At 39.7% G+C, this 110,941-nt stretch overlaps 5 protein-coding genes across 5 annotated transcripts; 3 read left to right on the forward strand and 2 right to left on the reverse strand.

The window, feature by feature from the left end:
- Positions 1–12,221: 12,221 nt before the first annotated feature.
- cd109 (CD109 molecule) lies at positions 12,222–34,242 on the reverse strand. The gene is made up of 33 exons (XM_054619036.1): positions 34,238–34,242; positions 33,969–34,135; positions 33,842–33,870; positions 32,976–33,212; positions 32,754–32,879; positions 31,733–31,772; positions 31,507–31,588; positions 31,322–31,415; positions 30,767–30,914; positions 30,574–30,683; positions 30,138–30,422; positions 29,119–29,220; positions 28,916–28,978; positions 28,262–28,438; positions 27,612–27,764; positions 27,037–27,126; positions 26,288–26,357; positions 26,081–26,188; positions 25,113–25,237; positions 24,805–24,918; positions 23,318–23,536; positions 22,467–22,608; positions 20,821–20,997; positions 20,048–20,129; positions 19,736–19,964; positions 18,455–18,626; positions 17,706–17,896; positions 15,885–16,037; positions 15,567–15,629; positions 14,497–14,633; positions 13,430–13,586; positions 13,248–13,350; positions 12,222–12,436 (listed from the first exon to the last, which is right to left on the reverse strand). The coding sequence occupies exons 1-33, from the start codon at positions 34,240–34,242 to the stop codon at positions 12,222–12,224; spliced, it is 4,365 nt and encodes a 1,454-aa protein (XP_054475011.1).
- Positions 34,243–37,476: 3,234 nt separating this feature from the next.
- Positions 37,477–42,805, forward strand: naa20 (N-alpha-acetyltransferase 20, NatB catalytic subunit). Its single transcript, XM_054618610.1, has 6 exons — positions 37,477–37,575; positions 38,358–38,382; positions 38,517–38,607; positions 40,539–40,674; positions 41,061–41,206; positions 42,408–42,805. The coding sequence occupies exons 1-6, from the start codon at positions 37,523–37,525 to the stop codon at positions 42,491–42,493; spliced, it is 537 nt and encodes a 178-aa protein (XP_054474585.1). The 5' UTR covers positions 37,477–37,522; the 3' UTR covers positions 42,494–42,805.
- A 22-nt stretch (positions 42,806–42,827) lies between these two features.
- Positions 42,828–51,818, reverse strand: crnkl1 (crooked neck pre-mRNA splicing factor 1). Its single transcript, XM_054618609.1, has 14 exons — positions 51,645–51,818; positions 49,777–49,929; positions 49,054–49,146; positions 48,794–48,952; positions 48,539–48,705; positions 47,768–47,946; positions 47,504–47,674; positions 46,960–47,151; positions 46,025–46,084; positions 45,827–45,907; positions 45,498–45,737; positions 44,763–44,864; positions 44,340–44,588; positions 42,828–43,390 (listed from the first exon to the last, which is right to left on the reverse strand). The coding sequence occupies exons 4-14, from the start codon at positions 48,877–48,879 to the stop codon at positions 42,830–42,832; spliced, it is 2,088 nt and encodes a 695-aa protein (XP_054474584.1). The 5' UTR covers positions 48,880–48,952; positions 49,054–49,146; positions 49,777–49,929; positions 51,645–51,818; the 3' UTR covers positions 42,828–42,829.
- Positions 51,819–53,062: 1,244 nt separating this feature from the next.
- On the forward strand, positions 53,063–82,096 carry cfap61 (cilia and flagella associated protein 61). Its single transcript, XM_054618927.1, has 24 exons — positions 53,063–53,205; positions 54,131–54,281; positions 54,539–54,615; positions 54,877–54,944; positions 55,026–55,146; positions 55,830–55,962; positions 56,990–57,136; positions 57,285–57,373; positions 58,409–58,448; positions 58,813–58,949; positions 59,566–59,692; positions 60,760–60,837; positions 61,167–61,373; positions 62,372–62,500; positions 66,007–66,134; positions 70,463–70,555; positions 71,034–71,202; positions 71,454–71,622; positions 74,751–75,043; positions 76,163–76,490; positions 79,233–79,315; positions 79,411–79,622; positions 81,674–81,803; positions 81,954–82,096. Exons 1-24 carry the CDS (start codon positions 53,063–53,065, stop codon positions 82,074–82,076), a joined length of 3,375 nt encoding a protein of 1,124 aa, XP_054474902.1. The 3' UTR covers positions 82,077–82,096.
- Positions 82,097–86,264: 4,168 nt separating this feature from the next.
- insm1a (insulinoma-associated 1a) lies at positions 86,265–87,484 on the forward strand. Its single transcript, XM_054618990.1, is given in 2 exon segments — positions 86,265–86,385; positions 86,388–87,484. Coding segments are annotated over 2 exon segments (1,218 nt in total).
- The last annotated feature ends 23,457 nt before the right edge of the window (positions 87,485–110,941 follow it).

Here is a 110,941-nt window from a genome sequence, read left to right on the forward strand (position 1 = left end):
TGGACTAAAGTGGTAGTGTTTCTGAGCACCAGAGTCCCTTTAGAAAACCTCTCATTTTACTGCAGCAGGGTCTGACAGTCTGACCCGCTCAGTCCTGGTTCTGGTTCTCCTGTTGACTCCTGGAGGAGGAGGAGGAGGAGGAGGAGGAGGAGGAGGAGGAGGAGGACGCTGCTGCTGCCGGGAGCTGAGCTCTCCTCCTCCCTCCTCCGGAGCTCCGATCTGCAGGTCTGTCCAAGGCTGAAGGGTCTGTCCACGGTGGACTGGTCTCTGCTGGATCTGGGTCTGTCCACGGTGGACTGGTCTCTGCTGGATCTGGGTCTGTCCACGGTGGACTGGTCTCTGCTGGATCTGGGTCTGTCCACTGGTGGACTGGTCTCTGCTGGATCTCTGGTCTGATCTGGGTCTGTCCAGGTGGACTGGTTTCTGGTGAACCTTCATGATGTCATCTGGTTTCTCCAGAATCCGACCCGGTGGCTCCGATGACGAGCTTTAAGAATAACTTTATAGAAACAGACGATCTTCTCTCTGATGGTCTGTTTACTGATGGAGGTCTATAGAGGATCAGGACTACACTGAGACTGGATCAGGACCAGTTTAAAGTCCCTCAAAGAACCTTTAAGTATCATTATTGTGTTTTCTACAAGTACATTTGTGTACATTACATTATCTGTTTTTCCTTTTCCTTTCTGTTAAATCATTTTTTTCATGCACATATGGAAATGATTATACTTCTTCCATATTGTAGCGTCACTGTAAATAAAACTCTTTTCAACCGGAGAAGAACTAAAACCATAAACTGTCCTCTGAAGGAGGTTTAGCCGACGCTAACAGGAGCCCCTCGGCCTGACCTTCGACCTTTCTGTTTCATTATAGATGGTCCTCTCTGGCTTTTATGGCTCCATTCATAAATCACCTCCTTTTTGCTTTCTGCTTACATCAACTGCAATAAATGAACGTTCTTGTGGAGGTGACGTGTCCACAAAAAACGCTTATTCTTCTTGTATGGAGATGGATACCATGCCTCCTCCTCAGATCGCTGCGAGTTCGTCCGCCATGCCGTCGCCGTGACACCGGCTTCCCTGCGGCTCGGCCAGCAGCTTTTTCCACTGTACTGGTGCCATACTGGGAGAGGCTTTAAAGTCCATACAGGCAGGGAGAGTTCTGTTCCAGGAACGGATTAGAGGCTGAAATGTAAAGTTTTACATTCAACATGATGTAAACTCATAAAATAGAGCTGTTTCTGGGTAAAATGTCAATGATTTTTTTATTACATTTGTTCATTGTTTGCAGTCTACAGTTACTTTTTGATATGATTATTATGGTTCATCTAAGGGCTTCGATCAACATTCATCCTAAATGTGTGTCAATTACATGGAAATGCTTCTGATAGTTGTCAGCACAAATGTCAGTCTGCTGGTGGCGCTGGAGGAAAAGTCACAGGAGCTTTTAGGGTTCATCCTCTGGGGATCGCATATGAAAATGTGCCAGTCCATGGAAGGGATGTTGAGGGATATTGCTCAGGATAAATAAAAACTTTGACCTGATAGTGGCGCTGTAGGAAAGTAAGAGGATCACTAAAGTCAATAGGGTTTATCCTCTGGGGATCAAGAGTAACTGTACGAGGAAAAGTAATAGGAGTTTTTAGAATTCTTCCTCTGGGGACCACAGATAAAGATAAAAATGTTGTCCAGTCCTTCAAAAGGATGTTATTTCTGAAATATTTCTGAGGATAAGTAAAAACTTTGACATGCTGGTGAGGCTGGATCACTAAAGTCTGTAGGGTTCTTCCTCTGGGAACCACAAATGAGAATGAAATGTGCCAGTCCATGTAGGGGATGATGACATATTTTTCAAGATTAGTAAAAACTTTGACCTGCTGGTGGCGCTGGATGAAAAGTAACTAAGTAACAATAACAATGATAATACCTTTAAATGCATTAAATTACTGCGATATTATTGCTGGTACTGTCGTAGTATTTGAGTACTCCAGAATGGGGGGTACATCATGATGTTTTAGTATCTTGGAAACAGCTTGTGTTCCGACTCCTTTGAATCATCAGCCCCAGACCGTGTTATCATCAGTAAACTATGACCGAGCCGACTTTCCATGACTCGTCATGATGAGACGCAATTCCTGCAGCGGCATCCAGACGAGCTTCCACTCAGGAGGTCCAGCCGGGTCTCCTTCCAGAGAGGAGCTGTTTCCTTCTGCAGCCTCGCTGGATGTTTTCACTTCAATGGAAACGTAGTTGTTTGGAAGAGAAATGTGTTAATGTGACGGGATCGAAGGCACATGGTGGAAAGATTGAGCGTTTTCAGGCATCAAGTCAAACGCATGAGATCTTCAGATCAGCATCAGAGCGGTTAGTTCGGTCATCATTGACGTAATCAGACTATAAAAAGTCTGATCTAACATTTATAATGCAGAAAAAATTCAATTATTGTGTCATTTAAAGTATTAAAATTGTGAAAATGAATAAATATTTGGTTTGTTAAAAGATTGAACTCAGTGAAAATGTAAAATAATATTAATATATGGCATTTCATAGTAGTTTCAGTAGGGCACAGTTTTGCTCTAATGTCAGCGGAGCCACTTTTTCAAATGGTTAAAACTAGATTTTATTCCAACTTCATGCCGAGTTATTATCTTTGTCCTTTGCTCCTGCGGCTGCGGCCTGCAGACAACAATCCTTCCCTGCAGTGCGACTGAAAGCAATCAAATCATTTCCAATACAATAACTTCCCTACGTGAACGATTATGACTCTCCGGCACATTGAACCACTTCTCTGATGTTTACGTGTTCTCCACCATCAATCCTGAATCTTCCTTTTGCTTTGGAACAGGCCTCTTCCAAAGCAAAGGATACATCAACAAACTCTTTGGTCAGATTTTCTCAGGAACCATGAAAGAAAAGAACATGTGTGCTGTTTTTATGTATAAAAAGAATCATAGATGTTTCATGCATCTCAGTGAACTGCTTTACATCACTGTGACATAAATAGTAAAGCAACAAGACTCTTTGCTGTGGTTTTAATGATGCAATGAGTGTAAAGGTCGGCCAAGTTTCTACTTTGACTCAAACTGTTTTTAAGGCACGCAGACTTAAAGTGGTGAATACAAAGTGGTTGACATGCAGGAGACACTGATTATTGGCTCTTTAATCAGTGGAGAGCCGTCAAAAACAACCAATAAATCCTGACTCGTCATACTTTAACGGGAGTTATCACCCCGACTCACACACATACTCAGCTCAGCTCACATAAGATTGCTCTGGATGTTGTTTTACAGCTTGAAGAGTGGACAGAAGCTAGACTTTGCCTAATAAATATTTAAAAAACCCACTGCAAGAAACATAAAATAAAGAATAAATACACAAATAAATGAATAAATAATAAGGAGATTTTTTTTCAAAAGAATGCGCTTGATAATTGAATGGAAATACGACAACGGAAAAGTTCCATTCTTTTTGTTCTCACAGAATTTCCATTCAGCATTAACTGTTGGACGTAGGCGTTAGACTCAGCCAGCACCAGATCCTTCAAAGTAAAGGCCACCCAGTCCTACAAAATAAAGGCCCTACAGGTCTTACAAAAATAAAGGTCTTACAGGTCAAAGAAATGAAGGTTATCCAGATCCTACAAAATAAAGGCTCTACAGTTATTACAAAATAAAGGCCCTACAGGTCTTTCAAAATAAAGGTGATCGAGATTTTAACAAATAAAGGCCCTACAGACCTTACAAAATAAAGGCCCAACAGCCTACACCTTGCAGGTCCAACAAAATAAAGGCGATCCAGATCGTACAAAATAAAAGCCTTACAGGTCTTTCAAAATAAAGGTCAACACAATCCTACAAAGTAAAGGCCCTACAGGTCTTAAAAAGCTTCTCACTACTCAGGAAGCCAAGTAGACCAAAATCATTCAGCTGTTACTTCAGTCCAGCTGATCACCCTGAGTTTCACTGACAGGAAACATTTTTTTTGTCTCCATAAAACCATCAAAACTTCAACCATTCCCACTGATTTATAAACAAAACTCTTTCCAGTGAATGATGTTTGATTTAGAAGCCGTGGTCCGTGGTCAGTTTGTGGCTTTTCCAGTCTGACTGAGACCAAAGAAAACAAACTGTAGAGGGGATCACATCCTGAGAGGGTCGGTCAGATCCAGGTCTTATTCAAACCGCTGATCTGCTGGCCGTCCCTCAGAGATGACATCACAGCTGGCTCAGTTTCTGTTGGTGAAGTTATGGGCTGAGAATAAAGAGGCGTTTGAGGGGGGGTCTGAGGTTACAGATTTACCCCCAAACATGAAGCCAACTCTTACAAACATGTCGTTGACGTTAACTGACATATTTCTGTTGTGTATGTTACAGAAATGAGAATAAGATTTGCAGCATTGTGTTCATGATTTGTCCTTTTTGTGTCTATCACGTCTCATTCACATGTCGTCATTTGCTGGTTCAAACCCACAGATCTTTAATTTAAACCTTAACGGAGAACCAAACGTTTCCACAGATGGTAAATACGTCGACACCGACCCACAAAACACGATAGAATATTTTCCATTTATCTTCTGTTTGAATGTTCTGCTTAATAAAAGCATAATTAATTTGTGATATGTTTTAACTGAACACAGGTCTCCTCTCCAAAACAAAGGGACCCGCTGATTAAAACGTTGAATAAAGCAGCTTCTCGTTAACAATTAGTTTTTCTAACGCTGTTCGAAGGATGCAGGACGTCAGCCTAACTGATGCTAACGTTAGCTCAGCTTCTCTCTCTGAAAACGTAAGATCCAGACGTCCAAAGACTAAAATCCTTCATCCAGTTAACATATAAAGGGTAAAAGCCATTTTCAAAAACATGTTTAATAAATGTTCTCTCTAAAATAAAATTGTAAATATAAGTTGTTTTTAGACATTTTTAATGCAGAAATGTTTGATATTTCCACATTTCTGTATTTCATCACAGTCTAACTTCAGGTGTGTTATTTACATTTCCTCCAGTACATTCCAGAGATGAAATATTCTACTTCTTACTCCACTACAGTAGTTTTATCTTTTCAACACCACCTTCATTGAGAAGCAAAATTATTTTCCCATAAAATGAAACTGCATCCTCAATCACGTTTCGAGGAAAACGTATTTTGGTTGCAGTTTTAAACCGTTTAAAACGTGTGGTTAAAGAACTGAAACAAAACAAAGAACGCTACAAAATAACCTTTGTTGATGTTTCATAAAAACATCATGGTTTGACTTAGAATGACTTCAAAAATTGAAACTAAACAAAAATGTAACAAATACCATAATACCAATGGTTTTACCCGGGACACTGACAGATGTCTCCTGGGTGAAAGTCCTGTGTGTTTTGACCCTTCCACGACCTCTTCCTTCTCTAGCCTTCCACAGACTCATTTGCAAGTTATTTGTGATACGTCAAAAGTAGACCTCAAAATGTAATTGACAATGAAGTTTCATTGCATGTGAACATCATTTTTAGGAGACATGTCTGTACTGAGAAACGCTCTCATGTTTCTGAGCTTTGCCCTCGTCCTCTCCAGCAGCTCTGCCTTCATGAATGCGTTAAAATTCACATGCAAACTGCAAAGTAGGCTGTAAAGAAGCGGCTCGGTTTACAGTCAAAATCTGCTTGTTTCCATATTATTGTGCACTAAGTGACCTTTTTCTTCTTCTAGGAAATACAGCTTTAAACAATCTGTGTCACATTGTGCTTTGTGGTGCTCAAAACAGAAATCAGATTATCACCTTTTAATCTGCTGGGATGTTTCTAGAGATGTGAGTGTATGAGTGACATTTTATCCAGGGTGAACTTCTTTTCCATACAGCCTCTGAGACTGCATTACTAAGTGGCTCGGCCCTCTCTCACTGTGTTTGACAGCGACAGAGCATAATATACAATCAGCATCCAGTCAGCCTGCTTGTGTGAAACCTCCACTGATTCCATATTTCCCTCATTAGTGTGCAGCGTGCGGGCCAGGCCCATCTGCCTCCCATTAACGGTGGCAGCCAGAGAGGCTCGACTCTCACACAGACTCAGCTGAAGCAGCCCCATGTGAAAGCCTCTATAAAAAATAAAAAAAATTGTTAAAAAAAAAAGTTTCCCGTTGTTACCTTCGTGTCATGGAAAGTTATAGTTTTCTTTCCCTGAGCAAGGCTGCCACCTACAGTGAGAGCCGGGAACAGCAGAGGGTCTGAAATGTGAGAAAAAAAAGGCCACAAAAAAGATTTTTTTTATCATAATGCAACACAGGGATGCACAACAATATTAGTGTAGCTCATTATCAACACACAAACAAACACACAAACAAAACCACCAGTTCATTCCTGTAGTGCATTTCTTGAATTTGCATCATAAAGAATGTAAACAGCAGCAACAAAAACATTTCTCTGAGCAGATAATATGGCCGACATCTTCACATTAAAAAATAAACATGAGAAAAAACATTGTCCATCGACTTAGACTTGTTTGAACACCAAGCATCATGATGTAAACACAGAGTCCTCCTCCTCCCGTCCCAACGGAGTCCTGCTCTCTGTCAACTGCAGCTACATTCTTCACTTTTGTTCAATGCCAATAAAATAACCTTGTAATAAAAGTGGCTCAGAGGGAAATAAATAAATAAAAAGTTAAGAATATTAAGTTTATATATTTTTAAGTAGCTTTCAGGAGCCCTAACTGACTGCCTCACATATATTCTTAATTTGACAATTAATTCATTAATCTAAAGGTGCTGAATTGTGTTTTTGTTTTTTTTACCTTATTGGACTGAAGGTTGAGAGCCTCCTTAAAGCAGCTCACACTCACTCACACAGGTGTTTTCAGTTCAATCTGATTGGCCCTCTCTGCTCAGGTTGAAGGTGATCAAGTTGTTTCTAACAGGTGCATTGAGTGAGGGAGCTGTCAATCAATCAGGGGGAGTGAAAACACCTGTGAAGGTAAAGCTCGGTCCCAATGTCCCCCTGAACCACCAGGGACGGAACTGATTTCATCTGGTTTTTCAGTGTGAGAGACAGCAAGGGCTTGAAATGTTGTAAATATGCGAATGGGACAGCACATATAACGTTACCATGACAACCTCATAAAAGGTTAGGTTAAATTGTTTATTTTATACTTTTTAGTCCCTGATTTGAACGTCTTCCAGGCCCTTTCCTCACGAGATGAGAGGTTATTCTCCAAAACTCTGAATTGTTTTTGTCAAAACAGCTTCAATAACATAATTGTTTGATTAAAATGTTTTTTAAATATAATCTCTGCTTACATTCTTCTAATTTCATGGGTTTTATGTTCCATCTTTAATTCTTAATGTTTCTATTTTAATTTAATATGCCAGGCTAGAGACCGTTTGCCGTTTTTTACACCTCTAGCTTCCATGATTCCACCGGTAACTCCGTATTTAAAGTCACATTGCTGTGAATTGTGGGTAAATCCTTTGGGTACAGTCTGTAGAAATGCAGACTTACAAGAAGTGTTCAAAAATGTAGGCCCTACGGGTCTTTCAAAATAAAGGCCATCCAGATCCTAAACAAAATAAAGGCCCTACAGATCTTTCAAAATAAAGGCCGTCCAGAGTTTATAAAATACAGCCCCACAGATCTTACAAAATAAAGGCCATCCAGATTTTACAAAATAAAAGTCCAGATCCTACAAAATGTCTCAAAATGTCTTCAAGGGAGTCTTCACTCAACAGTTTGACGGTGGGACAACCCTAAACCCTAAAGTCTTTGTTTTTCTGAGTGAGAAGGTCTGGGATTCGGTGGTTCACTATTTTACTGTGGAAGAAGCTTCACTAGTAAATTACTGCGGCCAATCTAAATGTCCAAACTCCTGGTCTATGAAGCATGTTTTTCCAAATTCCTTGAAGCTTTAGTGCGGACCCACAATGAAATTGTCTAGTGTTTGAAGATCTTTTTAAGTCTGCAAAAATGCCTGAGGGAGTTACCCACAATTCATAGCAATGTGACATTCAACCGCAGGGTTAAAAGAAAAGGTAAACAAAGAGGATGGCACATGGGTGTTCAGCCTGGCTGGTTAAATGAAATCAGAAGAATGTAAGCAGAGACTGTGTCACACAGCGGGTTTACTCATCAAATATTTATCTTCATTTTTAAATTGAAGCTGTTTTGACAGGAAAAAAGGTAACAGATTATTAATTTCCTCTCGTAAACAAAGTAAAGTAAAGTAAAAAAATCTAGAATAAAATCCCACAATTATACATAACATGTTTTGTGATTGTCATGGTAACATCACGTCGCAGGAAATACCATTTCAAGTCCTTACAGTTTCTCACACTCAACCATTTACCAGGTGACGTCAGTAAAGTCCTTGAAGGTTCAGGGTTTAAGGTCTTAGGGGGGACACTGGGACTGGAACAGACTCTCCAAGTGTTTTACATTAAAGAGTAAACAGTTAAGAGATTGTTGAGGAAATAATATGCAATTTATCTATTTCTTTCAAGAGGGATTGACATGAATTAAAGAGAGATTGATGTAAATCTGAGGGTCCTTCCTATCATACAATCAAATAAAAATGGAATCACTACTTTGCTCCTCCTCTGATTGGCGACTCAAAGTCCTCAGAGGAAGATGTGAATTTCTTTTTCTTCTGCTTTGTTGAGAGTATCTTCAGATTCTCGTCCAATAGAAACAACCTCTCTGGTCCAGACTCGGCTGCTGATTGAACCCAGATGTCTGCAGCTGCACGTTCCAGTGACTCACCGCGCTCTCTTGAAATATGGTAGCGCCGGCTCTGTGTAATTGTGACATTCTTTTATTGTTTGATGTCCGTGAGAATGAGCGGAGGGGTCTGCAGTGCATGTGTTGACTGAGTGTACTGTACCGCATGTACATGTGGTGCAGCTCTGAGTGTTTGGAGTTAGGAGCTCTGTGGAGGAAATGTATTTTGCCTCCGCTGTGGTGTTTATATTGTGTCAGGACCTGATGCACTCTCAGGGCTGAGCGATGAGTACCGGAGGTTTTCATCCGTGTGGGATCACGAAATAATACAAACTCTGTTCTTCTACAGGGAAAAGTGAAAGTTTCACACTTCTTGTTTTTGCAGGTTTGGAGGGTGTTGATCAAAAGTGTATGTCTCTCCGGATGGTAACAGTTGATGTTGGTCTGTCGGTCTGTGCAACAAATATTAGATGGATTACCACAATATTTAGTACACACATGTTTCTGAGAGTTCCTCTACTCGGTTAGGTTTAGAAAAGGATGGTAGTTGGGTTCGAATAAGTGTGTTGGTTATGTTACATAAGTTTAATATGTTCGTTAAGGAACAAAAGTAATGTCAAATAAATGAACGTAGACTTTTGGTTTCATCATAGATTGTCTATCAGAAGTGGACGTAGTCATCGTCGTTGCCATCTTGGATTATGGCCGTCGCCATGATATTTTTTTTTGCAACCAGTGAACAGGAAGTGACCATATATGGACTGAGGAGGAGTGACGTAGAGACGCCGTATACGTCTCTGGTGTCGACCTGTCAATCAGTGTGTAGCCCCGCCCTAAAGCATCCCCTGCTTTATGGTCTGTTTGACTCTAAATGGAGCATCATTTACTAAATGAACATCATGCTGTATTGAAGAAGACTTGAAACTAGAGATTGAGACCATAAACTCATGTTTACAATGTTTACTGAGGGAATAAATCAAGAGAGAAGTAGAGTCATTTTCTCATAGACTTCTATACAACCAGAGGAGTCGCCCCCTGGTGGACAGGAGAGAGAATGCAGCTTTAAGACATGAAGCTTTGACTTCACTCAGCAGAACTGGAGGTTGCTGCCAGATCTAGTCCAATAACTATATACCCATTTAAAATGAGTTCATTCAATTCTATGACTGAATCAATGAATGTGTTCATGGGGGAGTTTTTAATCTTCCTGTAAGTCGCTTTGGATAAAAGCGTCTGCTAAATGACTGTAATGTAATGTAATGTAATCTAGACACATAGTCTGCTGCCTCACAATCGCCGACTCACATGACTCGTATTTGACCTGCAGCTCGTTGAGCACACATAGTAAAGGTCAACTGTAAGAGGCAGAACGTCTGAGGCCATAAATAATCCAGAGCAGCAGATATTGATCCCACCTGCTTCTCTCTCATCCACATGTGGGTTAAATATTCTCTTTTCTCCTAAATGGAAACCTCTTTGAAGTTAAGGCGTTGTGTCGTTAATGTTTATGCCTCCATCACTTTCATTGTCGGAGGGTTTTACCGAGCTCCTCGTCCCATTAGGCAGCATACCTGCTTTAGTGTGCAGATTTATGGAAGGTGTTCAAGTCGAGCGCCTGCTTCGGTCAGAGTCTGATTAAAGCGACTCTGAGGATGATGTTCATGTTACATACTGACTGTTCAGTGAGGTTTTTACATTGTGAGGCTGCTACTGTCCTCCGTTGCAGTCCAGAGATCACAGAGAGACTCAAAGTGGGTTTACATGAAATATGTGTCTCATATACGCATTCTTTTTATTACGGGAGCTTTTAAGTCCTGCTTCCATGTGTTTAATTCTTTTTTAAAGAGCAGAAAAACCTCAGAAATCACTTTGGAAGAATTAAGTTTGAACAGGTAAGCGACATTTTTCCAGTTTCTTTCCAGCCAGGCAGAAAACTCCAGTTCAGCCGAGTGAAGCCAATACGAAAGTGTTTGAAAACCTGCATTCTCTCTAGTGTCCATCAGGGGGCGACTCCTCTGGTTGTATAGAAGTCTATGAGAAAATGACTCTACTTCTCTCTTGATTTATTCCCTCAGTAAACATTGTAAACATGAGTTTATGGTCTCAATCTCTAGTTTCAAGTCTTCTTCAATACAGCATGATGTTCATTTAGTAAATGATGCTCCATTTAGAGTCAAACAGACCATAAAGCAGGGGATGCTTTAGTATGATTTTTTTCTCTGCATCATCTTTCCTGCATCAACAGAACATTTCAGAAATAAAACTTTCAGTCAGATATAATTTTGGCAGAAATCGACACTGAAGTTTATTAAATGTGTCCTATAATTTTATAAATCTCTTTTACATTGTTGTGCACTTAAAAACAAAAATCATATTTTTAATAACATTTCTAATCAATTTAAGGTGACAGGCAGAATAAACAGTGAAACCAGCAGATCACAATTGTTTTGTATAAAAGATTATTGATGTAGGAGAATCTCATTTGATTTACATGTAGAATTAATAAATATTCCTATGATCCTTTGGAAGAAAAAAAGAAAGTCAGAATTTACATATAAAACAAAATGTTAATCTCAGCATTGATGAGTGACGGTGTTCACATAGTTTTATAGAATTAAATGAAACTAACAAGATGATTTAAGCAGCTTTTTTATTATCTAATTTTACAAATTTAGGAGACAAATTAACGCCTGAAACTGGTTAGAATGACAAAGAAACTCTTTAAAAGTCTGAAAATGTGTTCCCAAACTGAAAAAGATTCCCAAGATGGACATGTCCAACAGGATCCAAAACATACATGGAAACAACAGAGTCTAAAAAATCTAATTTTACATCCAGCCGTTTTTTAAAGTTGTCCACCTGCTTCATTTAAGTCCAGTATTTTCTCTCTTTTAGCTCCGTTTTGGGTCTCCACCACCTGCTGATGGAAATATCTGTCTCTTTAGCTGCTAAAACCTCCACTATGTTTAACATTCAGTCTGACTGCTGTTTGCTGTAGTGAACAGTGAGTGTTTACAGCTTGTTTGATGAAAACCGCTGCTGGAAAACTACGGCTGATGAAACTGAAACAAAACGTAATTATTTATAAAGCCAAACTATGATCTTAAAGATGCTAAATAGCTAAATAGTCTGTGTTGATTCTTAGTGGGTTTAGCACTATGAGAGACCATTTGACACTTCACTACTCATTTAAATATACTGCTTACATAAAAATATCACTTATTGGAGTTATACCCTTTGCCAACAAATCTGCTCATAACTGGTTAATTCCAAACTTCCATAAATTCACTGCGGCATTAAAGAAGTTTCTCTCCTGAATACGATGTTTTTTCTGAGGGACTAAATTATTTTTTATTTTACTGTCAAAGTCAAATCACAGCATCACCCGGAGTATAAACAGTTTAAAATTGTGTTTTCAGGCGATTATAACCAAAGCATTTGTTTTAAAAAAGCTGTGCGTAAACACAGCTTCTACAAACAGTTTAACTTTACACATCTGCAAAGCTGATAAAGCACGTGTTGGACATTTTGTTTACACGCCGAAGACAGTGATGATGATGAGGAGGAGCAGAGCAGTTGTTAAACTGGTCGTCATGGCGATTGGGCTGCTGTTTGACATGATGCTGTTGTCGTAATCGTTGTCGTAATAGTCCTCTGGTCTGCACAAGCTGCAGTTGCCGCCGCAGAAGTAGCAGGGCGACATGTGTACTCGCCACTCTGACTCATACGTCCTCACCGTCCTCCGTCCTGAGAGGGGGGTAAAGGTCAGAGGTCAAAGGTTCAACATGAGTCCAGCTAAGATGGGAAGAAGTTGTTGACCAGTTAGTGTGGCGCTTGGACTTTAAATGCGTCTCTAATTCAGTTCAGTTCTTTATTGTTCGAAAAGAGGAAATACTTTTGACAGCTTAAAAACAAACATAACACAGGAAACGTAAACACGGTTAAAAAACGCATTAAAGATGTTTCATGCTTCTTGCGGTCAGCGCGATGCAGGCGGGGAATGTTACGCACTCAACTGACCCATCGCTAAGCCCCGCCCCCAAGTGCTGCTTCATCAAGCTGTCAGAGCTACATTACCATGGAGCCCACACTGTCACTAACTGCACTCCCTGAGGAATATTATCACATTTTTCCCCCTCTGAACCCAAAACCCGCCATCAAAAAGCATGTTTTCTTCAAACAATCGCCAAAAGTACAACGCTTATCACAGACTAAAGCTACCAAAACATCAAGATCCTAATTTTCTAATTTTAAAATTCTGAGCTCCTCAACGTTACTAGGAAGCAATGATTGATTCACCTTAGACAAACAATTAGGTGGCAATAATTATGTCATTCACCCATTCATATCCATTCATTCACTGATGATTTGTGTCACCTGATGAAATTTAATAACGATAAGAAAATTAAACCATGTGCTGTGTTTATAAGAAATAAAAGCATTTATTACACGTGTGACGAATGATAACTTAAACCTGTTGCACTTTAGAAAAAAGCTTTAGTAGTTTATATAAAAGGGTATAAAAAGTAGAAATGAAGGTGAATGTGAAACATCTTACTTGGTTCATAATAATCATAGATGACAACATTGGCCTGCTGGACTTTGCCGACTTTAAACTCCAGGACCAGAGGGATCAGAAGACACATCTCCTCCGTGGTCACCTGGAAACACATTTACAGTTTCAGTCTTTGAACATCAGTCTGCATGGCGTGTCCGTGGTTGTGTTTGAGTGGAGCTCACAGAGTCCAGGTACAGGATGACTTTCCCCGGCTCCGTCTCCACTCTCTTGACGACGTCGTCGGTCGGGACGCCGTCCGGCAGAAGGCTGAAGCCGCTCAGCAGGCCGACCTCCATGATGACCATACCGGTGGCGTTCAGACCCAGAGCCCCCGACAGACTGCAGGACGACGTGAAGACGTTAGAGAAAATATATGTTTCAAGTCCATTCTCCTCTTTATATATATATTATATTTATTTATTTATATCATATTATATTATTTTCTAATATTATTTTCTATGCATTTTGATAATGTCTATATTGTATTATTTTTATATGTATTTTCTGGGGGATTTTGAATGTTCTTCATTGTTTGTTCAATAAAACAATAAATATATATATATATATTTTATTTTTTTTTACTTATCAGGTACAGTGAATTAACAATAATTAATCTTTGTCACACGTGTGCAGGAACATACTGAAAGAAATCCCCTGAAAAAATAAAATAAGATAAAAAAAAATAAAAAAAAAAAATACTACTTTATCACATTTTTTTAAATAATTGGTATTTACTAAGTTATTAACGTTGTTTTTATCACATAAATACAGGTGATAAGTTTATTCCAAGAGTACTTCATATAGATGATTATCCTTTTTTAAATGTTATGTTATCTTATTAATTGTAAATGTTTAAGATATATTTAAGATAGATCTTTTTTTGCTTGTCTGTTTTATTTCTATAATTATTTCATTTAATATTTGTTGATAATGAAGTGCACATATGTTAAAAAATAAAGTGTATTTAACTTAAATTAAAAGTAATTTTTCAAATAAACAATTCAATTTGATTTATATTAATAATGAATAAAATAAATGTGCCATTTAAACACTTAACTTTTTGTTTCTGTGTAATCTTCTTCCCAGATTCCCATCTGGTGTTTTTATTGTATTGTTTATTGTTTTTGACTTCACTCACTATGTTTTATTGTTTGTAAACAGACGTAATGAAGGTTTGACAGATAAGATAAGTTGAGCTGTTGATCTTTATGGTTCTGGTTCCGTTGCATCGTGCATGACGTCATGTTACCTGCTGCAGATGTACAGATGTGCAGAGTTCATCTCTTTGTCAAACAGCTGGACGTTCAGATGGAACGCCTCGTGGTCGTCGGCGTGTCGCCTCCTCCTCATCGGCTCCTCGTTCCTGATGTTGTAAAACACGTTGAGCTGAGACAGAAGAAGAGGAGCGTTTACAGGAGGAGGACGACCGGATTGTTTTGAACAAAGAACAAGGAGTTTAAGCCCCAGAAGTTACTGTGCTAACTTTGTTAGGTAACTTTTTTTGGTCATTGAAATTATACTTTGTTATAATAAATGTTTTTTTTTATTTAAATAACGTGAATTCTCACACAAATAAAGCACATTTAGATTATAAAAAGAACTAGCTTGTTACAAGCCACACTCTCAATTATGCCTAACTTTAAGTCTTAAAATAATTTAAACTTTTTATATAGTTATATAAAATTCAAAACCATAAAGTTGTCATGAACAAGGATATATGCTATAGAGACCAATACCATTTTTTGTATTAGTCTGTAAACATGTTTATTTCTGCTGTAAAGTTGTTCATTTTAACATAGACATCTATGGGGATTGACTCGCTTTTTTGAGCTTCAAGTGGACATTTGAGGAACTGCAGCTTTCTGGCATTTCCTCGTTGGTTTCATTCATCAGCCTTCAAGGTTACCGCCAAGCCCCCAGGAGATAAATTTAACATTGGGGCCAAAAGGTGAAATTACAACTTCTAGGTCCGTCATGTAATGCTATGTGGCCCAAAAAAATGTGTTCCAATAGACTTGCATTGGTAAAGAGATGCTGCAACTCAGGGGATATTTTCTCTTTTCCCAGTACAAACACTTGTAATCATTAGGTCCTAAAAGTGCTAAAATGCACTAACAGCTAAGTTGTTTTTCCTTTCTATTTACATCTGAATTTTAAACTCTTAAGTCAAACTTTTTGACTTTCAGGCCTCCAACATTGTATCCACGGTTACCGCTTTCTCTCCCCTCATGATGATTTCATCAAGCTGCTGACCAGCAGGAGGCGCTGTAGAGTGACATATAGTCAGTTCTAATAGTTTGAACCTGTCTGTCGTTCTACCTGAAACAGAGCGAGTCCTCGACCTTCTGCAGACACCTGCAGGTTCAGCTCATCTGGATCGATCTGAAAACAGAACAACACGTTACAGATCACTGATGACACCTGAGCCGTGGTGGAAATTTTGATTTGAAAGGTTTTAATGACCCAATAATGTCATTTTAAGCATCAAAAATCGGGATGAACTAAACAGATTTTGGGCTGAATCATCCCAATGTTTATTCGTTAAAACATCTGCCCCGCCTCTCTGTGACCGGAACTCTCTGTTCATATCAACTCTCAGCTTCTGTCTCCGATAAATGTTTGTGTTGTCGTCGTTACCTGTTGGCTCTGGTGGAGCAGGTGGTTGTCCTGGTCGATGTAGAAGGAGGCCACGGCGGTCGAAGCGCCGGCGTTCACCGTGACCTTCAGGTCGACGATCTGAGGCGTGAGAGCTGCGAACTGGGACAAGGCCTGCAGAGCCACGACGGTGTCCTGAGGGAGGAAAACACCAGTCAGGAGTCAAACATCTGCTCCACAACATCCTGTCACACCTCAGTCGCCTGATGGGCTTTTGCTTTGATAATCACCGCTGACTTCCTGTTTACGGCGGTGTCGCTTTGTGAGCGTGTTCATCTGTTCGTCTGAAGACAAACAGAGACATTTCTGGCCGACAAAGCGTGAGAAAAGCTTCATTCAGTGTACTGTATTTGGAGACACTGACACAGTATTTAGATATTTCCTCAGAGCATCTGTATGATTGTTTGTCTGCATTTGTGTGTGTCCCTGTGTGTGTGTGTGTGTGTGTGTGTGTGTGTGTGTGTGTGTGTGTTACTGTGTTTGTGTGTGTGTGTGTGTGTGTGTGTGTGTGTGTGTGTGTGTGTGTGTGTGTGTGTGTGTGTGTTACTGTGTGTGTGTGTGTGTGCTAACAGGCTTAACTGTGCTTTTAGTCACCACGCCACCAGACGACCACAGTCTCCTGATGTGTTGATGTGACACAGAAGGGAATTTCTGTGTTTTTAAATGATTATCTGAAACTTCAGAGATGAGCTTTGAAACCCTTAAACCAGGTGGTTTTTGGTTTTGATGTTTGTGTTGTGTGTTCTTGTAAAACCCTCACAAAGATGCACATGGGAAAGGTTTGTTAAGCCTTAAAAGGACACGAATGGAAATATTCTGTATTTTTGTTACTGCAAACAAATCCCAAGAAAAGAACAAAACCGACCAACGTGTAACATCAGAAAAAGGGACACTTCAAAAATAAATAAAAGAACAATGAATAAAAAGTTTATCCTGCTTTTATTAGGGAACATAGTCATGGTGATAAAGGAATAAACCTTTAGGCGCAAACTGGAAACCTTCCTATTCCAGCCAGGCCTTTGATTAAGAATGGTTTAAAGATATATATAAAATTTTGCATATAATTTAAAAAATATATATATTTAATTGTCACATTATCACTTATTTTATTGTATTTAAGTTTTGTTATTTTTTTAATTCTGTTTTATTGTTTTTTTATTTTTTCATTTATTTATTACCTATTTTATTGTATTTATTTTATTGTTTTATTTTTTTTATTCTATTTTATTGTTGCTTTATTTACAACTTATTTTATTGTATTTAAGTTGATTTTTTTAATTCAGTTTTATTGTTTTTAAGTTGAAAAATGTTATTCTATTTGTATTGTTATTTCAATCATCACTTATTTTTATTTAAGTTGATTTATTTTCTAGAATATTGTTATTTTATTTAGCACTTATTTTATTATATTTAATTTTTATAATTTAATTTTATTATATTAGTCTATTTTTTATTTCACACTGTTTTTATACTATTACTGTCATATTTGCTGTTATTGTATGATTTTTTTTGTCTAACGTGCATTGGTCTAAAATTGATAATTGTTTAATTGTTGATTTGTCTTTTTTGTTGTTTTCTGTCTGCACTTCTGTCTTTAATTTTTGCTCGTAAGAGAAGGACTTTGAACTTCATTTATCTGTATAAAAGATGCTTTACAAGTTTAATTGATTGATTGATTGATTGATTGATTGATTGATTGATTGATTGATTGATTGATTGATTGATTGATTGATTGATTGATTGATTGGTTGATTGTGATTGAACACTTGTTATGTTTTGTTTCTCAGAGGTGTAGTTTCTCACCTGGGTGCTCCCGAACCCTCCCCTGTGGTTCCTCTGCTGGCTGAGCCACTTCATGAGGCCGAGGCCCTCCGTGATGTGACCCAGCTGGTGTTGAGCGAGCAGAACGTAGGACGCCATCTCGATGTCCGCAGAGCGAGGTTGCCACGACGACGACAGGCCACCGTCCGGGAAGGACCACACCGGGACGCCATCTACGGGAAACAGGAAGTATGTCATATATTGATTTATTAGAGAGAGCGTCATGTTTGTTAAAGCCTTTTTTCTGGTAATATTAAATTATTAACGATAAACATCCAAACAGTCAGATTAAATTATTTTTTCCTTTTAATAACTATTATTCTACAAACTGCAAATTAAAAGAAAAGTTCAGTTTATTTGTTTTACATGTCTTCTTAATGAATTGGCTGCTGAGGATGTAGATCTGTTTGTCTTCTTTAGTTTTTAAGTGGAATTTAAAGTAAATTTACTGTACTTGTACTTTAAATATTTTCTTCTCATGTCACTTTATACTTCTTCTCTACTACATTTATCTGACAGCATTAGTTACTTTACAAATTGAGACTTTTTTCATACAAAACAAACAATATAAAATATATATAAACATAATAAAATATGTTGTTTTGTTATAAATTAAAACACCCGACAGTTAAATTAAATAACCGTTGAAGTCATTTTTCATGCAAAAACATTTCATGGTTCTAGCTTTTACAAAATATATATATATATATTTTTTTTAGTGGTCATCTCACCTCTCATCTCGGCTCGTCCAATCAGCTCGTCTAGAGCCTGGTTGGCACTGGAGCTGCCGGACAGAGCGAGAGCGTAGGAGAGCAGAGCGAGGCTGTAGTTACTGGAGACGCCGAGAGCCAGGCGGGTCTCCAGGAACATCAGAGCCGAGGACACCTGACTGCCGAACTGAGCCTGAAGGCAACAGAGTGAAACACAAAGACCCAACGTGAAGATAAGATAAGATAAGATAAGATAAGATAAGATAAGATAAGATAAGATAAGATAATCCTTTATTAGTCCCACAGCAGCAGAGAGGATAGTGCAAACAAGAGACATAAGTAAAAAAACAAGTATTATAAATAAGTAAATAAGTAATCACACAGTAAAGAATAATAAATAAGTAAAAAACTTTAAAAAATAACTAAAATATTATATAAACAGACAGAATCATTTTAGTATTGACACATATAAGATGTTTTCTTATTATTTAAATACTGTATGTTTCTACAGACTGGGATCAAACCGGGAAAACAGACTTAAAGGTGCAATGCAGGAGATCCAGAGCATAAATATAGACCAGTTTATTCTCTATATATTATGAATGATCCACTTGTTATTTTAGTTTTTACAGTTTACTTATTTATTATGCTTGTTTAGTTTTTTTTACTGATGCCTCTTGTTGTTGCACTATCCCCATTTGCTGCTGTAATACTGTACATTTCCCCGCTGTTAGACTCATAAAGGATCATTGTTTCTTCTCTTAACCTGTCGATGGATTGGGTGCCGAACTCGCTGAGCTGAGCTGCAAAGCTGAGATGATAATGAGTTGTTGTGCATTAATCTGCACCAACCGCAGAAAAGATGGTGTCACATGCTTTTGCTTAAAACAGAAAAAGATTATGGGTCTAGGCCATAAAAAGGGAAGATTTGGGTCCCTTTGTTCCCTAAAGCCTAGCTAAAAGTTTGCTAACAGTAGCTAGCTAGTTAATTAGTGAGTTGAATCCACAGAAACCCATCTATTGCAGCAAACAAATATGTGTATTATAAAGTTATATATTGGAGTAATGTCCTCCTGAGCGGATAATGAAGTCTCTCTACTTCTGTGTTAACGACAAACAATCTTGATTCAAATGTTACTTTTGTTTTTGTGATGCACAATGAGTGGAAATCTCTGTTAGACAAACTCTGTACAAAAATCTCTTTTAGTTTTCCGCCATCATACAGAAAGATATCTGCAGTGTTAGCTCTTCATCTGTATTAAAGCTGCTATACGTATAAAGTTTGATTGATGCCTGTCTCACCCTGATGTCCCCGTCCTCCAGCAGGGCGATGAGGCCGTAGGCTGTGAGGGACACGATGCCGTCCAGGCCTCCCTTCAGCTCGGTGTGGATGACCCGGCCGTGCTCATCCAATCTCCCATCAGCCCCCTGCTGGGCCGCCAACCAGGCCGCCGCTCTCTGCAGCACGACGGCGTCGATGCCGACGAACGGCCGCGCCTGAAGGAAACACCTCAGGACGAAGGCGGTGAGCCTGCAGACACAGAGTTTCTATAATCAATGTTCTGAGGGAGATTTGTGTTCCTGCTGTGATCTATTAAATACTCAATAACTCACCAGGTGCTTCCAGACGAGTCGCTTTCTCCGAAGGCGCTGAAGGAGCCGTCTGATCTCTGAAAGGTCAGCTCCTGCTCATAACCTGGAGGGAAGAACAGCAGAGATTAGAGAGCAGTCAGGTCATCTTCTGGGTCCTTTCATGTGCACAAATGTTCCAAAATATCTCCTAAAAGTACAGCAGATCAAGTTGTTTCAAGAGAGTGACTTTTAACTAACAGTTTAAATTCTAAAATGTTCTTTGGCTCCATTTGGTGATTGTGTTCTACAAGCAGTTTCCCCTAGAGGGCAGAATTATACTCGACTCTCTGTAAGAAAAGTAAAATAACTTCTATAAAATGCTACCAGGTTCAATGGATAGTGTAATAAAGGGGATATTCACACTTTAAGGAAGTTTATAACAGATATATAAGGAATGGGTCATTTAGTTTCTATTTTTGGTGAGTTTGAGTCACTTTTTAGTCATTTTGTGTCTCTTTGTAGTCATGTTGTCATTTTGTGTCTCTTTGTGGTCATGTTGGGTCTCTTTTCATCATTTTGAGTCTCTTTGAAGTTGCTTTGTGTCTCTTTTCATCATTTTGAGTCTCTTTGAAGTGGCTTTGTGTTTCTTTTTAGTCATTTCGCAGAGTTTCTTTAGTGTACTTCTGTCTTAAATCTATGTCATCACGTCTCTTAATTTATCATAAATCTTGCTGATAAACTTGTCATTTCAGAGCTTGTCTGGTTTGGATTGCTAGTTATGAATATGTTACTGTGACGTAACGTCCTCTGTTTACCCTTCATCATGAAGTCTGTGGCTGTCTCCGTGGTCTCCTGGTCCGCCTGGCCCACGGCGCTCAGATACTGCAGAACGTAGATGTTCGGTGCAAAGTTGATCATGTTCTGCTCTCCGCAGCCGTGAGGCATCTGGATCAGAGAGTCCAGGCCGCTGATGGACGGGCCGAGGATGTCGCCTTCGTCACCATGGAAACCAGACAAATCAGACACCAAGAGGGAGAACAGATAATGATTAACTTAAGTCTTGATGGGAAACTACAGAAGACTTTTCTGATGATTGTGGATAAGATGATCTCAGATTGATCCTCAGATCTTTGTTCTTTTCGTTTATCAAAACTTTATCAAGATGCTGATGTTTTTAGACTATTTCTTCTTCAAATAAATAATGATTTTATCAGAAAATCATACAGTCTTTAGAATACGATGTATCTAAAAGTGGCTCCACATTGGAGAATTGCAACATTAAATCAACCTTACATGTGTGTGTTAGTTATTAATACAGAATATTATAATATTCTGTAATAAGGGAGACACTCCACATACTGTGCACTTTTACTTTTTGTACTTTTTGTAGATTTTGCTGAATATACTTCCGAACTTTTACACAAGTACCAATTTCAATGCAGGACTTTTTCTTGTGATGGAGTATTTTTAGACTTTAAATTAAGCAGTTTTTATCCTAATAGAAAAGTCCTCCTTGTGTTTTCGTCATGGCGTCTGGGAGGCGAATCACAACGTCGTCACAAATGAGTGTTAAGTCCAGAAAACACTCTGATGTGAAGTAATGTTCCCACCGATCACATGACGAACTCCAACCAGCTGCTTCTTCACAAGTTTCCTCCTCGCCGCTCACACTTAACCTTTAACATCTCTACGACGCTGTTGTTACAAAATATCTCCTGTGTTCAACACCTGAGCGAACAGGAAACTATGAGCTCAGCTGCTTTTGTTGCACATGTGTGTTTCAGAGTGAACGTCTGCACCTTGTTACATGGAAGAAAAAAAAACCATCCCTGTAACTTCCTGCACATGAAGGAACGTCCTCTGCTCATTATAATCCATGTTGTTTAGAACATGCAAGTCTAATGTTGTAGACATGCTGGAGTCCATATGTGAGCGTCAAACTGAAGGTTTAATCTACATCTATTGACTGCAGCTGGTTTCATTTATTTAAATTATCGTTGGCTGAGATCATTTTTCAATTCAGTTGTCATAATATCATCACGTTTGTATTATCTTTTCTAAATTGCTTTTTACAATGGCTCACAAACCATTCTGCATATCTACATTTGAATAATCGTGTTGTATCCATCATGCAACTCTCTTTTTCTCCATAGAAATGAATGGGATCCGTCCATTTCACATAAGTCAACAGGTTTGGTGTATTTCATCCAGTAGTCCTCGGATTTTGTACAAGAATTCTTATTTATACCTAAATTTCATTTACAAATGATTCATTAACAGTTTTCATTGGGTGATTACTATATGTATACATTTTAACTTTGACCCTTGGATTATGCGTTGTGTTTGTTGTTTACATGACATCTTTTTATTAGTTAGAATCGTTTGCTGTTGCGTTGTTGAGTTTCGACCTCTTTGTTTCCCGGCAGGTCGTGACTCAAGGTTGTTCGGTGTGTTTACATACCGACAGCCATCACCGAGGCTCTCTCACTGCCTTCCACAACATCTGCCGGGAAGCTGAACCCGACATCTCTGGAAAGACTCGACTGCGGTAGAGAAAGCTCAAACAGCAGCGAGGCGGAGAACGACTGCTGGAGTCCCTCGGCCTGCAGGAACCACCGGCATGTGAAAAAAGGGAAAACACAAACAAACGTGGTTGAGTAATGTTTCTGGGAACGGCAGGGCTGTGGAACGAGATCAAGATTTCTTTGGTTTCAGTGGAGCAGCAGATGAAAGTTGGTGACATGAGAAAAGTTTGTTTTGGAGGCTGCAGCAGCTCGACAGACGCTCCGATAAACACAGTGTGACAGCCTCAACGCTCACCGCCGATGATGTTTGTTGAGCAACACGCTTCACTAGTTCTTTCAGTTAAATGTCGGAGTTCAACGAAGGTAACAGCGGTGCAGCTCTATGGAACCTCTGTACGTTAGCGCTGCTGCTAACGTTACTATCTCTTAGTTTGTTATGAAAGAAGAAGAGGAAACATATCACAGCAACACAAAATTAGATTTTCTTAAATCTTTCAATTATTTTACAATCCTTACTGCCACATTGGTTACATTTGGTTTTTGCATCTTTTTGATAATCTTTTATTGTCTACATTCAGTTCTTATTTTTCCCTCTTTCTACTGCGACTGCTGTAAATAAAGTTCTATCTCCTCTTCTTGTTCTTGTGTGATACTAGAGAGCGTTAACTATCTAGGCTAGTGTCAATTATTGTGATTGTTTAAATTCTTAATATTAATGAAACAAAGTAATCTGAGATGGTATAATGTAACCACGTTATTTAAACCTCCCTGGTTCTGTGATTGTCACCTTGACGAGCACCGTCCTGCGGACCATGTCCATCCCCGCATACGACATGGCCTTCACCAAGATGTCGATCTCTCCGATGATCAGCGGCCTGATGGGAATGAGGACGGATGCGCCTCTGTTACTCCCCACAGGCACCTGGACAACACCGGGCATGGAGGGCCCCTCATTGTCCGAGAGGATGAACTCAAAGGTCTCACTCTCTACAACAATTACCGAGACCTGAGAACAAAAGAGCAGAAAGAGAATGCAACCCAGATTACAATAAGCAGAGGTATGACAATGCAAAGAGTGTGGGAGGAAACAAAAGAAGCATGTTGACGTAACCGAATATCAAATTAAAACACAGATTTTTGCTCTCGAGGGAGTCGGTGAACCCATTTTTTTTTTTACAGTGCTTTTATGTGTTCAAGGATTGAAAGTATTTCTCGTGTCCTCAGAGGTGACAGAAGAGTCGTATGATATGTTAAAACCACTGATGCCACATTAGATTAAAGCAACCTGAGGCCTGAAACAACACCACTAACCCTGTGAACCACATTCACTCCAAAAACTTGTAATCCAAAACCTGCTGTATTCAACTGTTGTTTCACAGTGAAATATAAATCCCACTAGACTCAGCAGACTGATCTAAAGCAGATCTTGTAGTCCGAGTCGTTAAGCATCACTTGAGTGACCTACATCACGATTTTTAAAACAGAGCATGAACAAACAAAGACCTACTGCAGTTCAGATGTTTGTGTATTTCTTAACCAAAACAAAATACAAATATAGAAATTACTAAACTATTAAACTATAGTCTGTAAAAGAGAGTTTAGAGAGTTCTAGTGAATTAAAAAAATATTGGTTTACAAGCTCATAAAATAGAACCTAGTGACTACTCAGTCAACCTTTACGAAGTCTCTTTTGATGATGGCTGAAAGATGCATTTCTATGCTGATGATACTGTGCTTTATGCATCTCCTTATAAATCTGGAGGAGCATTATTTATTTTTAAACTATTTATTTTTAAACTTTCTTCTATGAAGAAAATTGGTTTGATTATGTTGGACTTCAGATTGTTTTGAAATTAGAATGTCTTCCTACATGTACCTTGGGGTAATTCTTGATGAAAACTTCAAAATGCATGTTAATGAGCTAGCGAAAAAGTTAAAGGTTATTTTTTAACTAAATAATTAATTGACTCAGTAAATATAATGCTATTTTTTGTTCCCAACTGCAGCAACAAAGTGTATTTTTCCATTGCAGCTGAGGCTCATTGTTATCTTATTATTTATCCACTAAACTAAACTAATGGGAAAAAAATTATTTCTTGGAGACGAAGCTCGTAACTAATCATGAACCCAAACTGGCAACGTGCAGGAGGAAGGTTGCAGGAGACAAAATGATTTGATCCAGGCTTAATCATTTGACATTATTAATCTAGCAGTTTTTTGGAGACCACCCTCTCTTATTGAGCCCAGCTGTGTGAGGAGGAGCAGCACACTGACCTCCAGGGCCTGTGGGAGGTAGTTGTACAGAATGATCTCCAGCAACAGCTCCTCTCCTCTGATGATGTAGGCCGGGAGGTTCAAGGACAGGAAGAAATCCTGGAACACTTTGAGCTGCAGGGAGATCACACAGAAACTTTATACTCTCTCATCTAAAAACTACACATACAAAGCTAATGCTAACAACTTACAGCAGAACTATGTGTAATACAAGAAATCCAAAGGGTTAAACGATGCTTTAAACTAAATGAGAAAGAGTTTAATAATGCTGAAACAACACACACAATCGGATAAAGTGATGTGAATACCTCTACAGGCTTCTCTATGATGCCGAGACCGAGGTTCTCAGATATGACGAAGGCGGTGGCTGTCCAGGTCGTGATGCTGTCTGGTACCGTCAGAGTTATCTCTGTGGAGTCTGAATCACTGCAAACAACAGATGGACATGTTATCTGTAGTTTCTTTGTAAATTTCAAACAGTTAAATGTTTTGATTTGGAGCCACTGACATGCATGTATTATAATATTGTGTAATGCCAGTTTTACCATCGATCAGGTGGGGCCAACCGCCACACCCTGCCTGTTTTTGAAATGGCCTGTTTTTTTGAAATAAACTAGAATATGGATTGAGCATATTCCTAATACATTGTATGTATATTGCACATCCTAGTTTGAACACTAGATGCTGATCACTTCTTCTTCTGACTGTTTAACTTGACTTATTTACAGAGTTTTGTCAAAGTTTGGTCATCTCTACTGTAGATTTTGTTTGAAAAGCTTTTACAGTAATCATAAATCATGCATTTTTTTAGGTCAAATCAAAGCTTATTGTTTATAAAAGAATAAACAGTGGTGTCATCTGCATTAAGATGTAGTTTGCAGTCTCTCTAGTGTAATTAAAGTTAATATTAGAGATGTTCCAATACAATTTGGGCGGCTGTGGCGTAGTGGAGAGCAAGCTGGTTCTCCAATCAGAGGGTCGGTGGTTCAATACCCGGCTTCGGCAGTCGATGTGTCCTTGGGCAAGACACTTAACCCCAAGTTGCTCCCATCGTGTGGACTGGATGATGAATGTTAGTTAGAGTCTGATGGTGGCACCTTGATGGTAGCCTGTCATCAGTGTGTGAATGGGTGAATGATATGTAACATACTACTGACTGTAAGTCGCTTTGGAGAAAAGCGTCTGCTAAATGACTGTAATGTAATGTAATTTTTTCATTCCGATACTGAGTACCAATTAAATGACAACGTGTTTCTGAGGCTTTACCCTGTGTTGGTGTCCATCCATATCCAGGTCTCTGGGAAGTTCCAGCGCTCTCGTGGCTCCTGGTGTTGCTCCACATGTGAACTATCTGTCTGGGTCAAGTAATTTATTCCCTCCCCTGCTGTTTGGAAGATGTTTGTCAGTTGTTTTAGCATCGCATAGTCAACCAGTGAATGTGAAAAGGCATGAATTTGATAAAACAGATTGTTTCAATACTTACGAAATGTAGGCATAAGCGGACTTTTCATCTCGTGTAAACTGGCGTCAGTCAACGCCACAAGATCACATTTCTGCACCAAAAAAAAATACACATTTCACTCAACATTTGGCTGGAAAGCTTATTTTGGGTTAGCACATTAAAAGTGTCAACAGCTTCCACAGCCCCATTTAAATGCAAAGACAATTACAAGTTAAACCAAGAGTGTTATTGTTTGTCTCAAATTAGCTTTGTGACCAACTATATGTATATCATCACTTCGGACTCACTAGACGTGTGTGGCAGTGTATGTATCTGCAAGAGACCCTGCCCTCTGCCTGGATTTTATTATTTTGTTGTGTTTGGGACATTTCTGGCCGTCAGCCTCTATTAAAAAGTAGTGACCAGGTGCCAGATTTTAAGTGCGCATCCAACAGGAGAAAAAAAATGGTGGAGTTTCTTCAATTCCGACACCAGAATCCAACCTGCCTCCGATACATCCATCAACATGTTATTATATTGGCTCATTTATGCTACATAGGAACAATACAACACATATCACTCCCTGCCCGAACCGTTCATCCTGCTGGGTCTGTAAAGAGCATGTGCAAACTCTTAACAGTAATGAGAATGAAGCTCACTCGTTAGCTTCTTCCATCATTAACTTAACCGTCTTGCTTCTTTCTAATCGCTGCTGAGACATAAGGATGATCAAGCGTGATTGGATACTTCCCTTAAACAAACACATGTGATGTGTCTCTGGGGAGGCTAACCTTGAAGACGGAGTATGGATCTCCCATTGTCATCATGTCAGAGTAGGCGTCGCCTGTGGAAACGCCATAATCCTTCATCTCCTTCTCCACCTGTGAAAAGCAACACCAAACATGCTCAGAGCTGCTACTGTTGCAGCTCACAAAGAGCAACACAACAAACCGGGACGCAGAAAGAGCACGTATTGTTTAAAAACCTGTTTGACTGAGCAGAGATAAGAACAGCTCATGGGGCCTCAGTTCACATTGAACCAGTACTGGTGTTGGGGGAAAGAGAGACAGATTGGGTTTCATAGAAATACCTGGAAGGGATGTTAGTAAAAATATGGGAGGACATTGGAAAACAGTTGGAAAATATTAAAGCTGAGGGGAGCTTTGGGAATAACAGGCGCTTCACAGATAAGCAGGTTATGAAACAATCAGCTGTCTTTACAAAACAGGAACCATGTGACCCAAAGCTTCAGGATTGATCTCTTTGACTCAGGGTCAGACTGAAGTCACAGTGTTTAGTTTGTAAAGATAATTCATTTTAAAGTTATCTCTCAAAGTCGGGGGATGTGAACAAGCTTTGTACTCACCGTCGCCTTGGTGATGTCGTTGTACGATCCCTTCCAGTTTGTCGCCTTGTCGACCACCAGGATGCCGACCAGAGAGGCGGGGTCCGCCACCTTGACCTTTAGTGTGACCTTCTCAGCTGGCTTCCTCATAGCGTCGCTCCAGCTCAGAGATACCTGCCGATCATTAACCATCACACAGAATCATACACGCTGACGAGAACAATATTGAACTGATTAACCATTTGCAATTGATGAACGGAAGTGACCATATTTGGACTGAGGAGGAGTGACGTAGAGACGCTGTATACGTCTCTGGTGTCGACAGTAGAGAGAATGCAGCTTTTAAACACTTCAGCATTGACTTCCCTCTTCAGGACCAGAGGTTGCTGCCTGGTTTCTTACCTAAAATATGGATAAACTCCAGGGAGAACTAAGTGTAGCTTCTGTAAAAACAACAGAAACCCCACAAAAGCAAATCCCTTTTTTGTTTAAACATTCCACAAGCTTATGATTGTCTCACAGTTTAGGAAAACCAACTAGGATGTTACTGTAAAGTTAATTAGCATTACCTCCATCATGGTTTCACCACGTTCATAACATCATACTCACAATACTCAGAATCAAACTTATTTTCATCGAGCAAAACAATTGTAAAAAAGACAATAAATCACCTTGTTTTGTAAGGTTTGGGTGATGGGTAGCTGCATCACGTCGTTGATGATCTCTCCGTGGGGATCCACACAGTAGACGATGATACAGGCCAGAGGAGCCCAGGAGACTTCTGGGACCAGAGGCAGAACTCCTCCCATGCTTCTCCCAGCAGAAACCACCTGACCTCTGGACTTCACCTACACATTCAGAAGAAAAGACATGAGCCCTTAATTCTTTTTATACATTTCATAATAAAAGCTGCAGTAATATATATATATTTTGGCCACTAGGGGGTAGACAGACTCCAAAACAAGTTGACAGACATACTGTGACTTTCTAAAGATGTAAAATAACAAAATGCTCTGATATAGCTCTTGAGTTCTACACCACTAAATGATGACCAAGAAACAGTTGAATAAAAAACAGAAAATAAATAGTGAAAAAGTATGATATAATAAAAGAAACATGAAAATATGACAATGATGTATACCAGTGATGTTTTTTTTATCATACAAATCTGATCTAGAAACATTTAGAAATTCAAGTTTATTCCACAGTTGCACTTAATGTAAGTTAATCTGAATGAACGTCTGAGACAATTGAATAAAATGTAAACCAATTAAATGCTGTATATTAAATAAATGAAGCTTTGAGAGTCATAATGTTGAACTCACCACATAGTGAATCTCAATCATTGGAAGATTCCTCTCAACGTGCAGCAGGAAGGGGGAACCAACCTGAAGGAAGACCATGTTGTGATATATATATAACTGAAGTAAATGTACATCTTCTTGTTATTTTCTTCACCAGCAGTACTACTACAGTCCTACCAGATAAAACCATGTGGCACAGAAGGGACTGTGATCGTCATGATTACCTCTGGAGGACTGGAGGGTTTCTGGATCTGCAGGTAGTAGTTATTGGGGGATCTGTAGCTTCTGTAGAGTTGTAGAGTGGCATGGCTTTCCTCAAAATAAGCCTGAACACAAACAAACAAATAAAACATATGTGAAAAAGTATTTTCTTGGTGCTAAATAATTAAACAGAAAATCTATTTGGCATCTGTGTGTGTTTCCTCAGGCATGTGATTAACAAAAGGGGGTAAATACTCTACAGAGGACTTTTAAAGACGCTGTGTTGTGCCCATTAGGGTGACCTTAAAATGGGTTACAATAAGCAAATTAATTGGGAAAGGATGGGTTTTATAAAACTGATCCAAATCAGTATAGAAAACGCTTTGATCGGTGTAAATCGGTTCTGGAAATCTGTTAACAGTGGCTTTTTGTTTCCCTTCTACGCAGATGATACACCACTTTACATTTTCAATTAAATCTGTCACAAAATTAGCACAGAGTTCAAATTCCACAATAAATATTTATAGAAAAGTAATCCTTAGGTTGTAATGTCCATGGTGCATTATGGCACAGACATTATTGTACTGTAAATACAGAAAATTTGATGCAAAACCTCAATGAAACTGCGTTGTTGGACCGCTGATGCCAATTAAAAATGTGATGGTAATGTTTTAGTTCAAGTCTGTTTGTTTTAAGTTTGTTATTTCTGAATAATATTGGAAGTTTATCAAAAAACTATGTAATTTACCATTGGAAACTTTATTTTTCTTGTTGAACCGTATGTTTACCTGTAGACAAATTTGTATTTTCAGCTGGTCACTAATTAAAAGAACAAAGCTATTGATCTGCTGCATTATAATCTATAACTCTTTCACTTTTGTTCCAGGTGTGAATTCTTTCTCAGTTTCTGTTTTAGCATTCTCATTAAAAATACAATCATTTTATCTTTAATTCTGGCAATTGAAAGTCTTTTTAGTTAGATTGTACATACAGTTAGACCCTGTATACAGAGGGTTTTCATTTCATAAAAAGATTATCTTACATCAATTGTGAGTGTTTCCGTTTCATCCATGAGCTTAATGTTGAGGGGTATGCGTCCGTCTGCAGGGATAGGAAACTCCATTTCTTCAGGCATCATTGCCTCTGGCTTTGGAGGCGTAACTCCCAGTGGGACCGTCATGTTAGATTGAAAAGGCCTCATCTCGTTTTCTTTCATGTACATTTCCCAATTCCACGGACTTTGCTTTTGCTGCATCACTGACACGTGAACTGTCATTCGCTGATCCTCCGGTGACAGCGGCTTGTCATTGTATGTAGATATTTTCAGCTACAAAACCAAGACAACTATTGAAAATATGCTTTTTACATTCAATCATCTATGAAATATAGATTGTGGAATGGAATTGGAAAAAGTATTAAATCAAACAGTTAAAAACATCATGAACAGATTAGATTACACAAATATTTGCTTTCCTTACCATGGCAGCGAAGTCCAGAGTCGGCTTTAATATTTTGGGATATCCATCAAAAGAAATTGTATATCTGAACTTTGCCACAGACACCTTTGCTGTGTTGGTGTATGTGAGACCTGAAACGTGATAACAATCAGTAATATCGAGACTTTCCGCTCCTAAACAGCAAAAAGTAACCTTGAGGTGTAACAGCGAGTACCTGAGAGGTGATCAGTCACATGAACCACGATCGTTAGAGACTCGTCGTCCAAGTATCCGTCATAGAAGGCCATCTCCAGAGCTCTTTTGCTCATCATATAGTAGTCGTAGTTTGGTAATTCAAACATTACGTCTGTGCTGCCGTCGATCTAAAGCAAAGCCACAGATATTCATTCATTAGTTAATATGTTGATTTGACTTGTTGGTTGGTTGATTGGTTGGTTTAAAAAGTAGAAGATATGATGATAAATATCAATCTTTGTTTACCAGAACGTATTTAGCAGAATGTATATTATTTATACTGATATAACATGCAAAAATGATTTATCTAATAAATCCTCAAATACTTAATAACTTTTACTTAATAAATTACTTTAATGATCTCCTTTGAAAGCACTGGATGCAATTTGGACAAAAAACATTTCTAACATTGATACAGAAAAGAGCAGGTATCATGATAATATAACTGACATGAACATTAACCTCTACCTAATGTTTATTTTTTGGTGTATTCAGATTATGATCAATATTTTCCTCAGTTCTTTAAACGACCCACCTCTTTATGCTCATCGTAAGCCTCTTCCATACCATGAAGGTTATGGAGGAACGTTATGTTCATGTATCCCTGAACAGGCATGCCGTACATGTACCTGAGGATGAAAAGAGGAAAAAACCATGTGAATATATTAGTATTTAAAAACTGTGTTGTAGAATGTATAACGCAGAAACAAAAGTTCTCACTTTGCTTTGACAGAGAACCACAGAGTGTCTTCACGATGAATGACATCTGGAGCTTCTATCACAACTTCAAACTTTGGCAGCTCTGCAACCAGACACACACACAGTAAACACAATATTTATGCATATAGAATTTAGATTAAAAGCTGATTCCTACGTACTAATCATGCAGCTTTCACTGTACAAAATGAAGAGGACGTTCAGCAGAGGGAAGAGAAAACGTACGTACTGTAATAAGCCACGATGATACGCTTCTCACTTGAAACTCTCTATAAAAACACAGACAAACAAATGTAATTTAAATAGTGACATTATCTTTGCTCTTGTGCCGCCCCCAGATCAAACAACACCGTCTCTAATATATATATATACATACATATATATATATATATATATATATATATATATATATATATATATATATATATATACTTGGAGAGACAGTGAGAGAGAGAGAGAGAGAGAGAGAGATAATGAACCACCTGCTTTATTTTAACAAGGAATTTAATCCTGTGGTCAGTTTTAAAATCTTTAAAAAATATTTTTTCTCCAATATGTTTTATGTTTAATTTAATTTTATTTAATTTAATTTAATTTTATTTTTCGAGGATATTTGTGTTTATGCTGGGATTATGTTGTTTCAAAATAAAAAATAAAGTGGGAAAAAATACACCTTTTAATACATATTTTCATGTAGCAATATTGCTTCATGTTATTTCTGATTAAAGTTCATCCGTAGTTTAATGATTTATTCTAATTGAATGCAAGAAAATCTGAGAAAGGTTCCTACAGTATTTCCTTAATCATATCATGTTTAATGATCATGTTTATGATGATTAATTATAGCTGTTAATTATAGAGTTGGTTGTAAAATTAAATTAAATTAGATTAAATTAAATTAAATTAAATTAAATTAAATTAAATTAAATTAAATTAAATTAAATTAAATTAAATTAAACCATCCATCCATCCATTTTCTGTAACCTGCTTATCCAGTTAAGGGCCGCAGGGGTGCTGGAGCCGATCTCAGCTGTCAATGGGCCAAGAATGAAATTAAATGAAATTAAATGAAATTAAATGAAATTAAATGAAATTAAATGAAATTAAATGAAATTAAATGAAATATCCTTCCCTCATAAACTTGTGATTTAAACATTTTATGGTTTTAATATGCGCTTGTGCAGTTATGTACCTACAAGTGTGATGTTTTCCATCTCAAACCTATTTCACTGGGTGAGATGGAGACTTACACCGACTGTAGCGACGATGGTCCATTCACCCAGCGGAGGGCTTTCAGACAGCTGGTACTCTTTGGACACGACCCCGAGGACGCTGTCCAGAGACGGCCACTGTCTGAGCAGGTTTCCCCTCGGATCCTGGATCAGGTACAACACGTGTGTACAGATGAATTAAATGATGCTTCATAATGCAGCACAGAGTTCAATTAAAACTATCGGAGTGGATCTTCTCACCCTGATGGTGATGTCCACCGGCCTGGTGAAGGGTTTCCCGTCGGGGAGGATGGACACCGCTCTGATCTTCACCTTCTGCCCGGGTCGATAGTTCATCTTGTCCGTCTGAATGAAGGTGGAGTGGCCTTTGGGGTCGAAGTTCAGCTGCGTTGAGTTGGAGAAAACCTCGACGCTGCCTACATGACCTTTGACCTCCAGGTTGTAAAGGTACTTGTAGCTGGACTCGCTCTCTTGGATCTGCAGGGGTTCAACATGTAGCATGAACTCGACCAGTGTTCTTACCTCTGAGAAATGTTTGTCATTTGAAAAAATCCAAACGCCTCCAGAGACAAATACACTGAATGACAATTATTCTATTAAATAATGGAAATCATTTCTTGTTTCTGGTTTTATTTGGAAAAAAAAACACTTTTCAACACCGATGGAAGTTAATTTAACCAACAATGTCCAGAAGCAAAGTTTTCAAATCCTCTGAGCTGGTCATAAAGTCAAATAAACATCTGCTCAACTGTTAAACATCCTGTCTCATTACATACCTTTGGTACAACTAACTTTGAGGAATAAACGTGTTTGTTCACCAATTTATTTAAGCTTGTTAGCATGCTAACATTTTCCAATTAGCTGATGCTAATGGGAATATATTCAGTTTTGCAGGTTTTTGGTCCTAAACCAAACTATTGGACCTGATGGTGAGTCAGAGGACGGTACAGCTGTTAGGGTTCATGCTCTGGGGATAATCATCGTCTTTAAAAAATAAAGAGGCAATCCATTCAAGAGTTGTCGAGATATTTTACTCTGGTTCAGTACAGAATGAACCACATTGCTCCACCAGTCAAGCCGAAAACCTGGAATGAAGACATACTTACAGGTGGTAGAGTCAGCAGCTCGGTTGACTCTTAAAAACAAAAAGAATATGATTGTAAATTAGTTTAATTACTCTGCAAAGTGGTTTAAATCAGAAGTATTTTGTTGATGATACACAAAAGGTTCTACCTGCTTCCACAGTAGCAGATGTTGAGGCCACGCTCTGGTTGCCATGGACGATGTGAGCGGTCACATGGACCGGAGAGCTGGCGAGGATGGTGACGGACACCGACGTGGGGACTCCAGGACGGAGGGCCTTGGGGGCCAGCAGCAGGTAGGAGGGCTTAGTGCCGGGGCTGAGAAACCAAAGCAGTCCGGTTAAACACACAAACACACTGAACATGGTCATGAACAGGTCTACATGTCAACACAACAGGACAATGTGGACGTTCATTTACGGCATTGTGATGAAAAAAAGAAGATCCTGGAAGTCAAAATAATGAGTATCTCAATATAATGACTTAATATTTCAAAATAATGACTTAGTATCTCAAAATAATGACTTAATATCTCAAAATAATGACTTATCTCAAATGTATTTAGTTTCAAAATAATGACTTAATATCTCAAAATAATGACTTAGTATCTCAAACCAATGCCTGTATCTAAACATAACAAGAAACACTCTCCCAAATAACGACTTGGTATCTCAGAATAATGACTTTTTAGCTCAAATTTATGAGTTAGTATCTATAAATAATAAATCAGTGTCTCAAAACAATGACTTAGTATCCCAAAATTCTGAGTTTGTATCTTTTGAATCTCAAAATAACAATCTCAAAATAACAACTTAGTATCTCAAAAATATATCAACATAATGACTTAATATCTGAAAACAATAATCTTGACACAAAATTAAGTAGAAAATCCACAATAATTATTAAAAATGTTTGAACCATATTAGATTTGAAATTCTTAAAAATTAACACATGTGCCAAATACGGTGTAACTGAAATTACAAATGTTGCTTTTTCAATAAAATCATACAATAATACATTTAAATCATAGAAAATACAATAGGATAATTATGAGAGATCAGGTTTAGTTCTTATTTATCACCAAAATCCTTTTTTTGTGTGTGACAATTTTAAGACAAAAAGAAAGAAACCTCAGATAGATCATTTAATTGTCCACAACCTGCACCTGTGAGTTTACCTGTGTGTGTGTTTACCTGTGAGTGTGTGTTTGTGTGAGTTTACCTGTGTGTGTGTTTACCTGTGTGTGTGTGTGTGTGTGTGTGTGTGTTTACCTGTGTTGTGTGTGTTTACCTGTGTGTGTGTTTTACCTGTGTGTGTGTGTGTGTGTTTTTGTGTGTGTGTGTGTGTTTACCTGTGTGTTTACCTGTGTGTGTGTTTACCTGTGTGTGTGTTTACCTGTGTGTGTGTGTTTACCTGTGTGTTTGTGTGTGTTTACCTGTGTGTGTGTTTGTGTGTGTTTACCTGTTTGTGTGTTTACCTGTGTGTGTGTGTTTACCTATTTGTGTGTTTTTACCTGTTTGTGTGTGTTTACCTGTTTGTGTGTTTTTACCTGTTTGTGTGTGTTTACCTGTGTGTGTGTGTTTACCTGTGTGTGTGTTTACCTGTGTGTGTGTGTTTTTTACCTGTTTGTGTGTGTGTTTACCTGTGTGTGTGTTTACCTGTGTTGTGTGTGTTTACCTGTGTGTGTGTTACCTGTGTGTGTGTGTGTGTGTTTGTGTGTTTTACCTGTGTGTGTGTGTTGTGTGTGTGTGTGTGTGTGTGTGTGTGTGTGTGTGTGTGTGTGTTTACCTGTGTGTGTGTGTGTGTGTGTGTGTGTGTGTGTGTGTGTGTGTGTGTGTGTGTGTGTGTGTGTGTGTGTGTGTGTGTGTGTGTGTGTGTGTGTGTTACCTGTTTGTGGCGTTCTGGGCGGCTGTGAGGACGATGAGGCTGAAGAAAGCCCACGTCTGGAGCTCCATTCTTACCAAATAAACCTCCACCTGGGCTTCACTGAGTGCTGAGAGCCGGAGATGTCAGGTGGGACGCCGCCTTCATACCTGCAGACAGCGAACACCCCCCCTCCCTCCTCTTATAGAGTATCACCTGATGAACTGAACCAGGGTCAGTTTACCTGAAATCCCCCCCTGAGTGGGCGTTTCCACTGTGAGGAGATTTACACAAAGGATAACCTGCCTGTGATATTATATATTATCTGTGTCTCCGTTGGGTTGGGTCCACGGTTGCCATAGAGACGGTGATCCCGCTGCCTCGTGAAAAGTAGGTGGCCTCCCGAGGGGGGTCCGAAAAACCCCAAGGGCCCAAAGTGTCAGTGTCAGTTTGAGTTTTCACTGGAGAAACAAAGAGGAAAGAGTTCAGAGTGGGAAACAATGGCTCACACCCTGTTGTCTTTATTTTAATAGCCACCATTAGATTGATGTTCCCCAGAGGATGAATCCTACTGACTTTCCCTCCAACGCCACCATGAGGTTGACATTTGTGGTTTTTTTAAGACACCCTTGACTTTTTATTTTATAAATCTCAAAACCTGGACAAATAAAAGCAGGTATATTTGTGAGGATTATATTAGATTATATTAGTGAGACAATATGTCATTTTTCTGGAATTTGGGTAAACTGATCCTTTAACATCTGGACTACAGGTTCATATTAGTTTTAGTTTAGTTTAGTTAACTTTGAATTATTGTAAACCATTTTCATAGCATGTCCTCAGTCCATTTCATGGGTATTAAATAAGAATGATTTAATAATCTGTTTTAAATGTTTTCAGCCTCCACTGTGGTTGGATTGTTATTTACAGAAAAGGTGTTGCTAATTATTTTCAACAGCAGATGAAAATGCAGACTAGTTGCTCTGTAGGTGTTTATTTAATTCAGCCTACCTATATTGATATAAATGGGGTGGACAAAATAATATTAATTATTATTATTATTACCTGTCATTATTATTATTATACATTATTTTTCTATATAAACTGTTTTAACATCTTAAGGATCATATTGCATTTATTGTATTAGACTGTGTTATTTGTGAATTTGTGCATCTAATAAACTGGAAACCTACTGTATTTAGCCTAACGTTATTATTATTATTATTATTATTATTATTATTCCTTATTATTATTTTATTTTTTCTGGTAAACACCTTGTCATCTGGACTACAGGATCATATTAGTGTTATTTTTCTTTAGATTTTAGGTCATTTTGAATTGTAAAAGTATCCAATAAACTGGAAACCTACTGTATTTAGCCTAACATTGTTATTATTATTATTATTATTATTATTATTATTATTATTATTATTATTATTATTATTATTATTATTATTATAAGCTGTAGTACCTCCGTCCCACCAGGGGGCGCTGTTCCTTCATTATTATTATATGCTGTAGTACATCCGTCCCACCAGGGGGCGCTGTTTTCATTATTATTATTATTATTATTATTATATGCTGTAGTACCTCCGTCCCACCAGGGGGCGCTGTTCCTTCATTATTATTATATGCTGTAGTACCTCCGTCCCACCAGGGGGCGCTGTTCCTTCATTATTATTATATGCTGTAGTACCTCCGTCCCACCAGAGGGCGCTGTTCCTTCATTATTATTATATGCTGTAGTACCTCCGTCCCACCAGGGGGCGCTGTTCGTTTCTTAGAGTAAACCGAAGCGTCTCTTCCTCGCTGGGGTGAAAGGTCACGGAGCAGCTAGCCAACATGACAACATTGAGGCCGTTTACCTGCGATGATCTGTTTAAATTCAACAACATGTGAGTGCAGTGTTGCCCCTTTCTACCCCGCAGGACACGTGGTCCACCCCGCCGACGCGTGTTTGTGTTTAGACTTCCGGTTTGTGTCGTACAGCAGCGTCAGCAGGCTAGCTAGAGTTAGCACAGGATGCTATGCCAGACTCCTTTGAGGAAACACGTGTGTTCAGCATTCCTGTTGTTCTCAGCACGTATAACAGCTGTCAGTGCCCGGTTTGAACTCAGTGTTACTCTTTAGGGTCCTCTGGATAAATCGGCTCATAATTAATCAGTCAACTAATAAAAGAATTCAGTAGAAAATACGATTTGTTTTTGTTTAGTAGCTAATGCTAGCTAGCTAGCCTAGCCAGGTCTTCAGGGAGAATGTGTCATTTATAACATGGGGTCTGGTCTGACAGGAGGGCTCAGTATTCAGCCAATAAATGTTGTTATGAATTAGAATAACTCTTTTTTTATTATTTTATAAAGTCATATATAATGTTATATATGAAAATATTTAAATTATTCCATTCAGTTTGGTTTGTTTGTCTTTTATAAAATATCTATTATTGTTATTGACTATAAATAAACAGATAAATAATATTGTAAATAAAAATAACTATTTTTTTATTTTATAAAGTCACATATAATGTTATATATGAAAATATTAAATGTTTAAATTGAGTTTGGTTTGTTTGTGTCTTTTATAAAATATCTATAATTGTTATTGACTATAAATAAACAGATAAATAATATTAAACTTTAAGGTTTTTATTAACTGATGTTTTTGTGTTTCTGTCCAACAGAAACCTGGACCCTCTGACAGAAACTGTATCCTTGTTTTTAAGATGAATGTCAGGTCGCCACGTGATCTCATCATTGTTTGTTATTATTATTTGTTGTTATGTCTTAAATTAAACTTTATTAACAGTCGTGTGTAGTTTTCTTTGACCTTTGACCTCCAGTATGGGATCCCGTTTTACCTCCAGTACCTGGCTCACTGGCCGGAGTACTTCATCGTTGCTGAGGCTCCTGGTGGTGAACTGATGGGCTACAGTAAGTTTATTAGTAATATATATATTTAGTTTATTGTTTTGTTTTCATTAAATGACTTTACTTTTGCTCAGGATGATGTTTTCATCACAGGGAAGTTTTTTGGTTTGTTTTGGTCCACATTCATCTGTACACATGCTGTTATAACCTCTCTTTTTATTCTGATATATTCAGGCAATATAAAAGAAAATAATCAAAATAACAGATAATAAAAGGCTTAGCTATTCAAGCTTTTATGATAATATTGATAAAAATGTTTTATTGTAATTAATTAAGCATTTATGTAATAAACTATATATATTTATATATGTATATTTATATATATATGTATATATATATATATATGTATATACATATATATTTATATATATATATATATATCATATATATATACATATATATATATATATATATATATATATATATATATATTTATATATATATATTTATATATATTTATATATATATAAACTAAAAAATAAAAAATACAATATTTTTCAAATTTGACTTGTCAACATTTTAAAGAAAGCATGAATCTAGTTATAGACAAAATATAAGAACCTGTAAGACACCAGACACAAAACAAGAGTCAGTCTACATGTAGAGTAACAATGAAAATAAAATGTGTATATAAACAGCACACACACACACACACACACACACACACACACACACACACACATGGAAAGTATTCACTTCACTCTTTCCACATTTTGTTATGTTGCAGCTTGATGCTGAAATACATTAAAGATATTTTATCCCCTCATCAAACTACACACAATGCTGCATCATGACAGACTGAAAACAGAATTTTAAGAAATCTTTACAAATGTTTTTCTTAAAAGAAGAAAAACTGAAACAGAGAGGTCACATGATCACACCTGAGGCAGAGAGGACACGCCCCCCCCTCAGGTGAAATCACCTCACCTAAACGAGAGGCTTTAGATGCAGCTTTTCTCCCTTTGACCTGTTTTGACCTCAGCCCTGGTGTGAGAGAGTGTGAGACCCATCTGTTGGAAAAATAAATCTATCTAATTACACAAATCTAATTCCCTCACGTTGTGGGGAGGTGAATGGTGACAATAACACGTCCCCACAACGTAAATCCTCACATCACAGGGTGAAGACTCGGTTTAAAGCCTCAAAGAATATAAGTCAAAGTAATGTCCCCAAAAGTCATGAAAACGTGACTGTGTTCGTCTTAGCTTAAACCACAAATAACAACAAAACAGAACTCCTCTGCGTTCTCAACATGAAAGCCGGCCTCCTTTGTGTCTCAAACACACTCTGCAATCTAACATTCAAGTGTTCAAGTGTTTGTTCTGACTCTTAAAATTCAGTTTAGGTGTTTCTTATCATCTTGATCACATGCAAGACATTTCCACACTTTGACTAGAGCTCACCTGTGTTACATTGAACTGATTAGACATGATTAGAACAGACACACACCTGTCTGTATATGAAAGAAGAAAAACACAAGTAAATGTGTCTTTAGCCCCACCTGGTGGTCAGTTGATAAAACAACATCTTAATCATTAAGAGTCTCAGTGAAAATACAGTAAAATACTCCCTCTAAACAATCCGTATCAATATATTTTTATAAAAACATGTCTGCCCTTTTGCTTAGTTCTAAATAATTCAACTTATAGCTGAATATTTCAGTTTATTTTCTATTTATTAGGGTCCTGGATATTTACTTACAGGATATTTGAATTAACTTAAGTCAGAATGTCTGCTGTGAAAGTCTTATTATATTCAATCATTTGGCCCTATAAATATATGATTCCCTCTTATCAAATGCTCTTTAAAACTTTAGAAATATTGTTTTATTTATCTCACAAAACAGCAGCACGTTTCACTTTATCAGTCACTTTGGTTTCAGTAAAATAAAGAGCGTCAGTGGAGCTTCTTTGACTCGGTGCTTGTTTTTGCAGTCATGGGGAAGGCGGAGGGATCCGTGGCTCGGGAGGAGTGGCACGGTCACGTCACGGCTCTGTCCGTGGCCCCGGAGTTCAGGAGGCTCGGCCTCGCTGCCAAACTCATGGAGATGCTGGAGGAGATCTCAGAGAGGTTCGGACACGCTGAAGCACACTGAAGCACACGACGCCTACGACCACCACAACTATCACAACATGAAAGCTCACAGTAAATACAGAAGCTGCATGTGGACAAAGAGAAGATTTGTATTTCATCTGTACACAGTAGGACTTTGTGTACAAATATGAATAATAATAATGTTCAGATTATATCAGCCTTATCGTCTCTTCTGTGTGAATGTTTTACAATCAATGCCCAGGAAATATTTGTATATATTAATACATATATTCCTAAAGTTCTGAACACATGAAGGGTTTTTAACAGGTTTAGAATACAGTCATTGGTAGGTAACCTGTGTTTTCATGCCTTTAATCTGAAAATCCCCTTGCTATCTCCTCATTGTGCTGTCTTTCTTGTAGGAAGGGCGGATTCTTCGTGGATCTCTTCGTGCGCGTCTCCAACCAGGTGGCGGTGAACATGTACAAGCGTCTGGGCTACAGCGTCTACAGGACGGTGATCGAGTACTACTCGGCCAGCAACGGAGAGCCGGACGAAGACGCCTACGGTGAGACGAGAGGGCCAAACTGGAACCAGATCATTACAGTCAGACCATCAATGTGTGGCTTTAAGGAAAACCTTAAGGGTTTTTGTGTTTGGCAGACATTTAAAGCATCTTTTTATAGATTCATGTCCTACTGTTCAGAAAGCTCCTGGTTTAGTCAAAACACTTTGTAATGCTTTATTATTTTATTTGAATGACCTTTGAGTGTTAATGTAGTTTAAAGTAGAGATAGTTTTGATAAAAAGTCCCACTATGGTGCGTTCAGGTGCTTCAGTCGTCTGCAGAGCAAACCGATAGCTGTGTTGCACTCAAGACCTGTTGAAACTGAAGCTCAAGAGAACACAAAATGAATCAAAAATGATATTGATGAACTGCATCTTACTCTCAGATTATGGCTAAACTAAAACACCAGGCCGGCAATTTGGGAAAGATTGTTTTCATGTGTAAAAAATATTTTAAAAAGACAGGCTGGTGCGGACGAATAGCAGAAACTGAGGATCTAAAAACACAATAATTACAGATTCAGACAGGAAATGAAAACTGTGGACGTGGCAGGCTTAGAGCACCTTCAATAAATACCTTATACACCAATTTTTTTGCATTTAAAGGGTCAGTTCACTCAACGTATAAAACATTTTCTCACTTACACTTAGTGGCATCAGGCCTTGCAGATGGTTTGGTTTTATTTGCTTGATACAATGCAAGTGACGGAAATGTAGTTTGTGCTGCTCAAAGCATTAAAACTCAACACCCACATGTTCTTCCAGGTCTGTTTCTCTAGATTATCAATAAAACACAACAGTATTTCATTTGAACCGCTACTGAAAAATATATTTATATAAATGATAAAGGGGACATCGTTCTGCAAAGACCAGTTTTTAGTTTAAAAGCTCAGAGAATTGTATTCACCTCCTTTGAAGTTTAAGAATAAACATCTCAAAACATGGACAAATGAAACAAAAGCTGTCTGCATGGAAAAACACCACTAGAACTTCATTTGTTTTAATATGTTTTGACAAACTGACCCTTAAACGACTTTCAGTTAGCACCAAATATTACTTTTATAAACAAAAAAACCTGTTGCATTTTCTTTGTGATTTATCTTTTTGAACTCCCAGCAGTAGAGGGCGCTGTCCCTCCAGAACAAGCAGATATTGTTTCTAAATAAACTTGACTATTTGTGTTTTGTGTCTCCTCGTTGCAGACATGAGGAAAGCTCTGTCCAGAGACACGGAGAAGAAGTCCATCATCCCGCTGCCGCATCCCGTCAGACCGGAGGACATCGAATAACAGTAGACTGTGGCTCTCTGCATCCTCACAGCATAATCTAAATATTATATAGAATATTTCAGCTGCTCAGTCACAATGTACATATTCAAACTGTCACAGATCATTTCCACATCAGAGAGCCACGCTGTACACATTCTATTTCCTGTAAATTCTGACGTTTTCTTATGAAAAAAAACACAACGCGTGGGTTTGAATTGATGTTTGTATAATGCAGAAAACATGGTCACAATAAACACTGCTCATCAGCTGCTTTTGTTGGTTTTGTTAAAAAAGGAAACAGATCTGTAGAAAAATGAATCCAGGATGAACGTCGTCCTGAACGTCTGAGCTGAAGATCTACTCTTTATCTCCGTCTACGCTCTTACTCTCTTTCTCCTTCTTCTTCTTATCATCATCATCATCACTACTACTACTACTGTCACTCTCACTGCTGCTGCTGCTGCTGCTGCTTTCATCATCATCTCGATCGTCGTACTTCTTCTCCTTTTCTGTTTCCTTCTCAGCGTTTCTGTCCGATGCTTTCTCCGGCTGTTTCTCAGGAGGAGCTGCAGGTTCCTCTGAGGACGACGACGTCTCTTTGGTCGCCTCGGGAGATTTTTCTGGACCTTTGTCGTCTTCGTTGCCGTTGTCCTTCTCGTTGCCGTTGTCCTTCTCGTTGCCGTCATCGTCCTTCTCGTTGCCGTCATCGTCCTTCTCGTTGCCGTCGTCGTCATTGCCATTATAGTTGCCGTTGTCTCTCTCGTTGCCGTCTTCATCCTTCTCGTTGTCGTCGTCGTCGTCCTCCACCATCTGCTTCCTCTTCCACATCTTGGCCATGGCCAGCAGTTTGAGGTTGGGCTGGTTGGCGGCGTCCTCTGGGAAGATGTAGTCGTAGTACTCCTCCCAGCCGGCGTCCGACTGAAAAGACAACGAGGTTAAAACCTGAGACCGGTCCATTCATGAACATTTTGAATCTGAGACACATCTGAAATGTCTTTAATCCAAAGAAGTTCTGTTAGTGATATAAAACAGAGCAAAGCAGAAAATCCTCATTTGAAAAGTTTCCTTTGATTAATAACTTAAAATATAAATGTATTATCAAGCTTGTGCTCAGTTTGAAAGTTTAACTCAAATATTTTGGTTTTCTAAAATCTAATTTTCTTTATTGGAATGGACATAACTCTAAAACCCCCGTTCCCCATCAGACCAACCCAAGACAAATACTGAATACAAACGCATTCTGCTTTGACCTGAACAGGTTTACCTTTTGTGGTCACGAGTTTTGCATAAAAAATATATATTTCTAAAGTTTTGTTGATTTAACCCCAGTGAAACTAACCCCCTGGTATAGTAAATCAAGTACACTTATACTCGTTGAGATGAGTATTTAAATGTCCATATTATTTTAATTAACTGGCAACAATAGTTTTTTTAATTTATATTTGAAAATGAACTGCCAACCGTCAAACATACAGATTATAAATTCCCTTATCACCAATGAATCAAAATGTCTCAATTAAAAGAAAATGGGTTTAAAACATAAGCAGATTAACTTTGTGTTCAAGCAAAAGGAGCAACCTCTCAAAATCCTAAAATGAAATACATTTATAAAACAAAAGATTTTAAATGAGGAGGAAAGATGTAGATGAGCTCAGAACTATAAATCTCATCAAAGCCTAGTAGTTAATTAAAACTAATTGTGGTCATCAATCATGTCAGGACTGATGGTCGAGTAGTTTTTAATCTATTAATATGTTTTTTTACAGGTAAAATATATCAAAAGGTTTGTCGAAGAAGAGCGAGACCTCCAAACTGTCTGTGACCTTCAATAATAAAGAATATAATATAATATAATATAATATCTTACCCCGTCCTCGGCCGTCAGCTTCCTCCTCTTCTTCACTTTGTCTGGCAGCAGCTTCCTCACTCTCTCCATGGAGCTCTCAGAGCCAAACTCCCTCTCAAAGTCCCTCCAGGACTCCAGCAGCATCAGGCGCTCCTCCTTCTCCTCACAGCTCCTCATGCCCTTGTTGGCCTCCTCGAAGATCTGCCGGCACTTCTGCAGCCGGTCGGGGCTGTCGATGGACAGCTCGAACTTGGCGTAGCTGATCCAGACCTGCAGGAGAGGAAGAGGAGGAGGAAGAGGAGGATAAGGATTCAGAGTTCATCTCACAGAGAATGAAGATTGGTTGATAAAAATAAATAAGGATCAGTCTGAATCAGGTGACTACGGTCTGAATGCAAATCTTTCCAGGTCTGTGAACCTTCAGAGCCACAGTGCGGTTCTCACCTTGACATGCTGGGTTCTCTGCAGCAGCCTCTTGTAAAGGTTCCTGGTGTTTTCAAAGTCCTCCTGCTCGATCTCAAAGTCGATGTAGGACTTCCACAGCACCTGAAAACACACAACACACACACGGATGCTTTTAAATGTTTCTTAGAGTCTGTACCAAATAGTTCAGACCTTCATTAATATCTTTGTCATGTGGCACAGATTATTTTGTATGGCCCTATTCTTTGTGTTTAAAGACTATTTTTGCACAGTGTCAGATAAATATCAGGCTACATTTATTTTATTTTATATTAGTATTGTACTATTTGTAGAACTAGATTAAAGTGTTGGCTGCATAGAATTGATTCCAACCTCTGTGATCCAAACATTTCCAAAAACTTCAGAGTTGTAAAGTCCAGAGTGAAAAACGTTATTTAAAAAATAAATAAAAGGAAATCATTTCCAAAATTCCCGACATGTTTTTATGTAAGAACTTCTATTGCTTCATTCCAAATTTGTTGGCGTTTAGCCTTTCAAAAACAACATTTTCATTGCTGGCTGCACCAACCAGACATCTTGGGTCACCATGGTAACGGACAATGCAAAATGTTTAATAATATATTAAACCATTGTTGTGCTCTACTACCAAGTTTTTCTAACTTCCTTCAACAAAGGAATAGAGATGCAGTGAAAGAAAAACTCAAATATAATACATGTAATAGGAATGTTTGGATGAATAAGAACATCGACCCATACCTCTGGCATGTCGAGTCGCGGCTGTCCGATGGCGAGCTCAAAGATGGCGCGGGCCCTCTCCACGTCCCCCAGGATGGTCTCCAGCTCAGAGAACTTGATCCAGGTGGTGCAGTTCTCCGGGCTGAACTCCAGGTATTTCTCGTAGAGCTTCCTGCAGCGGTCGAACTCTCTCAGCTGCAGCTCCAGCTCGATGTAGCCCTTCAGCAGCTTGTTCTTCGGGCATTTCCCGATCGCTGTACCCTGAAGAGGAGAAACGGGGATCAGTTCATCTGCAGAAAGTGTTCCCAAGTGTTTCTACCTCTCAGTATTCAAATGTTTGAAAGTCTTACCATGACCTTTCTGGCCCCCTGCAGGTTCTTCTGCCGGATCTCAAACTGAGCGTAGAGCAGCCAGATCTTAGCGAATGTGAACTGAAACAAAAACACAAGAAGATCACAATCTGGATAACTACAGCGGCCTTCTCTTTTTAGTAGAGTGACATTGGTGTTTTCTTTATTATGAGACGAAACAGAGAAAAAGCTAATTACCTTTTTATGTGGGATGAGGTCCAGAGAGGCCTGGTACACCTGCCTCGTTCTCTCTGGATCCTGACAACAAAAAAAAGAAAGAATAGAAATGTTTTCAACATCATTAGCACAGCTTATTGTTTCTCTGTCATTGATCAATTTAAGAGATAAGATAAGATAATAATCCTTTATTAGTCCCGCAGCGGGGAAATTTGCAGGTCAGTTAATAAATTAGTGAGAAAACTTCTATTCCATAACACTATTAATTAATATTCCCATAAATAAAAAGGACCAGCTTTTTTGGGACGACCGACTTCCATCACTTCAATCAATATCTACTTTGTTGTTATTCCAAAAACATCTGAAAAGGACATTAATAAGCACATTTTGAGTTACACTTCATGGATTTTATTGTAATGCATCTCTTGTAAAATCGAACTTCTATGTCATTTGGAATTTATATTTTTAATCAATTTTTGTATACTGCTTGGATAAGATAAGATAAAAACAGTTTCAATTAAAGATTACAACAGAAAAGAAATCTAAAAATAATAGAATAAAAATATGAACATATATGAACCATAGAATAACAATTATAAAGTGTAAAAAGAAATAAGACTGACACCCTTGAAAAATAGAATACGATAAGACTAAGGTAAATAAATAAAGTAAAAAAAAAAAAATCAACCAAAATAGAAAAGGCAAAATACAACAACAAAGATTAAATACATAGTAAAAGTAGAAAGTGAATATGAATACTTGGTTTAGGCTTGAAATGTTGATGAATTAAGCATTTTTTGTTTCTTTATCATTTTTATCCTTAATTTTTATATATGAATAAATAAATATATATTTAATTCCTTTTTTATTTGCCTTTCTGACTCATTAACAGGATTCCTTTCTTATCGGTCTCCTGATTTGAAATGAATGTTGAGGATGAGGAGCAGTGAACCCACCTTGACCTCCAGCTCCTCGTACAGAGCGTAGTTGATCCACAGGTAGATGTATCTCTTCCAGTGTCTCTTCTCCTGGATGGGGGGGATGTTGGCGATGGCTCTCTCGTAAACCTCTCGGACCGTGTCGGGGTCGGCGTCGTTCTCCACCAGACGGAGGTAATCGAACCACGCGTCGTAGTTGTGAGGGTTCGCCTGACAGGGACAGGAAAACGTCAGTGGTGAGGACAGGAAGTAACGTTTTTCATAAACAGGAAGTACATTTTTCCTTCCGATGGTCACAGAGACTGAAAACAAGTATCTCCTAGTCAGTCCAACATGATATAGTAAAAAAAGGTGAGAACTATCAAGAAAATAAAAGCAGATTATAGATATTTCACCCAACATTTCACCTTTTATCTGATATTTAAACTTAAAATAAAACGACTTTATGACTCAATAATAGATTAAATGAAAGGAATCTGAATATTCATGTGAATCAAAGATGAAGCGCTGGAAAGCTCCTGATTTATTTTGTAAAAACGTTTTGATTTTCCACGATAAATACCTTGACTTCCTCCTCGTACTGGAACCTCCGTTTGCTGACGATGACGTCCTCGATTCCTCTCCGGTCTCCGAACTTCTTCTCGAACATGGTGTAGAACTTGAAGAGCTCCTGTGCCTGGTGTTTAGGGATCCTGTCCAAAGCGTACTTGTAGATCACCCGAACACGTTCAAACTGGAAAAGGGGCATTTCATACAATCAATAAGTAGTTCCACAATCTAAACGACAAAGATGTCAACAGTTTCAATAACACTCCACTTCACAAACCTCTTTCTGCACCTCCTCAAACTTGGCGAAGGCCACGAAGAGGTTTTCGTTGACGTGGTCCTCTCCGAAGAACTCCACCGACCTCTCGTACACCTTCCTGCTGTGAGCGATGTAGCCATGCTTCTCCTCGAAACGAGCGTACTTGATCCAGTTCTTCACTTCGGGGTGAACGAGGACGAGTACAGCGGAGTTAAGGGGTTTTATACACGACAAACAAATCTGATTTTATATTCTTTTTTTCCCCAAGCAAAAACACCAAATATTCTCTGGTTCAAGTTCCTCTAATATGAGGATCAACTGCTTTTCTCTGATTTATATAATTAAGAATTAAATATCTTTGGGTTTTGGACTGTTGGTCTGACGAAACAAGATGTTTAAAGATGTCAACTTGGGTTCTGGGAAACAGTGATAATCATTTTTCACATTTTCTAAAAGAAGCAGTTATACAAATAACTAGAGATGTTCCGACACGACAGGTGTGACTTTCAATAGAGTACAATATTGTCAAATTGCTGACATTAAGCTAGCTTTAGCTAACGTTACATTTTCTGCTAGCACCTGCTCGATCGGTACTGAGCATGTGCAACTCTCATCAGAGATGAGAAAGAAGTGAGATGGCAATTTTTCCAAAATCCGAGTGAAACGACTGTTGTGACTTAAATGGACGATGAAAAAAGCTAACAAGAGTGCCATCTTCAGTCTGAATGTTGTGTATCACCCCCTCCTCTCATTGGATTAATACTCAGATGAATCCTCTAACAAAAAGGATATATCGCTCATAAATGGTGCGGCCTTTGTCCACTTCTTTGTAGCGCAGCTCAAAGTTGATGTAGGAGTGCCAGGCCTGCTCATCGGGCTCCCACTCCATCCAGCGCTCGAACACCTGCCTGCAGCCGGCGACGTTCCCCAGCATCTCCTCCATGTAGGTGTACTTGTACCTTTAACAGGACAAAGAGTCAAACGTTAACAAAGTAGATGTAAACGTGAAATGTAGCACAAACTGTAAACTCTCGATTTGATTCGTACCAGAACTGGTTGACTCGTGGGAGGATGGTGATGGCTCTGTCCCAGATGTTGCGGGAGTGGTTCACCTGCCGGCTCTTCATCTCCATCTCGGCGTACTTCAGCCACAGCGTGATGTTGCGGTGATCGACGTCCAGCGCTCGCTCGTATATGGAACGAGCCCTGAAACCGGAGGAAGCAGCGATGAAGGGAAAAGTATACGGCAGACACGAGTGTTGGAATGTTATGGGAAAAATGGAATATACAATTTCCTGGCTCAATACCTCTGGATCTCCTTTCAGGCTTTCCTCCCATTGTGCGTATTTGATCCAGTTACTGATGACAGTTCGATTCTTTCTGATGTTGTCTTCAAACCCCTGAAAGAAAAGGCAGACAATGGTTTGTTCGTTGAAATCACAATAAGGCCAACTGCAATTTTAGAATCACAGAAGGCGCAATATTTGTTAAAGGCAAAAATGTGTGTCAAAATAACATTTTACATTTAAATATTGTGGTGCTGCAGAAATGTCTGGGCCTACACATCATATTTTACAGACTTAAGAAAACATCTTTGTTTTGTACAGATCCCTACAGAAATCACACCATAATAATTCTACATGTTTTTCAATAACACAGATAATAATAACACAGAGTATGTAAAAACTATCATGAATTTATGTACATAATTTAGTCTTTTATTTATGTTTAACATAGCCCTTTATTTCAATTTTTTCTTACATTTCTTTGAGAGCAACTGTTATGTACTACTTTACCCCCGAGGATCAATAAAGTACTCTGATATCTGCCATTGCAATATCAGTGAACATAATCACAATAAGATATTTTTTTTCAAGATCATTCAGCCCTATTTTACACTTTTAAATAAATCAAATGCTGCATTTGGCAAGTAAATGTTAAAATATCAAATATGAATAGAGAATCTCAACTGTCTTGGTCATGGAGGAAAAATCAAACATGAGAGGAGAAAATGAGAGGCAGACACTCACCTTCCTCTTCTTGAGTTTGTAATCGTTCAGCTCCTCCTCATCGGTGATCTTCTGTTTGGGCGGCGGCGGCAGAAGTTCGAGCTCCCTCTCTTTGGCTTCTCTCAGCAGCTGCTCGGCTGTGATCTGAACCTCTGCGGGAGCTTTGTTCTTCACCTGCAAAACAAGAAGAAGTGCTTTAACGTGACGCTGCTCCGGTCGTGAGTTCTTCATGTCTTAATGCTGACAATTCTTTACTTAGGAAAACGTGTTTGAGGCAAACCAAACAGGAGTTTAACTGAAATGTTTCACAAAGAAAACTGGGAATATTTTAGAGGTGAATGTGTGCAAATCATTGCTTGAATGTTTATGTATAAGTGTATGACATAATACTTAAATAATATATGTAGTATAAGGGACACCTGCATACAAAAATACAAGATTAGAAACAGGTAGGTCTGGTTACAACACAGGTGAGACTAAAGACAATTTGCACTTTGTTTGCATTGTAATGTTTAGTTTATGATCTTTGTTTACATGTGTTGTCTCACCACTATCAGGATACATAAGGTGCCTTATCGAGCCATGTGGGCTTTACACTTGTACAGGTATGACACAAATAAACAATTACGCCTCCTCCTCCTCATCCTACTACTACTACTACCACTGTTCATGTACACTGAACATAAATATGAACACATCCCTTTGGAATTTGCTCCCATTATTTCACCCTTTGAAACAAAAGACCCAATACTTTTAATATGCACATTTCTCTCAAACTATGTTCCCTAATTTGTTAAATCCTTTGGCACAGGTGTGGCACATCCAGATGCTGATTGAACAGCCAGCTGTGCTTTGGGAGGGTCAGTTATTGGATCTTTTGAAGCAAAAACAAAGGTGTTGTTATACATTTGTGTTTGTTTATGAATATTTATATGTCACTTTGTAGAGAAGATGATAGACTTTTGATTGTTTGATTGATTGATTCATGTGTAATTCATTATGTTATCTTAGTTTTCACATGTCTCTTCACTGCTGGGTACACAGGGAGCCTTATGTTTGCATTGTATTGTTGTTATATTTATGATCTTTGTTTACATGTGTTGTCTCACCACTATCAGGATACATAAGGTGCCTTATAAAGCCATGTGGGCTTTACACTTGTACAGGCATGACTCAAATAAACAATTATGCCTCCTCCTCCTCATCCTACTACTACTACTACCCTGAGCACTTATTGCATTCGTATTAGTTTGTTGCACTTATTGTATTCGTATTAGTTTGTTGCACTTATTGTATTCGTATTAGTTTGTGCTTTGGGTCAGTTATTGGATCTTTTGAAGCAAAAACATTTGTGTTTGTTTATGAATATTTATATGTCACTTTGTAGAGAAGATGATAGACTTTTGATTGATTGATTGATGTGTAATTCATTATGTCATCTGTGTCTCTTTACTGCTGGGTACACAGGGAGCCTTATGTTTGCATTGTATTGTTATATTTATGATCTTTGTTTACATGTGTTGTCTCACCACTATCAGGATACATAAGGTGCCTCCCTTTGATTGATTGATTGATTGAATTGATTAATGTGTAATTCATTATGTTATCTTCACAGGGAGTCTTATGGATGCATTTGGCCTTTGACTCCAGAGTCCCTCCTCTTCCTCAGGCTGCTCTTCTTCCTCTAAACACTCATAAAACACTCATAAAACACTGTAAATAAGTTGTAAATAAGTCTCCATGAAGAGCAACCAACACATGTTTCAGAGGAGCCTCACAGTAAACAACAACAGGAGCCGCTGCCCCAAACAGCGTGCAGCATGCTGGACGAGCATTAGCATTAGCATTAGCATTAGCATTAGCTTTAGCTCATGGCTGCGTTCTCTCACCTTCGCCACTTTCGGTATCCGCTGTTTTCCCGCCGCGGTGGACGCCATGTTTGTTTGTTTTGTTTGTTTTGTTTGTAATTAATAATCTAAGTTATCAAAGCGAGACAACGAGAAACACAGTTAGCCAAACAAAAAAAAAGAAACACAAAACGTTCCGGGTCGCATCAGGCGCCAGCCGCCATGACAGTTCCCAGAGTGCATTGCGGGTTCCGTTCCGTTACTATGGTGACGCGGTTTGTTTGTTTGAGCTAGCGGCTAACAGCTAGCGGCTAACAGCTAACAGCTAGCAGCTAGCAGTCTGTTTACAGTTTGTTTGTTTGTTTGTTTGCAGCTCAGCGGTTCGTTTCTTTGTTTTTATCGTTTTAACCAGAAACACTGGACCGTGTGTTAATGAGACTGACGTCACACACAAGGTGCTTTACTCGTTATGCTAATTACTGTTACTTTGGCTTTGTTTACATTTGTTTACATTGTAAAGTTAGAGTTCAATAATGTGTTTGATCAATTAACTGGTGTTCAATATTATTTTTTTTTTTTTTTACTATTGGTTGGAAAAAGATAACTATATGCTATATATACTAACATTTCTCACTATTTTATTTTATTTTTATTTTTTTTTATTTTATTTATATTTTTATTTTATTCTATTTCATTTATTTTATTGTATAATATATTTTATTTATTATACAATAACAACCAACTACAACAATAAAATAAACATAAAACATGAGGGATAATTGTTTAAATGTTCTATTTTATTTAATTTTATATATTTATTTTATTTATAAAATACTGCTTAAATAAAACATTTAATTTTTATTTTATTTTATTTAATTTTATTTTATTTATTTTATTTATATAATTTATTTTTAAATTTAATTTTATTGTATAATATATTTTATTTATTATACAATAACAACCAACTACAACAATAAAATCCTGCTTACATAAAACATGAGGGATAATTGTTTAAATGTTCTATTTTATTTAATTTTAATTTTAATTTTATTTTTTTTTATTTTTATTTTTATTTTATTTTATTTATTTTATTGTATAATATATTTTATTTATTATCTTAATCTGTTTTTTCTGTACTTGAGCTGCTGCAACACCCGGATTCCCCCCATGTGGATCAATAAAGGAATATCTAATCTATCTATAATAATATAAAGATTTAATATAAAACAGTGACAGGGGATTTTTTTGCAAGACTACTTTTGCTTTTAAATCTTTTTCCTGATTATACTTACACACTTTCACTTAGTAAACATTTTCAATGCAGGACTTTACCTCTAACAGAGTATTTTGACAGTGTTGTATTAGTGTTTTTACTAAAGTAAAGCATCTGAATACTTCTCCCACAGCTGTCGTGACAGAAATTATTCTTTGTCATTCTATTAAAATCAGCCCAAGTGAAAATGAGGACCATAACTTCATCCAGTGGAGAAGAGGAAACTGTGACCGTCAGAAGGAGCGAATCTGCGGATGCTCAGGAGATTGACAGCCTCATCAGCCCCTCAGCTCTGGACGTTTTTGGAAGGGTCAACGTAATTCATCTTCTGTAAGACAAAACATTTATTTGTTCAGTGTCTTAAGTATAGAGTGCATGGAATATTTAACAGGCTTTCTGTATAGAAGTGCAAAAGGGCTTTGATCATTTCATCTGTCCATGAATTTGTTAATCATTTAGTCTCTGAAAAGTAAAAAACTATGACAATTGCCCTTGAATACATACTTTAACCAATGGAACATTTATGTGATTATTAAATTAGTGGGGTTCTGCACTATAAATATGACATACTAGCTTATTATTATTCATACTCTACCTGTCATGGTTACATAATTGGAGTGGGTTATCATTTATACTGTAGCCGACATATCCATTCAAAGTCCATATTGGCTTATTATTATTTATTCTGTGTATACAGTATTTCATAGTATCACACAATATATTTATGTATTTACAATATATATGCATGTTTTAACTTTTTGCCCTTCCTGGTTAGATTCTAATCTCCATTTTGTTATGTTGTACTTATTCCAGCAGTGTCTAGAAAGTTGACTCTAATGGAATCTCTTTGCTCTATAAATGTAATAATATTGGTAATAAAATAAAATAAACAAAATTATAATTTCTAAAACCATTCCTGCAGAGTACTCCACTCCACACTCCATCTGGATCTTAGTTCATGAAAACAGTCCTGAAAGAAATATATTTAATCATATTTTGGCAAAATTAACATATAAGCATACAGGTGTATAGCGGAAAGGTGGATTATTTTATGATACAGAAGGTTATTTTTAAAGTTTTTATGGACTTTTAGACATTTTTCTCCACTGTGTAGTCTTGCCTTGTGAGTAATCATAGTACTGATGACCTATAGTATACTTTCCCTTTTGTAAAAAGTCACTAAGTAAGTGTTGTCGTGTCATCTCAACACGATTGTCTGGTTCTCGTTTGCTCTCTGCTCTCCTGGACCCTCCAGAGAGAAAGCCAACCTGGCCGTGACTCTGGCCAATGAAAAGGAAGACATCCTGGCCCACGCTTGCTTCTTCGATCACCCCGTCGGAGATCTGGTGGATCAGACTCACTGGGAACCTTTCCTGCAGAAACACTTCAGCGCTGAAACATGCACAGTTAGTATCGTTCATGAATTCAGATGATTCAGCATAAAGAGCTGCTGATGAAGAGTTGTTTTTATGATGAATACTGTTTATGTGTGCTATTGGTTTTTTGAATTTTACAGGATCACATGGTATCTTCGGCCTCAACAGAACCAATCTGATATTCTTATACTAAGACTTTGTCAATATTTGGAGTTTCAAGTAAAGCTTCTTATGAGGGAAATGAAAGTGAACTGTAGAAAACTGGCTAAATCTTCTTCCCTCTGCAGCCTTTGAACACACTCTTCCTCCACCTCTTCGTGGCACAGCCAGACTTTGCCGAAGCAAGTGTAAAAGAAATAATGAGGTATGAAAATGTAAGGGGTAGATGCCCCTATTTAAAAGTGGAGTTTTGTAATATTCATATCTGGAATATTTACTTTCAAAGTATTATTTGTGTCTTTTCTGTTGTCATTCTGTAAGAAATCATCTGAGAAATTAAATAAAGCTGTGTATGTCAAAACATTTGATATACATGGCCACAGAATACCACAGAATGCAGATTTATAGAGCATACTGCAATGTCTGCCATTTTTGAATTCCCTTCTTGCTATGCTTCTTTGTACAGGGCCGTCTTTAACGCCATCGTAGAGCTTGAATTCATCTGCCTGCTCAGCCCGAACGTTGGTGGTTTAGGTGAGGAGCTGCTTCAAATGAATTATGTTCATCAATTATTCAGACATTAACCTGCAGGTCTTGTGATTGCTGTTGAACCAGAGCCAGCGCTGGATGAGGTGTTTGAGCCGCTGCAGCGTCTGACTGACCCCGGGCCTCGGTGCTCAGCGTTCATCTGCCACAGAGAAGAGCACTGTCCAAAGCTTCATATCCGCCCGGCCAGGTGATGTCAGCTGACTCCTCCCCACTACAACTAATGTTCACATACATGTCCACCGCCCTAAAGCATCCCCTGCTTTATGGTCTGTTTGACTCTAAATGGAGCATCATTTACTAAATGAACATCATGCTGTATTGAAGAAGACTTGAAACTAGAGATTGAGACCATAAACTCATGTTTACAATGTTTACTGAGGGAATAAATCAAGAGAGAAGTAGAGTCATTTTCTCATAGACTTCTATACAACCAGAGAGAGAATGCAGCTTTAAGACACTTTGCAGAGGTTGCCACCTGCTAATTAGCTAGAAAACCCTCTTGAACTCCCTCACTTTGGGCAGTGAGTCACTCCCTACCAAGAGGGTGCAATCCACCGTTTTCCACCAATTTTTGAGGTCACCAAACCGGTCACTCTCCTTCCCCTGGCTGCACCTTGACATCCTGTCCATGAAAATCACACAAAAAAATGTCATGGGTAAAGTTAAGATTCCTTTGGCCACTTGGGGGCAGAAGAACTCCCCGACCAGCTGACAAACGCTGTAAAAAACAAAACTAAGATCTAAAAGAGGCTGAAAGGGTTGAAGAGCTGCTCAGTTGGTCTTAATTATTAGTGGGTTGTCATGTTACACAGAGTTATTTGTTTCAGTGTCATATACATTTTATTGATTAGTGATGCTTTAACATTACAGGGTTGAAGATCACGATGACATCATGCGCATATTTGCAGAGCAGGCCAAACTCCTGTCCCTCAGCGACCAGCCGTACTTCCTGTCAGAGCTCATCGAGGCGCAGGACGAGAAGAATCACACGGCGGTTTGTGAGGTTTGTTCCAACTTTTTACCCTTTTCCTCACACACAAGTCTTGAGGAAAACATTTACTGTGACTCAACCCTCCCGCTCCTCTGATATTATGTGAGATAAGTGATTTCTGATCTGTTGTGTAAAAGCAGCTCGCTGATGATGCTTTGACTGATTGTCAGAAACCCCCTGGGATCCGGTCCCCCCCCTTTGGGACCTGGGAGGCGACAGCTCTTCCCCCCCCTCCCCAGTCAGGCTGACATGTGTTCATGGCAGCATATGGCAGATACGAGCTGATACTTGGCCAAGACATGCTCTCACTGAACATATTGTGTCCAGACATCTGAAGCATTTTGTGGCTTTTTGTCTGAATATGTTCAGAGCTCAGAGAACAAACAAACATCGCCCCAGAGGGCTGAGCTGAGGACTGAATGCCGCAACCTTTCTGTGAAGCTACAGAATATATCATTTAAATATATCTTGTCCTGGTAGATGATCTGTTACAGACACAACACGACTTCAGCTCAAACTCAATCCAGCATTCAAATACAGGAAAATAAATGAATGATCCGATTTTAAAACAATATTTATAAATGATTAAAAACATTTATCTCACCTCGAGGTCCATGTTATAGCTGCTCTGGTGCTTTTGTTAAGATCACATGATCTTTATAAGCATGTGGCATTATCTAACTCTAAGGCTAAGCTAAAGAAGTTCATGTAATATGATTGAAAGCCCTAGAACAGAGATCAACAGTGAACCTGAGCATTTAAATATGTTGTACCTCAATTAAACCAAAAACTTGACAATATTTTAATCTAAAAGTCTCCTAGAGATCACTTCTCAGAGGTTTGGTGCTCTGAGGCCTTCTTTTCCTTGTCAGTACTACAGTTCTTCTTCTGTTCTTTCTCATGAGAAAACAGCTACCTGAACATTAATTAAACTCCTCCAGTAACTGGAAGAAGGCTTCTGCGTTTTTGACTTGTGTTACAGTGAGAGGGTAATATGAATATGAATGTATACAAAGATGTTTGTGTGTTTTCTCCACAGAGTGACGGCGTCGCAGTCGGCCTCCTCAGTCTGACGTCTGATGTTGATTTGAAACGGCTGAACGACAGCTTTGAGTTGAGTGAGTTCGATGGTTTGTACAAACGCGTCGTACCTGCTGCTCAGTGCGACTCCAGAGAAACCCAGCAGGTACATCGCCGTCACTCATATTACAGCTGTTTTTCAAGTTAAATAAAAAAAATGACATGATTTTGATGTATTTATTACAAAACAACACTGTACAGCTTTACATCAGTCATAAATTGTATGATGACAATGATTGCTGTTGTCACTTCAGGAGGAAACACAGTCGACTGAACATTTCACTGAGAATTCAAACGCCGTCTGCATTCAGTCCTTCATCATTGACAAGAATTATGAAACGAGGTAGGTCCGGATGAGGTCAGGGTCTGAAAGTATTCATTAATTATATCTTTTTCTTTTCCTCATGTTTCTTTGATTAAAAACTGCAGCGACCAGCTGTTTTAGGAGATTACAAAGACTTTATTATAAACAAAACTAAATATTCAAAAGATGGTAGCTGAGAGCCCACAAACAGGAAGTCAGAAAGTACTGAGAGACAAACTAACATGTTGTTGGTTTTGGTCTTTTCTTGGGATTTGTTGAGTGTGAGAAAAATATAGAATAACGGCTAATTTATGCTTTAATTGTAAAAAATACTCAGGCTTAATCCTACTTGTTGTGATGAACTTGATAAATGTAAATAGAGAAAACATTGGAAATGAAACCTGCCAATTTAAACTAAAATTCATGTATAATCACATTTTTTAACATGTGAGGCAGTACACAGTGAAAGTACACAGTGAAACAAAACACTGCAATATATTAAAACAGAAAGCTACTTTATCGTGTTTAAAACACGGGAATACAACATAAAGGTGAAAGAGATGAAGAAAGAAGTGAAAGGGTAACATGCATTCAGTTCAATAAAAATACTTTTACAGAATGACATTACTTTATTTGTAGTCTTAAACAAATACCAATATTATAAAGAAGTATGTTTAAACACTCCTATTTTCCCACTTTGACAGGTTTTATTTTAGCGTTGGTGCTGGTGGCATCCGTCCAGAGTAACATCAGTCATATGCTGCGTTAAAGCAGAGAGAGTGACTGTTAGTTGGCTCCCGCTGAGCTCCTCTCACCGCCGCCTCACCTCCCAGCTGTTACTAAATATGGAGGCGAGTCGCTTCCCGCCGAGAGTGAGCATATTATTAATGAGGGCCGCGCTTTAAGTGACAGCGTGACAGAGCTGGAGGCGAGAAGTGGAGGCGGAAGCAGCGGGCAGACCGGTCGGCCAGTTGTTCCACCGCAGTGATTCGCCAGCTTTGGCTTCCATTCTGAAGTTTGGCATCCACACATATTTTCACTTAACACACTCTTCTTCTTCTTCTTCTCTTACAGATCAGTGGACTTTATTCCATATGTATTTAATCTTTTCCCTGTGAGTATCGTCTATGCATGACATTTGGCTGATGTTATAAGTTTTTATGAGCTCTACAAACAGACAACAGTAAATAAGTTAAAGATCACTTTATCTGTGCAAGTGATAAAATAAATACTCCTGTGTCGGTGCATCATTATATTTGCAAGAATTTGGCCAGATAAATATATAAGTTCCATCATATCAGTTTAAACAACTGGATTCCTTTAAACATCAGGTGGTTTTTAAAAGGTTTTTACATTTCTGAAGTTTAAAAGTCATTGAGAATTCTTTGGAAAACATTCTTTTTTATTGATATATTGAAGATATCTGCTCAGTAAGGAGTATATCATTTATATAAGTTGTCCTTGTGTCCGTCTGTCAGGACTTTGACTTCTGCATCATCACTGTACCGACGACGTCCTCTGAGTTCCCGTTGCTGCAGAGCTTCCTCAGAGTGCTGCCTCGCGCCTCCATCTCGCTGGCCCGTGAACTCTACGTCCTCCACCGAGACGGGCTCAAGTAGGTCATCCCTTAAAATAAATTGTACTTCTTTGTATGGCTGCCAGGATAGCAAGTTTACATCTTTGATATTGTTAGTGCTCAGAGAGGAGGTATAGTTACACATTTGTGGCTCCAACTGTGAATTAAAGTTGTGGGTGCAAAACCACAATCAAGTCCTGGTTGGATCAGCCCACATTCACTTCTGCTGCAAGACAATGGAAGTGCTCAAAGAGGAAATATGATTTTCTTCCCCTGCAAACCTCGTTAAGTTATGTAAGGTTTTTTTTAGGATGGGCTCTCACAAGAGAAAGTTAAGTGAAGATGCATTTCAGTTACAGGTGCATTTAAAGCTAAAGCAAAAAGGAGAAAAGTCTTTATACTAGTGTAAAAACTGGAGGTGCTAACCGTCAATTTCAACAGTTAAATAACATTTGACTGGACTCTGTAATACCAGATAACCAACATTAAAGGACTCAGATTGGGGCCAATGAAACTTGATCCAGAGTAGAAACATCTTGGTCATGAAACTCTTTATTTATTGTAATTAAACCAACAATATAATCCTGTTAATGTTCTTACACATCTGTACGGACCGGTGTTCCTCCTGGTTCTCACGGTGTGGTTGCTCTTGCAGGAGTGTGGAGGTGAGGCCGGCTGTGGCTGCAGACCGGCCGGCCGTCTCTGACCTGGTGAAGGGTCTGAGACTCAACGAGTCCCTGCTGCAGGACCTGGAGCGCTTCTACGAGACCCGCAGAGACCAGGTCAGTCAACCAGCTCAGATTTAAACACACTGACGGTTTTGTCTTCAGACACTCTACGCTCTCTTTGTGTTTCCTACAGAGATCAATAATTAAGCACATCATTTTATTTATTAATCGTGTATCACACATTAAGAAACATTACCTCTGTCTTTATTGTTTTCTCCTGCTAAAGGGAGTCATATCCAAATTTATTTTTGTCTCCTAAACTTCTACGGCTTCACTTCAAACTGTCCAGCTACTAAAATGAGGCTTGTTACCAAAGTTTTCCAAAAACGTACTTGTATTTTGATTCACATATTCTCCTTAAAAGACAATAAAGTTCACATAGGACAGAGCTTTTTTCAGATGCAACAGTGTTCTAAAGTATCAAGTGTCTCTTAGAGAACTACATGTGATTTTAAGCAGTGTTAGCGCATTAATAAATCAATATTAATAATGTTGTTTAAGCTGTCATTTGCTAAATGTAAGAAAAAGGCATTCATGTCCCTCTGAAACCAGACCTACAACCTTGTCGCTACATGATTTCATCCTTTCTACTCTTTGAATATATCTATGTATTTACTTTAAAAAAAAAGTTTTTTACTTGTTTGCCCATCTGCAGTCTGCCACTCACAGTTAAAACTCTCAAGCTAATTTTGCCTCCACGAGTATGCAAAATAAATGGTATCAATATTAAGCCAGCTGGCCTGTAAAATGGTCAGTGTTTGGAAATCATGAACAGTAAATAGAGAAAATACCAGGGTTGAAATTCTAACTGGCTCCCCTTTAACTTTTCAAATGACATGATGATTGTTTTGGACGATCAAGTGTGACTCGAGCCGGGCGTGATTGTCTTGGAATAAACCAGGAATATCGCGGCACCCCTGTTTGCCAGCGAACAGATTGGTGAGAATTCAGCTGAACGGATTTTCCTCTCTGACTGACACCCCAGCTGTCACCGCCGCAGCTCCAAAAACTGATAATTACCTCTGCAGCCTCTCTTCATGTGTATTCATGGCCCTGCACCGATACGACAAGGTGCATATTCAGATTTAAATTAGCATGTGTTGTGTTTCGTCCTCATGCAGGATGGCGTGGCGCTGCAGGCCTTCGTGGTCCAGGTACACAGTCAGGTTGTGGGGATTCTGATCCTCAGAGACGAACAGGTAGGTTCAGTTTACACGTCACTGTCCTCAGATGAACCCGTTAGAGTTGGTGGCTGTTTCTGGTGCAATTTGTACATTTAAAGTTGATTAGTTTTTATTCTATTGAGTGGGTTTCCGTCTGTGTTTTAGTTTTGCACATACGTATCTTTCCCACGAGGCTATAAATTCAGCACGAGTGAATTTATTGAGTTAAGGATTATTAATACGTATCATTGATTTAATGGAACTGTATTAAACTAAAGGAAATTAACGTAGGAAAGTATCAAAAAACAAATATTTATCCTGGCAATGGAGTAAACTGACTGGATTGTTTCCTCTGTCTTTGTCAGGACATCAAGTACATCTGTGCCCACTACAACATCGAGAACTTCATCTACTTCAGCCATCACCGCCACGAGGAGCACGCTCAGATTCGCCACTTTGTCCTCAAACGCTCCTTCCAGCACTTCAGCAAACACTTGTTCAAAGAGGTGCTCCGTCTGGCTCGCAGGTCCTGTCTGTTCCACAGAATCTACCCCTCGTTCCACAGCCAGGAGGTGGGTTTCACACACTGGGACCCTCAGGCCCCTTCCAGCCTCCGTGCATGTCTGCTCACATACACATTGTCATTAGTGTAATGACCCTCAATGCAGCAACACTGCAAGAAATATCACGGCAAGTCAGTCAGTCTCAAATCCAGAGCTGAGGTGATTTCACAGACTTTAATATCAAATACTGCAGGTGGCTCAAAGATAACAGAATATGATATTTACAAAAAGACATTTCATTTGTGATTTTATGTCGACATGCTAATGTTCAAGACCAATTTCACTCTTCTTCTGTTAATGTCACTTTGTTAATTATATAATTATTCCAGCTACCTTGTTTTTGTGAAGTTAAGTGAAGTTGAACACATTATTAGTGAGATTATTTAGCCTATTGTTCAACACAGCTTCCTGTAAATACTGAAGTTAATTTTTTTCTTTTCATTTGATGAAAGTGAATTCATTTGGACATATACAACAAATGTTCAGCATCTCTGATATTGTAAACTGTCCTGTGTAGCTGTTAAGTCTGATGATCACAATAACAGATGGATTTATTAATGTAAATCAGTTTTAAGGTGGTCATTTCTTGCAGAGTGTGGCCCTCGGCAGGCTGCTGTCCCCGGGGTCGTGGCAGCAGGTGCCTGCAGTGCTGCCAGCTCCACCTCTCCACACACATAACAAGACATTTCCTCAACATGTAGAGGCCTCCACTCCCTCTGCTAATTACCTGCAAACTAACAAGCACCAGATCTGTTGATGAGGATGATGATGTGCAAATAGAATAATGGCAGAAGATAACCACAGAATGATCTCTGCTCAGGCAGTGGGTGAAGCACTGGGAGATGTTTTCCAGTCAGCTCATATCAGTGGTGTAAACCTTGCATCATCTAGCTTCTTCACCTGAGCTCATTATCACTTTCCAGTTGTCCCCATGGCCCCCACACTGATGCTGTTCACCCTCTGAGCTCACTGACACTATGCCCCCTCTCTTTTCTCTCTGCGCTCAGAATTCCTGCGTCCACCATCTGGATTTCGTTGTCAACTGTGCGGTACCCGTCCGCCCACGAAGCCAGATCATCTACCCGCTGGAGGAGCTTGGCATCAATGCCCCTTCCAGGCAGATCACCCAGGACCAGGTGGGCAAGGCAGCAGCTGGCTGACAGGGAAGCAGCCTGCCAGGGAATGTAGATTAGCTGACAGGCTGCTGACAGAGGGAGCACGGCAGGGTGTTAATGTGACCACTAGAGGGGGCTGTTTCAACACAATGATACACTTTTAGGCATGGAGGGGAAACTCCAGTACAGGAGGGTGTAAAACACAGTATGATGGAATGAACATACCTTAGTTTTCCTATTGCATTCGTCAAAGTGTAGCCACAAACAAAACTTTGTTCCAAACAGCTTTTTCCACACATTAACAGAGACATTATACATCCAAAACCTGTGTTAAACAGCAAACTAAACAATGCAAAACGAACAAAAAAATCTTATGTGTGGACAACTGTTTAGTTTGCTCATTTGATTTAACATACATCTTTATTTCAAGTGCTGAGAGTTCAGCTTTATGTATATTTGATATCTGTGAAGATCTTTGGATCTCAACTAGAATTTGAAGTAACGTTATGTTGGTTGGAACAAAGCAAAGTAAGTGTAAGTAGAAAAGAGGAAATGTTCTGAGTAATACTTGTATACTTGGAGTGCTTACTCTGCACAGGAAACATTTAAAGCAGAAAAATAAGTTGAAGTGAAGGTGCTCAAAGGAGATGTAGTGTTAGCAGATGGGTAGCACTAAAAGGAGATGAAGTGTAAACACCAAAACACACTTTAAGAAGTGTGGAGGAAAGAAAGAATCTTCATTTCACAAAATGAAGGCAAGAAAGAATCTTGTTTGTTAAAAAGCCAAGAAGCTCTTAAAGATAATTAATGATAATCCCAGCTCTTCTTCTCCAGTGTTCTGGTCTTCATGTGGCAGTGATTTATTTCAATGTGCTGTACTTCAAATATTTACCACTTGTCCAGCAGCGCTCTCTTTAGACCCGAGGCGTCACCGTGTACACTCACATGTTCATTTCACTCCATCAACCCCCCCTCACCCCTCACCCCGGCAACACAGCAGTCATGATCTCCAGGCTAACGTTCAGATAAGAGCCGAGCCTCTGCCTCCTGATGGCGGCCTCGGGATGATTAATCGGATCTAAAGCACCTGTTCCCTCTCTGTCAATACGGGATCGTATTACACAGAGCGGTGGCCATTGTGTTCAGGGAAGGTGAGGCATCTCCAGCGCGATAAGAGCGCCTGCACCTGCTCCAACGCACATGCAGATGAGACGGCAGCTTTGTTCAGCTGATTACCTCATCAGGTTAATTCCTGCAGTATTCAGATGGATGCATGTAGGCAAATGACAAATACATTTTTTTTAACATATAAAGTGATGCTCATTTTCAATAAATGTCAAAATACAGCATCTACATGACACACAGCTGCAAAATGATTGTTCATCTGATAGGTTTTGTAAGTGTTTTAATGGATGACATATATAAGAGATAATAATATCTGCTGATACCCTGTGGTGGTTCATTCCAGCTTCTCCACTTACTGCCTGTTTCACGTCCCATTTTGGAACAAATAACATTGCCACAGTAGCTGAACTCATCCAAAATAGACCCAGAATCTAAAAGCAAGCTGCTGAATGTTTAAAATTGAGTACATTTTATCGTTATGCTTCATCTTGTAGCACAAAAAGCAGAATTTGAAGTTCTGTGACTGGATGTTTTTTACCAAACGAGCCTGAACGTTCAACTTCTTGTCAATAATCCAACACTTTCTGACACGAGAGTTTCCAGGGTTCCCAGGCATCTTGGAAAACAGTTGACCAATTTCCCACAGTCATTGAAAAGACAAATTTAGATTTCCTGGAAAACGATTGAACGTTCTCCTATTTTCCTTTATCTTATCCACTAGTTTATCTATCAGAGCTCCCCAACGTTGCCACCAAGTTACATTTAGGGTCATATTAACATTTACATGGTAGTTTATGGACGAAAAGGTATTTTGGTTATGTTGTGGAAAGGCTGTGAACACACCACCGAGTCACGTCACATGACCTAACATTACGTTGCTTTCTTCCCAACTGGTTTTAAACCATTGAATCATTTAAAATTGGTGTTTGGTTCAGTTGTTAAAGAAAAAAATATTTTAAACATTTTAAAGTTTAAATAGGCATTCAAGTATTTGCTGCTTTTCTTTTACAATTATATATTTAAAATGTTATTTGTCTGCTTCGTGCAAACATGCATTTATCATATAAAAATAAACACATGCTCCTTTATTTTCCTGCTAATCAAACCCAACAACATCTCAGTGTGCGACAGATGTCGAGCACACATGCCCTCGTGGAAATTATCTGAATATTACACAAAGGTTAATTTCACCCTCGGGTCCCCCTCCTTTTTTTCCTCCTTTTTTTGCTGGATGCTGTTTTCATCCAACAAGGTGCATTGTGGGGCCAATCTGCCTAATTACAGATGATGAAGGAGCCATTAGTGCGAGGACCAGAGACACTCAGTGGTGGAGGAATTGGGGAAATTAGAATGCGGCTAATTCCTGTGGGACTCTTTTGGGATGATTGGGGAGAAGTGTTCCTTAACTGTCAGGTCACAAGTTTGATCCCAGAGTTTCCGTCTCATTACCACCTGAAGCTGCACTTTCTGCAATTGCCGTATATAACTGTTTATTGATTTTTTGAACATCTAAATAAAGAGCAAACATCTGATTGAAACACAAACGGGTGATGACAGCAGGAGGAAAGTACACCAAGTACAAAATATGAATAAAAACATTTTAAAAAAATGAATAATTACAAAAGGAGCACCTCAAACATCAACACATCTATTCCAGTGTGATTGATATATTGACGACAATAATACAATTTTAAAAATCACATTTTATTTCATTGAACAAAGGTGTTATCAACTATTCTTTTTATGAAACAACTACCAAGTGAAACACAATAAAAACAGGGAGGAATCACAGACTTGGGAAATGTTAAAGCGTCGACCATCAACTGCAACTTGCTGTGGACATTTTTTTCATATTTCTGTCCTTATTTACTGTCATCTCTCTGCTGTAAATCTCATGAAAAACTAACCTTTTGGTGGTATATAAATGTATAGCAAAGTAAATGAATAAGCAAAGTTTAGATATGCAGAATCTTCCCTTAAATCACTTAATTGCTTCAGCTTCTAAACCATGAAAAGTTAGGTCCGGATTAGAAATATTTCGACCTCAAGGCATTTATACTTTAACTTCTCTAATGTCTAGTGTTCTGTATGGAAATCAGAATTTGCAGACCACCTGTAAGTTGATATTCAAAGATATTCATTCTGCACGATTTTGCACAATCCTTAAAGCTGCTAATACTGTAAATGTGTTTGTCTGAGAGCTGGACCGTCTCCTCATCTGGCAGATTAAGTGCCTTGATGAAAAGATGGCTCCTTCCTCATCCTGTGATATTCAAATGGGGAAAAATTGTACACATTATTATGTAATGCTTTTAGCTGGTTAATAGTTATGGCTACATGCATTTGGGGGAATATTTCATTTAGAATGTGACTGACTTGTGTTCTCTCTCTGACGCTCTCAGGCTCCGTTCGCTCTCAGCCTCATCAGCAGGAAGTTAACCATGGAGCCCAAGGTCCCCGTCAACACCAGGATTGTGGTGGTCGGGGCGTCGGACACGGGTTTATCTTTCCTCGAGGTGCTTTGTTTCTGGTGAGTCTGCCTCTCAGTGTCTCAAACTGTATATATATTTAAAAACTGGCTACATGTACCGACCTTTTCTGAATGAGTAGCAGCAGTGACAAATAACGTCACAATTGTTCCTCCCTAACCACACCGGATTAACCTTTTAAGGGGCCCCGAGGGCTTCTCCGCCCCCACACACACACTAACACACACACTAACACACACACACACACACACCTCTCACCATCTGTGCTTTCTGTATGAACCCTGTCGTCTCCAAGTTCCCATCAAGAACAGTGCACACAGCCGTCTATACATGGCTGATCATTATTTTGCAGCAAAACCAACCGGTGCGCCTGATTCACTGGATGAAACTACCTGGTCCCAAAGTTTTCTGGAGTCTGGTGATATTCTTTATTCTATTCTTATTTCCAAAAATCTCATAAAAAGACCAAAACCAACAGTGAATGAACACACACTGTGTTCTAGTTTATTCTGACTCAATCCCACATAAAGAATACTCACTAGAGCACCAAACATGGATTAATCCACCACTGAAAATAGTCCCCAATAAATGCTCTATTTCCTCCTGTTTGTTTGATTAAAAACTACAGTGAGCAGCTGTTCTTTTTAGGAATTAAACTATATATTTGTGAGGTGTTTTTAAAGATTTAGGTCTTCAGCAGAAACCAATGGGCTCAAAGGAAGTCAGAAAGTACTGAGACACATCTTTGGTCTGTGTCTTTTCATAGGATTTGTGTACAATAAGAAAATAAAACACCAGCCTTATCTTTTATTAAGTAATAAAAGAAACAGAAAATGAAAGGAAATGACATTTCTAGGAATCATTTTACGCTACAACCTGCAGTAGAAACGGAAACAAAAAGGGTCAAATCTAAATCATAACTTCACACTTCTACATCTTCAATAAGCAGGAAACACTGTCTGTGTCTGAATCGGACAGTTTACAGAGAAGATCACTTTCATCTCCAAGTGATGGTAAACACAGATTAGTAGTAAATGCAGGAGGTATAACAGGCAGCTGGCATCACGTTGAGCACAGATTCTGATGTGTTGGTGGAGTAAATACTCCCGTGTCCCCCAGAAACCCAGAACCCCTGAACCCCGAGGAGAGCAGCCCCCTTCTTTCATTTCTTTATCGTCTTTTATTCCAGGAATCCAATCTCTGGAAATGTCACTTGACTCCGGGTCGGACGTCTTTACACATTTGCCTTTTCGTGCTCTCGCTTTGTGAGATTAACTTGCTCCTCCAGATAATAAGAAGCTCCGGGGCTGCTGTTTCAGAACGGCCCGATAGCTGCCAGGCAACCGGAGGCCGTTTTTTTTGTTTTCACAGATAGAGGCGAGCCCCTCGGAGCTGGTGAGGCTGGCATGCCGGTGATTCCGGGTCGGGCAAGCTCGCACGCAGCTGTGGTGAGGCCTGGCATTCAGCAGGGGCCAGCGAAGGCCCCCTTTAATTAGCCACTCCACCGTCAGGGATCTGCTGCAGCGATCTGTGTTAGCCGTCACTAATGAGTTGACTAATGAGGCAGTTAGTGTCCGCTGAACTAATGGTGAGGCGGCGGCGCATTGAGAGGGTGAATGATGGGTCAGTTTCGGCCTGCTGGGGCCCTTCTTATCAGCCCTGCCCAAACATCCACTCCCCCCACCCCCCACCCACTGCCCCGACACACAGCTTTCCATGTGCTCATTGAATGCAGCCCAGCGGCTTCATTACCGGCTGGGACGGGGTCAGACAGATAAAGAGCTCTGCGGCGGCTCGGCCCTCTGCTCGCCGCGGTCGGGCTGCAGGGTTACGGCGGCCGTCTGTCACTGGCTGATAACGGAGCAAATCCAGGGCTTCTGGTTCACTCTCATCCAGACACCAATAATGGGCCTTAATGCCTCACTGCTGCCCCATAAATCCACCTTCTGGCACAGATTAACAAGGAAAGTTTGACTGCACTGATTGTCTGCTGGCTGATTATATTTTTTATGATTGTTTGCATGTTCTCGTCAAAGTCAAAGGTCAAACCACTGATGACACAAAGCTCTGAAATGATACTCGAGGCTTCTTTACTTGATCCGTCTGTAAACTCTGGTTTGATCGTTGGATTAGTGGTTATATTTATGTTCTCTACAGGGGACTAATGTAACTTAAGATAAACCTAATCAAACATTTAAGTTATTTATCAGTAACAAATCGCCTGAGAATTTGCTGCTTTTCTGTTTTCTGTTTAATCGTAAATTGAACATATGGGATTTAAGACTGTTTGTGAGACAAAACAAGTAGTTTAAGGACGTCGGTTTAGGCTCTGGCTTTGGCTTTCTGACATTTTATAGATTGAACAATTAATCAATCAATAACAAAATCAACAGGTTCATAATGATAACTGTTTAAGATTAGAAATACTTAACTGTTGTTGTTAATTGCATAGATATGATTATTTCTCTCTCTCTACTTGGTAGAAAGGGTGGAACATATAGATACAATCCCTTATTACAACTTAAGCAATATCAATATATTTTATGTTGTTATTTTTCTGGAAATTAAATTTAGAACAAGTTTGTTCCTTTGAGGCTAATCCAGTTGGTTAAATACCTGATAAATCTTCACCACATTGGTGGAAAAAGTCTTGTTAATCCCAAATTACCATAAAGTAGTTATTTTCAATGATTTACAATATCGTTAACAGGGCTCTAAGGGGCTGTTTTCAACGACCTTGAATTCATTGCTGTCAATACTGACTGGCAGCAGGCATATTTTTCAAATTGCGACTGCTGCGCTCCAAGATGAACAAATAGTTCAACTTTTGGAACGTGCTCGCCTGTCATGTGACAAGGAACAACCAATCACAGCCGGCAGATATCTTATCTTTCTCCTGCAAATATCTGTCTACAACAAATATATGTAGGAGAAGATAATCACTTTAGTGCAGGACTAACCTGAGCTTTACAATCTGTCCCATGGAATATTTAATATGTATTTTATTGGCTTCTTCCTGTCTAATGACGTCACAACGTCCGGTTGAAAGGTCAAACTGAAGATTACTAATCCAGCAGCTACTGTGTCCATTTCTATTTGTTTTGACTTTGTTAAGGTTATTGAGCGAGACTTTCTGCTTAATTACCACAATGTCATCATCATCATCGTCATCTCACAAGTTTTGGTTGCTTAGTAACGGCAGTAGCGCCATTACTTCCTCACGTTTTAGCTGCAAAATCTAACAACCACTTAATACAACCAGAGATGTTCAGTTTCCTAAATCTCTGCTGGGTGACAGATCTCTATCATCTCCCTCACATTGTGTTTTCTCCAGTCGTACCACTCGTGAGTGTTGTAACAAAACAGGCATCCCACCATCATCCAGTCAGTTTACCAGCGGGTTTTTTTGTGCCTGGTGTTGTGGATCTGTGCCGCTCATTTAGCAGGAAGCCTGAGATAAGAGGAGAGCAGGAGGTGGTCAGAGGCGTCGGTGTGATAAAGCTGAACACTCTGCTATTCACTGTTATCTGCTGTGTAATGTCCTGCAGGACGCCACAAAAGAAGTCATTTGCATCACAAGAGACATGTTGTATACCGTGGATAGTAAACTCACAAGAGGGAGGAGGAGGACGGATTTCTCAGGACTAGTTGACAGCTTGTCGAACGTTTGGTGATGCTGCTTGTAGCATTCTGGAGAACCGTTAACACAAACAACTTCACAATCAATCACATACCGAAGCAACGGCAAAGCCCACACTGAAAGGGCCCAAAACAAGATATAGATTTAGATATGAAAAATATTAAATGAAGTTACTATTCTAGCTCATTGCACAATATTTATTAAACTATCAGCATCATATTAGAATTGAAAGCTCCACCTTGAACAGACGTCAATTATATTAAAGTACATTGTGCTGAAAATGTCTCTTTCATAGGAAGTAAACACTTGAATGCAGGACTTTTACTGAGCGGTTTTGACACAACTTCTAACGAGCCGATCATTGATCCTTAACGCCTCATTTAAGGGATTCATCTGTGCTCTTTATTTCCAACACTTATACAGTAACTATTATTTACATTTATTTTTATAAATGTAAATAATAGTTCTAGTATCTCTCTCTGTGTTTCTGTACAGCACAGACCTTGCTGTTACATTAAGCAAAGTTTTATTGCATAATCTTTACTTTCTTCTTGACATGGCTGACATTAGCCTGGCGTTCTTAATGCTGTTACACTTCACTGGATGAAGCAGGTAGTCGTTGCAGAAATCAAAGTTGTCCTTCCTCAGAAAACAGTCCTCTAGCACTGAATGTTTCCTCTGTATTCTGTGGAAAAGCACTCATACCTTTCAGTGTTTGTTCTGTCGTAGCCCTCACCTGAGGTTCAACAACCTGACCCTCGTCTCCACAAACGGTTTCTCCGGCGACTACGACCACGAGCACGTCGGGTTTCTGTCCACAAGGTGAGTGAAAGTAACGATCAAGACATGAAAATGTTTTGGCATCTTACATTAAATAACTTATTTGAAGAAAACTGAAAATGCCATGTGAATGTGTCTTCTCCATAGTCAGTACAGTAGATGGAGTTTGTAGAAACAAACAGGAGAACCAGCACGGAGCAAAGTAATGTACTGCTGTGGACGTATTTTAGTCACCTAAAAGAATCAATATCAGTTTAAGTGAACGTTATATTTAGAATATTTTCACCTCTTTACCTTGATGTCAGACAGACTTTTATGACGGGAACTGAAGCTGTTATCTCTGCTCTCTGCAGAGACACCAGACTCCATTCACAAAAACAGTAATTTGACCTCTCAGAATACAGGAGTTGCTGGTCTACTGCTACCGGGACTGACAAGGGTTTAATCAACGAATCCCTAAAAAAAAGCCTCATACAAACCCACATACTATCTCTATAAGAGGTTTCTTCACTCCCTGCAGTCATGCATACAGCAGCAGAGACTTGGCCCAGCTCCCTCTGCATTCATGCGTCACCGTGGTGACTGGGAAGATGGTGGGCATCAACAGGAAGTCCAAACACGTCCTGGTGTCCGGCGGTGTGAAGGTGCCCTACGATCACCTCGTCCTCTGCACGGGCCTGCAGTACCAGGTGAGACGACGAGACGATTATCTTACATCTTTTAATTAGAGTATCGCTGAATTTGCTGATAAGTCAAGCGATGGTTTTCTCACAATGGAGATGTTCTGTTGATTCAAGTGTCGTAATCACTGCCGGCGCTTTGGTTTTTATACCTGAAGTCCTTCAGCTGTTTTAATGGTTTTAACTGCCACTTTGTGTGTCTGAAATGTACATTATGAATCAGATTCAATGTTATTATTTAATGTCACGTGACGCTGTAGGTTCCCTGTCCTACTGGTTTGGACCTGAACCAGTCCGCCACAAACATCCGTCTGCAGACCGGATCCAGATACACCGGGCCCGTCCCCTCCAACCTCTTCACCCTCAACGACCTTCACGACTGCTCGGCTGCTCTCCGCTGGCTGCGTGCCAACTTTATGGAGCTGGAGGGTAAGTGAACCACACACACACACACACACACACACAGAAGCTAAAATGAATCTGTAGTAGCATGTCATTACTCAGCCAGTCAGCGCTGAAGTGCCCCGGTGTAATTAGCAGCTAATTAGCTGCAGAGAAATCTTTCATCTTTGCGAATCAGGTCGGCCTCTTCCATCCATTTTCCATTATCGTATCACTTTCAGAGAGCCGGGGCTTTTCAGAGCAGAAAAAAAACCACACACACAGCGTCATTAAGCAAAATGAATCTGCTCTCTGAAGGAATTGTGCAGTGATCTAGAGTGAGGGCTTTTATACGTACTAATTAGTTGATCCCAGTCATGAAGGAAAACCATTAATACATGCTAATTTTCGTAGCAGACTCCAGCAGATAAATACCATGTTTATTTCCATATTTTAATAATAATAACAGAGAGCGATGTAGCTGTTCTGTTTCAGCTCTAGCTTTAAAGGATATTTTTCTTACTGACAACAAATCCTAAAATACTAAGCGTCGTGTGAGTCCTTCTCTCCAAACTCTCTGACTTCCTGTCTGTGGCTCTCAGCTCCAAGCTTTCACCTTGCTCTTTAAAGTGAACACAATGATAACAGTGACGGCAAATGGAAGTAAAAATAAGAAACCATTTGTTAGAATACAAACAAGGATCTGACAGCGCTGTGGCACAAAACAAGTGCTCCCAGAAATCAGGGGAATGAACCCCCCAAAATGTCACTGTTTTGTTAAGGTACAAGGCTTTTAACATAGCGGCTACATGATTAGAAACAAGACCAGTTTGTGTCGACCGCACATCAGTCTACCTCAAGACCCTGATAAAAGATAGATGTTTATTTATGTCCACTTAAAAAGGCAATGTACTATGGAAAAACATGTCTCGGCACTCTGCTTGGTTTTTCAGAGGAATTCATACTCCTTTTTCTGTAGACATAAAAAAATAATAATGTTTCCTTGGGTAGTTCTAGTGTTGGATATAGATTTATTGATCTGTTGGCCTTGATGGTTCAGACGCAGCAGAGCTACTCTGGTTCAGCACCACGGAGAGAGACAGGAAAAGCTGCATTCAGCTGTAACACTGTAACTCCCACTGTAGCAGACATTTACTGAAGTAACAAAATAAGTATAAATACATAAAAATAAAGGTCCTGCATTCAAAGTACTTAATTAGATTACATGAAAGTATCTGAAGTTCAGATGGGAAATGTCTCTTGTGGTGGAACTGCTGACAAATGACAGATATCTGAAACATAACAAGGCTCTTCAACTACACTGTGTTCACAAGTTTATTAGCCAAAGAGGCCGAGGCTTCTTTTAATTTATATATTTTTATTTCAAATTGTTAAACTGAAGAAATTGCTGCATAAAGGGCCGTATATATGTCGCGTTATTCCGCCCTCACATACATTTTGTCAATTGAAAACACGCAGAAGTCACACTCAAATGCGAGAGCGCTGACGCCGTGGTTTGCAAACATTGCTGCGTCATGTGACGAGGAACTACCAATCAGAGCTCGCACGGCCGGCGTTTTCCACACATTATTAGACACAACATGTGAAAGTCCCCCTAAAGTAGAGATTCCGGAAAAGACACTTGATAAATAACTGAAAAACACACAAGGGCTCTCAAAAAAACATGTAGCAAATGTTGTTAAAATTCCAACGTTTCACGAGCTCCATCACTAAGAAAAAACACAAGTATGTTAAGTAAGTTTTTGTTGTCTTTATGTCACGTACGTTGGAACGACGGCCCTGCTGCTCCAGGCTTTGTGCTTAAAATGTAATCTAATCAGGGAGAGACTTCTGTAAAATGTCAAGAGGCTTCTCTGAAGAGCAAACATCAAAGGATGGATTCACTCAGGAGAAATCCCCAAATAGTGTCTTTTTTATTTTTCAGAAAATGAATGCTTCATGGTCACCATTCGTCTTTCTCTACAGTGAAGAGCTTCTTTTGTATTCTGAACATAATCATTCTGTGAGATGAATATTTACTGTGACTGCGACCAGATGTAACCACAAGTAGTGGGTAGTATTCTTCTATGTTTTACTTCTATTATACTTTAGTATATATATTATATATATGTTATAAACAGAAATAGCAAAGATATTGTTGGACTTTTTACTGACAGCAGGGCTGAAAGATTTGGGAAAATACTCTTTTATTTTAACAATTTATACTATAATTATTGGTTCTTTATCAGCTTATTGGCCAGTCAGCAGAGTAGTAGAGCTCAATATGCAGCCATTATAACCTTACACAATTACTCTGCTGATATGTTCGTGTTATGGCCGTTTATGTGTTTAGCTCTCTCAGAAGAATCTTTATTGTCATTCAGATTATTTGAGAGCCCTAAAAAGGAGATTGCTATAAAAGGCCAATTCCTTGATGTTGGTTTCTGACTGGAAAACACTGAAGACACATCCAGACTCTGAAAACATTCTGCTAAAGAGGTCGAGTTAACCAAATATTTTCTGTCATTGATTGAATTTTGTTTTGAACAATGACTAAAACATGTGAAGGCCGTCTGTGATCTCTACGGGTCACATAGCGGTGCCGATTGCAGCTTCACCACTGTGGTGCAGAAGGAGAGCATGCTGCAGGAATTCCACCCGGTAACAGGATCCTTGCAGGATCAGGAAATCTAACGGTCAGAGAGTCTGGTAGGTCCAGTATCCAGTGTGGCAGCAGATCAGCCTCCAGAACAAAATGAAAACGGCCACGAGAAGACGTCTGTCCGAGTCAGATATGGAGAAAAAACATTCGGACACTCTTCGTGTGTGTTTGACATAAAGTGTCCGCATGATCGGTGACGTTTCTCTGTTCATCTTTACCTTCAATACCCTTATGAATGCACAATCAATGAGCTTGATCTATATATTAATTATTAAAAAACACACACACAGTACAGTGACTTTGTACTACTGTCTCATCCTCGGTCCAAACAGACAGACAGCAGACTGTAAGGAGATATACGATGAATTTGACAAAAGGGTATTAGATAAGATCACAGACTTTGCCTTAAAATGTGCCTTTATTATAATAAAAAAATGAAAATGGGAAATAAAGGATTATGAAGGAATATTTGTGCTTCTGTGCTGCTAACAGTTCCTTCCGCGTGTCTCTCTAGACAACGCCGTCGTCTACGGAAACGGCATCGACGTCTTCACCGCCGTGGAGACTTTGCTGAGCCTCGGCATCCGGGGGAATCGGATCCATCTCGTCCTGCCGCCTCCCAAGCTCGGTGTTTCCTGCTTTGGCGACCCCGTCGTGGAGAAAGCTGTGGCGACGGCCTTAGAAAAGGCCGAAGTCCAGATCCACCGCAACTGCCTGCTGGCCCAGATGAACGACGGAGAACATCTGGATCCACTCACATCTGTGTCGTTCACCTCCGAACCAGAGCCCCTCCGTCTGCAGTGTGGAGTGAGTTAAAGTTTGACTTGATTTCACTGTTTATCCAGTCAGTTATTAGTTTTTACAAAAGAAGATGTTCTCCAAACAATGGTGTGTTACTAGCTGGTAACGACGTGCTGAATTCACCACCTTGTGTCTGTTGGTTGATGTTAATTTCCCTCCTGGAAGCAGACTGTGTTTGTCAAGCTCAGGATGATTTTGGTGTGTTTCCCATTCTCATTGTTTCAGACAGAAGAGGATTCTCCCGTCTGGTTATGTGCTCTTTTTTATTTTAGGGTGAAATAGAGACACACAGAAGATGAGGCCTTATTGTCTTTATAATCTATATTTAAGTGCTGTCAAACAATGCAGGTTCCAAAACATTCCAAAACTTTGAGAATGTTTTTAGAGCAAGGAATAATATTCACACTTTTTTTTTTTTTTTTACCAAATTAACATTAGTTCAGCTCCACTAGTGTAATCACAGAGTTTCAGTTTACTCAAAGAGAATTCTTAAGGTTTTATCTTTTTTCTGGGCTTTTCAAGAAAGCATAAGCATCCAGTTGTCAAAACAATTTCAGGAAGAAAGAAGCTGTTTTTAAATGAATCGATCAAGTAATATCTGCTCTTCCATCACCAGCAATCAAAACTAACGTTGACCCTGATTAATACATAATTAATACGGAGTCTTTTGTTTAATTCATAAAAAAAGTAAAATAAATAAAATCTCCCAATAAATTTTCCACAATATAACCCACTGTAAAACCACAATTCATTGTTTTTACACTTGTGCTTATGTACAGATTGATAAACAAGATTTCACATGATAAATAGTGAACTTTAGAGGCCTTGGTTGGCTCTTTTGGATTGAGTCAGTCTAGCTGTATTCTCATGCCTAAAGTCTTTATGCTAAGCTAAGCTAACTGTTTGGCCTCAAATTCAATAGAGAGATATGAAATGGTACTGATTTTCTCATCTAACCCTCGGCAACAAAGTGAATCAGTGTAGTACCCAAAACTATTCCTTTTAACAAAGACAATCAGCCATATATGGAAAAACACCAAGTTTGCAACAGGAAGCAGAAGGTTTGTGATTACACTGAACCTGATAATGAAATCACCAGAAAACGGTTTGATTTCCTTCTTTCAGGTGTTCATCAATCTCTCCAACAAAGGAGTCGACTACGACGCCTTCAAGAGCATCAACGACTCCTTCCTGGTCTTCGACAGCAGACTCGTCATAAGCTCCAATTTCCAAACAAGCGATTCTGCCATTTTCAGTGCCGGGCCTCTCACGAAGTTCTCCCGCTGCTACTACGCAGACGAGTGGTCGCACGCCAGCTTCAACTCCAAGGAAGTGGGCCGGGACCTGGCGGCCATGTTGCTGCCCCTCTTCGACCCGACGCTGGAGGCCACGGTGGAGCCGCCGCCTGAGATGGACCGCCTCGTGCCGCTGTACAAACAGGCCAAGATTCAAGGTCAGATTTCAAGTCTGGGACATTTATGTTTAATGAGTTTTAAGGGTTGAGGAGTTCAGTGATAGTGAGTTGACATCAGGTTTATGTCCACAGTTTTGTACCTTTGTTCATCAAAATAATATATATTTCCAAACACATTTGCATCCGTGCAAATGATTAGATAGTCCCGTAAAGTCTCAAAAAAAAAAGCTCAGGGAAGAGCTTTGTGCTGCCAAGTCAGTGCTTCATGTCTTAAAGCTGCATTCTCTCTAGTGTCCATCAGGGGGCGACTCCTCTGGTTGTATAGAAGTCTATGAGAAAATGACTCTACTTCTCTCTTGATTTATTCCCTCAGTAAACATTGTAAACATGAGTTTATGGTCTCAATCTCTAGTTTCAAGTCTTCTTCAATACAGCATGATGTTCATTTAGTAAATGATGCTCCATTTAGAGTCAAACAGACCATAAAGCAGGGGGAAAAGCGCAGTGGTATTGGGTGGTTTTCCCCCAACAAGCGACATAAATGTGAGAGTTACCAAATTTACACCGACTGGTTGTTTTTTTTATTGTACGTCTGGTTCATCAACCCACTAAAGAGCAGCACACATAAAAAGACGTGATAACTGTGTTGGCTTTCCAGCTCTTTTATTAAACGTTCACCAGCCATGTTGAAAATCCTTCTGAGATATTTGGTATTTGGTTTTTTATTATCACAGAATTCCTTCACATCCATCTCAGTTTACTTCTGTGTTCAGGGTCTGTCGGTTTACCTGGATGCTCGTCCTTCCTGCCGTCTGTCCGTGTTTTTGTTCCGCTTCTATCTAACAGAATTTGCACTGGCAATATTTTTGCATTTCGCTTTTGTGGAACATTTTCCCAATCTTTCACCCACCCACCCACCGCCGATGTTATTGTGGCGGACACTCAAACCACGGCAGCTTGTAACAATGGCTCATTGTGCTGCCGTGTATTCACAGAGCCACCAAGGCCACTCACACAGGCCGCATGAACACAACAGCCACTCTGCTTCGCCCTTCTCTCTGAAATGAAACACACATGAACTTTTTCAGAGAGGTGTCCGTGTTCAGGGGGAAAGCAGAGACGCTACAATCGTCGCCCGCTATCTGAGTTCATTGCCTCGCCTCCCTTTTTTTCTTCCGTGGGTGGACGTGAACAGTGAAACACATGTAATGACATTTCTGCTGAAATTAATCTTATTCAAACGTTTTCTTCTGATAAAAGCATCCTTCCCTCGACATTGACACCATGATTGCTCTTTTTTAACTAGAATATGTTCCAATTTTTTTTCATTGTTGCTTGCCTTTCATTATTGTGACATAGGACTGCAACTCATAATTATGAATTTACTCTACAAAATGAAAGGACACGGTGTCAATGACATTTATTTACAATGCCTACGTTTACATGCACCAAATAATCTGGTTTGCCTTTATTCCAAAAAGGACAATCTTCCTAATAAACTGTTTACATGGATAATGGAAATAAATATTCCACTAATGTTCCTGTTTACATTTAGCCATCTGTGTTGAGATAACATAAAACGACCCCATGACTTATCCTCGTCACAGGGGCCAGTGAATCCCACGTGGACGCTGTTCTATTCTGTGTTTTACGGGTTGATGCCCTAACATTACGTTTATCTCATCAAACTAAGTGGAACAGCAGGAGCAGCTTGTGTTATTTTGCTGTCAAAATATTCAAATTGTTCCACCGGTGTTGGACTTGTTGGACCGTATGAACTCAGCCTCCCTCTGTCATTCCTTCAAACACCTCTAAAAGGTCGGCGTTGAGATATTTGTTCATATCCATAAACCTGTTGATATCCAAGTCCTTCATGATGTTTAACAGTAGGAGTGTTTCTCCTTCTTTTCTTCTGGACATGCATCTCTACTCCAGCTTTACAAACTGTTGGCTAGTTGGTTTGTGTTCAACACACAGAGCTGCTGGTAAACAGGAAGGAGACGGAAAAACCTCAATAGAGACTCATATTCTGAGGTCACTGTTCACATGTCCAAAGAATGATCTGAGGTCACTGTTCACATGTCCAAAGAATGATCTGAGGTCACTGTTCACATGTCCAAAGAATGATCCTAAAACCTGAAGAATATCAACATATCACACATGTTTTAATCTGAAAATGATCCATTCAGAATAAAACCTAATTAAGAATATATAAACCCAATATGATGTTTACCTAACCCATATTAAATTTTGGATTTGGCATTTTTGGAATAAGAGTGTAATATGAGTGTGCATGTAAACGTAGTCATTGATATAAAACCCCAGAGCAGCCGTCCATCCTCGTCCACTGCAGGTAACGTTAGCGATGCCATACGGAGTTTCATCAGAAGAATCACAGGATAATCAATGAAAGAGAATCACTTAAATAACTGTTTAGCCGAGAATGTATTTTAAAGATTTTGGAACTTCTTGTATTGCTGCTCAAGAAAGACTATTTGTTTACGTAAAAGAATAATAAAGAAATATTGATTATTTTTCTATTTTATTTAATTTTTTCTCACAAAATAATCAAAAAGAACCGATAAGAGTATCGATAAGGAACCGAACCAATAAGCTGTATCAATAAGAGTACTAGTATCAATAAAGTCCTTAAGATATCCGTCTCTACTTCCACATCTTATTCACTTGTTGATGGATTCCTGTATCATGTTACAGCATGATTTATATGAACCACATCACTCTCTAACCCTCATCATGTGTTTGTTTTTCATCTCTCCTCAGGTGGGAAGCTTCCTGGAGGGTTCAACTACCTGCATGTTACCAAACCGTCTGCTGCCAACCTGACGGGTCCTCCTGTTAAACCTGTAAGGCTCTGAGGAAATGAACCAGGAATCCCTCAGCAGAAGAAGAAGAAGAAGAAGACGTTCTCTCTCTAACTCGTATCTCCATTCGTGTGAAGTTGCAGGACAGCGGCATGGTGACGGGACGAGCGGAGACGGGGAACTACTTCTGTTTACATCTGGACTGCTACGACCTGCTGGAGACGCTCACCTGTCTGTCCCTGAAGCCCCTCCCCGTCTCCAATTACCTGAGTCTGTTCGGGAAACACCAGCAGCTGCTGGGCCAGCTGTCCATCCGCTACCACCAGGGTCTGATCCACGACCTGTACAGGTGGGAGACAGGAGGACAGTTTACTAATGTCTACACACATTTACAGTACCTCTAGAATAGAAAGGATCCAGCCAGAGTTTACATTTTCTCAAGAAAAAAATCAAACCTGTTACGGGAAACATGGTGACAATGTTAAAAAGAACTTAATTGTGACAAGAAACACAACACACGTGTTTTAAACTAACCAGCTGTTTATCCAGATTATCACCTTAATGTGAAGAAATGAATCAAACTGAAATGTGTGTGTTTATCCCACGTTGCATTGAACGTGTTTGAAATAGCTCTGTGGTTTGTTTACAACCTGTTAACAAAAGGAAAAATGGAACCAAATCATATCATCTTCTTCCTCAAGGCTTTTATATCAGCTTCAATAACTCAGGAGGAAAACAAACAAACAGACCTGCAGGAATGATCACAACGGTTTGGTGTAAACAAACCGCTTCACCAAATTGATATTTTCTGCACAGCTATTGTGTTGTTTTTTTTGTCCAGTGTTTGTCTGGCACATGTTCATTTATTCACAGCACAAAAACCCTGCTGTTTTGCAGTCGTTTAAATCTGATAGACAGCGGGCACTCAAGTTTTTTTTTGTGTTTTCATAACTACTTCTGTAAAGAAACGAGTTGGACAGAGGAAATGGTTCCTGGTAGTGAAACTTCATCGTTCCTCAGCTGACTGATGACCTCCACATGTCAAAAATAACACAAACACAGTCTGAGAGATTTAGTTCTTCAGTGTCTTTTGTCCTCCGATGTCTGAGTGTTTGCTGGTGTGACTTTGCAGTGTGTGTTTGTGTGTCTATATGTGTGCGTGTGTGCCTGTGTGTGTGTGTGTGTAGTCAAACAGCGGGTGACCTGCTTCTGAGGTTCCAACACAAATGACCCCCCAGATATGGACGTCTATTGTCCCCCCGCCTCCTAATCTGTTTATGCAGCTCCCCAATCTGTCTTTGTTGTGAGAGACAAAGCTGAACCCCCCCCACACACACACACACACACACACACACACACACACACACACACACACATGCCGATTCCTCGTCACGCCGCCTCACTCAGCTGACTCGTAAAGTCATTGTGGAGGCTGACGGAGCATCGAGAGCCGTTAAAATCATTGATTGACCGTGTGGCTGCTGGGGGTCATTCAGCCAATACAGTTAGAGTGTGTGTGTGTGTGTGTGTGTGTGTGTGTGTGTGTGTGTGTGTGTGTGTGTGTGTGTGTGTGTGTGTGTGTGTGTGTGTGTGTGTGTGTGTGTGTGTGTGTGTGTGTGTTTGTGATGTGTTAAAGGTGTCAGCTTAGACCCATCAAGGGTTTGCTGATGTTTAAAGGGTCAGCTTGCCCAAATTACACAGATAGTTTCTCTCTTGTGGCGTCGAGCTATGCAGATCTGCATACAGACTGTGATGGAAGAAGTACTTACATCAGTAAAAGTAATTGTACATAAAGTATTTAAATGTAAAAGACAACTGACATATGAATCATGTATAGTTACTACAGAAGCATTATGTTACAGTTGTATACTTTTAACTGCTTTATATACAGTCAGATGGTTTAGTCCAGGGGGGCTCAACGTAGGGGTCGGGGCCCTCCAAAGGGTCACCACAATAATGTCAGAGGTCAACAGATGATAAATGGGAGAAAAGAGGAAAATAAGTTCTGCAACAACAGTTTGTTTTTCCTCAAATTGTTATTTATATCAAGTAATCTGAAAGGTTTATTTGGTAAAACGACATCTGAAACGTGACAAGAAGCCTTAAACGCTTTTTTTTGTGAGGTCACAAGCCAAAAAGGTTGGGAATCACTGGTATAATCTTAATTTATAATATTATTACATTAGGTTTTTAATGGAAAACCTTAATGTGAAAAGTCACTATAGCTGTGAAATAAATGAAGAAGCATTGCTTTACAATAAGGCTGTCCCTATTGGACTAAAGGGTTTCAAGTTGTTCCGTATCATCTTTTAAGACATCCCAGAATAAGACCATGTGATGGAATAAACACGATGCTGATAGTAAAAATAAATAAAGTGTGTGTATGTGTTTCTCCTGCAGTTTCTTCACACAGAGCTGGTGTTTGGCCGTTTATCACGACAGATTCTCCGACTTTGAGCAGGAGCTTCAGCAGATCACCTCAAACGCAGTCAGTGCTTTTTATTTATATCCCAAACAGAGTTTGATCAGAGTTTCATTGCTTTCTTGTAAAAATGTAGCATGTTTGTCTGTGGAACAAAAACACGTGAAACATGTATGTAAAGTAAGAAATAACATAAAATGTCAGTTCTGCCTTGACAGTCTAATTATTAAGAACTCTTAAATCTCGGTGTCGCTGCAGGAGATCGAGGACGACCGGTTCAAAGACGCAGAGAGTCGAGCGTCTCTGAGGAGCAGCGTCGCGAAATATCTGACCTACAACCGAAACCTGCTGCCCATGTTCGCCAGGCCGGGACAGCTGTGACGTCACACCGGACATCACGTTAACGAAGCGTTTTCATCCTGTTCACTGTGTTAAAAATGCTCCTTTTTTCAAAACAAACATATTGTCATTGTGTAGTTTTTCTTGTTCTCTCACCCTCGAGGTCTAACAAATATTAATTCATTCCTCATGAAAAATGTTCAAAGACAATTGTTTTTAAGAAGTTTTTAATCCTGCGTTTGTTTACATCCCTGATTACTAGCTAGTGGATTAGCATTTAACTTTATTTTGATTGTGAATCTCTTCGTGGTTGTGTCATAAATACACAAAACAAGGACCAAACTCCTGAAACATTCCTCCACGGTGCAACTAGTGGTCCGAATCTTCACTCTTAGATTTCTGCATGCTTTAAAAGCCTGATAAATGTCTTAGTAAAGCTCTAAAACCTGCTTGTTGCATTGTGGGTAATGTAGGCACCAGGTTTTTATAAGGAAGAAGAATGTGTGGATTTAAAAAAGATGGTTTCTCTGGTTCTGCTGCAGCGTTTTTTGATCATTTTTCTGTTTTCCGTTCTGAGTTTGATGTTTTTGTGTGAACAGACAATTTTCTCCCTTCTTAGCGTTTCAAATCGCTTTCTGTTCCTCTGAGGAGCTGCTAACAGACTGGACACACTACATCTTCTTTACCAATTCCTCTACTGGGGATAGTAACCGAGGAACTTCTATGCTCTTTAATAACTGGAAAACAAAAAAGCTCTGTCCTCTTCCTGTTTTGCTTTTGCATTTCCTTTTACTTCATAAAGAGAAATTAAAGCCACTTAAAAACCCTTTAAAGGAATGAAATGATAAATCAGCAGGATGCTCTTTTTAATGCTGATGTCTGATAGGATCCTCTTCTCAAACTCTTGGAGTGGAAACAGCAGATTTTCATGTATTCCTTGAAGAAAAAGTCACTTAATTGAAAAAAGTCACTATCAATTATAAAAGTCCCTTTATTTGATCAAATTAGTAACACATTTAAGGGAATTTTCAGTATGAGAAAAAATGTTTATTTAATTAAAATGGCACTTAAAAAGCAAAGAGGCTTTATATATGAGTAACTTCAGACTTAGATACTTTGATATGTGAAGTCCTTTTGATTCCTTCCTTCATTTTAGGAAACTAGAAGACTTTTCCAGGACTGATTTGTGTTTCTGTCTCCATACTTTGATGTTTTATGAGTATAAAACTCTTCACTTCCTCGAACTCAAATATGACTCACAGTGAACAGTGTGACTGTAAACAAACCGATCATCTCTGTGTTGTGTTTTTATTTTCCACAGGCGTCTCCTCCATAATGTGCCAACTGTAACTGTGAGTGTATGACTCTGCAGCAGCGTGACCAATCACACGGCTGGAGATGAAAGCTTTGAGGAGGAGGAGGGTGAGGAGGAGGAGGAGGAGGAGGAGGAGGGTGGTGTCCCTCTACAGCTGTATGCTAATGAGGCCGAGCTGGAGCCTGTCGAGGAAAATAACCGCACACACATACACAACATATGTCTACAAACAACCTGCAGTCTGCTGGTGTCATACTTTAAGATTCAGGTTTAAAATGTGACATCATGACAATAACCAGATTACCCTGAATGCATCATGTAGAGGTATTTTTTTTAATATTATCTCTTGAATATAAAAATGCAATCTAAGATATAAAAAGAAACGAATCTCCCTCCTTTTATATTTTACAATAATTAACTCAGTAATAAATAAAGAGACTTTAGTAACTTTGCTGCACTTAATTATATATATTTTTAATCTTCAACAGTGTTGCTTTAATGTTCTTTTATTGTAATAGTTCTACTTTTTTAGAGAGTAATACAAATATAGTAATAAATAGATAGTTAATAGGTATTTCATGATTTTACAGTGTTTATATATTATTCTACAAAGTTTATTATTAGTGCCATGTTACTTAACTTTTGTGTATTTTATCTGTTCAAGCTGCTTTATATTTGGTTATAAAAACAGTTATCATACATTTAGCATTATCAAATATTAATATGTATCAAAACAGTTATCACAAACTAAATGATAAGCAAAAAGAAAAGCTTTTCTTCTTCTTTTTTAACCCCTTAAAGTCTTGTATTCTTAAAATTTCAACCTGTTTCTATTAGAAATGAACAAGTGTCAAGGACTTTTTGTAAATGACTATCTTGATCTTGAAAACGAGACAGAATGAAGCAGGTTGCAAAACTAGAATTAAGAAAAATGACACTTTTCTTGAAACTAGTTGAAGAAATGTCACCACATCGGCTAATTATTGACTTTAAGTACTCAGTAATGGACTAACTGTATCTGGTAGGAGACCATCAACTAGTTTCACTTCAGAGGAAAACAGTTTTAAAAACACAAACTTTAACATTTAAAATGAAATAAAATAAGAATTATAGGATATATTAATGAGATAAAAGCAGCATTTGGATGGAAACTGGTTTTGATTTCACTAAAGTGACCAAATCAAACAACAAACTGATCCTGAACTGAAATAAATGTTTACTTCATTTTAAAACACTTCCCACGTGACATCCCTGACCTGCAGGAACTGTGTTTTCTGTGTTTTCATAAACTCTCAGATAATCTCAGTTTGGCCCATTTGGTGACACTGATTACGCACAGCACGCGTCGACGGTATCTGGGGGCCAGATTGCATTTTTTTGGGTGGTGGTGGTGGTGGTGGGGGGGGGCCTCCACTTCTTCTTCTTCTCCTCCTTTTTTTTCCTCAACTGTGCAATTTCCTTTTCACTCACTGCGGGTCTACAGCCTGCACAAGCACCGCTATTGTGATGCAAAGCAGGAAAAAACCCTCCTCTCACTATTAATTATGTATGCAGAGAGTGATGGATTCATACACACACACACACACACACACACACACACACACACACACACACACACTCTCACACACACACACACTCACACACACACAGACACACACTCACACACACACACACACACACACACTCACACACTCACACACACACACACACACACACACACTCTCACACACACACACACACACTCACACACACACAGACACACACTCACACACACACACACACACACTCACACACACACACACACACACACACACACTCACACTCTCACACACACACACACACACACTCACACACACACACTCACACACACACTCACACACACACACACACACTCACACACACACACACACACACACACACACACACACACTCACACACACACACACTCACACACACACACACTCACACACACACACACACACACACACACACACACACACACACACACACACACACACACACACACACACACACACACACACACACACACACACACACACACACACACACACACACACACACACACACACAGGGCCTCAGTGGTTCTGGTGTTGGGTTGGTTGGGTTCTGGTCGTATTTGGTTCTGTGCGTAAAAGGCACATTTGGTTTTTTTTATTTGTCCTGGAAAATCTTTGAATGTCTTGAAATCTGCGGGTCTGAACTGTCTGAAGAGGTTCAGGTTGTAAACAAACCACAGCATCAGTTTCTGATTCACTTTGATTTAAATGTCTAATTCCTCATTCATAGCTCAGCAGCTGTTTCATCTCTAAAGCTTGCAAAAATCCACATTTTCCTTCTTATTTCCCTGATCTCTTCCTCCTGACATGGTTATGTGGACTGGTGTCTCCTGTTTTGGACAAACCAGATCACCCCTCCTCCTCCTCCTCCTCCTCCTCCTCCTCCTCCTCCTCCTCCTCCACCCCAAAGGAGACACATAAAGCCTAGGCACGTGTAGATTTCTATACAAACCCATCAGACCGTAAAAGCAGGAGGCTCCTGGCGTGTGCCCGGTCGAGACGAGGAGGAGGAGGAGGAGGAGGAGGAGGAGAGAGTGTAGGGAGGGAGGGAGGAGACACAATAAAACCCCTCAGGTACATCTGCTTTGCAATCTGCAACCCCTCCTCCTCCTCCTCCTCCTCCTCCTCCTCCTCCAGCCTCTCCATCCTCCCCAAATCCACCAGGGGAGCTCTGCTGCTCCTGATTGGTCGGGGATGAGTCAACGCTGTGGTGGGAGTGTTGGGAGTGCTGGGAGTGCTGGGGGAGTCATCCTGTCGCCCTTAAAAAGAGTGCAGCTATGCAGAGCTCTGGAGGAGAGCAGCAGTGGTGCCTTCAGGGTCCGACGTCCATGCGTGAACATGCCGAGGGGATTTCTGGTGAAACGGAACAAGAGGACCAACCCGGTGTCCTACCGGGTCCGGCCCGGTGAGGAGGAGCACAAGGAGCATGCTGATGATGCTCTTCCTCCTCCTCCTCCTCCTCCTCCTCCTCTCTCCGGGTGATGGAGCCGACGCCCTGCTGTGCGGCGGCGGCTCCGGAGCAGACATCCAGACCGGTCCAGTTCGGGAACCCGGAGCTGGTGTACCAGGCTCTGCTGTACAGCCCCACCCGACCCAGCTCCTCCTCCTCCTCCTCCTCTTCCTCCTTTTTCAACCTGGGCTCTCCGGTGTCCGCGGAGTCCTTCCCGACGCAGGCTGCGCTCCCCGCCGTGGAGAACCTGTACGGCCCGGTGGACCTGAAGATCGGCTCCAGCAACAGCAGCCGAACCGGTACCAGCACCACCACCTCCTCCTCCTCCACCTCCTCCAAGCGCAAACCCAAACCCTCCTCCTCCAAGAAGACCAAAGCCATCCGGAGGCTGCACTTCGAGGACGACGTCACCACCTCCCCGGTGCTCGGGCTGAAGATCCGAGAAGGTCCGGTGGACCGGCCCGTCAGAGCCCAGCAGCCCGGAGGAGACGACGTCCCGCTGGGGGAGTTCGTGTGCCAGCTGTGCCGAGAAGCCTACCTGGACCCGTTCGCCCTGGCCCAGCACAGGTGCTCCAGGATCGTCCGGGTGGAGTACAGGTGTCCAGAGTGTGACAAGGTGTTCAGCTGCCCGGCCAACCTGGCCTCACACCGGCGATGGCACAAACCCAAGCCGCAGCCGGAGGTCGAGAAGGACAAGGACAAGGACAAGGACATGGACCAGGACAAGGACCGGGACAAGGACAGGGACACTCCCAGTCCTGGGCCGTCCGAGTCCGGCTCAGAGGAAGGCCTGTACGACTGTCACCACTGTGGGAAGAGGTTCAAGCGCCAGGCCTACCTGAGGAAACACCTGGCGTCCCAGCACGGCTCCCCAAAGCTGGAGGACGAGGAGGAGAACCTGTGTCCTGTCTGCGGGGAGAGCTTCTCCAACAGAGGAGGTCTGGAGAGGCACATCCGTCTGCTGCACTCCTCGCAGGTGTATCCGTGTAAATACTGCCCCGCCGTGTTCTACAGCTCCCCGGGCCTCACCCGGCACATCAACAAGTGCCACCCGTCCGAGAACCGGCAGGTGATCCTGCTGCAGATGCCGCTGCGTCCTGCCTGCTGATCCGGGACCTGAGGGCCACAGTCCGGCCTCAGGGCCACAGTCCGGCCTCTCTGAGGAGCCACAGAGCCACACTGCAGACTAATGTCACATTAAATGACATTACAGTCATTTAGCAGACTGTAATGCCAGATATAAAGAGATATAAATGGCACTTTGACTTCTCATCCTCTCCTTCAGTCATTTGGTTAAAAAAAAACAAAAAAACACCAAATTTAAAAATCCTTTTTAAAAGACTTTTAAAATCTTAAACTCTCAATTTATTTTCTCTTTTTGTCTCATGTCCCATGGAGATGAAAGAGGAGCTGGTTCATTTGTCTGCAGTGTAACTCACTACTGTGTCAGCTTGCAGAGGTCAGAGGTCAGGGGTTCAGTGCCTTGCTCAAGGACACTTCAGCAGGTTCTGGGTGTGTGTTTGAACCCTGGCCTGTAATCCCCTTTCACACACACACACACACACACACACACACTTTGCTTCAAGCACCTCTGACGTCACTCCCCAAACACTTAAAGCGTTAGACTGTTAATTTATTTTTCTAGCATCTCTGCACAAGTGCTATTAGCTTCTAGACCTAAGAGAGGGGGGGGGACCTGTAGCCAATTAAAAGGATGGACTCCTCTGAGTCTCATCACTCTGATTAGCTTTAACGTTGTGGATCAGTAACTAAAGAGGAACCACTAGAGTAGCCGGTTAATGCCTTCGGATTAGAAACTCTGCTGTAAAACTGCCTTAAACTGATCTGATTGTCTTTTCTTATTTATGGTTATTTTTTACAAAGCCTTCTGTATTACCACTATACAGTATATCTTAACTCCTTTTTCTTTCTATTTATTTATGTATTTATTAAATTATTTGTGTAAATTATTGCTCTGTGTGGTTCTGTGATCTGTTGCTGTGTGTTTTTTTATTTAATTTAATTTATATGCTGTGAGGAGGGAACGGTGTGTTCAAGTGACGTTAAAGCAATCAATGAGTTTTATCTACCGCTCCTGAAATAAATAACTGAATGCAATCATTGATTTCTTATTTATTTATTTCATTTTGTTGTTTTGGTTTCTTTGTAACCATTAGCTCTTCTACTGCTTTGGATGTTTCTGCAGTATTTTGCTAAATGTCCAAATATAATAAAAACCAAACTGAGAAACAGTTTCTGCTCCGTCTTGTGTGGTTTTATTTTTGGAGGTTTATAACATAAAATATCTTTGCAGATGTTGTTAAACAGCTGGATTTACTGACTTAAAGGCTGTTTAAAAAGATTTCTATACACAATGATACGACAATCCTTAATTTGATCTTTATTTATGTATTTATTGCGCTTAAAAACGCTCAAAATATGAAGAAACTTAGTCTTAAAATATTAGAATAAGACTTTAAAATCCAACAAATGTTACAAGTGGTGGAATGTAACTTAAGTACTGGACTAAAACACAGATTGAGGTACTTGTACTTGAGTCCATTATATTTATACTTTATACTCCACTACAGTTCAAAGGGAAATATTGTACTTTTACTTTTTAACTACATTGATCGTTTCAAAGTACATTTTGCTAATTATATTCTTAAAACGGGCCTTTCACTTGTAATAAAGTATCTAAACAGTGTAGTGTTACTTCCACTCCTGCAGGTTGCACGGTACAAATCTTCAGGGTCATTAAATTGCTGAATTCCTACGCGGTGTCCTGATGTAAGTTATGTCCCTGAAAGCAGCACAGGTGAAGGTGAGCTCTCTGATGTCTAAGAGCTTCTTTATTTATTCATCAGTGACAAATGTATCTTTTTTATCCAAAACAAATCAAGAGAAGCACAATTTAACATTTTAAACATTTATGTGTGAATCCAACCAGCTGTTGTGTCTTAAAATCTGTAACAAAGAAAAGAAAATAACTTTATTTACAACTATTATCTTTCTAATTCTATTTTTTTAGGTTCATATCCATATTCTCATATTCTTTTGAAGTACTTTATTTAATTGGGAAATTACACTGAGTTAATCTGAAATAATAGGAATATACACACTGTATTCTGTACACAGGGGTGGAAGAAGTATTTCAATATATTACTTCAGTAATATCACTGTAAAAAAGGACGCCTCTGTTTGTTACAAGTAAAAGTCCTGAAAGGCATTCTGGGAAACGGAGGAAAAAGTAAACTGGAGAAAAAAAGTAGCTGAGATACGTTGAGGTATTTGTTTTAAAAGAATATATAAAATATATATGTTTTTTCTTATGTTTTGTTTGCAGAGAGAAACGTTTGATTTCTACACACTGTGTGAGGTCAAAGGTCAACACTCACTAAACATCTGAAAGACATTCCTGTAGTTCCTCTTTCTTCTCAGCGTTTCTAAAACAGATTTACTGCCGACGTCTTCGTGATGTTCTTCTGTGTAGCAGAAACTTTAGAGTTTAGAGAAACAATCAACCAATCAGAGCTTTGTGGGCGGGACTACGAACAGACGCATCATCTTTATGATCCAGGAAAAAGGTTATTTATGAAAATAAGTGACCAAAAAGTGGCAAAAAGCGTGAAGGAAATTGATTCAGCTGTAAAAAAACCCATAAATCTGCATGGACTTCATTCATTTGAACCACACGGGGTTTATATTTTAAAAACACTTTGGAGGTTGTTGTTTGCATTTACACGGTTATTAAATGTGCCAATTAATAATTCCACTTTATCGTTTTGTCCTGAATAAATTACAGTTTTAATGGAGTATGATAGAATATGTTTATTAAAAAGGCTTTTAACTTTTATTTGTTCCTTTTAGTCTCAAATCAGTTCTCACTATTCATTTGTTTCCTGCTGCAACATTTGGTGACCTCTGACTAAATGGACCCTTACTGTCTTTTCATAGAATCTGGAGCTTTTGGATCAAAACACATGGTCTTCATCAGCAGATGGAGTTGGACGTGTAGACAAACTTCCATTTTCTTCTTCTTTCTCGTCCGCGTTGGTTTTCAGACGTGAGAGTGAATGATTGTTGATGAAATAATCTCAGTACGGATCAGTTGAGTGGCTGTTCCGGAGCTTTCGAGCGGTCTTCCTCAATCTCCGTTCATAAAGTGTTTTATCAAACAGCAGATTACAGTTAACCTCTGAACGTGTTCTCCATTATGTGAACACAAGAGATGAATAAACACAATATTTATTTTGGTTTAAACATGAATAAGTTTAATTAATTAAAAATGTTACAAGAACAAACGATTTAAAATAAAACTCACATTTTCTTTTTCAGGAATTTTCACAACATCTGGATGGAAACCTTTCATCTCACCTCCACCTTAACCTCTCTGTCACACCATTACACACTCTCACACTTTCTCCCTGTATAGCTTTAACCACACACACACTTTCACTACACACACACTTTCACTAAACACACACACACACAAAACACACGCACACACACACACACACTTTCACTACACACACTCAAACAGAGGCAGCCCATCAGTCTGTGTCTCTCTCCTTGTGTGGCTCTGGCAGGTGTAAGCCAGCTGGGGAGCAGACTGCAGATAAGAGCCACAGATAACACACACACACACACACACACACACACACACACACACACACACACACACACACACACACACACACACACACACACACACACACTGAAATAAAGAGTCTGAACAGAAAGCAGCAGCTGCAGGATGAAAACCTGAATGTTTCGCAGTCGATATGCAACAGTAAATATTTAAGGTTTTTTTCCTGCAACACACGTTTCTTCTGTCATTTTCAGACGGATTGTCATGAAATTATGTCCAGACATTCATGATCCCCAGAGGATGAACCCCAATCACTTTGGTGATCCTCTGACTTTTACTCATATAGCGCCACCATGAGTTGAGATTTTAGTTTTGTGATTAAATATCTCAACAACTATCAGATGAAATGTCTTGATGTTTGGTGCACATGTTCATGATCCCCAGAGGATGAATCTGAACAACCTTGATGATCCTTGGACTTTTTCTCTAGTGGCATCGTGAAGTAAAATTTATAATCTTGTTCAATGCTTTCGTTTATGTTCAAATAGAGTTCTGCAGGGATGACGTATTTTTGTAGTCCAACAGGAAGTTAGCATCGCACTAAGCTAACATCAGCACTCTAGCATTGTTATTGCATGCTGACACGCTACGCTAAGATAGTAAACATGATAAACATCAGCATGTTAGCATTGTCCTTGTGTGCACGTTAGCATGGTAACATTAGCATTGAGCTCAAAGCCTAACATAGCCGCTGTAGACCTGATTCATCTTGTTTTTATCTGGAAACCTGTTGCACACTGAAAACAATCTGACATTTAAAAGCATTAATGTGACTCTTCTGGTTCCAGTCTTTCCTCCAGATGTTTCAGCTTTCTATTTGAGAGAATCAGAACAGATGTTTTGGTCGTCAATGGCTGACGTTTAGTTTCACCTGTTGCTAATTCGTGCAGGTTGATCTTCCAGGTCCAGGACTTGTCCTTCAAACGAGGCAACAACCTTGTGAAACGATCTGAAGAAAGAATACGTGTAAAACGCGTTTCTGTTGTTTGTGTTTTTGCTTCTTTCTGCCGTTGTGTGTGTGTGTGTGTGTGTGTGTGTGTGTGTGTGTGTGTGTGTGTTTTCAGTTGTTATCAGACATGAAAGCGACACGATGTGATTCAATTTGTCTGGTTTAATCAGACATCACTGCTCTCTAATGCTGTTAGTCCAGACAGGGAGTAATGTTACACCCTGTGATAATGTGTGTGTGTGTGTGTGTGTGTGTGTGTGTGTGTGTGTGTGTGTGTGTGTGTGTGTGTGTGAGCGTAAATGTGTTTTTGTTTACCTGCAGCATCATTTGTTCGACTTTAAAGCCTCTATTTTTGTATTTTATTGTTACTCCAAGAACAAGGTTGTCAATATGACATTCAGAGCATTAATATAAAGCATCAAATAACTATTATTTATATAAAGATTCACTCATACGGCGGTTACAGCTTCAAAACATCAGTCCATAAACCAGCGGATGACGTCACCATGACTACGTCCACTTATATACAGTCTGTGGCCCTGACCCATAACCCACCCATCCATCCATTTATATATCAACCACCCATGCTAATATTAATCCAGCCAATCACCCATTCATTATCTCATCCATCCATCTTTTGATCCGTCCATCAGCCACCAACCTCTCCACCTTCCATCCATCCATTCACTCATTCATCCACCATTCCATCTACTGTATCTATCCGTCCGTACATCCGTCAATCCACCTTCCCCTTTCTGATTCATCCACCCTATCGTTTCACCCTCCATCCAAACGTCCATTTACCCTTCAAACCGATTCATCCACCCATCATCCATCATCCATCCATCGGGACAGATTTCTTCACCACATCCACCAGGAGCACCGTCAAATATGTAAAACAAACCCAGAAATAGGGCTCACAATGAAATCTGTCCAATCAGATGTGGAAATAATAATCAATATCTGGCCAATATGAACTGTTTTTGGACAATTGTGACATTAAAATGACTTTAGAAACAGATGATTCAAACATAAACACACATTTAAAATGTAACTGTTGAAATTCTTCGTCTCTAAATGTCAGTGTTTGTGTGGAGAACATAAATTCCTGATGAGTGGGAGCTGAGTTACATCACACCGGCTCTCTCATCCGTCACCTCTTCACCTCCTCCTCCTCCTCCTCCTCCAACATGGCCGCCCTCCCTCCCTCTCTTTTCTCTCAGCTTGCTGCCGTCCTGCACGCGCCTCCTCTTATCTCCAACACGCTCAAACAAAAGAGAAAAAGAAAAAGCAGAAAGGCTCCGGAGCAGACAGAGTAAACACCGGAGCCGCTCTGCGTGGGTCGAGGTAAAAGTCAAACAAACCTCGGGGGCATTTCTTTCCAGGCCGGCAGGTGTTGGTGTCAGAGGCAGGCGAGCGTGGCGTCGAGAGTCAACAAGTGGAGCCCAAACACAGGAGTGTGGATTTAAAGTGCAGATTAGGCTTTAGCTGTTGCTACGTGTAGACTGTTTGTGACTTTTGTTCATTTCACACGTGGGTGCTGGAGTTGAAGAGGTTAAATCCTCATGTTTGGGAAATATACTGTTTCTGCAATCACAATAAAGTGGGCGGGACTTTTGATGTCTTTCTTCTTAGATTTCTGCTACATTGTTGCTTTCCATTCTGATAAATCATGCTTCCTCCCATTCGAGCTGTTTCCTCCTCCGGCCCAGTAACCACGGATGTGTTATAGAACTGGAAACGCAGCCCAGTGTCACGGCAAAGATATGGTAAAAAAGTCACCAAATGATCCGGTTCGGATCGTATCACTGATCAGATCAGCATAAACACAAAAACGGACAGAATATTACTTTTACATCCCTTAAATCACCTTTTCCCCCCATGATACTAATAACCGATCACTGATGATCATTATTGTGGAATACAGATCCCTTCGTTGTTTGATTATAGCAGCTGGTCTACAAAGATCCAAAATATTTTTGTTTTGTTTCAAAATCATTTCAACACTCTGACGTCAGTAAACCATCAAAAATACAAAATGTTATCCTTTCACTTTGTTAAAGTCATTTATAGTGTTTGTTTCATCATAAAACACACAATTCAAATGATAAGGAAATAAAATGACAAATCTGGTCATCAGTAGTTTTAATGATGTTTTATAATCTACTCAGAGCTAGTGTTAGGAAGTTAAACAGCTCATAATTCATCTCTAGTATCTATTTTATATTAATGTGAAAACCTAAGGTTTGTTTTGTTGCTTGAACATAATCTTCACTTGATTGCCGTGACCTAACCGAAGCAGTTATTTTAAGCCCAAACATGTTTTTTTCTAAACCTAAGTGCTTTTTTTTCTTTTGTAATTGTGTCCCCCAAAAGAAATCTTTACAAACAATTCGTGTCCCTCTACATGAAAACCAATAGATTGCATTTTGTGATCGCACGTTATTTTATGCACTCTGTAAGTTCCTTATTTAAAATAGAAAAAATGTTCTGACACAATAAACAGTAACTGATGTTCATGAGCCATACCACCCTCTGAATAACCAATATATGTTATGTCCTCCAGCGAGATTATTAAAGGACTTTACAGTTTATATCAGTAGCTGCATCATTTTTCTCATAGTATTTGCAGACGATGCAATATAGTATATATATATATGTATACTTTCCCATTTCAATGACACAATCCTTTTAAAACGTTAGAGTGTGTTGAGAAGACGATGAGTATCAACATCCTGACGTCCTTGTTGGATCTGCTTGCATTCCAGAACAAGTGAACCCTTGACAGTGTTACAGTTTGTACAAGGATTCAATAATAAGTAAGGACAAAGTGGAAAATCATACAGAGGTATTCAAACGGCTGCTACGTGATGTTTATGTGCTTATTTCACTGGCGGATAGTGTAGAAATACATGCTGTGTACTCGATGCACAAGAACATTTATTTATATTTATTTACAATAACATAAAATCCGGCCTGTTTGGACGTGTGATGTCACGTTGAAGGTCAGAGTCTGCAGCTTTGCGGAGCAGGATTCAGCTGGCTGAGATACTCATCTCCCCTCTGATTAGCTGGGCTCAAGGAAAACCTTAATCGCCTTGTTGACTTGAGAGGATCTCAGAGTGGGAGAGCTAATTAACTCAGGACAGAGGAGGAGGAGGAGGAGGAGGAGAGCACTTTCTGTAGTGGAGCTGGAGATTTTCAAATGTTTTTTTTAGCTTCTAGTGAAAGTTTAATTTATTCTCTGCATGAATCTATCTGGTTTATCTTTCTTTATTCTCGGCCTGTAAGAGGAACACTTGTCTCTCTCCACACAAACACACACAGGCGTAACTTATTGTCTGATTGCTCGGCCACAGCCCGGTTTAGTTTGGTTTGTTTGTGCTTTATATTCTCTGAGCAACGAGATCCCTGAACCATCAGCAGGAGGACAAACCTTTTATTTATCAGTTTAATTTGTTTACCTAATTTTACAGATAAAATAAAAGAAAGAATGAATACAAATCTGGCTTTTCTGACGGCTTCTTGTCTCTAACACTGACTCCAGACAACCTAACTCACCTGTAAGCAGCCACATTGAGCAAAAACAATATTTTTTGAATACCAAATGATTTGTTTTGACTCAACTTTCCTTTTGTTTCAAAAGCAGGTGATCATCTAATAACTGTGTTTAGAGCGCTGGGCATCTCTTCATCCCAGCGTTTCATACAAAAAGCATTTTTGTTAATGTTTCTATGACAACAATATCTTCATATCATCGTTCATCCCGGATCAAGCTGCTCTAGCCGGTGGGACGAGAGGAGGTGGACTCTTTTGAGTTGATGGACAATGTTTCCTCATGTTGTGAAGATGTCGGCCATATTATCTGCTCAGAGAATTGTTTTTGTTGCTGCTGTTTGCATTCCTTATGATGCAAATTCAAAAAATGCTCTACAGGAATGTTCTGCTGCTACTGTTTTGTTTGTCAGGTGTTTGTTGTGTTCCGTTGTTGCATAATGACAATAAATGCTCCTTGAATCCTTGAATATCACCACTCTAACCTCCGTTGTATAACAGACGAGCATCATTCCTTCGCTTTTTGTTTTCTACTTGTTTGACATTGCTTTTCACCATGAGCACCAACTGGACGAGCTTTTTACTGCTCGATCTGACTGTAACATTAGAGCAAGAAGGACAATCCGTCGGTCACAACGTTCATAACACAAATAACCAAAACTCAAAACAAGCTTTCCCTCCATTTTTCCACTCTGACGTCACCAGTGCGTTTCCGAAAAGTTCAGAATTTTTCAACTTGAAGTGCTCAGAGTGTCCGTTAACGCTCTCTCCTTATCGGGAACCATTAAAAAAAGACGCTGGCGCTCCAAAAAAACAAAAACTGAAATTCTCTTTTGGTGAACATCATCAAACTTCTCAAAAGCAGTCAGTGTTTAATCCTTTCAGAAATAAAGACTGCATTTTACTGCTTTAAATCAGGAAGTATCTCATTAAAGAACAAGACATTTTTTGAATATTAGTTTATTGGTTTCTGTATTGTGATATTTACAAAGACATCAGGCTGCAGAAACCTCAGCTCCTCTTTGAATTCTCTGAATCATTTATTGCGTCTCTCGGTCTTCTGTCTGTGCAAACCTCAAACGTTTTACCATTTCCATCAGCAACTGTAAGAATTCACTAATCATTGTCTTTATACTGGGTCTGTATTGACAGCTTTCATACTGGTGGAAACTGGGAAACAGCTTTTTTTCTGCATCTGCTCGGTCTGAAAGCACACGTCTGTTCTGTAATTCCTAAAATCCTGCAAAACATCAGTGTGTTCTGTAAGCTTTTGTTCAGAGGGCTGAGGTAATGGGTGGGGCAGGAGGAGGAGGGGGGGGGTTATATGTGTGTGTTATATATGTGTGTGTGTGTGTGTGTGTGTGTGTGTGTGTGTTTGCAGCTGATTTGAGGGCCCCGGTGAACACAAAGGGGGCCAGGACCTCCTCCACACATGCCCCTCACAATGCCCCGGCCCTAATGCTTGTAAATCTATTCACACATCCAGAGGCCAAAGATAATAACAAGCTGTTCAGAATGAATTTCTAATGAGCAAACTGAAGCCTGTCTCTCTCTCTCTCTCTCTCTCTCTCTCTCTCTCTCTCTCTCTCTGCAGAAATCCTGCTTCACACTCCAAACAAACGGCTGTTTATCGTCGATGCAGAGACGTGAACGTACCGACCAATAGCGTTGCATTAACAGCGGACAGACGGACGACCTGCCTATAAAGGAATCTGAGAAATTAAAGCACGTAGATTTAATTTAATAAAAAAAAACTGCACAAAGAAAATGTATAAATCGCTCTCGATATGAACCGCAGGGGTGGAAGCTGCACCGCTTAACTGTAAATATTAATATGAATTCTTAAAAGTTGGAGGTTTGGGTTGGTTACCGTGGGAACAGCATGTGTTGATTTGATACCACAGGAGACACTTGTTGAGCAGCTGGTTTGTGTGTTTACAGTGCGGCTAAATAAAGTTCTGTTTTTTTAAATAAAAAGATTGGTTTCACAATAAAAGCCGTCCTTGTGTGTTCGCCAGTTTTAAACGTGAAACAGCAGCAGAAGTAGAAAATGTTAGGATTAGCATTAGCAGTGATTAAAACCTAGCAATCAATGAGATAGAATTTTAATAAACTGTAACGCTGGATTTCATCGTTTCCTGTGAATCCCTCGTGTGTGAAGGCAACACAGGAATGGCCATTAACAATATAAAAACAGTATAAAGAGGTAAATTATGTCAATATTATGCCAGCCATGAATAGTTTATGAACTTTAAAATGTAAAAACGTTAATTAAATCACACCTAATTTTTGATATAAAACCAAAGAATTCATTAAATAAATGTAGTTTTCATTGTTAGTCTCTCGGGATTCAAGCTGCCAACTCCACATAAAAGATTCCCAGGAAGTGGAGCAGCATGTGGTCCAGTCTTGGACCCTGTTGGGGGGCTCCGGTTCAGGGTTTTGGCTGTGAAGGTGTTTCGAGTCCCAGAGCAGCTGAAGAAAGGTCACCAGAGGTCACAGCGGCTCGTCTGCTGCAGGACGCATAATTATGTAAATGCATTATTATAATATGATGTCATTATGGATTTTATTGCAGATTTACTTTTTCATGTTGCAGCATTAGTTAGCATATATGTGTGTGTGTGTGTGTGTGTGTGTGTGTGTGTGTGTGTGTGTGTGTGTGTGTGTGTGTGTGTGTGTGTTCAAACCCTCCACTTCTCATTCCGTTTTAACCTCCTGATGACTTCTGCTAATGAAAAGCCTGCAGAGAGGAAGGAGGTGTGTGTGTGTGTGTGTGTGTGTGTGTGTGTGTGTGTGTGTGTGTGTGTGTGTGTGTGTGTGTGTGTGTGTGTGTTAGCTGCCTATTCTTGTCTCTGGAGTGGGCGGAGCCAGGGGGACCGGTTGCCAGGGCCGACGGTGACTCCGGGGCCCGCTGGCTGACAGCGGCAGGCCGTCTGGCGAGCAGGCGATGCCCTCCTCGGTGAGCTGGCACACGCCCGGCTCAGCAGCAGCAGCCGGGCCGAGGCATGACGAATCTCTGAAAGAAACCTCGGTGAGGCCGAGCGGAGCAACACCTGAGACACCGAGAGGGGGGGCGGTGTGGAGGGGGGGTCCGGCTGGTCCGTTGGATCAGAAACCAAAAACCAGACAAAAGCAGACAGGAAGAAACCTAAACACCAATGTCCCAAATTTCAATCTTATGTCATAGTTTTAGAGAATTCATACAAAGAGTCGGTTCCTCCAGATGATCTAGACCTCTTTAAAGGAGGTCAAACTGAAATATGGATCTGGGTCTGTCCACGGTGGACTGGTCTCTGCTGGATCTGGGTCTGTCCACGGTGGACTGGTCTCTGCTGGATCTGGGTCTGTCCACGGTGGACTGGTCTCTGCTGGATCTGGACTGGTCTCTGCTGGAGTCTGGTCTGAAGGAGTTTCTGGTGAACCTTCATGATCTCATCTGGTTTCTCCAGAATCCGACCCGGTGTCTCCGATGACGAGCTTTAAGAATAACTTTATAGAAACAGACGATCTTCTCTCTGATGGTCTGGTTTACTGATGGAGGTCTATAGAGGATCAGGACTACACTGAGACTGGTTCAGGACCATTGAAAACACTTTTTAGGAAAGTTTAAAACAGAAAAAGTTCGGCTCAGATATCTTTTTTTTCCCTGTATAAATCTCTGAAGTTGTAAATATTGGGCATAAAATGGCAGCTTCTCTGTGTATTGGGGGGGTCTTTACCAGTTCTGTTGCTATGGCAACCAACGCCTTTTTTTTACAATTATACACAATCACAACATCTTTTGACAATTATATAAAAAGCCTAAATGAGGACTTTACAAACACCCACTCAGAACAAAATGATTGCCGACATTAAACTGTTTTTGTTTTTTTTACATAATGAGTCGTCCCTCGAGCTCCATTTTCAATTTTTCAGACCATCTGTGTTTTTAAAAATAACGACACACAAACTTCAATTAGCACAGTATTTTTTCCCCCCACATACCTGCAGTAAATATTTAAAAGCGACCCGGGTCCTTGATCTCCATGGGAACGGAGCAGAAAATAGACGTAAGTTCCGAGGCGAGTACTGATCCCCGACAGATTCATCTGTTTGGGACTCTCGTGTTCAGAGAGCGGCTGAAGGAGCGGCCTTGTGAGGGATTGTTTATATTTTACATATCGATAGAAGACATCTCACTCTGAAGGTCTATCTGCTCAGAGGGCTGTCCGTGACCTTTGACCTCCTCTGAGTGGAGCTATGTGTTCGTCTCACTTCTGTTAGAGGGATTTTAGAAACATACATGAATCACTTGAAGGAGCCATACGCATGTAAAACAAATGTTTGTGTTATGAACATTATATTTATATTCATTTTAACTATGAAGAAGTTGAAAAGATAAGCTGATTGATGGATAATTCGATCGACAGAAAAGTAAACAACAAATTAATTAATTGTTTAAGTCGTTTTCCTGCAAATACACAAAAATATTTTCTGCTTTTCCCAAAAAGGACAATACATTCCTTTTGTCTCTTTGTGATTTTTATCAATTTTATCTGACCTTCAATGAACTAATCAACAGGTTAGTTGATGCATAAATAATTATTAGTTGCAGGAAACGAGGCTGATGAGAGACAGAAGACTGATCCAAAACAGGTGAAAACTACAGGTTCTGAAAAGCTGCATTCTCTCTAATGACCATCAGGGGGCGACTCCTCTGGTTGTATAGAAGTCTATGAGAAAATGACTCTACTTCTCTCTTGATTTATTCCCTCAGTAAACATTGTAAACATGAGTTTATGGTCTCAATCTCTAGTTTCAAGTCTTCTTCAATACAGCATGATGTTCATTTAGTAAATGATGCTCCATTTAGAGTCAAACAGACCATAAAGCAGGGGATGCTTTAGGGCGGGGCTACACACTGATTGACAGGTCGACACCAGAGTCCTCAGTCCTAATATGGTCACTTCCTGTTTACTGGTTGCAAAAAAACAACATGGCGACCGCGTAACGACTACGTCCACTTCTTATATACAGTTATGGGCGCAATTTTAATAAATAAATAATGTTGACAAAACACAATATGACGGAAGAAAAACAAACAGCCCAATATCACAAATCACAAATTATCCTCAAGGAGCTTTTTAGTCTGTAGGGAATAGGAAACCTTCTGTCCTTTGACCCTTAATTCAGACAAAGTAAAAAGACAAGACGAGGGTTCCCTCTCCTCCATGACGGACAGACGTGTAATAGATTTTAACGTGTTCAGAACAACCCGACATCATAAGATCACGGTTCAGACAATCCTTAAAATGTTTAATTGTGAAGCCAGACGGTTGAATTCTCTGCTGTCAAAACCCCGAACAATGACAGGAATCAGTAATAGAAACATTATGGCACCCCGGTGCTGTAGCTGGAGGGCCTCAGCTCTATGTGTGTGTGTGTGTGTGTGTGTGTGTGTGTGTGTGTGTGTGTGTGTGTGTGTGTGTGTGTGTGTGTGTGTGTGTGTGTGTGTGTGTGTGTGCAGACCTGGATCAATAAGGGTCGGGGGAGAAAGGCTCGTCTGAAGTCCCCATAAAGTGACAGAGGTCTGAAAAGGTTTTGGACGGTTGCAGCTGAGGCCTTTTTCACCGTGGAGCTGCAGCCGGATTACCCCCCCACCCCCCATAACCCACAGTTGGACAACTTGTTTCATTGCCTAATGGAGCTGCAGGCGAGGCGGATTACTGCGATGGCAGACCATGACGAGAAGTGTCTCACCTCGAAGATGATGTAAGGACACTCAATCCTGTGGCCCTTTGACAGCTCATTATCTCCCAGCAGACGTGGGTTGAATCCTCCTGAAGTCCTTCAGCTGAAAACATGAATACGAATCCAGAGAGAGGGGGACGAGTCCATGTTTTTGAAAGTGTGTGTCAAGCACCGCCTCCGCTTTGAGAAGCAGATGTGTCCATGAGTTTAAGAAACAAGACATTCCTCTGAGGGGTAAAGAGAAAAGTCTGTATATAAGAAGTGGACGTAGTCATGGTGACGGCACTTGGTTGCCATCTTGGCTTTTTGGAACCAGAGAACAGGAAGTGACCATATTTGGACCTGTCAATCACAGTAAGCCCCGCCCTAAAGCATCCCCTGCTTTATGGTCTGTTTGACTCTAAATGGAGCATCATTTACTAAATGAACATCATGCTGTATTGAAGAAGACTTGAAACTAGAGATTGAGACCATAAACTCATGTTTACAATGTTTACTGAGGGAATAAATCAAGAGAGAAGTAGAGTCATTTTCTCATAGACTTCTATACAACCAGAGGAGTCGCCCCCTGGTGGACAGGAGAGAGAATGCAGCTTTAACACATGAAGCTTTGACTTGAACTGGAGGTTGCTGTCTGTGACTACGTTTACATTTGCCCTTATTCCTAATAAGCTATTTACATAGCTAATGTAAATAAATATTCCTCTGATATTCCCATTTACATGCAGCCGTTCATATTCTGATTAATGGGTCAGAATATATTTAATAACGGGTCGATGTCCTAACAGGTCGTTTATCTCGTCAAAATATGTGTTACATGTGAAACTGAAGTTAAATCATCAGTAAGAAGAAATGCTTAGAAAACATATTTTTCACATAAAAGTACACATAAAAACGTCAAGGAAGTAGGTAACTACGACTCCCAAGGTGCATTTGGGTCGCAAACATCCAAGATATATGAGTTACGTCAGTTTCAGGTAGTATTCAGGAAGTTAAACCGTTTTTTCATCCTTGTCTGTTTGAACTCAAAGAGGAAGAAAAGCTGAGGCGCTGAAAAGATACGAATCTCCGTCCCAGATGGCTCGGCGCTGAGATACGCCGTAATCTAATTTCCATCTCCACTAAACCAAATAACTGAGCAGATTAAATTTTCATCTGCGTCTAGGGTTTAAGAAATTAAGACGGCGCGGTAACAGAGATGAGGCTTGATTGAAGTTCAGTCAAAGGGAAAATAAGGATTTTATTTGTTTTTGTCTTCAACACAACAGTGATTCATTCAATATATTCTGGAGTTAAAACAAGATAAAACTATTTTTGAAAGATAAAAACAGATCGATTTCTAGCTCTTCAGACATAATGTAAATACCTCGAGGTTGGTGCATAAAAATACATTGAAATTAGAAAGCTGTGCAGTTTAATGCAGGATGTGCAATAAAATGTTGAGTAAGTATTGTTGAGTAGTTTAATTTAAGCCAATATATAATATTTTATAAGCTGATCATATGTTTTAATATCAGAACCAGGACTGAGCAGGACCCTGCTTCAGTAAAAGTACACAAAATGAAAAGTTCCTCATAGTAGCTTTAAGTAAAGTACAGAATTTCACATATATAATTTATGTCCTATAAACTAGTATCAGTTTAATCTATGTAATAAAAGTCGCTGATAAATATCATGATATATGATATTCTCCATATATATATATATGTATGTCTGATAGATAGTTTTTTTCATCTATGTTATAAAAGTTGCTCATAGATTCACTTGAGAATACAATTTAATGAAATCAATTTTTGATCAAAAAATATTACAATATAAGCCATACTATAAATATAAATACATATAAATCTATGTCCTATAAACTATAGTATTAATTTAATCTATGTAATAAAAGTTGCTCATAAATCCAGTCAGCAATACAATTTAATATTTGTTATTTTGTTCTTTTTATATTTATACTTTTTTTTATAACTTTTGTGGATCAAGTTCCCAGAGAAGAGACAAACTGGAAACGATGCAGAAAGTCGACTGAGATGTTTCTTCACTTCACCGCCAGCAGAAGTGTGTGAATATAAAGGTGTGACTGGGCTGAACGGCGGTGCATCGGGTAGTGGATCTGCAGTGTTTGTGACCCTCTGCCTCCTGCTGAGCCCTGATCGGCATCCGTCCTGTCTGGGCACGCCACCTCCACCTCCACCACCTCCACCAGGGCGTCTTCTTCACAGCTCTGGGGAAACTGACGGACGACTAACAAACCACATAACAGCACACAGCAGCGCCTCTCGAGTTATGAGAGGAGCTCTCCGTGTGATCATTAGAGGTAGGCATCTCCACCGAGGTTCGGCACAATGCAGCCAAACCTCGGTCGGGGTCTGGTGGAGGAGCGTCTGCTCCAGCGGGCGGCTAATGAAGGCTGAGAGGACCTGTGGCGGCTCGGTAATTGAACCTCGGGGACATTCTCTCACTCTACATCAGCATTCTGTGTTCCTGAAGTTACAGGCAGCGTCGCTCCGCTGCTGCTGGTTCTTAATGTGCACAGTGGTGCATCATGGGACGGATCATTGGATTGAATGAAGAGGGGAGGAAAGTTCAGGTCTTGAGCTTCAACTGTGACACAAAAGTTGGTCAACTCACCTTTGTTGTCATTGCCATCCATGAGCAAAAGTAAAAAGGAAACGTCACGCAGACTAGATTGAGTTATTTAGTTTTCAGCTAAAATATTCAATCGCACTAAAGCTTGTTGAGGCATCGGCATTATATTAGAGCAGAAGAACGCCCACATTTATATCATGAGACAAGTGCGTAACAGATAGAAGATCAGACCAAAAGTTGATATTCAACATGTAAAAATATATATATCTTGTTTATTTTTTAACAAGTTCTGAGATTTCACCATCACATGTTGCTTTTTTTGCAGCCAATAATCAGAAGTGACCATATTTGGACTGAGGAGGAGTGACGTAGAGACGCCGTATACGTCTCTGGTGTGGACCTGTCAATCAGTGTGTAGCCCCGCCCTAAAGCATCCCCTGCTTTATGGTCTGTTTGACTCTAAATGGAGCATCATTTACTAAATGAACATCATGCTGTATTGAAGAAGACTTGAAACTAGAGATTGAGACCATAAACTCATGTTTACAATGTTTACTGAGGGAATAAATCAAGAGAGAAGTAGAGTCATTTTCTCATAGACTTCTATACAACCAGAGGAGTCGCCCCCTGGTGGACAGGAGAGAGAATGCAGCTTTAACACAGGAAGCACTGACTGTGCAGAACCGGAGGTTGGCGCCTGGGATTGAGTCGCTTTTGGAACCCCAAGTGGACATTTGAGGAACTGCAGTTTTTTGCTGCTTGCTCAGATCAGCATGACGAGATGAAAAGCAGCCTCAGTGGCATCACTTCTTGGCACCATTTGAGACAGAAACAGACAAGCAGAGAGACGCCTACCATGTCTGTCCCCACAGATGGTCGGCTTCACCCTCCCCCACCCCCCACCCCTTTGTCCACTGGCTGGACCAGGCGCTCCGCTGGATGCCACCATGCCGGTGCCAAATTCACTCCCTGGCACACCTCATCTCATCTCATCTCCTGTAAATAAATAACAACAACAAAACAGCAACAAGAGGGTGACACGGGTCGGACCACCTGCTGGTCGTCGATGTTTGATGAGGTCACAGATGGTTCCACGTTTATCTGAGCTGCTTCGCTTTAAGGTCGATCACTAAAACCCTTTTTTTTTACCCCTCTACATTTTTGATTGTTCACGCCCGCTCAGATGGGTAAAACACAATCGCAAATAATTAACCAAAGGGGGCTGAATTAAAGGGGGGCCTTAATATGAGGCGGATGACTCACTTTGCATTAGGGCTTTGAAGACCAATCCCCTCGCGGCCCGGCGTGGGCATTAAAAGCCCCGTGCGTCTTGGCACCTCGCTCAATAGGAAAAACCCGGCGGTTGGTTTGCGCTGCATTAGCGCTGAGCCCTTTGTTCTCCCGAAGGGCTGTCAAATGGAGAGACATTTTATAGATACATTCCCCCCTCAAAGGCAGCTGAGCACCGGCAGGATGAAGCAGCTCAGAGCATTAAAAGCTGCAAGTATTCCATTCATCCGTTTGTAAAACACAGAACCAATACGACTGACAGACAAACTCAGAGGTCGCACGAGAGGATTTAAAGTTCAATTTCAGTCTTGTTATTCTCCTTTTCTTTGTCATTTCTACTCCCTGCACTCTCTGATTAAATGCTTTCATGTGTGGCGCACAAGGATACAGCAGAAGATGCCTTATTACACTTTGCCACGACGGGGCGGAAGTGCTTTGGAGAGGTTTTTTTTTTAAATTGTTAAATTGTGGAGTTTTAGCTCTGCAAAGGTTTCACAGATAAGAAAGACACTCTGAAAAGGAGACGCTTTTATCTCAAAGTGAAGTGAAGCTTTGTGAGGTTTCAGGACGCTCACCGGACGTTTTCATCCATGTGTAATGTTCACCAATCTGGCTGCAACCTCCGGTTCTGACAATTGAAGTCGATGCTTCATGTCTTAAAGCTGCATTCTCTCTCCTGTCCACCAGGGGGCGACTCCTCTGGTTGTATAGAAGTCTATGAGAAAATGACTCTACTTCTCTCTTGATTTATTCCCTCAGTAAACATTGTAAACATGAGTTTATGGTCTCAATCTCTAGTTTCAAGTCTTCTTCAATACAGCATGATGTTCATTTAGTAAATGATGCTCCATTTAGAGTCAAACAGACCATAAAGCAGGGGATGCTTTAGGGCGGGGCTACACACTGATTGACAGGTCGACACCAGAGATGTATACGGCGTCTCTACGTCACTCCTCCTCAGTCCTAATATGGTCACTTCCTGTTCACTGGGTGCAAAAAAACAAGATGGCGACGGAGCAATATCCGAACTTGAGGCTTCAAAACGTCAGTCCACAAACCAATGGGTGACGTCACGATGAATACTTTAAAGAGTTTTCCTTCCTCTTACCTGTGGAGCTATTTCATCTTTAAATCTAGATTATTTTGGTGTGTTTATTTATTCTTACTATTAACTTGAGAATTGACTAAAGTACAAGCATATTAATACAATACAACCGCATTATGAACTACTTGTGATGTATTGACATTATGTATTATGTACTACTATTATGATGACAGTATTCCTGTACTCTTTTGCTTGAAATACTAAAAGGTTATGATGCCTCCTGAACATGCATTGTGTTGTTCTGTTATCTGTAAGTAGAATAAACCTGCTGCTTCCCCCCCCCCGAGGTCCCCAGGAGATCAGGTCGGCCCGGCCCTGTGGACGGTTACCTGGCAGCCGGAGCAGCGTTGAGGTTGAAGGTCCCTGAACGCAGCAGCACTCAGCACTTCGTCCCACTGATCCTCCTCGCTGCTAAAGCTCCATCTGTGGCCACAGTCTCAGGAAGATTAAGTTACATCTACAGTCTGTGAGAGCACTCTCACTCTGCACTGAATCTATACTGGAAGAGTAGATATACTGTACTGTAAGACTACAGGTGACTAATACATCAGTTTACTTTCATCATAAAATTAAATGGACATAAAGGTAGCAAGGATTTTAATTCCAAATCACTAAAAAAAAACAGAAAGTGATCGTTTGTTCATATTTCAGCAATATAACAATGCATTAAATTACATTATGTTGATTAAATTAGAGTTAACATAAATTACAGATTCACCTTGTTGTCCAAGCTAGTTAGCGCTAGCGTTTGCTGGTGACTTAGCGTTTGCTATGCTAACGTTATCTGGCCTCGACGCTGGAGGCGCCTCATTTATTTCCCCTCCTTTATTCTTATGAACGTTGGTCAGAAGACATTAACATCAAAGACATATGGAAAACAAAATAAAGGCAGCTAAGATTTTTAATTCAAAATCACCAGTTTTTCATTTATTCTTAAAGCGGTTATATTTCAGCAATATAAAGAGGTATCAAATTACATCTTTGTTAACTCATATCAGAGTTAATGTGAACTACAGATGAACCTTGCTGACCGAGCTAGCTTCTGGATATTGTAATTGCACCGTTCGGTCACTTTGTCAAAATCTGCTTCAAAGCCCTCGCTTCTGTTTCCATACTATTATTTACCGCTCACGGTTATACGCCTCCGCCAACCAGTCAAGTGTCAGTTAACATCTGTCCAAAATGTCATTAATTCATGATTGTATCCAATTAGATATTGTGTGAAATTGTCATAATTACCATATGAATTCTTGAGTTATGGCCTAAAGCATGTTTTCGTGAGGTCACAGTGACCTTTGACCAACCAATTATAATCATTTCTTGAGTCCATATGGATGTTTGTGCCAAATTGGAAGAAATCCCCTCAAGGCGTTCCTGAGATATATAGCTTTCTTGAGAATGGGACAGACGTTGAGGTCACAGTGACCTTGACCTTTGACCACTAAAATATAATCCATTCATCCGGGTGGACGACCTGAAAACAAAATGCCTCTAGCCACAGCTATCGCCTGTGCGGAGGCACGACAACCACGATGGCAATGGTCAAATTGCTGAATGAGAGGCTTCAGCTAAAGAGACATCTATTATCGTTTTGAACTACCAAATATCCTTGAATGAAAACTTTTGTTCCCTATGTGTTATTAGGCAGAATATTTATATATTTTTTATTATAAACCCAGTCATTGATTTATTGTTACAAGAATGATGAAGAGGCTTTTTAACTTAGTAGAGCATTTAGCAGCTAAAAAGACAGATATTTCCATCAACAGGTGGTGGAGACCAAAAACAGAGCTAAAAATTAATTCAGTAGGGATTTTGTTTTGGTTTAAATGCATTTTTTTGCTTAAATAATTCCTAAAATAGTGAGACGGGCATTTTTGTACTTTTGTGTACTGCTTAATGTCCTGGAATTAAAACATGTATTTCTAAGGGCATGTGTGTTTTCAGATTATTATTATTTTTTTTAATTATAAACCCGGTCAGTGATTTTATTGTTAGAAGAATAATGAAGAGGCTTGTGAACATAATGGAGCATTTAGCAGCCAAAGAGACTGATATTTGTGGTGGAGACCAAAAACAGAGCTAAAAGAGAGATAATATTGGTTCATTAATCATTAATTTAACAGATTGTTTTTGGTGCAGATCTAGTTTTTTGGCCAAATACTTCTTAAGATAGTGAGACAGGCATTTTTGTACTTTTTGATCTGTTGAATCGCCTGGAATGAAAAAAATATATTTTTTATAACTCCAGTCATTGATTTACTGTTAGAAGAACAATGAAGAGGCTTATGCAGCCTCAGCAGACTGTGACTCTCTCTGTCTTGTTCACTTTTGAGGGTTTGGCCCTCGGGGGCTCCCACAGTTCAGGCGTCATTCGTTCTGAAGGCAGATTTTCTGCTCCATCCAGCAGCAGATAGAGACGCATCCAAACCCCCAGACACGGTGGCTGTTCACCTCAGATATCCTCCTCCAGCCACGTCGCCAAATAAGAACAGCCCTCCTGGCCCTCCTTTCACCGAGTCCCTTCCCTTTTCCTTTCATTACGACTGAAGGAGTGTCCGTCTGTGTGTGTGTTACAGTGGGGGGTTATAAGAGCAGAGAAAGAGGGGGGTGCAATGAAAGAAAATGGACTCCTGTGTGCTAGCTAGCAGCAACAGCTTTTTTTTTTTTTTTAATCCTAGCCCCAAGCCGTACTGTGCACTGAAGCAAGCTATTACATGGCAACAATTAAAGAGGCTGGAGCGCAGCACCTGGTCCTCCCCACTCGCCGGCCTTCAGTGGCAGCTGACTATACAGCCCCCCCCGCCAGGTGGTTCCACTTCAATCACATTAGCTAGTCACTGTAGGGTTAATAAAGACCCCTCCCTCCTCCTGCTCCTCTCTGATTCTTTTCTGCAGCGAATCTGAAGACGGAGCCTTTTTAAAACTCGTTAAAATTAAGAATCCCTCCGCCCGGCGCTGGATAATTAAAGTAGGAGCAGGACGAGCTCCTTGGAATCCACGGCTAATGTTTCAGGGAGGGGGTGGCAATGAGAAGGTGGGGGGGGGGGGGGGGGGGGTCCCTATCGGCTTAGTAGTCCATTTGTACAAAGAGCAGAGGATCATAATAGACCTTTTCATGGATAGACAAAACAGATGGAGGCCAATTGAAATGAGACAGGCAGGGAGACTGTACATATCTGCCCGGATACTGGCGATGTGGAGGGATTCACAATAAAAAAGACAAAAAAAAACAAGTGGCGAGCCAGAAGCAGCAGTGAGCGACGGCGAGGACAAAACAAAAGCGTTATCACCCTAAAAACAGCTTGAAAACCAAAAGCTGCAAATAAAGGGAGTTTTTTGGGCCGAATGTGTCGCGCTCACAATCAATAGTCATTTGTAAGAAAGCAGATGTATGCGGTGACATTTAATGCAGCTCGGCCTCCTTTCAGCGGGATGTTAATGGTGCGTTTCTCAACTTACCTCCTGTTGCTTTGTCGTTGTTGTCGATCTTTTTATTTTTGTAAAAAAAAAAGAAGAACTTATATCCTTTTAACCTTTATTCTTTTCAAGGAAGATGCCTTTTGTTTGCTCACAAAAAAATTGATTTTTGAGGGTTCAGGTGACACTTTTAAAATGTTGTCTGAGCCATTAACATTTGTTTTATTTAAAAACAACAAAAATATCATTAATGTAGAAGTTGTGTGAAAGGAAAATTAGTAATGAGGCGCTCAAACAAACAAAAACTTATTTTAACACCCTGTTTCCCCTTTTTACTGTCCATTACGTGGATTCATGGTTATTTAAATCATTTTATTCCAAAAGCATCATTTATTCTGTATTAGCTATGTGATGTTTGTACTGGAAAAATGAAAACCAAATACTTCAGGATTTTTATGGATGCACCATCCACTCAAATGTTAATATTCTTGATATCTTTTGGATCCCCAATAAAGATGGACAGTTCTACAACCCTTAACTGAGTTTTCAGGAGCTACAACTTAAAATAAATCCACAACCTTAATTTCCTTAGTGGTTTCATTTTAGGATGTGATAACAAACATAGTAATTAGTTGTAATAAACCCTTTTGGTGGAATTCAACATTATATAGTAGATGAATCGCTTACGGGGAGTCATTAAACTAACACTCATCCAGGTTAAAGTGAGAAAATGCCCACGCTGATACTCCGCCATGCTGCCAGAGACGGTACTGTGGAGCCCACACTGTCACTAACTGAACTCCCCAAATATATATTATCAAATTTCTGGAAAAAACAAAAAAGATTATTTTCGATACAAGCAGACAAATGCTAATGTTCACTCGACAGGCTTTCGACGTAGATACGAAATTATGTTTTGACGTATACCTCCATCCAACCTGTCATGGTAACGAGTATCACTATTAGTGAAGGGTCAATATCTTTAAGTAACGTTAGCTAACACTAACTGCTGCTACTTCAGCTAACGTGAAGTGGCATTCAGTTCAATCAATCCAAACAACAGTGAACAACAGAGTGGCTCGTTGACTTCCTTCCTCACTCTCTAACCGATCATCCGTTGTTTCTCCAGAAGTTTGAGCAACTAAAAGGTGTAAACCTCAAAATTGTTATAAATACAGGAAACAACTTAACTCAACAAAACTACTTTGTTACGTTAAGAAAAATATTGTTTGGGTTAAAATAACTACGGAAATGCTGTTACGTGACAAAT

Source organism: Anoplopoma fimbria, chromosome 18 (genome assembly GCF_027596085.1).
Source record: "Anoplopoma fimbria isolate UVic2021 breed Golden Eagle Sablefish chromosome 18, Afim_UVic_2022, whole genome shotgun sequence".
In the NCBI taxonomy this organism is placed as follows: Eukaryota; Metazoa; Chordata; class Actinopteri; order Perciformes; family Anoplopomatidae; genus Anoplopoma; species Anoplopoma fimbria.

Excerpts from the sequence above, each read along its gene's own strand:
- cd109 (XM_054619036.1), bottom strand. Across the intron at positions 33,871-33,968 it reads ATCTGCTACTGTGGAAGCAG|AGTCAACCGAGCTGCTGACT; the intron begins GTAGAACCTTTT and ends TTTGTTTTTAAG. Across the intron at positions 30,684-30,766 it reads TGTGACTGATCACCTCTCAG|GTCTCACATACACCAACACA; the intron begins GTACTCGCTGTT and ends ATCACGTTTCAG.
- naa20 (XM_054618610.1), top strand. The coding sequence starts at position 37,523 with ATGACAACATTGAGGCCGTTTACCTGCGATGATCTGTTTAAATTCAAC. Across the intron at positions 37,576-38,357 it reads CTGTTTAAATTCAACAACAT|AAACCTGGACCCTCTGACAG; the intron begins GTGAGTGCAGTG and ends TCTGTCCAACAG. Across the intron at positions 40,675-41,060 it reads CTGGAGGAGATCTCAGAGAG|GAAGGGCGGATTCTTCGTGG; the intron begins GTTCGGACACGC and ends TCTTTCTTGTAG.
- crnkl1 (XM_054618609.1), bottom strand. The coding sequence starts at position 48,879 with ATGGAGATGAAGAGCCGGCAGGTGAACCACTCCCGCAACATCTGGGAC. Across the intron at positions 47,675-47,767 it reads TTGAGGAGGTGCAGAAAGAG|TTTGAACGTGTTCGGGTGAT; the intron begins GTTTGTGAAGTG and ends CCCCTTTTCCAG. Across the intron at positions 44,589-44,762 it reads AGAGAACCCAGCATGTCAAG|GTCTGGATCAGCTACGCCAA; the intron begins GTGAGAACCGCA and ends CCTCTCCTGCAG.
- cfap61 (XM_054618927.1), top strand. The coding sequence starts at position 53,063 with ATGAGGACCATAACTTCATCCAGTGGAGAAGAGGAAACTGTGACCGTC. Across the intron at positions 58,950-59,565 it reads CTCCACCGAGACGGGCTCAA|GAGTGTGGAGGTGAGGCCGG; the intron begins GTAGGTCATCCC and ends TTGCTCTTGCAG. Across the intron at positions 71,203-71,453 it reads GCACGGGCCTGCAGTACCAG|GTTCCCTGTCCTACTGGTTT; the intron begins GTGAGACGACGA and ends GTGACGCTGTAG.